General features: G+C 51.7%; 8 protein-coding genes and 1 long non-coding RNA gene across 23 annotated transcripts in view; 3 read left to right on the top strand and 6 right to left on the bottom strand.

The window, feature by feature from the left end:
* The window catches only part of ADGRE5 (adhesion G protein-coupled receptor E5), a 17,439-nt gene extending 12,643 nt beyond the window's left edge, over positions 1-4,796 (top strand). For 4 of the 8 annotated variants that reach the window (XM_021080732.1, XM_021080710.1, XM_021080718.1 and 1 more), the window contains 10 exons: positions 227-404; positions 485-592; positions 760-983; positions 1,524-1,718; positions 2,457-2,648; positions 2,825-3,060; positions 3,192-3,494; positions 3,583-3,751; positions 3,838-3,942; positions 4,027-4,669. In XM_021080732.1, coding sequence (XP_020936391.1) covers positions 227-404; positions 485-592; positions 760-983; positions 1,524-1,718; positions 2,457-2,648; positions 2,825-3,060; positions 3,192-3,494; positions 3,583-3,751; positions 3,838-3,942; positions 4,027-4,056 — 1,740 coding nt within the window. In that variant the 3' untranslated portion in view covers positions 4,057-4,669. Of the gene's footprint in view, positions 1-226; positions 405-484; positions 593-759; positions 984-1,523; positions 1,719-2,456; positions 2,649-2,824; positions 3,061-3,191; positions 3,495-3,582; positions 3,752-3,837; positions 3,943-4,026 lie in introns of all 8 variants that reach the window. The other 4 variants (XM_021080742.1, XM_021080722.1, XM_021080714.1 and 1 more) reach the window with 2 other exon arrangements.
* DDX39A (DExD-box helicase 39A) lies at positions 4,593-13,549 on the bottom strand. Its single transcript, XM_003123370.5, is given in 12 exon segments — positions 4,593-4,918; positions 5,014-5,161; positions 5,301-5,445; positions 5,549-5,658; positions 5,746-5,877; positions 6,201-6,319; positions 7,042-7,225; positions 7,599-7,691; positions 8,778-8,905; positions 9,036-9,155; positions 9,158-9,246; positions 13,419-13,549. Coding segments are annotated over 11 exon segments (1,281 nt in total). The 5' UTR covers positions 9,243-9,246; positions 13,419-13,549; the 3' UTR covers positions 4,593-4,901.
* PKN1 (protein kinase N1) lies at positions 24,637-48,871 on the top strand. 2 transcript variants are annotated; one of them, XM_005661233.3, is made up of 22 exons: positions 24,637-24,864; positions 29,512-29,815; positions 31,327-31,478; positions 32,677-32,812; positions 35,491-35,636; positions 35,843-36,056; positions 37,033-37,227; positions 39,282-39,391; positions 39,486-39,629; positions 41,571-41,646; positions 41,729-41,870; positions 41,960-42,053; positions 44,596-44,675; positions 44,751-44,826; positions 44,907-44,998; positions 46,730-46,906; positions 47,071-47,133; positions 47,234-47,310; positions 47,487-47,629; positions 47,911-48,018; positions 48,108-48,188; positions 48,597-48,871. In XM_005661233.3, exons 1-22 carry the CDS (start codon positions 24,844-24,846, stop codon positions 48,798-48,800), a joined length of 2,835 nt encoding a protein of 944 aa, XP_005661290.2. In that variant the 5' UTR covers positions 24,637-24,843; the 3' UTR covers positions 48,801-48,871. The 2 variants fall into 2 exon arrangements, with proteins under 2 accessions (XP_005661290.2, XP_005661289.2); XM_005661232.3 differs by lacking the exon at positions 24,637-24,864 and adding an exon at positions 28,406-28,518.
* On the bottom strand, positions 49,390-52,645 carry PTGER1 (prostaglandin E receptor 1). 3 transcript variants are annotated; one of them, XM_021083693.1, is made up of 3 exons: positions 52,283-52,642; positions 50,289-51,259; positions 49,390-49,745 (listed from the first exon to the last, which is right to left on the bottom strand). In XM_021083693.1, the coding sequence occupies exons 2-3, from the start codon at positions 51,237-51,239 to the stop codon at positions 49,479-49,481; spliced, it is 1,218 nt and encodes a 405-aa protein (XP_020939352.1). In that variant the 5' UTR covers positions 51,240-51,259; positions 52,283-52,642; the 3' UTR covers positions 49,390-49,478. The 3 variants fall into 3 exon arrangements, with proteins under 3 accessions (XP_020939352.1, XP_020939351.1, XP_003123421.3); XM_021083692.1 differs by having other exon boundaries at positions 49,390-51,259; positions 52,283-52,645; XM_003123373.4 differs by having other exon boundaries at positions 50,289-52,642.
* Positions 54,667-69,142, bottom strand: GIPC1 (GIPC PDZ domain containing family member 1). Of its 3 annotated transcripts, none has more exons than XM_021083696.1 (9): positions 69,032-69,142; positions 65,612-65,666; positions 62,853-62,940; positions 58,442-58,762; positions 57,445-57,630; positions 57,168-57,348; positions 56,008-56,120; positions 55,618-55,699; positions 54,667-55,482 (listed from the first exon to the last, which is right to left on the bottom strand). In XM_021083696.1, the coding sequence occupies exons 4-9, from the start codon at positions 58,727-58,729 to the stop codon at positions 55,331-55,333; spliced, it is 1,002 nt and encodes a 333-aa protein (XP_020939355.1). In that variant the 5' UTR covers positions 58,730-58,762; positions 62,853-62,940; positions 65,612-65,666; positions 69,032-69,142; the 3' UTR covers positions 54,667-55,330. The 3 variants fall into 3 exon arrangements, with proteins under 3 accessions (XP_020939355.1, XP_020939353.1, XP_020939354.1); XM_021083694.1 differs by lacking the exon at positions 69,032-69,142 and adding an exon at positions 67,895-67,990; XM_021083695.1 differs by lacking the exon at positions 69,032-69,142 and adding an exon at positions 67,895-67,984 and having other exon boundaries at positions 65,612-65,701.
* On the bottom strand, positions 85,107-87,917 carry DNAJB1 (DnaJ heat shock protein family (Hsp40) member B1). The gene is made up of 3 exons (NM_001244430.1): positions 87,583-87,917; positions 85,796-86,373; positions 85,107-85,498 (listed from the first exon to the last, which is right to left on the bottom strand). The coding sequence occupies exons 1-3, from the start codon at positions 87,791-87,793 to the stop codon at positions 85,268-85,270; spliced, it is 1,020 nt and encodes a 339-aa protein (NP_001231359.1). The 5' UTR covers positions 87,794-87,917; the 3' UTR covers positions 85,107-85,267.
* On the bottom strand, positions 95,778-121,229 carry LOC110259333. 2 transcript variants are annotated; one of them, XR_002341616.1, is made up of 5 exons: positions 120,787-120,872; positions 120,354-120,580; positions 115,264-115,438; positions 113,450-113,950; positions 95,778-96,014 (listed from the first exon to the last, which is right to left on the bottom strand). It is a non-coding gene; the product is annotated as an uncharacterized LOC110259333 (long non-coding RNA). The 2 variants fall into 2 exon arrangements; XR_002341615.1 differs by having other exon boundaries at positions 120,354-121,229.
* Positions 97,380-125,891, top strand: TECR (trans-2,3-enoyl-CoA reductase). Of its 2 annotated transcripts, XM_021083691.1 has the most exons (13): positions 97,380-97,532; positions 122,795-122,845; positions 123,521-123,572; positions 123,891-123,935; positions 124,031-124,134; positions 124,213-124,328; positions 124,413-124,518; positions 124,625-124,697; positions 124,791-124,834; positions 124,913-124,970; positions 125,059-125,147; positions 125,504-125,549; positions 125,635-125,891. In XM_021083691.1, the coding sequence occupies exons 1-13, from the start codon at positions 97,518-97,520 to the stop codon at positions 125,760-125,762; spliced, it is 927 nt and encodes a 308-aa protein (XP_020939350.1). In that variant the 5' UTR covers positions 97,380-97,517; the 3' UTR covers positions 125,763-125,891. The 2 variants fall into 2 exon arrangements, with proteins under 2 accessions (XP_020939350.1, XP_020939349.1); XM_021083690.1 differs by having other exon boundaries at positions 123,521-123,935.
* On the bottom strand, positions 125,958-130,697 carry NDUFB7 (NADH:ubiquinone oxidoreductase subunit B7). Its single transcript, XM_003480775.4, has 3 exons — positions 130,494-130,697; positions 126,475-126,643; positions 125,958-126,154 (listed from the first exon to the last, which is right to left on the bottom strand). Exons 1-3 carry the CDS (start codon positions 130,603-130,605, stop codon positions 126,022-126,024), a joined length of 414 nt encoding a protein of 137 aa, XP_003480823.2. The 5' UTR covers positions 130,606-130,697; the 3' UTR covers positions 125,958-126,021.

The raw sequence follows: 137,561 nt of genomic DNA, 5'->3' as shown, positions 1-137,561 counted from the left end.
GCCTGATAAATGTAAAGTGCTGTTACATTATGCACACAGGCATAGATGCAATCCACTCAATCCCCTTACTTGTCTTCTGGCTACTGCAACATCAGAGTGATTGCCCTGTGTCTGTGCCCGAGGGAACCAAGGTGGTTTTCCGGTGTGTATCCCAGTAGTGGGGGCAAGATAGGGGGAGGTGAATTTGTTGTGCCATGACCCAGCAGCTGTCACCCATCGCTCTCAGGACCTCATCGTGTCACTGGATGACCTGCTGAAAACCCCCGGAGATCTGGAGGCCCTGAACCTGTCTTCCAGGCACCAGACAGCCACCAGCCTTCTCACAGGCCTCGAAGAAATCCTGAGGACACTGGGCAAAGCCTTCTCTAATGACTCCTTCACCTTCTATTCCCCTGGGGGCACAGGTGAGACCTCGTCCTGCCCCACCCCCACTCCTGGCCCTGCCATACCCTGAACCCCCTGATCACCACCCCTCTCCCCTCAGTGCTGTCTCTAGTGGTCCAGGAGCCGGGGAGTGGAAACATCACCGTGGGCCAGAGTCATGCACGGATGCTGCTGGACTGGGCTGTGGCAGCTGGAGCTGGGAAGTCTGGTAATGGCGGGGATACAGAGCAAGCACCTGAGGGAGAGAGGAGGAGAAGCTGGGGTGAGATACCATGGGGAGGGATTCCTGCATCACAGTGGACTAGTGAGCCTGAAAGAGATGATGGGGCCCTGGAAGAAGCAGAGCAAAAGGTAACCAGTGTGACTGTCCCCCAGACCCCACCGTGGTAGGGATCCTCTCGATCCCGAACATGCAGAAACTGCTGTCCAACTCCTCCTTGGACCTGGACTTGGAGAAGAAAGCTAAGTTGGAAGAGTGCTATGAAAGTTCTGTCCACGGCGCCCAGCTCAGGCTTCTCTCCGCTGTGAACTCGGTCTTTCTGAGCAACACAAACACAGATAAACTCGACTCCCCCGTCACCTTTGCCTTCTCCCATCTTGTGAGTCCTAGGGTGGGGAGAGGACATTAGCCCTACTGCTCACCTATCTCAAGGTCACTGTGGTCCCTCTGTGGCTGTCTTCATTCCCCCACCCACTCTGCTCCTTCCTTAAATGTATCTCAGGGCCTTCGCACTTGTTGTGCCCTCTGCCTGGGACACCTTTCCCCTGCAAGATTCAGTCCTTTACTTCTTTCCAGTGTTTGTTCAAATGTCACCTTCTCTTCTAAGCCTTTCCTGATCTGCTTATATTATGTTGCCATCTGTAGTCACACTACACATTTCCCCTTTGTTTGTTCTTTTTCTCTCTTCCTTTCTTTTGTTTGTTCTTTGCTTCTTTCACATCTTCTAACATATTATCTAGTTTGCTTATTTATTAGGTTCATTGTTTTCCATCTGTCTCCCCCACTACTATTATCAGCCCTGAAGGGCAGGACTTGTGTCTGCCCTGTTCACTCCCATGTCCCCTGGCCTGGCACACACAGAAACTGCTCAGTAGACAACCATCAAACGAAAAGCATCCTTCTTTGTGTTCAATTCAAGCCTGGGACTCAAGAGCAGAAAGAGCACGGGCCACGGGAGGAGCGGATCTGTGCCTTCTGGAAGCATGACGGCAGCAATGGTGGACACTGGGCCACCTCGGGCTGCAGGATTCTGGGCAACGGGAATGATAGCACCACCTGCCAATGCAATCACCTGAGCAGCTTTGCCATCCTCGTGGCTCACTACAACGTGGAGGTGAGCAGCCGAGGGGCCACATGCAAAAACCTACTGGTGGAATGGTTGGGTTAGGCAAGACAGGCAGGTTGTTCTTGGCAGTACTGTCCAACTTATGATTGGGCAGCCCAGGTAGCCCTACACCACACCTCCCAGTCCCTTCCCTTGGACCCCCAGACCTCCACATGACCAAGTAACTAAATAGAGTAGCCTAGCACTGCAGGCCCTCCTCTGGCCAATGGCCCTCTGACTGCCCACCCCTAACCAGTTGTTAAATATCGCTGAAAGCTTGTGAGGGAGCACAGCTTTCTGTATGTGGCCTCAGAGGGATCCATAGATACACTGGGCCATGTGAATAGCTGGAAAGGGCAGAGTAGAGGAAGCTGATGGTCCAGGGCAAAGGCCCAGGACGGACAAAAACGTGGGGTTTTGATGCACTCATAGGTGTGGCTGGGTGTAGGAGGGGCAGGAGATGAGATGAGGAAAAATAGGGTCAGAGAGGTGGGCCTTGGGAAAGAAGGTTGCAGCCATTGAGGCTTCCCTGGGGACTTTCTCAGGTGAGCAGTCTGGGTATGTAGTGGGGAGGCCCATCTGGAGGACCCCTGATGCACCCGTGGGTGTAGGGACGGTGGTATCTAGGATGAGAGTCATACAGCAGGTTTACTTAGGTCCTGGGTGGGTCTACATAGAGTGGCCCAAGAGGGAGGTAAGAGGCCTCAGGGTGCTGATCAAGTCCCGCCCACCCCGTTCTGCATCTAGGACCCGAAGCTGGCCCTGATCACTAAGGTGGGCCTGTCGCTGTCGCTGGTCTGCCTGCTGCTATGCATTCTCACCTTCCTGCTGGTGCGGCCCATTCAGGGCTCGCGCACAACCGTGCACCTGCACCTCTGCATCTGCCTCTTCGTGGGCTCTGCCATCTTCCTGGCGGGCATCGAGAATGAAGGAGGCCAGGTGAGACTCGCCTGGTGGAGGGCCCCACTCTCACCTGAGTGCTAGGACCCCCTGCTGGGTCCATCAGCTGGCATTACAGCCTACACGGCCACACCCTGACTCTGCCTGCCCTTTGGCCACGGACCAGCCCACTGACGATGTCACACAACCCTCTGTCCCTCACCCCCGCCTCGCAGGTGGGGCTGCGCTGCAGCCTGGTGGCCGGGCTGCTGCACTACTGGTTCCTGGCTGCCTTCTGCTGGATGAGCCTCGAGGGCATGGAGCTTTACTTCCTGGTGGTGCGTGTGTTCCAAGGCCAAGGCCTGAGAAAGCGCTGGCTCTGCCTCATTGGCTACGGCGTGCCCCTGGTCATCGTGGTTATCTCGGCCATTTTTGCAGCCACCTACAAGGAAGGCTATGGCAATGCCCTCTAGTGAGTTCGGAGGTGGTGGGGTAACAACAGGAGGGCCAGGGCCTTGGGGGGGACACCCTGAGCCCCTGCTCCTCTCTGGCTCCACTTTGGTTTTGCTGGGTGCTAACTAGACTCCCCCCCTTCTCACTCAGCTGCTGGTTGTCCCACAAGCATGGCTTCCACTGGAGCTTCCAGGGACCTGTGACCTTCATCGTTTTGGTAACTGACCCATCTTCGGCCCCACCCTCCATTACACCCCCTCAAAACCTGAGGCCCTTGGCTCCACAGAGCCCCCCTACACTGGCTTTCTCCCTACAAGTTCCAAGGATGCCCCCTAACCTGAATTCTCTGCTCCCTGCCCAGTGCAATGCTGTCATCTTTGTGACTACTGTCTGGAAACTCACTCAGAAATTTTCTGAAATCAACCCAGACATAAAGAAATTAAAGAAAGCCAGGTGAGAGCAGGGGCAGGGAAGGGGGCTGACAGAAGAAATGGGTGTGTGAGGAAGGGCCCCCACGCTGCAATTGCCTGCTTCCCCGCAGGGTGCTGACCATCACAGCCATTGCCCAGCTCTTCGTGTTGGGCTGCACCTGGGTCTTCGGCCTGTTACTCTTTGACCCACGGAGCTGGGTCCTGTCCTACATCTTCACTATCCTCAACTGCCTGCAGGGCTTCTTCCTCTTCCTGCTATACTGCCTGCTCAACAAGAAGGTAAGCTATGGGACAGGGCTACAGGCAGTGCCAGACCCCTAGTCCTGGGGCCCTTCTCCTCCCGACAGGTAACCTGTACCCCACAGGTGAGAGAGGAGTACCGGAAGTGGGCCTGCATGGTCACCAGGAACAAGTATTCAGAGTTTGCCACAACCACATCTGCTTCCAGCTCCAGCCACAGTCAGACTCGGGTAAGAGCTGAGCCTGGGGTGGAGGTGCAGACCAAAAGGCACCTGGGCCCGGGCTCAGCTCTCACAGGGCTCCTTTCTCTCCAGGCACTCAGGCCGTCGCAGTCCGGCATGTGAAGGCATAGTTCTGGCCAGGACAGCAGCTCCTGTGGCCTCAGCAGCTTTTGCACATGCTGAAGACCATCCTCTCCTCTCCCACTGTTCTGCTCCCTCTGCTCTCCTGCCTTGGTCCCCATATGCACCGTGGAAAGGAGGGTGGCAACTGCCATGTGGCGCCAAACCCCAGAATAGCTGGCAAGGATGGAAAAGCTGGATCTACTAGGCCTGCTTCTGGCTGCCTCTCTGCTCCAGCCCCGCCAGGACCCAGGGTAGGAGCAGAAGCTGACCCATGGCCGCAGCCCCTTGCCCTGGGTACACCAGGCCCAGACTGAGGGCTCCTGTGCCCAGCCTGGTCCTTTCCCTCCTGTGTCTTTGCTACAGAACAAGAGGTCAGGGTGCTGGGACTCAGCTTCCCAGTTAAGCTAAGACTGAGGTCAGGGGTGGGAGAAGGGCAAGGCCCTTCCTGGCCCCTCACTGAGGCTCACGGTACAGAAGCCCACCTGTCCCCAAGACAGAGGGTTATCACTGTTGTGAAGGTTGTGGACATTGCATAATGTTTTTTTTTTTTTTTTTTATCTGTATAAACCTGTCAGTGTTGACACTTAAAATTAAATATCATGCTGATATTGAAGGTGGCACTGCTTGCTGGCTAGGGGCTCGCTAACCAGGCCCTTGGTGTCCATGAAATACTGTGAGGTGACAGAACACAGACACGGTGGGAGCCTGGCTTCCATAATAAAAATTTATTCTTACACAAATCTACAGTTTTTAAACAGTAAAAAGAAAGGCCCACTGTTGCCTAGAAAGAGAACTTGAAGCAGCACGTGGGATGCAAGGTGGCTCCAGGCCATCAGGGCATGTGGTTACCGGCTCTGTTCAACTGTAAGACACACACAAGGAGGCCAGTGAGGAGGGGGTGGGGGGGGGAGAGAGGGCCCACCGCCATGGCCCCCCAGCCCTGTCTGAGCCACTTACTGTACGTGGAGATGTCAATTTCTTCTGGAAGCTCTGCCACATTCACTTCAAACCGATCCTGGACGTCATTGAGGATTTTGGCATCATTCTCATCAGACACGAAAGTAATGGCCAGGCCTTTGGTACCAAAGCGACCCGCACGGGCTACCTGCAGGAAGACAGGAGCAGGAGGTCAGGCCACAGAGACACAAACTGGGGAATGTGAGAACCAGCAGGGAGAGGTCTCATCCAACTCCAACTGTGGGAAGGGGGCATTAGGGAGGGGACACCTCTGTCAGGCCACTCACCCGGTGGAGGTAGGTGTCTGAGTCCTCGGGCATGTCATAATTGAAGACAATGTTGACGCGCTCAATGTCCATCCCTCGGCCAAACAGATTGGTGGCTACCAGGATCCGCCGCTGGAAGTCCTTGAACTGCTGATAGCGTGACAGGCTGGGTGCAGGAGGAACAAGGGTTGGCCATCAGATACAAGGATCCCAGATGCTGCTCCCTTCCTAGGGGCCTGCCTGTGGCTTTGTAGGCGACAGGAACTCACCGCTCCTCCTGGGCCATGCCCCTGTGGATAGCAATGGCTGGGAAGTTCTGTTCCACAAGGAGCTGGGCCAGAGCCATGCAGCGCTGCACAGACTTCACAAATATCACCACCTGCGAGGGAGGGAGTGACAGTCAGAGCCAGAATCCCTCCCAAAGGCCCAGAGCCCCGGGACAGGCCAAGGAAGCAGGAAGTGTCACCTGGTTAAACTCCAACACATCCAGGAGGTCGAAAAGCTTGCGGTTCTTCTCACTGTCCTTCAGTTTGACATAGTATTGCTGCAGTCCATGTAGCGTGAGCTTGGTTTCGTCGTCCACAAACACTTCCATGGGCTGTGCGGGAAGAGGAGCAGGAAGGGGCAGGCAGGGCTTATTTCTTGGCATCCTGCCTGCCCAGAAGCTTCCAGGAGCAGACTCCTCTCTGCTCTACTTCCAGAGGACCTGCTGTACCCCAGTAAATACTTCTCTAACAGCTGGACCTAAGGACTGGTCTGGCTCAGGTATAGACCAAGCTCTCAGCTCCCATTCTGACAAGAGAAGAGGAGGGCTCTGTTGGCCTCCCAGCATTCTTGTGTCATGAAGACAGCGTAGCTGTCAGAGCAGCCAAGAGCTTGGACCCAAAGAATGCCAAAGCTGAGGTCCTGACCACTACTCACATCTTGCATGAACTTCCTGCAGACGGGCCGGATCTCCTTGCTCAGGGTAGCACTGAACATCATGCACTGCTTCTCGTGCGGTGTCAGGCGGAAGATCTCCTGCACATCCCGCCTCATGTCTGGGGGAGGGGGAGGCAAGAAACAGGTGGGTGTGAGCGCCCACCAGACCACAAACCCCACCCGAGACCAGATCAGGCCCCTCCCAACCTGTGCCAGGGAGTGTTGGCACTGTGACGTTGGCACCATGACGAGGGCGGTGTGAGCGAGGACTGGCGGGAGGGGAGAGTCCCCGGGGCCTGAGGGCCCGGACTCGGGGTGAGCACAGGCGCAGGAGGAGCGGCAATCCACTTACACGCTGCCAGAGCGGAGCAGCCGTGCCAGCGCGCCTCGAGCCACACTTCAGGGAAGGGAGCCTGAGGCAGAGACAGCCGCTGGGGTGAGAGCTGCAGCTGCCTCCCAGGACACAAGCCCCATCTCCCACAGCCCTGTCAGGCCTCACTGAGGGCAGGCAGGGGCCTAGAACTAACCCAACAGGTGGTGAAACCATAGCACTCTGGGGACAATGTTGACATGTGCCTATACATGTTCCTTTGGGCCCCAGGGTCCCACTCAGCTTGAGGGGCAGAAGCAGCAGCAGGTCACTCTGCCAACACCAGAACTTTCCCAAAATTGTTTACAGGAGACCTGAGTGCCAGCCACCCACATGACCCCACTGTGGGGAAACCTCCAGGCTGTCCTGTCAGGGCCCACCTAGCTCTGGAGTGTGGGGATGCTTGCAAGGGTGGGGAAGGAGCGGCTGGGCAGGCCTTTTCAGCCCCCAAGGCGCAGCCAGGACACTCACCCAACTGCTCCAGCATCTTGTCACACTCATCCAACACGAAGTGTTTGACATTCTTCAGGTTTAGGCTCCTGTTCCGCACAAGTGCCAGGATCCGACCCGGCGTCCCCACCACGACATGGGGACAATTCTTCTTCAAAACTTCTTCATCCTTCTTGATAGAAAGGCCCCCAAAGAACACAGACACCTATGCAGGTGGAAAGTTGCTTTCAACCATCTGGTGGCCAAAAGTTCACCCCTACTTGGTGCCAACAGCCACTCAGCTAACAGCCCAGCCACCTCGGGCCTCAGCAGCCCCTCAACACCCCAGGCCTGATGCCCGAGGACAGAAGGCCTGACAGCCTGGCCCCAGCTCCACTGAAAAGCAGCCCCAGGGCTGGGACTGGCACAGGCCTCTGGGGGCCATACATAATTCATCAGGCTTTTAAGGAACATAAAACACCACAAACCTCAAAGGCAGCCGCTGAAGCCAAGCTTGGTTAACAATGGCTGGGCCAAAGCCGAGGCCAGTAAGGCTCCAGAGGACCACACCACACCCAACCCAGCCTGAAGGGACTCACCTTGACACTAGGCATGTACTTGGAGAAGCGCTCGTACTCCTTGCTAATCTGGAAGGCCAGCTCCCGAGTGTGGCACATTACTAGGACTGTCACCTGTGGGGTAGGTGGGGGAGAGGCACTCAAGTCCTTACCTGGCCAGAGTCCACATTAGTGCTTGTCCCTTCATAGCCCCTACCCTTCGGGCCACTGTAAGGCCCAGTCCAAATGCCTCCATCTTCTCACAGTCTTCACCTGCCACTCACTCCCTACACCTTCTCACAGCTACTCAGGTCTGTCCCCCATGCCAGGTCCTGCACTGATACCTTGATAAAAGAAGTTAGCCCAACCCAGCTAATGACATGTCCTGGGCTAACAGCTTCCTGAGTCTGCCCTCTGGTTGACCTGTGACCACCAAGGGGAAGGCTGCCCCTGCCTCCTGGCCCACAATGCCAACCCTGGCCTCCTTCAAAACCCTGCTCTCCTTGACCATCTAAGATCAGTAACAAGGACTCACACACCCACACACAACCAAGCATGTCAAGAATAGAACACCAGCATCCACCTAAATTATCCCCCAAAATAGTGGACTACAGTGATCATGACGAGAGAGGATAGCTATGGCCCATCAGCAATAACAGCAGGAACACAACCATGTTCAGTGCAATCCCACCTTCATAGGTGTGTACAATCTAGAAAAGCACATACGGAAATGACAACCATTTTGCTGGATGGTAAAATTGTGGGCACCTTTCAGTTTTTTTCTCTTGGCTTATCATTTTGGGGGGGATTTTGTTACAGCTAAGTACTGTACTTAATTGAAAAGTCCACAAAGAGGTGCTCCCATCATGGCTCAATAGAAACAAATCTAATATCCATGAAGATGCAGGTTCGGTCCATGGTCTCACTCTCAGTGGGTTAAGGATTCGGCATTGCCATGAGCTGTGGTGTAGGTGGAAGACACAGCTCGGATGTGGTTTTGCTGTGGCTGTGGTGTAGGCTGGTACTACAGATCTGATTTGATCCCTAGCCTGGTCTTTAATCTTGGGGTAGAACACGGAACTTCCATATGCCTTAGGTCCAGCCCTAAAAAGACAAAGAAAGGTACAGAAAAAGAACTCAGGGACAGGAATTTTTAATAAGAGGAGTCATGATTCCTGCTGCCTCAGTAGCTTGGGCCTAGGAGGGAGGGTATCCACCCACCTGTCCATTGACGGGCTCAATCTGCTGCAGGGTGGCCAGTACAAAAACTGCAGTCTTGCCCATGCCTGACTTGGCCTGGCATAGGACGTCCATGCCCAGGATGGCTTGTGGAATACATTCGTGCTGGACTGAAGAGAGAGCACATGAGCAATGAGAAATTGGATGTTCCCTCTGCACAGGCCCCTCACCAGATTGGGGAAGGGACCACAGTGAGGATGGTCAAAGGACGGCTTGGCGGGGAGGACCAGGGAGGCGTACCCTCAGATGGATGCTCGAAGCCACAGTCCACTATGGCCCTCAGGAGCTCTGGCTTCAGTAGAAAGTCCCGGAAGCCAGAGCTGTGGATAGAAACATAGGAACCCTTGACATCTTTCTTGGGGGAGCTGGAGCATTCTCTGGAGGAGCCTGGGGCTCTTCATCTTCTTCATAATCCAGAAGCTCATTTTCCACATCCTGTTCCGCCATGACACTGCGAACAGAGGAAGAAGAGCTGGAGGAAGCAACTAACACTGAAATGCATGCAGGAAAACTCACAGAGGCTGCAGGCCCTCAACACAGGTCTGAGAGGGGTAAGGTGCTAGGGTCAGGTCTTACAGCTAGCATGGAAAGCCACCCTGCCAAGTGAGGCTAAGACTGGACGTAATCCTCCAATCCTGCCTTAGCTCACCCCCGACACTGACTCTGACTCCCACTCCCGCCGCCGATTCCAACAGCAGGTCCCACCACTCCATCTGTGTAGCACCTCCCAGCTTCAGCCTGTTGTGGCTAATCTCCACCACCCTCTGCCAAGCTACTTCACATTTCCCAGTGCCCTGCCAGCTACACCCACATGGGCTCTCACATCTGTCACCTCCAAGGGCCTCCCAATGCTCTAACTGAAATCCCAATTCCTCTTCACTTTCAACCCTCCTCACTGGCCCCACCCACCTCCCTCATTCCACTCCACCCTTTTTCAGCTTCACCTGTAGCATGTGGAAGTTCCCAGACATGTGGATTGAACCCACACCACAGCAGCAATCCTAGCTGCTACAGTGACAATGCCAGATCCTTAACCCACTGCACCACAAGGGAACTTCCACACCACCCCTTTCAACCCACCTCCAGCCTTTGTTTTGCTGCTGATATTTATTCATCAAGACCCTACCCCAGCTCAGGTTGCCCACCCACACCACCAGGAATGCACTGCTGCACTGCTTTCAGGTCTCTGCACAAATGCTTCCTTCTCAGAATCAAGGTCTCAATTCTGAAGAATAGCCTCAAACCACCAAGCCTCAAGGAGTCCCCCTCTCCTTCACTCACCTGAACTATATTGGGTGGGACACCCCAACCCCCCAGACCTGGAGATGTGGCTGCCAGGATGCTGGAGAGACAAGAGTTTGTGAGAGAGCAGTATCTGCTCAGGCCCAGCTGCTCCTGCTATTTGTTGTCTGCACAGGGGAATAATTAAGTGCTCTCATGAAAAGACCTCCCTTTGGGCCTGCAACCAATAAGAATACAGCTGAGATGGTAAACGGAATTAATACAAAGCTTGCTTACCTCCTGGCTTCATTTAATCCAGTATGTACAGAGCACCTACTGGGTACAGCCTAAAAGGGACCCAAACATGAGAATCCTGTCTTTTGAAGCTCCTCTTGTGGCTCGGCGGGTTAAGGACCCAACATAGTGTCGTGAGGATGAAGGTTCTATCCCTGGCCTCGCTCAGTGGGTGAAGGATCTGGTGCTAAGCTTTAGCTGCAGATGTGGCTATGATCTGGCATGGCTGTGGCACAGGCTGGCAGCTCCAGTTCTGATTCCACCCCTGGTCCCCCAGCCCAGGAAGTTCCATATGTCACAAGTGTGGCCATTTAAAAAAAAAAAAAGGGGGAAAAAAAATAGAAAAAAGGAATACTGTCTTTTGTCCTCCTTGCTGCCGCCTAGCCTCCAGTGCAGGGGGTAGAAGTGCTAAAGAAGTCCCTCTTCTTGAGCTGGATGTTGGGGGTCCCAGGCCCAATTTCTAGCCCTTCTGCCACTCATTCTGTGTGACCATCCAGCCCCAGGGCCTTAACCACCTGTCTCTCTATGGACAATCTCTCCTCTCAACTCCAGACTCTAATATCTAGTTGCTTCTTTCACCTCTCCCCTTGCAGTTGAACTCAAAATGCCCAGAGCAAAACCCTGCATTTCTCCCTGCAGGCCTGTGTCCTCCATCTCAGAAAAGACAATTCCATTCTCCAAAATGGAATTCATCTCTCTCTTCTCTCCTTCCCATCCAACTAGCCAACAGATTCCACCAGGTTGATCTGCCCACTTCTCACCCCTGCTACCTTGCAGGTCTCAGGCTGCCATCACTTTTCAGATTGGAAAGGCTTTACCGAGATATTGATATACAAGTCACCATTTAAAAGGTATAATTCACTGGCTTTCTATAGTCAGAGACAGGTGAAATCACTGCCACAATCAGCTTTAGCACCTTTCCTCATGTCAGAAAGATTATATCCTTTAGCTACCATCCTATGCTCCCAACTCCCTCTCGCAACCATTAATCTTTCTTTCCTATGAATTTGCCTGTCTCGGATATTTCATATAATGGAATCATACTATATGACCCCTTGACTTTTTTCCACTCACATAGTGTTTTCGACGTTCATCTACCTTATAGCCATGTATCATTACATGTATCATCACGCCATTCCTTTTCAGGACTATGCAATATTCCTTTGTACTGCAACACCACAGTTGTTTATCCATTGTCAGCTGAATGCATTTGGGCACCATGATCTCCTCTGGATAATGCCAATAGCCTCTCATTGGTCTCCCTGATTTCCCTCCCCCACTCCCCTGCACCATAACCCCCTCATGCCCCTTCCCAGTAGCTACAGGAAGCCTATAAAAGCTAAGTCAAATAATGTCACTTCTCTGCTCAAAACCCCCAAAGATTCCCACTATGTTCAAAATAAAATTCAGAGTCCTCACCATAGCCTGTCAGGCCCCATACAATCTGACTCCCTCTACACTCAGACCTTTTCTCTCCCACTGCCCTCATGCACTAGCCTTGCTGCTGTGCCTCAAACATGCTTCAGCACCTTTGCACTTGCTGTTCCTACTGCCTAAAACAGGCCAGAACCATACTTCAGACCTCTTTTGCTCCAAAAAGGCATTTCCTGTTGACCCAAGTAAAAAAGGGCCCCCTTCCAGTCATACCACCCCCCTACCCAGCCCAGCACTTAGGACAGGGCCTGGCACATATCAGATAAGCAATACCCAGGGTTGAATGAATGGAACTAGAACCAAGGCCTCAAGGCAGAACTTAGGGGCTAAAATTAAAGCATTTATCCTTATCTGATTCATGAAAGAGCAATCTGACACCAGCACTGAGGAGTGGGAGATAGGATGGAGTCAGTCCCCAAGTAGCAGAAAGAATAAGAGCCAGGAAAGGCCAGTCCAAAAACCACCAGACCCTTTCTGAGAATGGACAGTAAGACTGGCTGCTTGAAGTAGAGGCAGAAGACAAAGCTGAAAGAGCTGGTCAGGCCCAGAGCATTTACATCTAATTTGCTAAGCAATAGGGAATCGCTGATTAGGTTTTTGAGTTTTGACTTGAATCAAGATTTGCTCAAGAGCAAGGTTATTCCAGAGAAGATGACGAGATCAGCAGTAGGGAAAACCTGACACCAAAAGAAAGAGGATCAATTGGGGTGGGGGCACTGTTAAGCAGGGGAAAAGAGGGTGGAACACTAGTGGGCAGGCCCAGCCCCTAGAAGATCCTAGGACAGAAATGTGCAAGAGTCACCTACTCTGGGCTTCAAACCTGAGTGACCAAGAGAAGATGGTGTATTTAAAAAAGAAAGAAAGAAACAACAACAACAGCAACAAAAAAGACAGTTTTTTGGAGTTCAAAGCCGTTTTGTTTTGATGGGGAGACAGAGTCTGAGACAGGATTTTCTAATGGTGGAGAGACAAGATCTAAAAGCTCAAAGTAAATTAGATCAAGAGAAGATTTAGCGGTGTAGTTATGCCCAAAAAGAGCGGTTAGGACAGCTGAGACCCCAGAAGCTGAAGAAGTTGAAAGCTGACACCAGGAAAAGTAACAACTCAGACTCGCGTGTGTGCCCTTTCAACCTCAAGTGCCCCCGGAGAGAATTTGTTCCCAACTGTAACATCTTTTTTGCCCTAAATCTCTGGACCCACGAAGCCGCCCTCTAAAAGGAAAGCAAAAAAGTAGATTTGGGGAGAAGGGAATTTCTCCTCGACTTGGAAGACCGTCTACAACCTCCAGCTTCTCCCACCGCTATCCCAGACCCGGGCGTCGCCCCCTGACCCCCTCCCCGAAATGCTCCGGGTCGCCTCCAACAGGGAGACTCTAGACTCTCCTCCAAGTCGGCCTCCGACTGAGGGCAGCCATGACTGCACCTTCCGGAAGCTAGCCCCTCACTCCTGGGGGCTAACGGCCGGTCCGCCCCTCGCGCATGCGCCCCAACGCCTAACGGCCGCCCACGCGCTCGCCGGACACCCCCCCAACCGCCCCGCCCCGCCTTGTCTCGCGCCCCCTCCTCCTCCTCCTTCCCTCAATCCTTGGGTTATCCCCTCGCCCGCTCGCCCGCTCGCCCGCCCGCAGGCCCGACGTCTCCGCACAACGACCCCGCGCCTGGACCTGCCGCCCACCTGATTTCTCGTTCGCCTCCGCGTGCTGCGAGGAGTCTCCCGACTCTGGTTACGGGTCGCGCGGCCCGACTCCAGCGGTTCGCGCTTCCTGTCTCCGACGTCCGACTGCGGCTCTGGTCACTGGACTGCTGGCTTTTCATTCAAAAGAGGCGGAAGCGATGATTGGATTCTACGGGAGGCATCTGGAGGCTATTGGTGGAGAGAGAAAAGAGGGCGTGCCCCGAATTCATTGGTCAATCTAAAAGTAGGCGCCCGAGTGGGTGAGGCCGGCGTCTGCAAGCGCGCTGTCACCTGACAGGGGTTGTGGTCGCTGTGTGTAGTCGCCATATTTAGTACTGGCAACCCCAAGCCAAGATGACGGCTCTGGGGTGTGTGTGTCTCACCTGTAAGAAATGTGGGTCATGCGCCCAGCACAGAACTCAGTTTTTGAAGTGGAAATCGATCCACGGGCCTCCTGGTCCACTGGAGTGGAGGTTCTGAAAAGGTTCTGAGTAGACTTGAGAGCTTGGAGTGAGTCCCATGTGGAGAAGATATTTTGCACAAGCAGTGGAGAAGGGGCCCCCTCAGAGGCGTGGGTGTCAGAAATGGTCATAAGCCATAGCTCCTTGCTGAGAGTCATGTCCTTGGTCAGAGACTGCTTGTGGCCATGCAAGTTCAGGCCAAAAAACCGAAACCAGGATGTTTTTGTCATAAAACTTTTTTGTGTTAATTTTGCTTGTCCTCGTATTAAAATTCGTCAACCTTTTTCTCCCACCAGTACCTTACTGAAATAATGTTTATAGGAAAAAGAACAGGTCCAATAGTTTTGACAGTTGACATCCTAATGATAGTTTCCTCCTGAAGATGTGGAATATTTGCCATCAGCCCAGAAATTTTTGTTATGCCTCTCTCAAATCAGCCACACCTCTTCTACACACTCCCATCAGGCAACCACTATGTGGATTTCTACCACTAGTTTTGTCTGTTCCTGATTTTCTTCTAAATGGAATCATGCAATAGACTTGATACTGAATCCAAATTTGCTCTGCTTGCCACACAACAGGCTAATAAATTCAGAGACAAGTTGCTGGGGCAAGGAATAGCGACTTTATTCAAAAAACTAGCAGCCTGAGATGATGGCAGACCAGTGTCTCAAAAAACCATCTTGCCTCAGTCCAAATTCAGGCTCTTTTTATACAGAGGAAAGAGAGGGGAGGGGCCAATGGTCACTCACTAACTGTCACCTATTTGGGGGAAGGGCTCATTGCAAAGCTGACCAGTGGCTGAGCACGGCTACTAAAGGTTTCTCACTTACAGACTGTATATTTTGTATCTGGCTTCTTTTACTCAACAAAATGTTTTGAGATTTTCCACGTTGCTGCACATAGGGATACTTCCTTCTTTTTCATTCCTGAATAGTAGTCCACTGTATGGCTATACCACAAGATAGCTAAAATAGTTTCTCCAGTCACCTATAGATGGACATTTTTTCCCCCGTGTTTAGCCACTATTAATAAAACTTGCATAAGTTGGTTGGTTTGTTTGTTTGTAGGGCAGCACCTGTGGCATGTGTCTGTTCCCAGGCTAGGGGTCAAATCTGAATTGCAGCTGCCAGCATACACTACAGCCACAGCAATGCGGGATCCAAGTTGCATCTGTGACCTACACTGCAGCTCACAGCAGTGCCAGATCCTTAACCCACTGAGTGGGGCCAGGGATCACACCCACATCCTCGTGGATACTAGTCAGGTTAGCCCACTGAGCCACAACAGGAACTCCTGAACAAGTATTTTTGTGAACACAAGTTTACTTCTCTTGGGGAAATACCTAGGAGTGGAATGGTGGACAGTAGTCCATGTGGGTGTTTGGCTTTTTTTTTTGGCTTTTTAGGGCCACACTTGCGGCATATGGAAGTTCCCAGGCTAGGCATCAAATCAGAGCTGCAGCTGTCTGCCTACACCACAGCCACAGCAATGAGAGATCTGAGCCATATCTGTGACCTACACCACAGCTCATGGCAACACTGGATCCTTAACCCACTGAGAAAGGCCAGGGATTGAACCCACATCCTCATGGATACTAGTTGGGTTCTTAACCTGCTGAACCACAATGGGAACTCCTGGGTGTTTAGTAGATCCTGACAGTTTTCCTAAATGGTTGTTCCACTTCACACTCCCAAGAACACCCTGTGAAAGTTCCGTTTATTCCCAATCCTTGCCCATAGCAGTACAAACATGATAAGCCTGCTCCAGCAATCCGTTCTCCCTAAGCCTGTGACACAATTAAAACATCCTCCACTTTTTTCCAAGAAGGTTGGAACATTTCATTTTCATTTAGTGTATGCTATTTCTGGGTCCATGTTCTAGACAACAAATTCACAGGTGAAGTCAAAATAACTTCAGCCAAAAAGCCCAATGCCCAATGAAGAGAAACTAGTCAATCCAGAGAGAGACTTTACATAATATAAGGTAGATAGTGTATATAATAATTACATCATAACAGTTATAGAGCACTTCCTGTGTACCCAGGATGAGGGAGGCATGCAAAAAAATTTTTTCTGGCCACACCTGCTGCATATGGAAGATCCCAGGCCAGCAATCAAACCCGAACCACAGCAGCAAACTGAACCACTGCAGTGACAATGCTGGATTCTTAACCCTAACCAGCTGCAGCACAAGGGAACTCTGTGAGGCATACAAAATTTAAGGGGGCATCAAAAAAATAAAACTCAGTCATCAAGATAAATAACATTTGGGGAGTTCCCGTCATGGCTCAGTGGAAAAGAATCTGACTATCATCCATGAGGACACAAGTTCAGTCTCTGGCCTCAATCAGTGGGTTAAGGATTGGCATTGCCAGTGAGCTGTGGTGTAGGTCTAAGACACGGCTCAGATCTGGCATTGCTGTGGCTGTGGCGTAGGCTGGCAGCTACAGCTCTGATTTGACCCCTAGCCTGGGAACCTCCATATGCTGCAAGTGCAGCCCTAAAATAATAATAATAATAGTAATAGTAACATTTGAATACCCTGTTTTATTTATTTTTTGTGGCCCCACCCATGGCATATGGAAGTTTCCCAGCTGGGGATCAAACCTGAGCCTATGTAGCATCCCAAGCCTCTAAAATAGGGTTCTTGGAGTTCCCGTCGTGGCGCAGTGGTTAACGAATCCGACTAGGAACCATGAGGTTGCAGGTTCGGTCCCTGCCCTTGCTCAGTGGGTTAACGATCCGGCGTTGCCATGAGCTGTGGTGTAGATTGCAGACGCGGCTCGGATCCCGCGTTGCTGTGCCTCTGGCGTAGGCCGGTGGCTAGAGCTCCGATTCAACCCCTAGCCTGGGAACCTCCATATGCCGTGGGAGCGGCCCAAGAAATAGCAACAACAACAACAATAACAACAACGACAAAAAAAATAAAAATAAAATAGGGTTCTTTTTTTTTTTTTCTTTTTACGGCCACACCTACAGCGTACACTATGGGCTCTGAGCTGTGATGTATGTTGCGGACACTGCTTGGATCTGGCATTGCTGTGGCTGTGGCATAGGCCTGCAGCTGCAGCTCCTGTTGGACCCCTAGTCTGGGAACTGCCATATGACTTGGGTGTGCCCCCCTAAAAAAAAGGACAAAAAATTTAAATCTATGATGGACAAAATATCAAAATCTTAAGTAAAGGCAGGTTCAGAAAACAGTGCTACAAAGAGCCAAACCATATTGGCATCAAAGAAAAAAGGAAAAAATCAGGACTATTGACCCTGTCTTTATTTGGATTTTTTGGCATTAATTTTTAAAATTGCATTAGTTTTAATGCAAACTAATGTTTATGTGTATCTTGAATTTTGCCCCCCCCCTTAAATTTCATATTTGAGGCAGTGTCTCACTCTCCTCACCCTAGTCCCTGCCCTGGTGCTCAGCCTTCTTCTGAGAAATCTAACTATATCAACAGATTGAATCCCCACCTGGATCAGATGAAGTGTATTCATTAACATATCCATTGTCAGGTGGGTGACCTGATCTCTAGAGCAGGTTAATCCTGGTCCCAAAGTCACAGAGCTGGCAGGGATTCAAGTCTAGACCATCTCCAGTAGACTTGGCTGAAACCTCTACAGGTAGAGGGGACAAAGCCAGGTAAGTTGGAAGCCTGGAGAAGACTAGTCTCGAGGGAGGGTAAGGTGCTCCAGGAAAGCAGGTGGGAGGCAAGCTTGGAGTAATTAGATATCTGAGATGATGCAGGAGGAGGAAGAGTCTGAAGCCAGTTGAGTCCAGTAAAGAAGTGTAGGAAGGAATTCCTGTCGTGGCTCAGCAGAAACAAATCCGACTAGGAACCATGAGGTTGCGGGTTCTATCCCTGGCCTCGCTCAGTGGTTCAAGGATCCAGTGTTGCCATCAGCTGTGGTGTAGGTTGCAGACATGGCTCAAATCCAGCATTGCTTTGGCTGTGGTAAACGCCGACAGCTACAGCTCTGGTTGGACTCCTAGCCTGGGAACCTCCGTATGCCGCGGCTGTGGCCCTAAAAAGACAAAAGATGAAAAAAAAAAAAAAAAAGAACCGTAGGAAAACAGAATACCCACCCAGCGCACCCACCATCTGCGCTGCCTGGGGGAGCCTCTACTATGGAAGAAAGGAAGGAAGGACGAGAAGGGAGGAAGGAAAGAAGGGGGAGAGAGGGAGAAAAGGAGGAAGAAAGAGGGAAGGATGGAAAGGAGAAAGGAGGGAGGGAGGGATGGAGGAAGAAAAGAAAGAAGGGAGAAAGGAGTTCCTGTCATGGCTCACCGGCTCAAGAACCCCACTAGTATTCACAAAGATGTGAGTTTTATCCTTGGCTTCACTCAGTGGGTTAAGGATCCAGTATTGCCTCAAGCTACAGCTCAGAGCCTGCACTGCTGTGCTCTGTCTGTGGCTGGCAGCTGCAGCTCTGATTTGACCTCTGGCCTGGGAACTTCCTTATGCCGCAATAGCGGCCCTAAAAGGCAAACTAAAAAGCAAAAAAAGAAAGAAAGAAGGAAAGAAAGGATTACCCCCACAAAACACCACAAACTTTAAATCCAAAAAGGATGAGAGTCTACTAAAGTACATCCATCGCCCAAGATTAACAAATGTTAACACTTGTCATATTGGCTTGATTCACTTCAGAATTATTTTAAGACAGAAAAGATTTTAAAACACCCACCCAAATGGCTAAAAAGGAAAAGACTCACAGTACCAAGGCTAGAGGAGAGGCTGTGGAGGAACCAGAATTCTCATCCACTGCTGGCAGGCTTCTAATGAGAAAAACCACTTTGGAAAATGATTTTGCAGTTTGTAATAAGGTTAACCAGGGTACTTCAACCCAAGCACTCTTTTTTAAAAAAAATTTTTTTTAAATTATGGTTGATTTACAATGTTCTGTCCATTTCTGTTGTACAGCAGAGTGACTCAATCATACATATATAAACTTTTTTCTCATCTTCTATCATGTTCTATCACAAGTGATTGGATATAGCTCCCTGTTCTGTACACCAGAACTCTAGTCATTTAGGCTGGATCATTCTTTTTTTTTTTTTTTTTGAACCCCCCACAGCATATGGAGTTCCCTAGGCCACAGATCAGATCCAAGCTGCAGAGATGGACCTACGTTGCGGCTTGCAGCAACACAGGATCGTTAACCCACTGTGCCAGGCCGGGAGTTGAACCCACATCCCAGCACTCCCAAGATGCCACAGATCCTGATGCACTACAGCAGGAACTCCACTAGATCTTTTTTTTTTTTTTTTTTTTTTTTTTGACAAAGCAAGAGAGATTTATTAAGGCATTAGAGGGAAACAGGCTGAACCCAAGGTGGTGCCAGCCTGCTGGATCATTCTTGGTGGTGGGAGCCATCCTGTGCACTGTAATAATGTTTAGCAGCATCCTTGGCCTCTCAATGCCAGTAGCACCTATCCCCCAATGTCTTCAAACCAAAAATGTCTCCAGACATTGATAATGTCCTCCTTGGGGAAGGGGAAAAATCACCCCAGATAAAATCCACTGGGTTAGAGTGGCACCTATGTCATGACTAAGCAGCCCTTCTATGTATAGATTTAACAATCAATGAATCATTTTTTGCCCACAAAAAAATATGAAGTGTGATTTCTTTATATACAATGGCCCCAAACTGGAAACAACACACATGTCCACCAACAAATGAATAGATAAAGAAACAGTGGGCCAGAGTTCCTGTCTGGTACAGTGGAAACAATCTGACTAGGAACCATGAGGTTGTGGATTTGATCCCTGGCCTCGTTCAGTGGGTTAAGGATCCGGTGTTGCTGCAAGCTGTGGTGTAGGTCGCAGACCCAGCTCAGATCCTACCTTGCTGTGGCTCTGGTGTAGGCCAGTGGCTACAGCTCCGATTGGACCCCTAACCTGGGAACCTCCACATGCTGTGGGTGTGGCCCCAAAAAGCAAAAAAAAAAAGAATTTTATGGTAAATGAACTTTAATAGAAAACAAAACAAAGCATGTTGAGTGGAAAGAATCCAGATTTTTTTTTAATCAAAAAATGATTTCATGAGGTATGATGTTCAAGGCAAAATTAACCTATGGTGATAAAATCTACATGAGGAGGTTGTGTGAAAAATAACACAAGTAGAACTTATGTAGCAGGGGAATGGACTGGATGGTGGTCGCAGGGGTGTGTATGTATATAAAAATTCATGGAGTTATTATCCCCCAAAGGATTTGTGTACTTTACCAAATAGGTTGTATCTCAATCAAAATAACGAATAATTTAAAACAAAAGGAGTTCCCATGTGACACGGCAGGTTAAAGATCTGGAGTTGTTGTTGCAGTGGCTCAGGTCACTGCTGTGGTTTGGATTTGATCCCTGGCCCAGGAACTTCCACACGGCATGAGTGAGCCCCCCTCCCCGCCAATGAACAAAAATAAATAAATAAAATAAATAAAAATAGAAGACATATAACATTACTGTCAAAGTAGAAGTCATCTGTGTTCATTTCCCCAACTCCATTCTCCTGCCCCACTACAGAAATATCCTAAATAAAAACAATGATACAGGAGTTCCCATTTAGATTCAGTAGGTTAAGAACCCAACTAGTATCCATGAGGATGAGGGTTTGACCCCTGGCCTTGCTCAGTGAGTTAAGGATCCGGTGTTGCTGTGGCTGTGGTGCAGGCTGGCAGCTGCAGCCCTGATGTGACTTCTAGCCTGGGAACTTCCATATGCCCTAGGTGCAGCCCTAAAAAGACAAAAAAAAAAAAAAAAAGGTGCAGAACAATTACTGTACCCTATTCTATGATTTACAAGAATAAATTAAGCTCCCCAGCAACTTTATGAGGTAGGTGCCACTATTATCATCATTACCTTTTACAAAGAAACTAAGGTACAGGGCAGTGAAGTAATTTGCCCAAAGTCTTGCTATGTGTGTGTGATGGTGCCAAGATTTGAACCTGGATAGCCTGGTGGGCATTAGCCAGGATGCCAGAGGTACTACAAGCCCACCACTCTGAACAGCTGAACAGTCTACAAACTTGATACATAGTTTCTTCCTTTTTTTTTTTAGTAATTGATATAAATAATATCAGACTGTAGCTTTTTTTTTGTTGTTTTGTTTTTTTGGTTTTTTTGTTTTTGGCCTTTTAGGGCTGCACTTGCTGCATACTGAGGTTCCCAGCTAGGGCTTGAATCAGAGCTGTAGCTGGGGGCCTACAACACAGCCACAGCAACGTGGGATCTGAGCCACATCTGCAACCTACACCACAGCTCACGGCACACCAGATCCTTAACCTACTGAGCAAGGCCAGGGATTGAATTCGTGTCCTCAAGGATACCAGTTGGGTTCGTTAACCCCTGAGGCATGATGGGAACTCCTCAAACTGTAGCATTTTTTTTTACTTTCTTTTTTATCCTCCCTCCACATGAAGCTTTTGAGTTTAGCCTTGTTGATACATTCAGTTCTTCTGATGTCAGAGGAATCTATTCTCATTTCTTTTTCAGGCCCCATCTTGGAGACTTGATTTGCAAAGAGACTTATCTTTCGAGAAATAATCCTCACTCAGTCCCTCCCCTGCTAAGAATCCACCAGTAGTTCCCACAGTCCTCATGGTCAAGTCTGAATTTCACTCCCACCATCTGCAACATCTGGAGCCTTCCTTCTACACCAGGTTAATCAGCACTAAAAAACTCTAGCCATGCTTTATGATGCCTGGTTTGTTCATCCATGTATTTGCTTTTTTTTTTTTTTTTTTTTGAGTACTTTCTGTGTGCTAGATGCTGTTCCAGGAGCCAGGAACCCTAGAATGAACAGGAGAATGATCCCTGCCTTCTGGGAGCTGACGTCTTCCAGGTGAGGTCAGACAAGAAAAAAAATAGTAAAGACAAATCTATTAAAATGTGCAAGGAAGAAAAATCAAACTTTGTGAGGGGTAGAGTTTAGTAGGGATGGGGTGGGCCTTGTTTCAGGTGTAGATGCAGGCAGGGAAAACTTCTCTAAGAAGGTGACATTTAAGCAAAGGTGGAAATAAAGTGAAAAAGAGAGAATGCAGAGAAGGAAAAGCATTGCAGGCATTGAGAACAGCCAGTGCAAAGGCCCTGAGGTAGGAAAAGGAATGTATGAGGAGCAGTGAGGAGGCCATGCAGCCAGTGTGGAATGAATGAGGGAATTGGCTGGGAGATGAAGACAGAGGAACCAGGACATGCCAGATTCTACTTCACCCACCTCTAGCCCTTTGCCCCTGCTGTTCCTTCCATCATACATCCTTTGTCTCTTTGTCTTAATTTTGCGATTTCCTAATTTGTCCTTTGGTTCCAGCCTTTCTGCCTCCTCTGCAGTGGGGCAGCTGTCTCCCCAAGGCATTCACTAGCCTGGGATACTTTCTCCTGACCGCTCACATGATGTGCATTGAGTCATTCCACAAAGGTTGAGCAAGCTTAGGCCAGAAAGTGGGAAATTTCAAAGAGGGGTGATGTTTAAAATAAAACAGAGCCATGGGCCAGAGAAGACAGAGCATGGAGATACTCTGGGAAGGTTTCTCAGAGGATGTGACATTTAAATAGAGACCTAAATGATCAAAGGGGTCGGCCTTGGGGAGATGTGAGGGGAAGGCATTACAGACCAGGTAAGAGCAAGTGGCAAGGTTCTGTGACTGGAAGTTAGGTGAGAATATTTGAGGGACAGAGAGAAGGACAGTTTTGCTAGACGGGGGTGAGAGGAGTGGAGACAGGTGGGCAGAGGCCTGACAGGACCACCTTGTAGACCAGGTGAAGGGTGGGTGTTTTTCCTAAAAGCTCCAGAGATCCAGGAACAGGTTTTCCAACAGGGAGAAGTGGCTGCGATTTAGGGTTTCCAAGACCCTAGAGAGAACTGGAGAGAGGCCAGAGGAGCTGTAGGGAGGTGTTGTTGCAGTTATCATATTTGACTGAAATTATACAATAAGTCCTTGGTCTCCCTGTTCCAAGCCCAGAGTGTGACTCTGTTCCCAGTGCCACCAAAGTCCCCAGCGGGCATCGATAAATATTCACTGAGTAAATGAATGCTGGAAGGTTGGCGTGAAAATTTGGCAGGGTTCCCCACTCCATCCAGGGAGGCAGCCTGGAACCTGGCAGACGGCAGAGGGCCCATCCCTGGATAAGGTGGCCCAGTTCCTGGGCTGACTTTCAGCCTTGCTTGCCCCATCATCTCCATCTGTAAAACGGGTGGGCTGGAGAATCAGAAGAAAACAAGCAAGCACCATAAACATCCTGACTTCATAAATGGAGTGAGAGGCTTCTCTCTGAGCCTCAGTTTCCTCATATTTAAATCAAGAGCAAAAGAACTAGCTCGAAAGTTTCTTTAATTTAGTGGATTAAAAATTCGAGGAATTGCTAGGAAGCAGGTGTGGCTGGAGGGAGTGAGCAAGAGGTAGAGGTGGGAGAAGAGAGGGGGGAGCTGAAGGGGGCAGATTGCGCAGGGCCTTGTGGGCTGCAGGTAGGACTTCGCTTTTACTCTGAGGAAGGTGGGAGCCAAAGAGGGATCTAGGCAGAAGAGGGACATGGCCTGACTCAGGCATTCATAGGCGTCCTAGGGCTTTATGGGGACGGAGGGAGGCTCTGTGTGAGAGGAGGCGACTGCACTGGTCCAGGTGAACAACAATGAGGACCGAACCTTTAGAGACGGTGTAAGTGTGAGAAGTGGTTGGATTCTAGTTGGTATAATTTCTCCTCCTCCTCTGTTAACCATTACCACCACCCAGTCTCAAAGAGTCGCCCAAGGTAAGAAGGGAAAGAGAAAACATCGCGCCCGGATCTCTGGGACAATGCGAACCAAGCACAGCTTCGAGTAACCAAGGTACCAGCAGCCCTCCGTGCTCCTGCGTGTCCCAGGAGGACACCCATGCTGAGGCGCCGCCAGGGAGCGCTCCCCGCCCCGCGCCCCAGGGATCGTGACTTGGCTCCGTCAACCGGGTCTGAAAGGGAGTGCAGGGTCGGCCAGAAGCCAAGCTGCACGCTCCAGGTACTCCAGGAGACCCTAGCGAAGCTCCTCAACGGTCTCCACCCTCTGCCTCCGCTGGGGCTCGAATGTGCTTTGTGGAGAGCCACCTGCATGCAGAAGCCCCAGAGAGGCTGGTCCCCATTTTACAACAGGGAGAAGTGAGGCTCAGCGGCCGGAGGGCCCACAAGTCAGTGACGGAGTTAGGGTTCAATTCTCTTTTCATAACAAAGGCAAAATATTAAAATCACAGCAGCTAACCTTTCTTAACCACCTACTGTGCTCCCAGCACTTGGCATGTACTGTCTTAATGCTATCGACATCTAAGGAATGGGTAGCTAAATCCTTCCCGTTTCACAAACGTTGCTCTCAGGGTTTTCGGACTCCCCCAAGGCACTGGGCACTGGGATTCGGAGCTAGGTCTGCCCAAATCTTGTCTTCAGCCCTATGGGGAAGCTCCAATGCCCTTGAATGTCCAGTCCAAGAGGCCTGAACTTGCAACACAGAGGGGGATAAATTGTTTTTGTTTTTTGAGAGGCCCAGAGAGGCCCAAAGGCCTCCACCGCTCCCCGCTTTAACGTGGCTCACTCTTTTCTTAGGTTTCCCCCGCGCTCAAATGGGGGATCGGTGGGCAGCGAGAGGATCCAGAAAGGGGAAAAAGCGGGGGAAGCAGACAAAGTACTTTCGGCAGATGAGGGGAGGTGTCCGGCAGGCAGGACCCCGCAGCCCCAGGGGCCGCCGGGAGCCGCACCCCCTCGGCCCCGCCCCCTCCCCGGGCGCCGACCTCCGCGGTCACGTGACCCGGCCCGGCGGCCGCTGGGGCCGGAGGGCGCGGCGCGCGGACGCGGCGGCCTGGCCAGGCGGGGCCCGAGCAAAGCAGGCCTGAGCCGGCTGTGCGCCGGGGGGTCGCGCCGCGCCCGCCCCCTCCCCGCCCCGCGCGGGGCGCACGCGCGCTCCTCTCACCGCCCCTCCCTCCGCGCGGGGACCCCTGGCGGGTGGCGCGTGGACATGGCCAGCGACGCTGTGCAGGTAGGCGCACCTGCGACCGCAGCCGCCTGGCGGCCAGCGGGCACTAGGGACCCCCGACCGCACGCTCCCGGGGCCCCCGGGATGGGGCAGTAAGGGCGGCCTCCCTCCCCCTCACCTCGCCCCCGAGCGCTGGGCGCTTTCTCCCTGGGCCGGCACGGTGGGGCTCCCACAGTCTCCTCCGCAGGTGGAGGTCCTCACAGAGGGGGCAGCGGGGAGGTCCCACAGCATCCTCAAGCTCCTCCCTTCCCCGAGAATTAGAGGGGGCGCGGCAGAGGCTCCATTTCGGGTGTCTGTGGCCGGCTGTGCATCCTGGTGCCTGGTGCCCCCTGCCACTTGTTCTCCCTCCTCAGCGTTCGGTTCCAGACAGGTGCCGCTCCACCTGGGCAGGTGTCTGGCATTGTGCCCCTGGAGAGGAGGAGGCTGCCCGGCCCATTCCCCTCCCCTACACAACAAAGCTCCAGTGGCCCCAGCTTCCAGACAGAGCTTTATGATGGTCCCGACGCCACCCAGATTGGCACCTGTTGGCGGAAGTGCCTGGGTCGCCTCATTAGATCGCAGAATGGGGAACTCACCCAGCCAGCCTTCTGGCTGCCAGGTGGAACCTTATCCCAGGTGGGGAATGTCCAGGTCCAGACTGGGGATTTTCTTATACCTGGAATCTGACCTGAGCATGGGTGGCAGGGTTGGATCACCCCTGCAAACACACAAATATACAGACACAGAGGCACAGGTGACCAGCACCAACCTGCTGCCCCAGCCAGCTTCTCCTTGTGCCACCTTGTGGACATCACAGCCCTGGACTCACCTTCTCCATCTTTAACAATCAGGGCCAGGGTGACTTCTGACCTTCTTTGGTTCAGTGACCCAAATCTGAGACGTCTTCTACCTCTGGTGCTCCTATTAGTGCCTCAACATCCCTCCATCGTCCTGTGGTTGCTGTGTAACTGGGTTCTCGTCTCCTTCTGCACCTGCCCCCATATCCCTCCGTGTCTCTCCCCCCATGACCCCCTGTGCCCCCACCCCAGTCCTGCTGATGGCCTGCCAGCCTTGCCGAGGAGCTGGGCGTATCTGGTGTTGCAGATCACACAAGGTCAGATCTTGGGGCTGGGGAGGGCCGGGGTCCCTGCCTCTACCCCTCAGCTCTGGGAGAGCTGTTTAGGAATCCCCTGGCGCATGCATGCGCTTGGCGTGTAGCAGACATGACCCAGACAGAAGCTATAATTCCTGGAACGAGGCCGGACCTGTGCCCTGGTCCCCTTTCCCATGTCCTGCCTGCTCTCCCCCACCCCCACCCCCGTCCTGATCATCCCTTTCTTGTGGCTGCTTGGGTCTGCCAATCTGTCCCTCTGTCTGTCCCAGTGTGTGCCTGTCTGTTCTGTGTCCGGCGAACGGATGTCCTGTCCAGATTCCGGAAACGCCCAAAGCATTGAAATCTCCGGACATGGGGTCTAGGTCCCTGGCCACTCTGGGAAGAGAGGAATTCTGGGAGGTGGGCCCTCTGGACCTGAGATCTCCTGCTTTATGTTGGAAGTTGGGGGAGCAGGGATTCTTCAAGGCCAGGCCAGACTTCTGGTTCATAGGTTCATTTTGCTGGCCCTCAGGTGACCCCTGCCCTGGGTAGGAGTGAGTCACCTAAGGGAGGAGAACCCAGGAGGCTGGGCTTCCCTCCCTCCCTGCTCTGCATATTCTCAGGCCTCAGCTGCCAAAGGAGGTGGGGTTGAGGGAGCCTGCTCCTCCTCTAGGCCTGGACTTCCCCCAGCTGAGCTGGCCCTGCTCCTGGCTGTACCTCTGCTCTGCCTGCTGGGGACAGGGTGGGGCTGGGTGGCAGGCGGGGTCTGGTTGGTAGAGGACCGTATGAGGTGAGCTGGGTTTAAACTGCAGAACTGTCACTTTTTCACGATATGTCCTCGGCCCAGAGCCTCTTCCTCTCTGAGCCGTGGTTCTGCCAGCAGAAAAATGGGGCCAAGAGTGTTTTTACCGTGGGGAAAGACATAGACCAGGCCAGCACGTCTACCAGTGGGACTACTGTGACATCCTTCCTGGTCATGTTCAGCAGCTCAGGGTGTGAGTTTTTGTCCTTTAATCCAGGGTTGTCTAAGCCTCCATACTATTGACATTTGGGGCTGAATCATTCTTTGAGGTGGGGCTGTCTTGCGTACAGTAGAATGCCGAGCAGCATCATTCTGCTGCTCAACCCAGTAGATGCCAGTCGCACCCCTAGTTGTGATAACCAACCAAAAATGTCTCTGAATGTTGCCAGATGTCCCCAAAAGTTGGGTGGTGGTGGTAAAATCCCTTCCTCCATTGAGAACTGAAGCTGTCACCTCTTGAGCCCCAGTTTCCTCACCTATAAAGTGGGGGAGAATTATGACAGCTGCTCAGGATAATGTGAGGGGTCGGTAGAATCCTGGGAGGGATATTTTTTGGCTAGAAGTAAATTCTCCCCGGGGTCAGCTGCCTTGGAAGTTGGTCAGGATCCAACCATGACTTTCCTCATCTCTGAAATGGGTTCTCACAGTGGCAGCAGATAATGTACATGGAGCTCTTTGCACTATGCTTGACACCTAGCCAGTGCTCAGATTCTAGGCATTCCTGTTGGAAATCCCAGTTCTGCCTCCTGCTGGCTGAGGGGCCTTGGGCAAGTTATGTCACCATTCCAGGCCTCAGTTTCCTCATCTTGAAAATGGGGCGATAGGAATTCCCACTGTGGTGCAACAGGATTGGCAGTATCTCTGCAGCTCCAGGATATAGGTTTGATCCCCAGCCTGGCACAGGATCCAGCGTTGCCACAGTTACAGCATAAGGCTCAGATCTGATCCCTGGCCTAGGAACTCCACATGCTGTGAGGTGCCCCCTCCAAAAAAAGGAAAAAAGAAGATGGGATGATAATAGCACCTGCTTCCTGGAGTTGCATTAGTCGACCTGGGTGCAATTGTAGTAACTGTCACCATTCTTAATAGTCATACTTGAGTTTTAGTGAGCCCCTGGTTTGGGGACACCCTCACCTCAATCCTCCAGTGCTGTCCCCTCACAATGTGGGCCTTGAGGAGGTGCCGCTGGGCTGGCTGGGCCTCCTAAGCCTCCAAGGTGTGGTCAGCAGCAGCGGGCGACCGAGCTGAGAAGCCGGAAGTTGGGACAGGCTGTGTCTGCAGGAAGGGGGCTGGGCTGCTCACATAAGCACTCTTGAGTGTTTGCGTATAATGTACACAGGGGCAGGCGTGGGGGTGTGCACACACTCGTCAGCCTGTGATCTGTGCACACCCCTATGGGTACACGAGGGTGCGAGCCCACCCAGGTCAGCCCCTGGAGCCTGTACACATGGGGGAGGCTGCTCTTTGTGTCCACACTAGTGGGCTTGTGAGTGTGTGTATTCTGTGTACACCTTGGGTCTCCTCTCGGTTCAGGGAGTTGGGGCCATTCCTGGGATGCCTCCAGAGAAGCAGGCTCAGCCCTGGAGTGGGGGCTGGGAGGAAGGCCCTCTAGATGCCCCAGAGCCCCAGAGCCGGCCTGTCGCGGGGGTTGCTGGGAGCTAGCAGGAAAGAGGAAGTGGCAGGCGAGAGGCCCTGGCAAGGCTGAGGTTCAGGAAGAGGGCGGGGCCCTCAGCCGGGACCCAGGATGGCGGAGGCTGGTCCCCCTTTGGACCGGGAGCTGGAGGTGGGGGCTGGGGTCCTTATGGGGTGGTTGGCAGAAGAGGACCCCAAGCAGCACGGGCCAGAGGCCCTGCCCTTGGCTCTGGGTTTTGGACTGAGGGGAGGAGATGGGGCGCTGGCCTTGGAGTTTTCTGTTTGAAAGATAAAAGTATCGGGGGGCCCTTTGGGTCTTCCAGGTTGGAGAGACAGAGGAGAAAGAGGACAGGGCTCTGCTCTTTAGGGTCCTGGTTGTAGAGAATGAAAGGAGGGGAGACAGGGCCTGTCTCTTAGTTTGGGGGTACAAGAGAAGGGAAGACGAGGCCTGTCCCTCAGCATCTAGTTTGACGGCACAGCAGTGAGGAGTGGAGGCCTGCTCTTGAGACCCCAACTTTATGGTTTTGGGGGGCACCAGAGGCCTGCCCTTGATACTTCCTTGTTTGGGGAGCAACAGAGGGAAGATGAAACCCGCTTTCAGGACCTCTTACTTTGGGGGATAGGGGAGTAGAGATGGGGCCTATCTCCAGTTTGGGGGGCAGCAAAAGGGGAAAAGGATCTGCCCTCAGGACTGTGTCACTTGGGGGGACAGCATAAGGGAGATGAGGTCTGTCCCTGGAACCCTCTAATTTGAGAGGACAAGGGAAGGGCAATAGTACCTGTCCTCAGGGAACCCCCAACATGGGGGACACAGTGGTGGAGTGATGGGGCTTGTCTTCCAGAGTTTCACTGCATAGGAACAGATGAAGGGAGACAGAACTATACCCATAGGCGAGGGGACAGGGAAGGAAGAAGGCCCTGCCCTGGGGACACCACAGTTTGGTGATGTCAGTAAGCAGGGACAGCGTCTTGTCTCACTTCCCAGTTTTGGTGGCGGTGAGGGGTGGTCAGAGAACATGGAGCTGGCCCTGTGTCAGGAGTCCCACCCTGAGAGGAGGCCAAGCCAGGTTGGCTGAGTATGGTCTGCACCCCAGAGTCCTCCTGGTCCCCACTGACCCCACTCTGTCTTCCGTCCCCCCTGCAGAGTGAGCCCCGCAGCTGGTCCCTGCTGGAGCAGCTGGGCCTGGCGGGTGCCGACCTGGCGGCCCCCGGGGTGCAGCAGCAGCTGGAGCTGGAGCGGGAACGGCTGCGGCGGGAGATCCGCAAGGAGCTGAAGCTGAAGGAGGGAGCTGAGAATCTGCGTCGGGCTACTACCGACCTGGGCCGCAGCCTGGGTCCTGTGGAGCTTGTGCTGCGTGGCTCCTCACGCAGGCTTGACCTGCTGCACCAGCAGCTGCAGGAGCTGCATGCCCATGTGGTGCTGCCTGACCCCGCAGCCACTGCCCATGGTGAGCCAGGCTTTCCCAGGGATGCGGGACTGTGGGGGTTCCAGGGCTCACCCATCACTACTGACCCCCAGGGAAACACACTCATGACAGCTCTATCTCAGAATACAACCAGAAAAGAAGCCAAAACCAACACCCAGAGAAAGGTACACACAGGTACACCCACACCTTGGCAACACCCAAAGGATTTACACCCACATGAGTATCTAGACTCACATGGTCACACACCACTTGGACAACCCCCAAAGACTTGTTCACATAACAGGAATTCCTCTGGGGCTCAGTGGGTTAAGGATCCGATGTAGTCACTGCAGTGGCTCTGGTTACTGTAGTAGCATGGGTTCGATCCCTGACCTGGAACTTCCACATACTGCGAGTGCAGCCCCCAAAACCCCCAAATAACAGAAAATGCATCATTTTGAAGGTTATAGTTCAATGATGTTGAGAAGACGCACATTATTGTGCAAAGGATCTGCACAACGTTTGCATCTCGTGACCAAAGACCCTTAAACTCATCACATCAGGAGCCAGTGACCCTCTCACACAGTCATGCCAGCACCTGTCTTAATGTATGAATATCCAGAGACTCTCATAGACTCACCACAACACCCAGAAACTTCCATACCACCACCCAGCACCTAGAGAAATACATAGTCACACGAACAACACCCAGAGACTTAGACATGTTCACACCAACCCCCAGAGAGTCACACTTACACAGATCTGCCCAGTCCTTAAGATGTTCTCCAATCCATCAACAGCCCAAAACTTACATACGCAATCAGACAAGACTCAACACCACTTACCTCAACACACCTACACTGCCTAGATGACAGCTGAAAACCAACACTGTCACATCAACACTCTGAGATAGAGTTCAGCCAGCACCCAAAACTTCATCCAGTCACAGCTGTACCCAGAGTCCCCCGCATAGTCACAATACTGTCTAGAGCCTGACACAGATCTCTGTCAGCATCCAGAGACACGCATGTCTGACTGTACCAACACCCGGACACTTGGACACAGTGGTCCCAGTGCCAGGAAATCTGAACATGCCGTTGTGCCGACAGTCGGAATCATATGCATAAAGTCACCCCAGCACCCAGAGCCTCACACAGTCACTCCAACACCTCACATCTCACAGTTACACTAGCACCTGGGGTGACACATATGCTCAGTTATGCCAACACCCTTCGGGTCACAGACATAAGCATAGCCACACCCATGGACAGCCACACAGCCATGTACATAGTTGGGGGCTTCTGTACAAAGGTATGTATAGTCACACCAACACCAGGCACTCATGCACCCCTGGACACTTGCCCATGCTCATTCATGCTGGTCCTATCCCAGCGCTGAGAGGGTTTCCTGTGACCGATGGTGTGGTTGGGTCCCCTGGCCCCCAGTTCTTTCTCCTCCCGGCCCTCCCGGGTGGGTTCTCTCAGCTGGGGCAAAGCTTCCTGGGCAGATGGAGGTGAGGGCCATGGTGACTCTGTCCCACCCACCCCCTCCAGATGCCCCCCAGTCCCCCGGTGCAGGTGGCCCAACCTGCTCAGCCACCAACCTGAGCCTCGTGGCTGGCTTGGAGAAGCAGCTGGCCATCGAGCTGAAGGTGAAGCAGGGGGCGGAAAACATGATCCAGACGTACAGCAACGGCAGCACCAAGGTGGGGGCAGCACGAGTGAACACACCCCTGTGTGCACATACGCCTGGAGCACATCACACAGTGAGGGGGTTTGGGGGGGTACCTACATGTCCCCCATGGGAGGTTTGGGCCCTCTGGGTTGGGAACAGAGGGACTGATGAATGACTGAGTGGCAGAACTGGGGTGCAGGCAGCTCATGGTGGTATGTGGGAAACAGAGTGACTGGGTGATGTCAGACAGACACACAGCAGTTAGCCCTGGAGACCCAGCAGCCTCTGTGGACAGGGCAACATGCAGCCTCTCACTGCTACTGGCATCTCTCTGACATGTGCACGTGCAGGTCAACACCTGGAGTCACACACACCATTATAACATCTAGAGACACAGCAGTAACAACACTTGGACACATGGAGGATGACTACCACAGGGCTCTCTGGACACGTAGAGACATACCATCATAATAACCCCAGGACACACAGTACAGGCCAACAGACGTCTAGACACACAGACACGCACACCATTAAATTCACACCCAGAGAGCAGAGTTGTCACACAGTCATTCCCCCCAGCTATACCAACACCAAGAACACAGTCACAGGTCTGCACCCACACCCAGAGATACACCCACAAGCACAGCCAGACCTATAGCTAGAGACCCGGGAGAGCACCCATACCTGTGTGCACACACAAAGGTGAATATTACGTGGGAGGGCACAGACCATGCCAGATTTTTTTTTTTTTAAACCTTTTATTGAGGTGTAACAAAGGGATGTGTAGTATATTTTTTTTCTTTTTTGGCCACCCCAAGGCATATGGAGTTCCCTGGTCAGGGAACTTGGACCCACCTACGTGACTCCTGTCAGGGCTACACCCACCACGGGGAACACTGAGCCACACGTATGCCTTTCTGACAGCTGACACAAATACAGTGCCTGCTGGTGCCAGGCACAGCACTGAGCCCTACATACAGATTAGCTCCTTTAATCCTCAGCCGAGTGGTGGTTGCAATCCAATTAGCAATCCCAGTCCTGTAGATGACGAAACAGGCCCAGAGAGGTTGAGTGGCTTGCCCAAAGTCACACAGATAGCAGTCTTAGGTAGCAGAGCCAGGATTCAAATGCCATGGGTTACTCAGGGCCTGCACTGGTGTGGACAGAAGAGCTGCTGGTCAGTCTCCCATCTGGCCAGCCTTCCTCTCACGGCCCATCTCTGCCTCTAGGACCGGAAGCTGCTGCTGACGGCCCAACAGATGCTGCAGGACAGTAAGACCAAGATTGACATCATCCGCATGCAGCTCCGCCGGGCACTGCAGGCCTGCCAGCTGGAGAGCCAGGCGGCCCCGGATGAGGCCCAAGGTGAGTCCGTTGCCCTGATACAGCTTAGCCTGCATCCTATCTTGTAGAGTTCTGCTCCCAGTCACATAGGGGGTTCCTTTCTGGGGCAGGGAGGTGAGTGCTCTGACTCATCATGTGACTGGAACCCATTCTTGACCCTCTCTGGGCCTCAGTTTCTCATTTTGTCCCACTCAAAGTTTCCACTTGATCAAGTGTTAGCAAACCAAAGCTCTTGGGCCAGATCTGCTACTGCCTTTTTGTAAATAAAGTTTTATTGGCACCCAGCCACACCCATTCATTTACTGTCACCTAAGGCTGCTTTGGCATTGACAGCAGAGCCAAGTAGTGGCAACAAAGACTATGTGGTCTGCAAAGCCAAAAATATTTACCCTGTGACTCTTACGGAAAAGATGGGCAGACCGCTGGACTAGGTGGTTGCCTTGTCATGTTGGCCCCTGTGGTGTCCTCAGTGTGTGTGTTTCTGTGAGTGTTTCAGTGTATGAATCTCTCGGGGTGGGAGGGGTCTCAACCTGATTGTCAGCCTGAATTTGTGACGGAGTCTTGATGTATGCATGGGCTACTGATGTGTGTCAGTATTAATGTGATATTAGCCATGGGGACCAGGGGTTGTATGGATGCTCTGTAACTATGATAATTTGCCTGTCACCATGAGAAATAGAGAAGTGTCAACTGTTGGTGAGTGATAGTGCATTTGGGCTGCTATAATATACCACAGTACCACAGATAGGGGAGGGGGCTTTTAAACAACAGACATTTATTTCTCACAGTTCTGAGGGCTGGGAAGTCCAAGATCAAGGCGCTGGCAGATCCAGTGTCTGGTGAGAGCCCTCTCCCACATTCACAGACAGATGCCTTCTTACTGTGTCTTCACTTTGGAAAGGGCCGGGGAGCTCTCTGGGGCCCTTTTTATAAGGACACTGATCCCATTTATGCAGGCAAAGTCCCCATGACCTAGTCATCTCCCAAGGGCACCAAGGTCACCACCTCCAAAGACATCACACTGGAGGTTGGGTTTCAACATATGAAGTTTGCAGGGAAACATGCAGTCCATAGCAGTTGGACCTGTAACACGGATGACAATGTATGTGTCTTTGTAGTGCGGAGGTGTGTGTGGTTGTTTGTATGAACTCTGAATGCCTACGTGAATTTCTCAGTGTCAGTGTGCGATGGTATGATCATGTCCCTGTGCCTCTGGGTGACACTGTAACCTTTGGTGGCAGCTTGCTTTTGTCCCTGCAAGTATAAAAGTCTTGGTAACTGGGCACATGTGACAGCAGTCCTGGTGAGTGCCACACACCTGTGGGTGACTGTGACTCTCTGAGTGCCAGAGTCTGAGTCTGGGTCATTATGCAGGACAATGAGACTGTCCTTGGAATCTACAGCCGTGGATAAGGGTGACTTTGACCTCATGTCCCTAGGTGACAGGTTTCCCATACCTGTGTGACAGTGTCTATCCCTGTGCCATTGGATAACTGTGGCTGTGTCCCCAGGACTTTGCCCTGAATATGGTAGCCAGCCTGTTTCCCTGTGACTGGGTCTCTGTTTCTATGAGTATTGCTGATGCTACCTTGCCTGTGTGACAATGTGGCAGCATTTCTTTACCTGTCCCTATGCCTGATCCACATGGCAGTGTGGTTGTGTTCCTGTGATTCTCCTTGGGTTGAAATTAGAACCCTGGGAGTTTTGCCACCATGTGACTGTGTCCTATGAGGGTGTTTATGTTTTGTGACTGTTTTTCTCTGCCCTTGTGACCGTGTCCCTTTGCTTGAGGTTGACAAGGCACATATCTATGTAATATCAGCCTCAATCCTGTGACAGTGTCCCTGTGTAGCAGCGTGATAGCATCTTTGTGAGAGTGTGTGTTCATCTGCCTGTGGGTATGTGTAACAGTGCCTACACTGGTGAGAAAGTGATAATGCCAGTGTCACCCTGTGAGTGACAGCATAACAATGTCTGTGTGATGTTGTCCCTGTTCCCCTAATTGCATTATATTTCATGATGTGGGTAGTTACCATTCACTTATCCAGACCCCTACTGGAGGAAATGGGGTTGTTTCTAGTCTTTTGGTCTTGAAGGCTTTGAATAACCATGAACATATGTCAAGTGCAGAGGTGTTTCTATGGGATACAATCCCTGAACTGGGATTGCTGAATCAAGGGGTAAGTACATTAGTGTTTCTGATAGAAATGGCCAAACTGCCGCCATCAGAAAGCAACTTGTATTCCCATCAGCAATGAATAAAAGTTACTTTTTTTTTTCTTACATGTCCCTGTATCTGTGTCATTATATCCTTGTGGCTATCCAGTTGCTGTGGTGTCCCTGTGATAATCCATGGGGATAAAGAGGACCTGAAAATGTATGTGTCCCTAAGTCAATGTTAAGTGTACCTTGTATATATGACTGTCCCTGTGTGACAGCTCAACTACATCCTGGGACTGTCCCTGAGGGTGATGGTGTCTGGATAAAAGAGTGACAGCATCTGAGTGTAAGTGTGGCCATTTGCCTGTGGGTGACAATGCGACTGTGCCACCCTGATATCCCTCCTTGGGAGAAAGTGATGCATGTTGGTGGCAATGGCTGTAGCCAGTTCTTGTTCCGGCACATAGCTGCATGTCTGGGCCAGGTTGGTTGGACATGAGGCCCAGGTTGGCCTCACTGCCTTATGTTCCATGCCACAGGGAGTCCGGACCTAGGGGCAGTGGAACTGCGCATCGAGGAGCTACGGCACCATTTCCGAGTTGAGCACGCGGTGGCAGAGGGCGCCAAGAACGTGCTACGCCTGCTCAGTGCCCCCAAGACCCCAGACCGCAAGGCGCTCAGCGAGGTTAGGGGCGGAGCGTCGCCAGGGGTGTGGGGCTGCTGCAAGGGGTGTGGCCTCGTTCTCCGGGAGCCCAGGGTTTTTAGGGCTTGGCCTTCCAGGGAGGAGCCCCATTTGGGACTTAGCTGGTCTGGGGGAGGGGCCTGGGTCTGCACGTGGGGAGGGGTGTGTCTGATCCCGCCCCCAGCCCAGCCAGGCTCCTCCCACCTCAGGCCCAGGAGAAGCTGACAGAGTCCAACCAGAAGCTGGGGCTGCTTCGGGAGGCGCTGGAGCGGCGGCTCGGGGAGCTGCCCGCTGACCACCCTAAGGGGCGGCTGCTGCGCGAAGAGCTCGCTGCAGCCACATCTGCAGCCTTCAGTGCCCGATTGGCCGGGCCTTTCCCTGCCACGCACTACAGCACCCTGTGCAAGCCAGCACCACTCACAGGTGGGTCCCGACCCTCCTCATCTGGACCCCACCCCTGCAGCCCTGGACTTCTGTTTCCTCCAGGTCCCCCAGGCCTGAGTCCCTCAACCTGGATCTCCACTCTCCCCATCGTGGACTCCCATTCCCACTGTTCCCTCCCTCCTCCATTCATCCCAACCCTCTAAGCCCTGGGCCCACCCTACCTTGCCCTCTGATTTTTGGACTTTTTTTTTTTTTTTTTTTTTGTCTTTTTAGGGCCGCACCCATGGGATATGGAGATTCCCAAGCTAGGGGTCTAATTGGAGCTGTAGCCACCGGCCTACACCACAGCCACAGCAATGCCAGATTCTTAACCCACTGAGTGAGGCCAGGGATCAAACCTGCAACCTCATGGTTCCCAGTTGGATTCATTTCAGCTTAGCCACGATGGGAACTCCTGATTCTTGGACTCTTGCTCCCATCCCATCCTCACTTTCCCCACCCCTCCCCAAAATGACCTTGTATTTTTTTCTCCAGCCGAAATCCCCCAGCCCAGTCTCAGTCTTACTTTCAGAGCCCTCAGCCAGCCCTAAATCTCTGACATTCCCACCCCCAGACAAGCCAGCTCCTCCCTCCGTAGAGCCCTCAGCCACTGCCTTCCCAGACCAGCCCTACCATAGACCCCAGCCCTAGTGTCAGACCTCAGATCATCCTGCCAGATTCTTTCCCGGACCCACTAGTCCTACCTGGCTCACCACTGCCTGGCCCTCTGACCTACACCCTGAACCTCTCTTCTGACACTAACACCAGCATCCAGAGCCCCTCCCCAAACTATCCCACCTCCTCCGCCTTGTCCAGGCACAGGCATCCATGCCTCAGAGCCCCTTTCTCAACCTGATTGTCCCTAACTAACTCGCACTTGCATGCTGGCCACTTCTGCGCATGCCCACTTTATTTGCAAACCCATCCCTTCATCCTGGCCCAGATGTGGCCCCCCATGAGCCTGTCTGTCTCTCAGGGACCCTGGAGGTGCGTGTGGTGGGGTGCAGAGACCTTCCAGAGACCATCCCTTGGAATCCCTCACCTTCGGTGGGGGGGCCTGGGACCCCCGAAAGCCGTACCCCCTTCCTGAGCCGTCCAGCCCGGGGCCTTTACAGCCGAAGTGGAAGCCTCAGTGGCCGGAGCAGCCTCAAAGCAGAAGCCGAGAACACCAGTGAGTGGGCATTGAAGGGCTGGGGGTGGGGTGGGGGTGGGATCCTGGGATGGCCCACCTTTGTAATATTGTAAGAAATGAATACATCACACCCACAAGGATGGATATGGTCAAGCAGAACAAACCAACAGGTGTTAGGGAGGATGTGGAGAAATTGGAACCCTTCTACACTGTTGGTAGGAATGTAAAATGGTGCAGCCACTGTGGGAGACAGTATGGCAGATTCTCAACTAATTAAACATGGAATGACCATTTGACCCAGCAATCCCACTTCTGAGTAAATACCCAAAAGAGTTGGAAGCAGGGTCTCAAAGAGACATTGGCACACCCACATTCACAGCAGCATTATTCACAAATGACCAAAAGGTAGAAGCAAAAGCAACCCGACGTTGATTGATGGATGAAGGGATAAACAAACTGGTTCATCCACACCATAGGATTAATATTTTTCAGCCTTAAAAAGGAAGGACATTGGAGTTCCCGTCATATCGCAGCAGAAACGAATCCAACTAGGAACCATGAGGTTGCGGGTTTGATCCCTGGCCTTGCTCAGTGGGTTAAGGATCTGGCGTTGCCGAGAGCTGTGGTGTAGGTTGCAAACACAGCTCGGATCCCATGTGGCTGTGGCTGTGGCATAGGCCAACAGCTGTAGCTCCAATCTGACCCCTAGCCTTGGAACTTACATGTGCCAAGGCGGGGCTCTAAAAAGAAAAAAAAGGGAAAAAAAAGGGAAGGACATTCTGACACATGTGACAATGTGGATGAACTAGAGGATATTACACTAAGTGAAATAAGCCAGTTACACAAAGACAAGTAGTATATGATTCTGCTTATATAAGTATCTAGAGTGCTCAGTGTCATGGAGATGGAAGAAGTGGTGATTGCTAGTGGTTGAGGGTGAGGGGGAGAAGAGAGTTATTGTTTACTGGCAACAGTTTCAGTTTGGGATTATGAAAAGAGTTCTGGAAATGGATGTGGTGATGATTGCACAACAGTGTGAATGTACTTGATACCACTGAGCTGTACACTTAAGAATTATGACCATGGTAAATTTCATGTTACATGAATTTTACCTCAATGTGGAAAAAACTAATACATACATTTTTAAAAGTGTGAAGAAAAAAAAGAATAACAATAGAGTAACCACCTATGTTACCACCACCTAGGTCAAGAAATAGAATTGTCTGGAAGCCCCCTCATGTCCCCTCCTCAATTCCAGCCCCTTCCTCTGCCCTAGAGGTAGCTACTCTCCTGACTTATGTTTATCATTTCCTTGCTTTTCTTTGTAGTTTTAGCTCCCATGTACACATCTCAAAACAGTATAGTTTAATTTGCCTGTGTTTGAACTTCATATACATGGAATCATACAGAATGTATTTCATGGGAATGGCTTCTTTTATTCAGCATTGTTTGGGAGAGTTATCCATATTGTTGCATGAAACTATATATAGTTCATTTGTTTTTACTCCTGTTTGATAATCCATTGTCTCAAAACAAACCATATCAAATTACTCTTTTTTTTTAAGTAAAAAATAGTTGAATATCAGCAGTTTCATGGTTTAGCTAATGACTGTATTATCACTGGTATATTAATTCTCTTGTTCATAGACAGTGAGATGTTCCTAGTTTAGAGTTATTGTATGAGCATTATATTTATGTATCTCCTGATGTTTACTAGCATGCATTTTTTTTAGGGTTAATGCTTAGGAATATATTACTGGAACTTGCATAGAGAATAAAAGTGAGGAGTTCCCTTGTGGCTCAGTGGATTAAGGATCCAGCATTGTCACTGCTGTGATTTGGGTCACTGCTGTGGCATAGATTCAGTTCCTGTCCTGGGAACTCTTACATGCCAGCAGGTTCAGCCAAAACCTGAACACACCACACAGAGAGATCCACTAGAGAGAGATTAAAGGACCCAATGTGAAAGGAAGAACTGTAAAGCTTTGGCAGATAGTAGAAAATCATGAGGGGAGGAGAGGATTTCTTTAATAAGATACACGAAGGATTACCCTCCTGAATTTCCTGACACCCGACCCCCACCTCTGTTCCAGGTGAGGTGAGCACTGTGCTCAAGCTGGATAACACGGTTGTGGGACAGACGTCCTGGAAGCCATGTGGCCCCAACACCTGGGACCAGAGCTTCACCCTGGAGCTGGAGAGGGTGAGCTAGGTTGGGGGGGGGTCACAGGGCTTGAAGGTGGAGGGGTTTGGGGCCTTGAGCACCCCAAGTGAAGGCCCTCTTCTTCTCCCTTGAGGCACGGGAACTGGAGTTGGCAGTGTTCTGGCGGGACCAACGGGGCCTGTGTGCCCTCAAATTCCTGAAGTTGGAGGATTTCTTGGACAATGAGAGGCATGAGGTGCAGCTGGACATGGAACCACAGGGCTGCCTGGTGGCCGAGGTACAGCCTGACCCTGATCCTAAGAAAATGTTTTTTGCATCTCCTGCTCTCAGTTTTCTAGAAGGGGAAGTTATGTTTTGCATTGGTCTCTGAACCTTGATAGAAAAGTACATGTAATTAGTCACATCAGTGTATGACTTAAGCTGGGACTGATTTTTGCTTTGAAGCAAGATATTAAAAAGAAGGAGGAGGAGTTCCCGTCGTGGCTTAGTGCTTAATGAACATGACTCCATAAGGCTTCAGGTTCGATCCCTGGCCTCGCTCAGTGGGCGTTGCTCTGAGCTGTGATGTAGGCCACAGACATGGCTCAGATCCAGTGTTGCTGTGCCTGTGGTGAAGGATGGCAGCTACAGCTCCAATTTGACCCCTAGACTGGGAACCTCCATATGCCATGGGTGCAACCCAAAAAAACCAAACAAAAAAAAAAAAAAAAAGGAGGAGTACCCATTGTGGCTCAGCGGTAACAAACCCAACTAGGAAAAGAAAAAGAAAAAAAGAGATAAAAAGAAAAAGAAGGAGTTCCCATTGTGGCTCAGCAGGTTAAGAACCCAACATAGTGTCCATAATGATGTGGATTTGATCCCTGGCCTCGCTCAGTGAGTTAAGGATCCAGCATTGTAGCAAGCTGTGGCACAGGTTGCAGATGTGACTCAGTTCTGGCATTGCCATGGCTGAGGCATAAGCCAGCAGCTGCAGCTTCAATTCAGCCAGCAACCTGGGAACTGCTATATGGTGCAGGTGTGGCCATAAAAAGAAAAAAAAAATAAAAACATTAGTAAATCTTCACTAATTCCTAACATGTAGGGTTTTTGTTTTTTTGGGGTTTTTGTTTTTGTTTTTGTTTTTTTCTTGAAAAAACATCCAGAAAAAGTCAAACTATTCAAGGGCTATTTTACTACCCAGGGAGGAATTTTTATGTGATCTCACGATCAAGGACCTCTGAAGGAAAGGAGCCGAGAAAGGCTGGCTTCAGGTGGCCCTGAAATTATTCTTCTGTTGGGAAGACTGTCCAAAACCCAACTGGCGAATGGTGGTGGGTAGCCCGGGGGACAAATTCTGAGACAGTCCTGCTTACCTTCAAGGTTTATAACATTCTGTTTTTCTTATGCCTCCCCCAAAGCACCATCCTGTAGAATTTTCTGCAGTTCTGTTGTCCATGAGCCTACAATAGTTGAGTTCTATTGTAGGTAGAAATGTTCTATATCCATGTCATCCAATATAGTAGCCACTGGCCACTTGAAGTATGACCATTGCAGCCAGGGAGCTGATGTTTTCATTTTTCTTACATTTTCCTTAAATAGCCACATGCGGCTTGCAGCTTGCGGCAACTGTACAGGACACCCATAAAGTCACACAGTTCTGTGACTTTAGCACCTTCTAGAAGATGTGTTAGTTGGGAGAATTCAACTAGAGCAGTGGTTTCCCCCACCTTGGTGGACACCAGCATTACCTAGAGGGCTTGTTGAAACACAAATTGCTGGGCCCTACCCCCACCACCACCACCAGTATTTTTGACTTAGTGGGTCGAGGTGGGCGGGGGCCCTGAGAATCTGCATTTCTAGCAGGTCCCCAGGTGATGCTGATGCTGTTGGTCTGGGACCGCACTTGGGGAATCAGGATACTAGATCGATCAAGCATAGGGCCTGTTTGCTGGACTTGTATGTATGTCTCATTGGAGCAGACCCGCTGCCCACCCCAAGGGGAGGGCCTGCTCACCTGCTGCTTGCCTTTCCAAGATGGCACTTCAGGAGGTGGCCCTGTTGAGGGATGGCTTGGTTTTACCACCTCTTAATAGAGTGCGTAGGATTCTGTAGCTGGACACGATGCCACAGTGATTGGAAACCCTGAAACATCCGAGGATGCGCACCTATGCTTCTAAGGGCTCCTCCACCACACTGCCCGGAGGTGGGCGAGGGTTCTGACACTGGCTCCTCCCCTCAGGTCACTTTCCGCAACCCTGTCATTGAGCGAATACCCCGGCTCCGACGGCAGAAGAAGATCTTCTCCAAGCAGCAAGGTAAGGAGTTGGGCCAGGGCAGGGGAGAGACCAGGGGTCCTGAGGGCGTCACGGAGGCTGACACCTGCCCCCATCCGCCCAGGGAAGGCCTTTCAGCGTGCTAGGCAGATGAACATCGACGTCGCCACCTGGGTGCGGCTGCTTCGCAGGCTCATCCCCAACCCCTCGGCCATAGGCACCTTCAGCCCGGGGGCTTCCCCAGGACCTGAGGCTCGGTCCACAGGGTAAGGAGGGAGGGCCCCGGGGTTCCAGCTGCCCCTGGTTGCCTCCCTGGGTGCTGGGTCTTCATGCACCTTCCTCCCTTGTGCTGCAGTGACATATCTGTGGAGAAGCTGAACCTCGGGACTGACTTGGACGGCTCGCCCCAGAAGAGCCCTCTGGGTCCTCCTTCCAGCCCATCAAGTCTGGTGAGCTTCCCTCTTGGCCTGGGCACTGTCAGGAGGTCTTCTTCCCAGCTTGAGTCCCAGAGACTGCTAGGACCTCCCCTAGGTCACACAGCACATCCCTGTCAGAAACAGGGTCCTATTCTCTATCCTGGATAAAAACATGAGCTCAGTGGTTCAAGGATCCAGCATTGTCACTGCTGTGACTTGGATTACTGCTGTGGCACAGGTTCAGTCCCTGGCCCAGGAAATTCCACATGCTGTGGGCATGTCCAAAACGGAAAAAACAAAACCTGTAAGTCCTGTCCCTGCCATGCTGCCTCTAAGCTGTGTGACCCACACCAAGCCACTTCAGCTCTCTGTGCTTAGTGTATTGCCCTATAGAATGAGTATGTTTAAAACGTCAATGACAGAAGTCAAGATAGTGGTTCTCTTGTGGTGGGGGGGGGGCGGTTACTGATAGGAAGAGGACACGAGAGCCTTCTAGGATGATAGGAATGTCCTGCATCTTGATCTACGTCAGAGGTCAGCACATTTTTTTCTGTAAAGGGCCACATAGTCAATGTTTTCAACTTTGTGGGCCAGAAGGTCCTAGTCACACTATTCAATACTGCTGTCCTAGAAAGTCGCCACTCAGACAGACGTGAAGGGGTGTGGCTGTGAGCCAGGAAAGCCTTACTGAATGTATATTACTTTCATGTATCGTGAAATATTCTTCGTCTTTTGATCTGTTTTCCCCAAACCCTTTAAAAACATAAAAATCATTCTTAGCTAGCAGACTATACAAAACATGGAATTTGTCAACCCCTGGCCTGGACGATGGTTCCATTTCCCACCTCATTGAGTGCATTTTCTACCTCATTTTTTTTTTAAAATGGAGAAGTTCCCATTGTGGCTCAGTGAAAAGGATCTGAGTAGTATCCATGAGGATGCAGGTTTGATCCCTGGCCTCGTGCAATGGATTAAAGATCTGGCATTGCCATGAGCTGGGGTGTAGGTTGCAGACGCAGCTTGGATCTGGTATTGCTGTGGCTGTGGTGTAGGCAAGCGGTTACAGCTTTGATTTGACTTCTAGCCTGGGAATCTCCATATGCCGCTAGTGTGGCCCTAAAAAAACCAAAAAAAAAAAAAAAAAAAGAAAGGAAACAATGAGAATAGGTGCCTCATTCAGTTAGATGAGTTTGACCCAAAAAATCCAAAAGCTTAATAACATTGAAAAGCTGGAAAGGTTGCAGACAAACAGGCAGTCAGTGGGAGACATGTGAATCACTACATCTCCTTTGGAGGACACAGATGGCTAAGAGGTCCCACTCTTGGACTTCCATGATGGACAATTACCCATGTGCACAAAAACACATGTGCAGGATGTTTGCCATTGCAGTTTTGTGTGGGCAAAAGAGTGGAAACAACCTCAGGGTCCACCTATAGGAAGCAGTGCTAAATAAATGACAAGATGGAATAGTATGCAACTGTGAAAATGAGTCTGTTCTCTGTGTGCTGGCACAGAATTGATTACCAAGACAGACTGTCTACTGGGAGAGGTGAAATTGGCATATGGTCAATTGTGAATGCAAGAAAAATGGAGCCTGTGCCTGTACTTTTGCTTGAATGGTTGTAGGATACATTTAGAAAGATACTCATGAAATCAGTAATAATGGCTGGCTCTGGAGAGGGCAGCTGGGCAGGAGTGGACTGTGTTTTCCACTGTACACCTGTTGGCACTGACTGAACCTTTGGAACTATCTCTGTAGTGGAGAATGGTGGACCAGTAGGTAATTTTTTTCCCCACTTAAATTATTAATTTTGATTCTTTTTGAAGTTGTGTATGCATGTGATATAAAGGATTTGGTGGCTCTGTAGAACTAATACCAATCAAGGGAATATGCAGATAAATGGTAAAATACATTTACAGCATAAAATGTGCTGAGAAGAAAAATAAAGCAGAGAAAGGGGACAGAGAGTGTTGGAGGATCTGTTGGTTATTTAATGTGGCAGTCAGCTGGCCACCTGTGAAAGTGATAATTTGAATAAAGACCTGGAGGAGTTGAGGGAGGGGCCATGTGGGTATTGCGGAAAGAGAATTCCTGGTGGAGAGAAGAACCCGTGCAAAGCTCCTGGGGTGGAAATATGCCTGATGTGTTCAGGACAGTGAATAGAACCTCAGCCTCTTCATCTATAGACAGGGAATAATAATGCCTTTTCATGCAGGGTTGGGTGGATTTAATGAGAGGATATCTCTAGAGCATTCTGCATAGTACCTTGCCCTCTGTAGATGCCCAGTAGTGGCTCTGAGATTGTTCCCAATCTTCTTGACATCTTTTTATTAACCTAACTTAGACAAGATTAAGCAACAGAGGAATTGATTGCTTTGGATCAGAAAAGTCCAGGGGTGGACTGCCTTCAGGCATGGCTGTATCCAGGTGCTCAGCTGATGTCTCAATGTGGCTGAAGGGAGACTGAGTGAGATGGGGAGTAGGGGGAGAGGTGAGGTCCAAGAGGTGATGGGAGCCTTGGTTGCTTTTGTAATTATGGGTTATTATTCTCTGACCTCCTCTCTCTGCCACAGAGTTCCCCAATCCAGGAAACTTCCACCACTCCCCAGCTGCCTTCGGAGACCCAGGAGACCCCAGGCCCCACTCTGTGCAGGTGACACCCCTCCCCTGCCCACCACCCACCACCCCTGCCTGCTATTGCATGTCCACCAGTCTCCTCTTTCCACAGCCCTCTGAGGAAGTCACCCCTGACCCTCGAGGATTTCAAGTTCCTGGCAGTGCTGGGCCGGGGTCACTTTGGGAAGGTGAGTTGGGGGACTGGGGGTCCAGACCCCCAGGTCCTTGGACCAGCTGCTAAGGCCACCCCTGCCCACTGTGATTCCAGGTGCTGCTCTCCGAATTCCGGCCCAGCGGGGAGCTGTTTGCCATCAAGGCTTTGAAGAAAGGGGACATTGTGGCCCGAGACGAGGTGGAGAGGTGGGGACCCTGCTCAGGCCCTCTAAGAACTTCAGTCTCCTCTTCTGGGAAATGGGAGACAGAGCAGTCCCCTCCTTGGAGCTGCTATGAGGGTGACTCATAACAGTCACTCATACATATTAATAAGCTCGTAATTACGATAATAATAATGACTCTTGGAAAGCACCCACCATGTGCTTTACATTCGGTAACTCGTTCCTCACAACAGCTTTAAGAGGGAAATACTGTTATAGTTCCCATTCTGCACATGGCACAGAGAGGTTGAGCAAATTGCCAGAGGTCACATAGCCAGTAAGCAGCTGGTCCAGGATTTGAGTTTAGGGACTCGAGTTCTGAAGCCTGTGCTATTAATGGTGCCATTGTACTGCCTCTGCTTTAGGGTCAGGACCCTGAGTTCAAATCCTGCCTCTGCCACAGACATGCTTGGAAACCTTAGGGAGCTCACTTCATCCTGCTGAACCTCAGCCTCCCCATCTATAGACAAGGAGTAATAATGCCTTTCTTGCAGGGTTGCTGGGTGGATTAAATGAGAGGATGTCTCTAGAGCATTCTGCACAATGACTTGCCCACTGTAGATGCCCAGCAGTGGCTCGTAGATTGTCCCCAGTCTTCTTGACATCCTTTTACTAACCAGGAACCCAACTTAGACAGGCTCAGGCAAACAGAGGAATTGATTGCTTTGGATTAGAAAAATCTAGGGGTGGACTACCTTCAGGCCTGGCTGGATCCAGGTGCTCAGTTGATGTCTCTCAATTTTGCTTTTATATGTGTGGGCTTTGCTCACAGTCCCCTTACAGGGCAGAGGTGCTCCTCCCCACCCTGGCAGTTTATTGCTCATCTGCCAGCTTTAGCCCTTCTTCCTTAATAATTCCAGCAGAAATCCTGAAATTGAGCCCCATTGGCTTGGCTTGCCCATTTGTGAACCAATTCCTGGTCAGGGAGATGGATTGCTCCAAAGGGAAGTAACAGTCTCATTGGTGGTTCACCAAAGGGAATTTAAGGAACTGTCGCTAAGACTACTGGATGGATTCTGGGTGCCTGAGAGCAGACAAGGCTGCCTAGGTTCAGAGGTATTAAGCATCTTGCTCGGGGTGCACAGCCATGCAAGACCCTTAAAATCTTATGATTTGGAGTTCCCATTGTGGCTCAGCAGGCTAAGAACCCAACTGGTATCCATAAGGATGCAGATTTGATCCGTGGCCTCGCTCAGTGAGTTAAGGATCTGGCATTGCAACATGGTGCAGTGTGGGTCGCAGATGCTGCTCAGATCTGGTGTTGCTGTGGTGTAGGCTGGCAGCTGCAGCTCCAATTCGACCCCTACGCCGGGAACTTCCATATGCTGTGGGTGCAGCCCTAAAAAGACAAAAATTAAAAAAAAAAAATCAGGGAGTTCCTATCGTGGCTCAGCAGAAACAAATCTGACTAGTATCCATGAGGACACAGGTTTGATCCCTGGCCTTGCTCAGTGGATTAAGGATCTGGCATGGCCGTGAGCTGTGGTGTAGGTCACAGATGCAGCTCAGATCTGGTGTGGCTGTGGCTGTGGCGTGGGCTGGCGGCTACAGCTCTGACTCGACCCCTAGCCTGGGAACTTCCATATGCCGTGGATGCGGCCCTAAAAAGAAAAAAAAAGAAAAAGAAAAATCTGATGACTGAAGACTCTAGAGAGTGGGGGTGTTGGGGGTTGGGTGCTGCTATGGTTTCTGACCCCTGCCCCTCTACCCTGCCCAGCCTGATGTGTGAGAAGCGGATCTTGGCAGCTGTGACCAGTGCAGGACACCCCTTTCTGGTGAACCTGTTTGGCTGTTTCCAGACACCAGAGCACGTGTGCTTCGTGATGGAGTACTCGGCTGGTGGGGACCTGATGCTGCACATCCACAGCGATGTGTTCTCTGAGCCCCGAGCTGTGTGAGCCTGGTTCCCCTCCCTACACCTCCACATATCAGCCCTGCCTTCCCCCAGCTCCTGGAGTTTCGGGGACTGGAGGGGTACTTTTGAGGATGTGGGAGCTTTATGTGACCCTCCTCCCTTGCCTGGAGGTCTAGCCTCCTCACACCAGCCTCTTTCTGCAGCTTTTATTCAGCCTGTGTGGTGCTGGGACTGCAGTTTCTGCATGAACACAAGATTGTCTACAGGTGTGTTTGTGTGTCTGTGTGCTCTGCCCACTGTGAGGCCCTCAGGCTTCAGGCAGGGCCCAGATCCCCTTTCATCTCTCTTTACATCCCCCCCCAACAGGGACCTGAAGTTGGACAATTTGCTCTTGGACACCGAGGGCTATGTCAAGATCGCAGACTTTGGCCTCTGCAAGGAGGGTGAGGGGAAGGGCTAGAATCTGAGGGGCTGGCCTCTGGGGTTTAGACAGAGAAGGGAGGGAATGGAGTGCCCAGCCCTACCTGGGTTACCCCCTACCCTGGTCCTAGGACAGGGCTGGCTGTCTGGACTACCCCCCACCCCTACCAATAACCTCACATGGCCCTGCTGCCCTCAGGGATGGGCTATGGGGACCGGACCAGCACGTTCTGTGGGACCCCGGAGTTCCTGGCACCTGAGGTGCTGACAGACACATCGTACACTCGAGCAGTGGACTGGTGGGGGCTGGGCGTGCTGCTCTATGAGATGCTGGTTGGCGAGGTGAGGCCCCAGGCTGCTCCACCCTGCCTGTCTCTGGGAACCTGTGTGTGCACGATCGGTAGTTATGTGGGGTGGGGGGGGATCAAAACTGGCCTCCACACCATGTGCTGTCTGACTGGGGACAGATGGGCTTTGCCCCCTGGCCTCAGTTTCTGCATCTGTAAAGCGGGGGTACTTACCCTCCCAAGTGAGCCATGTAAAAGTGCAGCTGGAGCCTTGGGTGGGGCTGGTTGTGGTGTGGCCAGAGGGGCCTAATTCACCCTGGCTCTCCCTGTCCCCAGTCCCCATTCCCAGGGGATGATGAGGAGGAGGTATTTGACAGCATTGTCAACGATGAGGTTCGCTATCCCCGCTTCCTGTCAGCTGAAGCCATCAGCATCATGCGCAGGGTGAGGACCCCCCTACACACTTGAGGTGGGCCAGGGGAGTGGCTCTGGGGCCAGGAAGGGGAACACTAATGCAGTATTCCCTCTTCCAGCTGCTGCGGAGGAATCCAGAGCGGAGGTTGGGGTCCAGCGAGAGGGATGCAGAAGATGTGAAAAAACAGCCTTTCTTCAGGGTGAGGTCCCCCCACAGGACCCAATCATCCCCCTATCACCCCAAGGTCTAGTGGCTTCACCTCCAGCATTGTCACATCCCCTTGGTTCCTGCCTGCCTTTCCTTCCCCTTCCCTCACCCCCACTGGCCCTGCCACACCCACATCTACTCCAGGCTGGCTTGGGGGGAAACACTGACCTGTGAATGAGCCCAGGCTTCTGCCACCACTCCCGCCCTGACCACCAGCACCCCCCATACATTGTGACACTTCCTGAGCCCCCAGGCCGTTCCCCTACTTTCCTCCTTTTATCTTTGTGACTCCCTGTGTTGATCCCCACAGACCCAAGGCTGGTTAGGGCACATGGAGCAGACCCCTTCCTGCAGTCCCCCTGAGCTTCCCCTGCTGACCTCTCCCCTCTCTGCCCTGCAGACGCTGGGCTGGGACGCCCTGCTGGCTCGGCGCCTCCCGCCGCCTTTTGTACCCACGCTGTCTGGCCGCACTGATGTCAGCAACTTCGACGAGGAATTCACGGGGGAGTCCCCCACACTGAGCCCACCCCGAGACGCACGGCCCCTCACAGCCACAGAGCAGGCAGCCTTCCGGGACTTCGACTTCGTGGCCGGGAGCTGCTAGTCCCCTGCCCCGTCCCTGCACTCACCCAGCTGTTCGTAGTTTTTAAAAAGGCCTTTGGGTTTTGCCCCATCGGTGCATTGTCTGTCTCTTCTTGTGCGCAGTAATGGGGGAGGTTCTTGGAAGTGGAGAGAGTTGGAGGAGGCAGATGCAATGGGTGACCAGGGTGTTAGGGAGTGATGGGGAAATGCCCCGGATTATGCTGTGGGGGATCATTTGAAGGAGGCCAAGGGATGGTGGGGACTCAGGCCTGTTACTGTGGTGGGGAACGTGGGCAGGACGCAATGGGAAGGGGCTTGGAACTTTGCTGAGGGGGTTAGAGGCCGGTGACGAACGGTTGCAGGATTTATTCCTGGCGTCCGCAGGGGCAAGAAGCGCCCACCAACCCCCTAGCTCTGCTCGCAGCAGAGCTCCCGCCCCAGGATTGAGATCAGGGCGTCGTGTGCATGCTCCTGCGGCTCTGGCTCTGGGTCTCTTCGCCCCCGCGTGGCAGGTCCAGGTATTGCACACCTTGGAGGCGCACGCAGCGCCACTGCCGCCGCTGCGCGGCCACCAGAGCGCAGCATCCCCGACGGGACACACCGCCCTGGGCTTGTCAGCAAAAAGGCTTTATTCCTCGAAGTCTCTGCACTGTGGACCTGGGGCAGGCCCGGGGTGGTCTGGCTTAGGCCCCGGGGGCGCCTAGAAGTGACTGAGGCCACTGTGCCGAGAGCTGCGCAGCGAGTTGGCCTCCCAGGCGCTCCTGGTGAGGCCCAGCACCGCAGGGCTGCCCTTAGCGCCGGCCCGTGAGGGCAGAAGGCGAAGCAGTTGGCGAAGCACGGCCTGGCGCAGCAGGATGTACACCCAGGGGTCCAGAATCTGGTTCCACGAGGCGAGACGCACGGCCAAAAACAGCAGCCGCTGCAGGGAGCTGGAGCCCCAGCCTGCAATGGCCAGCACCACCAACACCTGGAGGAGAAGACCGTGTGAGCGATAGGCTGGTGTAAGAAAAGGGGACCGGCGAAGGGCTCAGGCAAGAATGCTTGGGAGAGTGTCTGAGAGGAAATGAAGCTGTGAGGAGGGACACAGCATCACGGGGAGGGTAAATACGAGTCTAATTGGAAAGATGAAAGAAGCAGGGGAGGGGTGGGTGGTTGGGGTTGGAGGGCGTGGCAGAAGCAAAGGCCTTCCGCAAGTGTGGGCTCAGGCCAGAAAGAAGTCCCAGGTATCCCAAATGACAGAAGATTGAATGGGAGAAAAGGGAATGATGGTGGAAGTGGCTAGGGAATGAAGGCACCTAGAGGGGTGAGATTGGAGGGGAGGCTTGCCTGGATCAGGGTGAACTATAAAGAAACCCCACGAAAGAGCAAGATCAGGGGTAGGGCCTCTAGGGGGCGGAGCCCTGGCTGGGTCTGGGAGAAAGGACTCCGGTGTCCGGGGATTGAAAGGGGTAGGAGGGGCCACGGAGGTAGCAGGAAGGAGCAGGGTTAGAGGGGCGTGTGCGCCCCTCACCAGCAGGGGGCTCCAGCAGATGCAAGACACCACCATGATGCCCACGAGCTGGCCCACCATCTCCACGTCGTGGGCGCGGGCTCTGCGCCCTGAGCCACGGCCCAGGGAGCCGCCAGGGGCGGTGGAGGCCGAAGCGACGGACGAGGCGGACGAGGCGGAGGCCGAGCGAGGTCCGCGCCCTCCCCAGTGTCTTCGGCTGTCGGGGCCGGAAGCCAGGGAGCACCGTTGAGAGCGGCGGCGCCAGCGGGCACGCAGCAGGGCCAGGCCGCTGAGCGTGTTGCACACGAGCGCGGCGAGCAGCGAGGCCAAGCCGAGGCCGGCGAAGAGGCCGGCGAGCAAGGCCTGGCGCCAGCCTCCTGCCGGGCCCAGACTGATGAAGCACCACGTGCCTGGGTACTGCAGCTCGTAGCGGCCCACGCGCGCCAGCGGCAGCAGCGCCACGGCCAAGGCCACGGCGGCCAGCGCGGCCAGAGCCAGGCGCGCGCGGGCCACCGAGACACGGGCTGCGTGCAGCAGTGGCTTCGTGACGCCCACGCAGCGCTCCACGGCCATGCCGCAGCCCAGCAGCAGCGGGCACAGGCCAAAGAAGACCATGCAGCCGCCCAGGAAGTGGCAGGCGCCGCCGGCCGGCGAACGCCCCGCGGTATACAGGCGTAGCACCAGCGCACCCGGAATCACGTGGCCCGCCAAGTCGGTGGCCAACAGGCTGGCGACGAATAGCAGGAAGGTGGCTGCCGAGCGACGGCGCCGCAGACGACCCGCGGCCTGCGCCAGCAGCGCCAGCGCCAGCACGTTGGACAGGGCGCCCAGCGTCATGGAGAAGATGGGCAGCGCGGGCGATGCGCCTGCCAGGCCCGACACCGGTCCGACGGACGCGTTGGGAGCCCTGGGTGCCGTGCACGTGGTCGCCTCGCCCGCCAGGCTCAGGTTGAGGGGCCCGCAAGGGCTCATGTCAGGTGCCGGGGGTGGGGCTGGGGAGAGGAGAGGACGGGAAGGTGAGGTCCCTCCGTTGGCCTGGGACCAGCCAGAGGACCCATCTCCGAATATCAGGACCCATTTGACCCAGTGGCGTTCTTCTATGGACCCTCTACCCAGGGCAACTCCGGATGACTCTAGCTGCCCCATTCCTGACCCACTCCTCCTCCTCTGCCTCTCACCAGCCCATCTCTTGCTCCCGGCCTCAGTCTGCCCTCACTGCCCCTTCCTCTGTCCACCACAGCTCACCTGCCTTCAGCCCAACCTGTCTCTATCCCTACTTCTGGGCCTTACCCACCCAGCTCTGACACCCCCCTCCTGTTCGGACACCACAGCAAATTCCTGGGCCCTGACCCCATCTGATACCCACTGACCCATTTCTGACCCAGGATGTCATCTGACCCCACTGCCCCATCTCTGACCATCACCGTATCACCTTTACTCCAGTCCCATCCTAGATGCTTACAGCCCCACCTCTGCCATTGTGGGCACATTTCACACTGTCATTTCAGAGCCCCATCTTTGTCCCCATAGTGAAACCTCTGTCCCCATAGATTCATCCCTGTCCCCATAGCTCTTTCTTGTTTCCATAAACCTATCTCTATCCCCTTGGCCACATCTCCATCCCCACAGCCCTGTCCCTACACCCCCATCCCTGTCCCTCACACTCCCGTCTCAGCTCCATTGCTGTCTCTCATCCAGGCCCTACCTCTGACCACAGCTGTCTCACCCTGAATGCCCACAGTTCCAGTCCTGCCAGTTCCATATTCCTGCCCCAGAGGCCTCCAGTCTAGCCCATCACCACCCATTCCTTGATACCCCACTGATGAGGGCTGAGAGGACAAACTGCCTTCTGGGTCATATGGGATGGGAGGCTGGGCAGGAGGTAAGATCAACAGGGACAGACAGATGGGGCTGAGAGTCAAGGAACACAGGAAGGACAGACGGGGGGGAGCCATGGCCCCGTCCCTCAATGCCTTCCTCCCCCACTGGAGATCCTCATGCCCCAGCCTTCTTACCCGGCGCTGCCTGGGACGCAGGGTCCCCATTGCCTGCTGCTCAGCCCCTGTGCCGGTGCCCTGCTGCGCCCGCGGCCCGCTGCGCCCGAGCTCTCCGACAGGCCGCTCCCTCGCTCCCTCCCTCCCTCCTGGGGCGGCTCCTCCACTCCCTGCCTCCTCCCGCTGCCCTCTCTAGCCTCCAGGGGCTGTTCCACCCAGCGCACGCCTGCAGGGGGCCTGGGGTGGCAGAGACCCCCTCTCTGCACTCCTGGCAATGATCAGGGGTCATTCTGGGCCCCAGCTCCCCCCAGGAGGAAGGGGGGCTCTGGGAAGTTGGCCTGGCCCCCATGACCCACTCCCCCTGGTGAGGCGGGAGCAGCCCCCTTCCCCCCCCCCCCCGAGGCGTGGGCCTCTCGCCTGGCTCATTAATAAAGCGGATAAAATCTAAACATTGGAAAATGTGAGTGTCGCCCAGGGCAGGCTGGGGCGGCGTAGGGAGTGCTGCTACCCCCATCAAGGCTGCGAGGTTGGAGGGCTAGCCCTGCTTGGGGACAGCAGCACCCCTTTGCCCTGCCCTTCATAGATGTCGGGTGGGTGGTGGTGCGCAGTGCTCCGGTGGACCAGCTTAGGTCAGGCCTAGTATGACCAGGAGATCTGATCCGCCCATTATTTACACAGGGGCTTAAAGCCCAGGCCAGGGCTGCACAGTCATATCCTGGGGTTGGGGGAGGGAGGCGGGGGGGGGGAGAGGGAGAAGGCTGACCCGGGGCTGGGGAACTAAGAGACCCGGTGATTCTACTCCTGCTTTAGGATGTGGTGCGCACACCCACATCCCAAGCCACCCATAACCACACCTGCAGACACACATACAGCTGCAGCATCGCCTCCTGCCCTGAGAAGTAAGATCACATCCCTGGCGGGCACACACACACTCTCACACATGAGGATACACAACTGTATCCCTTAACACCCTGAGACCCACCACCATCACTGCCTGTTCCCAGCACATCAGCAGCCACATTCCTCAGTGCCTTGGGGTCAGCCCTCATCACACTGAGACAATCTCACCCCCAGCGCCAGAGACACGCCCATAGCTACCACTTCTAACACCCTGAAATACAGCCCCGTGAAAAAGAGACCATCACACCCCTTAGCGCTGAGTCCCACTGAGCACCCTGAGTCACAGCCCCCAACCACACCCCACATCACCTGGAGGTGCCCCCTAACAGTCAGACAGACCCCACAGGTACACAATGCATACACCCAAGACACAAGGAGTCACACCCCCTGGACACCTTGAGATCCAGCCTGTCACCCCTCCCCAATCCTAGCAACAGTGACATTCAGAGACATACATGTTTGCAGCCCTGGACCCTCTGAGATGCAGCCACACTGCTACACTCCACAGAGGCCCTGCCGGCTATAGCCACAGTCTGGGACATAGTCATCTCACCCTGTTCCCTCAACGTAGTCACAAACCACCAACACTCTCAGAGACACAGTCCTACCCGCACAACACCCAGATGCACACAGCCCCTCCCCTTCACCACCTGAGCTATGGGCACAGACACACAAAGCACCCACAGGTACCAAGGGAGGCTAAGTAACCCATCTCACCCAGTGGGTCCTCTCTGCTCCCCCCTTCCCAGGTCCCCTGGAAATGGGGAGGGGGCAGGCTCAGACCTCCCCTCTCAGCTCACCCCAAACATTCCTGCAGGGACTTCTGGCCTGGTTCCCCTAGCTTCAGTCCTCGCTTGCTCTTCCCTCCAGGTCTGGCCAGGGGCCCGCCCCCGCCTGTCCCTGATCCCCCCTCAATCCTTAAGGATGAAGTAGGTTGTCAAAAAAAGCACGCCGGGTTTATGTCCAGCGCAGAGGGTGGTGCGCTGTGAATGCTGGTAGACCCCACACACCCAGAATCAGTTGAGGCTGGGGCTGCATCATGACCCCCCCCCACCCTGTGATAGCCCCTGCCCGCAGCCTCGGGGTGAGGTTCCTCCCCATCAGCACTCACTGGGGCAGGCCTGAGACTCTCTCTGAAGCCTCTCCCCTCTTTCTTCATGCCTCCCTGCCTGGGTGGTCCCCACAGCCTTGGGTTGTACCCAGGACTAGCCAGCCCTTAGCCCTGTGCCCGCTGTTCACATCAGGCTAAGGGGGGGCGGGAAGCCTTGTTCAAGAGAGAGCGAGACTTGCACCCTCAGGAGGCCGAGAAGCTCTGGCCTTGCCTGGAAGCCTGGTGGCTTGCGGCCAAGAGCCTTGTCAGGCGGAACGAGTGGGAGGGGGCGGGTGGCTGGGGCCAGCTCCTAATTCAATTTGGAGCCCAAAGAGGATGGATTTCAGCTGCTGCATTCTTTCCCAGCCCCGGCCCACCCTCCTCTCCCACCCCGAAGCCGAAGCTGCCACACAGGTCCAACAGCAGATAGATTCTTTATGTTCCAGACAGCAAACTCAGATACAAAAGCCCACCGCCATCATCCCTCCTTCCCCTTCTGTCCTGGGCTTCTGAGGGAGACACAAGGGGCAGGGGAGGGAGGGAGTTTGGGGGGTTCACAGCAGACATTTTTCAGATGTGGAGGCAACAGGCTCCACACTGAGGGGGCTCCTCCAGGGGCGGGGCAGGGCGGAAGGGGAGGGTATTATTGCATTTGCTGAGGTGGGGGAGACACCCCCCCTTCTGCCTTCCCTGCGTCAGGAAACTAGGGAGGTCATGACCCCCAAACAGAACCCGAGGCCCCAGGGAGATAGAGGGACCAATTTGGCAGCTGATGCGGAAAGTACTGGGGGCGGGGGTGGGCGCCTGATCTGGCTGGTCCCTCCTCGCGCCTGACCCTGCTGAGGTAGGTGGGGAACGGGGCGGGGGTGGGGGTGCTGGGGACCCCAGCCAGGCTGGGAACTGGTGAGGTGGTGGTACCGATTGGAGTGGGGCAGAGGCCTGGCCCCACCTCCGCTCCGCATCATCCTTGGGCTACTGAGCTGGGCCCAAGTCGGACCGTGGGGTCCGGGCCATGGTGTCCCCACCCCAGAGGCTCCCACAGGGTCTGGGCCAAGACATCTCAAGGTCCAGCGGGAGGCCTAGTAGCGGCCAACCTTGGCGTCCCCAATGGCCCCCCAGACGTCAAAGACGAACTCATCCGGGAAGGCGAAGTCACCAAGCCGTTCATCCAGGGCCTCGGCCAGCTCATCTGGGTTCCTTTTGTCCTTTCCAAGCTCCACCATGGTGGCCGCTGAAGGGGAGCAGGGGAGCAGGATGGAAGCACAGATGACAGAGCTGCTCAGAACAGACCCAGCCCCACAAGACCTAGAAGCCCCTTTCCCCAAACTCCCACCCATCCCCAGACCCAGGCACCACCCCCACTCACCCAACTCTGTGTCCCTGATGCCCATGTAACTCTCCAGCAGGTCATCTACCTTCTCAATGGCCTTCTCCTCAAAGGCTGAAGGCTGGGAAGTGGGATGAGGGACAAAAACATAAATAATGTGACTATAACTGTCATTGTAAGTGCCAGGTGAGACATTTACCACTTTCGGTATATAAACCCACAGTTCATCCTCGCTTTAACCCTGAGAGTGTCAATATTATTATCCCCACATCCCCATTTTAGGAAACTGCAGCCCACTTGCCCAAGAAAGGTCCTGGAGCTGAGAGGTGGATTTGCATCTAGTGCCCAGAGTTCCTCAGCTAAGAGGTGATGCTGCCACCTATGAATTTCACAGGGAAGGGGAACCTGGGGCCTGGCTGGAACACTCACCAGATCCTCTACTGTGGCAGGGCCCCGGGATCGGAGCCGGAGGGTCCCTCGGCCAGTGCCCATCTGGGGGCCAGAGCTAGGGCGGCCGCCCCCTGAACGGATGCTGATCATGTCTGTGGGAGGCAGGGAAGGGGTGAGGGTTGGAGAAGCCCCAATTCCAGCATGTTCTGGGCATAAACCCAGGCTTCCCAGCCTCAGACAACCCTCTACCATCTCTAAGCTTCTGTAGGCTCTGGGGGAGTTGGGGGCTGAAGTGACCCCAAGAGGGAGGACTCTTGACTCAGGCTTGGCATATGGGTGTAGGAGGCGCCACCAGGGGTTAGGCATGGAAAAGGCTGGAGGAGGAGTTCCCGTCGTGGCGCAGTGGTTAACGAATCCAACTAGGAACCATGAGGTTGTGGGTTTGGTCCCTGGCCTTGCTCAGTGGGTTAATGATCCGGCGTTGCCGTGAGCTGTGGTGTAGGTTGCAGACGCGGCTCGGATCCTGCGTTGCTGTGGCTCTGGCATAGGCCGGTGGCTACGGCTCCGATTGGACCCCTAGCCTGGGAACCTCCATATGCCGTGGGAGCGGCCCAAAGAAATAGCAAAAAGACAAAAAAAAAAAAAAAAAAAAAAAAAAAAAGAAAAGGCTGGAGGGGAGACTGGAGGGGCCCACTTCTGCTCCCAGGGCCTGAGGTACAGGAAGCGGGTGGTTCCTGGGTCTCTGGCTGCTTTCCCCAAGGCCAAGGGGGTGTAGCTGCTGGGCCATAGACCAGCCGTATCTGCCTGGGGAAGCAGCCATATCTGCTTTAGGGTCCCCCGCCCCCATCCCAGGGGCTTTGGGCCCATTCCTGAAAGTTAATGAAGCCAGACAGAGGAATGGGGCAGCTGGCATAGGGCAGCCAAGCTTGGCTTCTTGGGACTGGGGGGGCTAGCCAGGGTTGGGGGCGCTTGGCTGGGCTAATGGCTCCTGAAAGCTGGGTGTGGGGGCAACTTCCTCTTTGCCTCCATCCTCCTTCCATGCTGGGCAGAGAGCCAGCACCCCCTCCCTAAGGCGAGGTGGAGCTGCTCCACCCCTTCCACTGTGGCTAGATGGGCTTGGGCACCACCTGCTGGTGGCTCTTGACACTTCAGCCAGGACCCAAGCGAATGGGATGACCCAGGCTCCAGCCCCGACTCACCAAAGGCCTTTCGGGGCTCTGTGAGCTTTAACGTGAAAGTGCGGCCTCGGGGCAGCTCCTTAAGCAGCCGGGCCACCTCGTAGTGCCGGCAGCCCAGCAGGCTCTGTCCATTGATGGCCTCGATCATGTCACCCACGCTGATGAGCTGGATGTGGTCGATCACGCTGCCTTCCTTAATGCGCTGTGGGGAGAGGAGCTGTCAGCCCCCAGAGCTCTGTCCTTGGGTCCTAAGGCTAGGCCTGACCCTCAAGACTCTGGGCACCCCACCCTCAGGCACCTTGATGAAGGCATAGCCAGCCCCGTTGTCTGTGATGGTGAGCCCCAGTGCGTCCTCCGACTTGAACACCTCCACTTCCTTGCGCTGCCCCTTGACGTGGGCAAAGATGAAGTCCTCCAGCCCGATCTGACCCCCAAGGAGCTTGTCCATGTCCACTTTGTGGGTGTTGAGGGTGCAGAACATCACCTGCAATGGTGGGAGACATTCAACCCTCACCTCCCCCTGCACCCTTTGCTAATAGCCACCTGAGGGGGAAGGGAGGAGAGCTGGGAATGACCTGGGGTACCCCAGTGCCTGAGCACCTTTGGAGCCAGGCCAGGGCATTCACTAGGATGTCAGCTCTGTGAGGGCTGAACTTCTGTCCTAGCAAGAACTCCTCGCCGTTTCCAGGGCACACAGCATGGCACGTGGTGGGTGCCCAGAAAATTTGGGGGGAATGAATGAAGGGGCATAGATACCCATCCTGCCTCCTAAGACTCCTGCGTCTACTTTCTGTTCAATCCCACTGTTACCCTCCTTGCTTCCCTTCCTCCAAAGTCCTTGGGGTCAGACCTTCCGATGAATCATGGCGAAGTGAATCTTGCACCTGACCTCCAGCGCTCCCACAATCTGCTGGGTCATAAGCCTACCAATGCATGATGGGAATGTAGCATCTAGCCCTGGTCATCCTCATCCATTCCCACAATCTACAAGGGCAGAGGGCTCCTAGTGCCTGACGGGAACTCAGCACCCAGTCCTGGTCTCTAGTCCTCCACAATACATGGGGGTGCTGTTGTCCTAGTGCCTGATAGGAACTCGGCATCCAGCTGTGGCCTCCCCTTCCCCTACAGTCCATGGGGGCACAGGCCTCCCAGTGCCTGATGAAACTCAGCACCCAGCCCTGCCCTCCAAGTCCCCATAATTCACTGGGGTAAGGCCTCAGCATCTGCAGCTTCAGCACCTGAACCACAGCTCATGAACTGGATGTGCACCCCGGTATCTGGCTCCCCATGGGTACCTCAGCAGCTGGCAGCCGGAAGGCCTCGGCAATCTTGCCATACAGCTCCTTGACGTTGGTGAAGCCCTCGATGCGGCCAGTGGGACTGCCATGGGCCAGCTGGGTGTGGAACACGAGGCGGGGCCGCAGGGCGGGGGGAGGTGGGGGCAAGCCCATTTGGGGCCCCCCTACCCCACCTCCACCCAGGGGCCCCGGCTCCCCCACGCCCAGCCCACCACGGCCTGGCTCGGCCTCCTCATTTTCCACCAGAGGCGGCGCCTTTTTCCGCCGCCCCAGTCCCAGCGGCATGAGCAGCGAGAAGATAGGGTGTGCCCAGGAGATCTGCAGGACAGGAAAAGGGGCTCAGGGCCTGGGTAGTGGCCTCAGGCAGCCTCTCCAATTAAATATTTAGAGAATAGACTGGTCTCGGTTCAAAATCCAGTCCTAGCACTTATACAACTGCACAGAAGTAATAATAGCAGCCAATAATCTATCACAGCCCCATGTTAACTGCATTGTGGGGACAATATCATGCTGTGATTGTGCCCATTTAACGGATAAGAAAATGGAGCTCAGAGTCTACATTTCTCTTTATTTTTCTTTTCTTTTTTTTTTTAGGTTTTTTTTTTTTTTTTGTCTTGTTGCCATTTCTTGGGCCGCTCCCGGCATATGGAGGTTCCCAGGCTAGGGGTCTAATCGGAGCTGTAGCTGCTGGCCTACACCACAGCCACAGCAACGCAGGATCTGAGCTGTGTCTGCGACCTACACCACAGCTCATGGCAACGCCAGATCGTTAACCCACTGAGCAAGGCCAGGGATCGAACCCGCAACCTCGTGGTTCCTAGTCGGATTCGTTGACCACTGCACCACAACGGGAACTCCCATCTCTTTATTTTTCTATTGGTCACAGTCAATAGTGCTGTGCACAGAAAATTTCTGACTCTCCCTCTTCAAAGCATGTAAGCAGGTGGCACTTACTAGCCCCCTTGTGACTGGGCAGGCGTGTGACCAATTCTGGCCAATGAGTTGTGAAAAGCGACACATGACATTTCTGGGCTGAAGCATTTAATTACTAGAATAAGAGCCTTGAGAGGTTTATTCCTCCTGGTAGGGTGACCAGCCACATTCAATATGGTGGTGGCCCCATCAGGCCAGGCCCTGAGTGACTACACTGAATGGAAACAGAACCCCCTGATGAGCTATGATGGACATGTAGCAGGAACAAAAAAGAAACCTGGAGTTCTGGTCGCGGCTCAGCAGAAACGAATCTGACTAGCATCCATGAGGACGCAGGTTGGATCCCCGGCCTTGCTCAGTGGGTTAAGGATCTGGCATTGCCATGAGCTGTCGTGTAGGTCGAAGACTCGACTCGAGTCTCACATTGCTGTGGCTGTGGTGTAGGCCAGCAGCTATAGCTCTGATTTGACCCCCAGCCTGGGAACCTCCATATGCTGTGGATGCAGCCCTAAAAAAAGACAAAACAGACAAACAAAAAATAAACCTTTGTTGAGTTTGGCCACTAAGATTTTGGGGGATGCTTGTTACTGTAGCAAAACCTAACCTGACTAATATACTCCTTTCTTTCCTCCCCCTCCACTCTCTCTTTCTTTCTCCCTCCCTCCCTTCAAACAAATATGTTTTGGGCACTTACTATATTTCAGGTACCATTGTAGATACTTCCTTCAATATGATAAGCTAGATCCTCTATTTCCTTACCCAGAGTAAATAAGGAGACAGTGATGAGTGGTTAATGGCTGAAGAAAACAATCTTACGTAGATAAATTCTAAGTCTACAAATACACACACAATATACACATGTATGTATATACACGTGTGTATGTGTTTAAGTGGATACTTATACACACATGTGTGTGTACATGTGTGCATGTGTCTGTGTTTTCTTTTTTGGCTGTACCTGGAGCATATGGAAGTTCCTGGGCCAAGGACTGACTCCAAGCAACAGCTGTGACCCATGATACAGCCACCTCAGTGCTGGATCCTGAACCCACTGTGCTGGGCTGAGGATCAACCTGTGCTGCCACAGAGACAACACTGGATCCTTAACCCACCCTGCCACAGTGGGAACTCCTATCTAAAAGCTTTAATTAATTATAATTCCAGCTAAAATTAATAATTTCATTAAAATTTGCTACAGGGAGTTGCCATTGTAGCTCAGTGGTAACGAACCCAAATAGTATCCATGAGGACGTGGGTTCGATCCCTGACCTTGCTCAGTGGGTTAAGGATCCAGTGTTGCCGTGAGCTGTGGTGTAGGTCGCAGACGCGGCTCAGATCCAGCATTGCTATGGCATAGGCAGGCAACTATAGCTCTGATTCCACCCCTAGCCTGGGGAAAAAAAGAAAAGAAAAAGAAAATTGCTACAACTTATACCTATGAAGGTGAAGGAAAAATCTCCATGAATAACTCAAACTTGTTACTGAACCATTGTGCAAAATGTATGATGGCAATATTAAAATAGTTTCTATTACGAAAGAAAAAAAAAAAGAAAAAAAAAAAAGACAAGCAACAAAGTCCCCGAGTAGGGCCACCATGAGCAGTTACACAGGTTGTTACACTGTGCAAAAGTACCAGGAAGGGTGCTTTTATCTACTTCTCTTGCTTTCTCTCTCCCTCTCTCTCTTCCTTTTTGCTTTAATAGGGCCTCATTTGAAGTATATGAAAGTTCCCAGGCTACAGGTCCAACCGGAACTGCAGCTGCCGGCCTATACCACAGCCACAGCAACATGGGATCCAAGCCGCATTCGTGACCTAGGCCACAGCTCCCAACAATACCAGATCCTTAATCCACTGAGTGAAGCCAGGGATTGAACCCTCATCATCATGGATACTAGTCAGATTCATTACCACTGAGCTAAAACAGGAACTCCATACTTTTTTTTTTTTTTTGCAAGCATTGCATTTTTCTAATCTACTCCTAGGTGCTTCAGAGGCTGGCTAGTTGGGGCTCTCCCCATGTCCAGAGGCACACAGTTCACAGGAGAAGATGCACAGGGAGCAAGCAAACATGTAAATATCTAATATAATTTCTAAGAGTGCTATGAGGACAATAAAACAAGACAAGGTCTATGGACAAGGCCAGAGAAGGCCTCTCTGAGAGGTAAAGCTGAACCCGAGCCCTGAATTACAGGATGAAATATTCACAGAAAGGATAGGAAGCAAGAACAGTGGGGCAGAGGGAATAGTTAGTGCAAAGGCCCTTAGGTGGGGATGTGCTTGGCATGTTTGAGAAACAGCAAGGAAGTCTGTGTGGTCAGATCAGAGGGAGTGAGGGGGATGGCAGGAAGAGGTGAGGGCAGATGGTGCAGGGCCCTGTGCGCCAGAGGGAGGACCTGGGCTTTTGGTCTAAATGAGGTGGTAGTTGTGGGGGCTTCTGAGCAGATTCACAAATCAGCTAGAGACCAGTGTGCCTGCAGCAGAGAGCAATGGAAGAATGTGAAGAGGGCAAATAAAAGCAGTGATGGGGGTTGACTGTGTGGGGCCTTAGAGACTGGGAAAGAGTTCAGATTTTTTTTTTTTTTTTTTCTTCTTCTTTTTTAGGGCCACACCTGCAGCACATGGAAGTTTCCAGGCTAGGGGTTGAATCCAAGCTACAGCTGCTGGTCTACATACACCACAGCCACAGCAATGCCAGATCCGAGCCGAGTCTGCGACCTACACCATAGCTCACAGCAACACCAGATCTCCAACCCACTGAGCGAGGCCAGGGATCAAACCCGAATCCTCATGGATATTAGTTGGATTAGTTTCCGCTGTACCACAAGGGGAATTCCCAGATTTTTTGTTTGTTTCTTGTGTTTTTTTTTGGGGGGGGGTGTCCCACAGCTGTGGTATATGGAAGTTCTGGGGTCAGGGGTCAACTCAGAGCTACAGCTGCAGGCCTACAGCACAGCCACAGCAATGCCAGATCCAAGCCGCATCTGTGACCTACATCACAGCTCACAGCAACACCAGATCCTTAATCCACTAAGCAAGACCAGGGATCACACCTGCATCCTCATAGAGACTAGTTGGGTTTGTCACCACTGAGCCACAACAGGAACTTCCAGATTTCATTTTGAGGTCACCTGTCCAGAATCACAGAAGGTGGTTGCACCCTCAGGTCTGACTCCCAATCCCAGGTTCATCACCATCTTGTTGACCCCCCAAGTGACTCAATCTCCCTGGGCCTCAGATGCCTGGTCTGCCAGTGGGGGTGTTCCCTCCGCCTGGCCAGGTTGTGGTGAGGATCAAATTATGCCAAATTATAGTTTTCTGTTAAAGGGGACTTCCTGTTCCCTCTCTTCAGATCACCTCTTCCAGGGGGGCTGTCCTGGATTCAGTCCAGCCCATGGGCTTCACCCATCCTCATTCATTCATTGGTTCTCCAACACCTCCTCTAATACCACCTAGTCCAGCCCTATCATCACTCACCTAGACTAGTGCAGTTGCCTTCTCTGTGTCTCCCCGCTTCTGCCCTTGTCTCCCACGGTCTCTTGTCGATACAGCAGCCAGAGTGATCCTGCACAAGATAAGTCATGTCACATCTGTCCTCTGCTCCAACCCCTTCCAGGGCTCCTACCTCACTTGGAATGAGAGTCAACACCCCCCCCCTCTTGGCCCACAGGCCCCAAATAATCTGTCCCCACCACCTACGTGCCCTCATCTCCTCCCACTTTCCCCCTCACTCATTCTCTCAGCTACATGGGCCTCCTCCCTGTTCCTTCAACACATGAGGCAAAGTCCGGGCTCAGGGATATCCTCTGGTATCCATACAACTCACTCCCTCACCTCTTTCAGGTGGAAAACATATTTCATTCTGAAATATGTCTGTTTTCTGAAAGGGCAGGGAACTCTGTCTTACTCATTCCTCTATTCTTAGTGCAGAGAACAGTGCCTGGCATGTAGCAGCTGCTCAGTAAATACTTGTGGGATGAATGAATGGATGAATGAATGATCCTAATATTCACCAGCCCACCAGTCTCTGTGCCCAGCTCTAGGGAGGCAAAGCACAGGCTGAAGTGCCTGCCCTCAGCAGGGTCGTCACCCTGGCAAAACTACAAGTCCTACCTCTGCAGTCCCTCATCCCCTGCTTCTCAGCATGATTCTAGACAGAGAGTAGGTGCTTCATCTAGCCATGGAGACACTGGCTGTATTCGCTCCCTGCATAATCAATGATGCTAGACAGCTTTTTTTTTTAATTTTTTTTTTAATTTTTATTTTTTTTTGTCTTTTGTCTTTTTGTTGTCGTTGTTGCTATTTCTTGGGCCACTCCCGCAGCATATGGAGGTTCCCAGGCTAGGGGTTGAATCGGAGCTGTAGCCACCGGCCTACGCCAGAGCCACAGCAACGCGGGATCCGAGCCGCATCTGCAAACTACACCACAGCTCACGGCAACGCCGGATCGTTAACCCACTGAGCAAGGGCAGGGACCGAACCCGCAACCTCATGGTTCCTAGTCGGATTCGTTAACCACTGCGCCACGACGGGAACTCCGCTAGACAGCTTTTAATACATTTATTTACCATTTGGATTTGCCCTTTTGTGAATGGCCTGTTTAAGTTTGCCTATTTTTTTTTTTGCTTTTTAATTTTTGTGTTTGTTTTTGTTTTTTAGGGCCACACCTGTGACATATAGAAGTTCCCAGGCTAGGGGTCGAATCAGAGCTTCGGCTGCTGGCCTACACCACAGCCACAGCAATTTGGGATCCAAGTCGAGTCTGTGACCTACACCACAGCTCACGGCAACTCGAGATCCTTAACCCACTAAGTGGGATCAAACCTGCGTCCTTATGGATACTAGTCAGGTTCGTTACTGCTGAGCCACAACGGGAATTCCTTTAATTGTTTTACTATAGTTGATTACAATGTTCTGTCAATTTCTACTGTACAGTAACGTGACCCAGTCCCTATTTTTTTTAATTCTTTCTTTCTTTCTTTCTTTCTTTTTTGGCCACACCCACAGCATATCGAAGTTCCCAGGCCAGGGGTCAAACACATGCGACAGCTGTGGCAACACCAGATCCTTAACCCGATATGCTACAAGGGAATATTCTCTTTGCCCATTTTTTAAAATTGCATAGTCTATCTTTAATTGCAATACCCATTTTTTTTTTTTTCTTACTGACTTGTGGGAACTTTTTATATATTCTGGACACTAGAAATAAATTCTTTTTCTTTTCTTTTCTTTTTTTTGGTCTTTTTAGGGCCTCACCCCCAGTACATGGAAGTTCCCAGGCTAAGGGTAGAATCAGAGCTGCAGCTGCCAGCCTATGCCAGCCGCAGCAACACAGAATCCAAGCCAAGTCTTCAACCTACACCGCAGCTCACTGGCAACACTAGATCCTTAACCCAGTGAGCAAGGCCAGGGATCAAACCCACATCCTCATGGATACTAGTCAGACTCATTACCACTGAGCCACAATGGGAACTCCTAGAAACAAGTTCTTAATGAATAAACAAGTACTTCTCAGTCAAGTTATTTCACTACACTCAGTGATGCCACAAAAAAAACACCAAAAAACAAACAAAAAAAGGAAAAAAAAAAAACAAAAAGCCAACCCACATCCCTCCCCTGGTTCCCGTCCCACCCCTATCCCCCATACATCTTAGCAGAATGCTAAAAACATAAACTCAAAAACCCAAAACCTGGATTCTCAAAGTTCCCCATGTGGCTCCACAGGTCAAGAACCCAACTAGTATCCATGATGATGTGGATTCAATCCCTGTCCTCGATCAGTGGGTTAATGATCCAGCATTGCTGCAAGCTGCAGTACAGCTTGCAGATGAGGCTCAAATCTGGTACTGCTGTGGCTATAGTGTGACTCTGATTTGACCCCTAGCCTGGGAACTTCCATATGCTGCATGTTTAGCCCAAAAAAGAAGAGGAAAAAAAAAGCCTGGATTCTCTACTTACTAGCTATGTGACTTTGGACAAATGTCTTAACCTCTCTGAGTTCTAAGGAAATCATGCACATGTTTGGAACAGCTCCTAGCAGACAATAAGGGTTCCATAAATGCTGGTGATTATTACTATTCTTTCCATTTGTATCATCTTTCAGTCAGTTGCCAAGATTCAAACTTCCTCCTTTTCCCAGGAGGGGGTAATAATGGTGGTGAGGAGAGTGGGTGATGAATGAATCTGTCTTCCAGGCCAGAGTGAGTCTGGGCTCAAATCCCACCCCTGTCACTTACCAGCTGAGTGGCTGTGGGGAAGTCACTTCACTTGATGGGGCCTCAGTTTCCTCATCTGAAAAATGGGCAGAATTTCTCTCTCTCACAGTACTTATGAGAAGCCAAAGAGATAATGCAAGTAACTCAATTAGCACTTTGCCTGACATTCAATTTAAAAAAGTTGTTATTGTTGTTGTCATTATTACTGCCTCTTCTCTTGTGCTGCCCAGGAACATCCCAGTCCTTTTTGCTTGCTAAGGCCCACTCCAGGCCACCTCGTTCAGGCAGCCTCCCCAGCTTGCCCCAGCCCACTGGATCCACCCCTGAGGTCCAGACAACTCAGGCCCATGAACTTAATTACATGTTGCCCTGGCAGAACTCTTGTCTTTCAATCTTAGGCTGTTATTTAACTTCATGTCTCTATTTTAAAACATAAACCAGATTGCGTCACTCCCCAGCCTCAAATCTTACGTTTCCTACCTGATGGATGGAAAGCTCTATTCTCCTTCATGTGACCCACAGACCCTGCAGAATCACCACTTTGGGTCTCCTCCTGCCCCAGTCACACTACCACACTATTCCAAGCTTGGTCCAGCCTTGGAGCCTTTGCCCCAGCTGTGCAGCCCCTGCCCCCCACGCACACCTGATCTTTACAAGGCTGGCTTCTTTTTGTCATCCAGACGTCAGCTCAAAAGTTGCCTCCTCCAAGAGCCCCCCCTTTGCCTACAGATTCTACCATGCCACTCCCTTGTATTTTATTCAAAGCACTTATTACCCTCTGCAAGTATCTTCTTGTTAAACTGTTTGTTGCCTGTTTTCCCCCCTTTCGAATGGCAACTCCCCATAAGCATGGATTTTTGTCTTGTTCACTATTATATCCTCTGTGCCAGGAACAGTACTTGGCACATAGTAGGTGCTCAATAAATATGTGTAGAATGAATGAATGTGTCTTAAACCCTTCATTCTGATTTCTCTGGAGCCCCTCTATCCCCAGAACATGCCCACTGTAGAGTTGCTAGCTGCCACCTCCTCACCATGTTCCTAGTCTCCCCTCAAACCTTAACACAGGGACAGAGGAAAAGGAGTTTAAGCCCAGGGCATTGAGCACATTCGCTGGAATCCCAGCATCCCCACCCTCTTTTCTCTGGGAAGGGCATGAAACTCAACAAGCCATAGTTATACAGAGTTGCAGTGAGGGGAGCAGGAAGTGGGGAAGGGGGTTCCTGGGAGCTCATACAAGCTGTAGGGGGTGGTGGGGAAACACCACACCCAGGCTCCCCTTTTCAGCAGGGTATTGCTTGGGAGAGGAAGCCGGGAGGCCTCTGATTCAGTCTTGAAAAACCGGCTCCTGGGTGTTTCCGGGGAGAACGCCTACTGTCCTGGGCCCAGGCTTCCCAGGAGGGCCTAGCAGGCACAGGACCCCACCGTGCTGCCTCCCCCACCCCCATCTACCTCTCCTTCAGATGTCACTTTCTTCTCAAGACCCTGATATTTTGTCCTTGCCTTTTCCAGTTTAGGGGAGAAGGGACATGAGGGCAGCTTCCTGTTTGAGCAGCTGGTGAAAGCAAAGACCAGCGGGTGTGGCCCAGATGGCATGTCTGGTTGGAGGGGGTAGAGTGGGAGGAGCTGGTCAGAAACACCTGAGCCTTGGAACCACTGGGCATCTAGTCTAGTGGTTGAGACTCCTGTTCTGGACTCTAAGGCATGGGTTTGAGTCCCAGATTTGCCACTCACTAGCTGTGTGATCTTGGGCAAGTCACTCTAGCTCTCTGGGTCTACCGCTTCAGCTCCGAAAGAAGCAACAGCACCTTCCATGAGGTGTTTAGATTCAATGGTAAATATGGCATGGTAAATAGCTGACACGGAAGTGCTCAATAAATGCTAGCCGGGTTATTTATTTTCATTATTTTTATCGGGACCTCGGTCCTCCCCAAGCCTCCTTAGGCCCAGGAAGATTGAGAAAGGCCAGCTGTGGAGAGTTGCCCAGGCAGGGCTCAGAAATACCGATCCCGCTCCTGTCCCCTCTGGGACGGGAACTGTCCAGAGTGCAGGGAGGTGGGATGCGGCTGGAGAGCCCATCCCGGCGGCGGGAGGCATTTACTCCTTCCTCCGGCAGGAAGGCAGGCGGCCCGCTGGGGAGGGGCCTCCGGCACCCCCTGGCTTAGTCTAGACCTCCAGCCTCGTTCCATAGGGCCGGCCCTACCTCGTAGGACCTGCCAGATCCCCGTGGATCTGCGATCCCACGGATCCGCGCTAGGGTCCCTCGAGCCGCCGCGATGCGCACCGCCCGCAGGGGACACTCACCTGCATTGCCGCCTCCCAGCGCGCGCCCTGCTTGGCCCTCGGCAAACTCTGGCCCGGGCCTCTCCAGCAGCACAGCCAGGGGGCGGGGCCTGTGCCCGCGTCCGGCCAATCAGGAGCGGCCGCTCGGCGTTCGCGGCCAATCGGCTCCACGCCCCCCGCTCCGGGTGGAACCGAAGGAAACATTCCAGAGGGATCCCTGAGCCTCGCCCGGCTCTTCACGACACCTCCCCCGCGCCACGGAGCATTGGATCTTCCCGCCCCTCCTAAGCCGCGGCGGGCTGTACCACCGCAAGGCTGCGGAGGGGGGAGCTGCGGCTGGGCCCCGGCCAATCTCAGAGAAGGAAGGAGGCCAGTGGCCAATGGAAAGCTGGGACTCCTGGACCACGTGCTGTTCGCTGAGTGTCCGGGTGGGGTGCTGTGGCTGGTAAGAAGCTGGGGGCTAGTCTTGGGAGTCAGGAGACCGAGACTGAGTTTCGCAGAGAGGATGAAAACTGCCGAAGTCCAGAAAACGGACCCGCTAGGAAATCCGGGAGGGAGCCAAGGGCAGCTTCAGATCCAGTCCTCCGCCCGGCCTGCCCCTGCCCCTGCGTGGCCATCCTCGGGGTGGATAAAAACACGCATTCATTCCGAGCGGGCAGGCGGGAGACTGAGATGAATAGGGAGGGTCCCGAGTGTCCCTGCATCTTGGATGGACAATGGACAAGGGCATTCATTCATTCATCCACTTATCAAATATTTAATGTGCCCCTGGTCCGTGCCAGTCTCTGTCCTATCTCTACAGACACACTGATGAGTAAGCTGAAAGAATGTGCTCCTGGTAGAAGGAACAGCGCGTGCAAAGACTTAGAGGGCGGACAGAAAGATACAGCACGCTTTAGGAGAGTACAGTACTGTAGGAGCTAGCAAAGCAGGGTGAAAGGGCAAGATGCCCTGTTCGCTCGTTGGTTGACCAGCGAATATTTATTGAGCACATACTATGTGCTGGATTACAAAGGGATACCCAGCCAACCCAAGCCTCTGTCCTCAGTTTCTTACATCTGACTGTTCTCCGCCTCCCTACCCCCACCTCCAGCCCCAGACTGGCACAGAGCAGGGTCTCCGTACATATGTGTAGGTAAAAGAACTGGGTAATCTCACCATCTCCAGGTTTGGCTTGTAACCAGGATTTCTCAGGCAGGAGCAGGTCCAAGAAACAAAGATACCAACACAACTTGCCCAGGCCAGGAAGCTCAGTTCCCAGGACAGGTGAGATTCCCTTGTTCCAGGAACAAGCCAGCCACTCAGGCAGCTGGGGCTGGACCGTAGTTCACTGTGTGTTCTGGGAATTGTAGTTCTTGGAGACCTAACTTCTCAACCCTCATTGAACGATTGGCTCTTTGCAGTTCCCTGGATGAGATGCTGAGCGTTCCAGCCCTGCTAGGGCCTGCAGAAGGACAAAGTAAAAAGGGAGCTTGAGCCCTGGACTTAGCTGCTGAGGTCTGCCCAGGCAGCCCCACCCAGCTGGCAAATACCGAGACTGCAGAGGCAACAGGGACAGCTAATGTCCTTCTCTTCCTGTTCTGCTGACCTCTGCCACGCCCACTGAGCGATCAGTTGCCTCTGGCTAGGCCTGTGCCCTCTCTGGGACTGTGTCCACTGCCCTGCTTATGCCTGGCATCTAAGCTGCTTCCTAAACACCTGGAGAGGACAGTATGTGGGCTGTGGGCACAGCAGAGTCCTGAGCGGAATCCACATGATTCTACCTGTTGATGAAGAAGTGCCCAGGGAGGGGTGAGGGCAGGGGCACAGAGCAACACGGGGCATCTCCTTCCTACTTTGTGGGACTTCAAAGTTTCTCCAAGGAAATAAAATTCAAAAAGCCTCCAGCCAAGATAAGAATTACCAAACCCTTATCATCCCACCTGTCTCACTGTAACTGTTACAATGTTCGTAAGGACCTCCCCACCCCAGCAACTTGGCCTACTTCTTGCTCCCTACTAGGAAAGGTATGTGGCCCACTCCTCACCTCTTCCCCTTGATCAACCTGGCCTACTCCTTCCTGCCCCCCACTAGAAAAGGTATGTAGCCCACTCCTTACCCCACCCCTTTAGGGGCAACATATGGCCCCAAACTACCAGCAGGTGTATCCAAAGACCCTGTCTTTCCCCAACCAACCAGCAAGTGTATCAGAAGACCTCATTCTTCTCCAACCAATCACTAGGTCCTCAGGTGTATGGCAAGACCGCTTCTTTGTCTTTGGGCTATAAAAACAGACACAACCATGCCCCCAGGGTCTGCTCTCCCTGAATATCAGGAAGTCGACCTGATGTGTTAACAGTGTCTCTTGCTTCAATATACTTGTCTTTTCTACACCTTGCTTTAAATTTAGAAAATTACTTTTCCACCCACGTGCAGAGACCACAACATACTTGATTTTATAGCTCAAGAAGCTAGGAGGCTCAGTGGGTGAGGAGGTCAGATTTGAGTGCTACCTCTGCCCCTTTTAGGGGGTGGGGGTGGGGAAATAATTCTGGAATGCCAACTAAGACATGAAAAAGCAAATGCTGTGTTTGAAAAAAATCACCATTTTGCAACAAACAGAGGAATGATTGATTCAGGCAATGCTTGTCGATGGAGAAGTGGGTATTCAGTCTCAAAGGACCAGCCCACAGATTACTTGTTAATTTCAGTGGCAAAAAGGTACCTTGGAAAAACACAGTGGAGAAACCTGAGAGTCACCACCTTAAGGAGTGATCAAAGTTAACATCATTGCTGATGAAACTCACTATGTCCAGTGCTGCGGTGTATTACTGAGGACACAAGATCACCTTCGAAGAACTTGGTCCTGCCCAAGGTGTTTAACCTGAATCTAATCACCAGAAAAAAACCAGACATATCCTGATTGAGGGACATTCTTTAAAAACAAAACCAAGGAGTTCCCGTCGTGGCGCAGTGGTTAACAAATCCGACTGGGAACCATGAGGTTGTGGGTTCGGTCCCTGCCCTTGCTCAGTGGGTTAATGATCCGGCGTTGCCCTGAGCTGTGGTGTAGGTTGCAGACGCGGCTCGGATCCCGCGTTGCTGTGCCTCTGGCGTAGGCCGGTGGCTACAGCTCTGATTCAACCCCTAGCCTGGGAACCTCCATATATCTCGGGAGCGGCCCAAGAAATAGCAACAACAACAACAACAAAACAACAACAACAAAAGGACAAAAAGTCAAAAAACAAACAAACAAAAAAAAAACAAAACCAAGATCAAACAGATCTATGTCATGGAAAGGCAAAATCAATCCATTAATCCAACAGGATTGGCAACATCTCTGCAGCACCAGGATGAAGTTTCGATACCCAGTCTGGCACAGTGAGTTAAATGATCCATCGTTGCCATAGCTGTATCATCGATGGTGGCTGCGGCTCAGATCTGATCCTTGGTCCAGGAACTCCATACACCTTGGGGCAGCCCAATGTGTGATTCTTGATTGGATTCTTGATAAAAATTTCAAAAAAAAAAAGGTTAAAAGAAAAAAGGTAAAACAGCTATGAAGGATATTCTTGGGAAAATGGAGGATAGTTAAATGTCGACTGAATGTTAGATAATTATATCTATGTTAAATTTCCTGAGTGTGACTGTTGTTACTAGGTTTAAATAAAAGAATGTTCTTTATGGAGTTCCCACTGTAGTGCAGCGAAACAGAATGTGACTAGGAACCATGAAGTTTCAGGTTCGATTCCTCGCCTTGCTCAGTGGGTAAAGGATTTGGCGTTGCTGTGAGCTGTGGTGTGGGTCGCAGACGCAGCTCAGACCCTGTGTTTCTGTGACTGTGGCAGGCTGGCAGCTGTAGCTCTGATTGGACCCCCTAGCTTGGGAACCTCCATATGCCGCAGGTGTGGCCCTAAAAAGCAAAAAAAAAAAAAAAAAAAAAGAAGAGAGAGAGAGTGTTTTTAAAACTTGGTATTCATTTTTTTGGCCACGGCCATGGGACTGGGAAGTTCCTGGGCCAGGGATGAAACATGAGCCACAGTTGATACCCAAGCTGATGCAGTGGCAATACCAAATCCTTAATCTGCTGGGCTGCAGGGAAACTCCAAGGATGTTCTTATTCTTAGTTCTTATTCTTAGGAGATATACTGAATCAGTTAGTGGTAAATTTGTGATACCTGCATGTGTCACATGGTTCAGAAAAAAAAATAGAAATGTATATAGCATTTTTTTTTCTTTTCTTTTTACGGCTGCACCTGCACCATATGGAAGTTCCTGGGCCAGGCATCAAATCAGAGCTGCAGCTGCAGTCTACACCACAGCCATGGCATCACTGGATCCAAGCTGAACCTGCGACCTATGCCACAGCTTACGGCAATGCTGGATCCTTAACCCACTTAGCCACCATGGGAACTCCTGTAAACAGCATTTTATATGTAATATTATACTATGGTATGCATTTGCATTGAGATAAAGGGAGATAGAGAAAGCAAATGTGGCAAAATAGTAACAATTGCTGCTGAATCCAGGAGAGTAATATGTGAGTATTCATTTTACTACTCTTGTAAGTTTTCTATAGCTTTGAAAATTTCAAAATAAACATCTGAAAAAAAATATCCCCATTCCCCTGCCATCCCCAGAGGCAACCTTCCAGTGAGTTTAACATGGATATTTGCCTGTCTTTCCTTGAAAATGTGCAGTTTTATGTGAGTGTTCTATTACATTTGGTTTCTTTCTTTCTTTTTTTTTTTTTTTTTTTTTTTTTGGCCATGCCCGAGGCATGTAGAAGTTTCAGGGCTAGGGATCAAAGCCCCGCCACAGCAGCAACCCAAGCTTCTGCAGTGACAATGCTGGATCTTTAACCCACTGCACCACAGGAGAACTCTTAGTTTATTACTTTTTTTTTTCTCCCATTTGGCATCATCTTGTTTATTTGTATTGATTGTTTTGTATTCTGCCTCTAAGATCCATCTGTATTGCTAATCTCTTGAATATCTTTTCTTCTAACTTCTGCTTGGTGTCCCATGGGTTTCTTCCCTCACATCTTACTCATCTGTCCTGCAAGGATGGAAACCAGAAAGCCTCCTTCTCCCCACAGGTACACGTGGTGAGACTCTCCCTAGGAAAGAGCCCTGGAGATGGAGAATCTGGGTCTTTGGCACAGACTCAGTTTTGGCACGTGGCTCTCCCTCTGGACTAGGTCTACCCCTGTCACATCCACTGGCTTTGCGGGAGGGTCCCATGTCCCTGCATCTCCACCAGCCATTGACATTACCCACCTTCTAATTCTTGCTGCTCTGACTTACTGTCAAGTGACATCACCTTTGCTTTATTTTACATTTTTCTGATTTTTTTCCTTTTTTTCCTGCCCATGGCTTTTGAAGTTCCCGGGCCAGGGATAAGATCTGAGCCACAGTTTTGACCTGGGCCGCAGCTGCAGCAATGATGGATCCTTTAATCCACTGTGCCATGCTGAGGATTGAACTTGTGTTCTGACACTACAGAGACTCCACTGATCCTGTTGAGCCACAGCAGGAACTCCCATTTCTCTGATTTCTAATCACTTTGAGCATCTCCCTATTTACTTCATGGATGGCAGGTTCTCCTCCTCTGTAAATTATCTGTTCATACTCTTTGTCCATTTTGCACTTTTTAAAAATTTTATTTTTTTATAGTGTTTTGTCAGTTTCTGCTGTACAGCATAGTGACCCAGTCATATATGTGTATATATATATTTTTTTTCCTCATGTTTTCGCCTATCATGGTCTATCCCAACAGATTGGATATAGTTCTCTGTGCTCCAAGTCGAGTCGGCAACCTACACTACAGTTCACGGCAATGCCAGATCCTTAACCCACTGGGCGAGGCAAGGGATCGAGCCCAAATCCTCATGGATACTAATTAGGTTCATTACCACTGAGCCATGATGGGAACTCCTCATTGTTCTCTTGGATAATGCTGAGTTACTGAGCCCTTATTAGTTTCAATAATTTAATAAATAATGTTTAGACAGAGCTTCCTATATGGCAGGCACTGTTTTAAGAACTTTATATTTATTAAATCATTTAACTCCCCTAAACAACGATGCGAGGTGGATACAGACATGGCAAACATAGTCTACCTCTGTGTCATGGGATGACTTGCTTTGTTCATATTATCCCCTTCATTGGAAGGAAACTTTAAATTTCAGTGTAGGAGTTCTCTGTGGCACAGCGGGTTAATGATCTGGCATTGTCACTCCAGTGGCTTGAGTCACTGCTGTGGTGCAGCTTCGATCCCTGGCCTGGGAACTTCCTCAAGTTATGGGTGTGGCCAAAAAAAAAAAATTAAATGTCAGTGTAATAGGACATATATACATTTTGTGGTTTGTTCCCATGAAATTTCATTAAGGAGGCCCTTTCCACCCTTAAATCACAAAGTGTTGGAGGTTTTTAGTGTGGGGGGGTTGTTTGTTTGTTTGTTTGTTTTGCTTTTTAGGGCGGCACCCATAGCATATGGAGTTTCCCAGGCTAGGGGTCAAATTGGAGCTACGGCTGCTGGCCTATGCCACAGCCACAGCAACACCAGAACCGAGCTACACCACAGCTCATGGCAACACTGGATCCCCAAATCACTGAGCGAAGCCAGGGATTGAACCTGCACCTTCGTGGATACTAGTTGGATTCGTTTCCACTGCGCCACAACGGGAACTCCTGTTTTGTTTTGTTTTAAATCCATTGTATGGTTTTTCTTTTCTTATGTCTTTATTCCCTCTCTAGTCAGGTTGTGGGGTAGGATCCAGCCATATTTCTCCTGAAGCTGCACTGCTCACCAGCTTTGTGATTGGGGGCAAGACCCTTCCCCCATATGCCCAGTCTCATCTGTAAAATGGTGATCATAATAGGACTCACTTCCTAAAGTCGTTACAATTATGTTAGGATGAATGAGCAATTATTCTGTGTTAAGCTCATACAATGGTTCCAGGCCAATAGTATGTGCTCAGTGAACACCAGCTACTATTGTTAAACTGTTGAGAGCATAGAGATAAACATGGTACTTGTAACAGAAACTGTTATATAAATAGATACATTTATTAAGATATTACTATGTGCCAGGCCATGTGCTGGTTGCTTTTCAAGACTGATTTCACTAGATATCACCCTCATTCTACAGAGGACACAACTGAGGCTCAGAGAGGGGGAGCCACTGGCTCAGAGTTGCACAGCTGCTCATGAGTGTGACAATTTAGCTCCACGCCCAGCATATGTGACATCCTTCTGAAGGTGTGGGTTGTACTTTCCTCATCATTCTGAGATGTGAGGAACAGGCTGGACCCAGGAGGAACAGTGCTGAGGGACGTTATATTGGCCAGAATGATATCTTGACATTTGATTGCCTGGCTCTTTGTGGCCTGTGATTGGGCTCCCCTTATTAGCCTGGAAGGACTGGACTCAGCAGGATGGGTCTGGAGGGGAAGGAGAGAAAGTGGCCTTAACTGGGCTGGGTTCTGTTGGTCCCAGATCTTAGCCCCAGGGCCTTGGCCCCTGCTTTTGGCTGCTGGACTTCAGGAAGTCACACTAAAACCCAATAGTAGTGCTGCTTTTTGGAGGCCAATGGGCAGTTTTCCATTCAAAATACATCTACAGGAGTTCTCTTGAGGCGCAGCAGGTTAAGGATCTGGTGTTTTCACCGTAGCAGCTTGAGCTGCTGCTGTTGCCTGGGTTTGATCCCTGGTCCTGGAACTTCCACATGCCTTGGGAGTGGCCAAAAAAACCCAAACAAACAAACAAAACACCTCAGTCATTTCCCACCACTTCCTTGCTCCCCACCTGGTCCAGCTGCATCACCTCCTGCAGACTATTTCTCCTTGATCTCCTGGATCCTCCCCCCTAGTTCTATTCCTCCAACAGCAGCCAGAGGGCACCTGTGAGGACCCAAGTCAGGTCCCATCCTTTCTTGCTGATGACCCCCACCACGAGGCCATGTGCCCTTAAAATACTTCAATGAAATATTTCATTTGGGGTCAGGCCTGGCCACATCAATGTCCAGCATAATCTTCCTAAGAAAAGGTGGGGCCCCACTAAGACAAACCAACCACGCAAAAGCAAATCACGACTCCAACTTCCAGGCAAAACCAAACCACACTGTGTCTCTCCTGCCTCAGCCTCTTTCAACCAGCCTCTCCTCTGCCTCAGGCAGGCGGGCGTGTCCCAGCAGGGCTGACTCTGGGTCGGCCTCATTCCTGGGCACGCCCCTCCTTACTTTCTCCTGCTCTCTGTTCCACCCACGCCAGGCCTCAAAGAGACCCTCAGCTCAGCCTTGCTTGGTCTGTGGGCTGCTGAGGAGCCTTGTCCACTGGGCCATATCTCCAAGGGCCCATCTCTGAGCTCTGACAAACTCCTACCCCTTGGCCTGTGTGCCTAGGGCCTGCCATGCTTCCTTTCTCCAAGCTCACTGGTCATGGGAAGTACATTGCCATTGTAATAGGCTGAATGGTGGACCCCCAGAAGATATGCCCATGATCTTGAACTTGTGAATATGACCTTATTTGGGCTGAGGGTCTTGCAGAAATAATTAAATGAAGGAGCTCAAGATGAGATCATCCTGGATTAAGATGGGCCCTGAATATATCCAGACAAAACTGTAATTCAAAAAGATATATGCACCCCTTTGTTCATAGCAGCACTGTTCATAATAGCCAAGACATGGAAAAAACCTAAATGTCCATTGATGGATGAATGGATTAAGAAGATGTAGTATAGGGAGTTCCCTTGTGGTGCAGCAGGTTAAGGATCCAGTGTTGTCACTGCAGTGGCTTGGGTCACTGCTGTGGCTTGGATTCCATCCCTGTCCTGGAAACTTCCACTACTCAGCCAGAAAAAAAGAACAAAATAATGCCATTTACAGCAAGACGGATGAAACTAGAGATTATCATACTAAGTGAAGTAAGTCAGAAAGACAAATACTACTTGATATCAAATATGACATCACTTACATGTAGAATCTAAATTATAGCACAAAAATGAACCTATCTACAGATCAGAAAGAGATCTACTGACATAGAAAACAGACTTGTGGTTGCCAAGAGCGTGGGGTGGGGAAAGAGAAGGACTGGGAGTTTGGGGTTAGTAGGTGCAAACTATTACCTTTAGAATGGACAGAAAGTTCTTCTGTGACACAGTGGGTTAAGGATTCAGCATTGCTAAAGCTGAAGCACAGGTTGCAACCGTGGCATGGGTTCAATCCCTGGCCCAGAAAATTCCGCATACCTTGAGTATGACACCTCTCCCCCTCAAAAAAATAAAATGGATGGATAATGAAGTCCTACTGTACAGCACAGGGTACCCTATCCAATCTCCTGGGATAGACCATGATGGAAAAGAATACAAAAAAGAAAATATATATAAGATTGTATAGGGAGTTTCCAGTGTGGCTCAGCAGTAACAAACCTAACTAGTATCCATGAGGACTCGGATTCAATTCCTGGCCTCGCTCAGTGGGTTAAAGACTCTGAGTTGCTGCGAGCTGCGGTGTAGGTCGCAGATGTGGCTTGTATCCAGTGTTGCTGTTGCTGTGGTGTGGGCTGGTGGCTATGGCTCCGACTTAATCCCCTAGCTTGAGAACTTCCATATGCCATGGATGCAGCCCTAAAAAGACAAAAAAAAAAAAAAAAAAAAAAAAAAAGAAAAAAAAGAAAGAAAGAAAGAAGAAAACCAATGTGTGTATATATATATAACTGAGTCACTTTGTTCTATAGCAGAAATTGGCACAACGCTGTAAATCAAGCAAACTTTCATTTAAAAAAATTTTTTAAAAATGGGCCCTGAATTCAACAAGTATCCTTACAAGAAACCAAAAAAGACAGAGATAGAAAGCGGGGATGGCCACAGGAAAATGGAAACACAGAGATTGGAATGATGTAGCCACAAGCCACGGAATGCCAAGGATTGTTGGCAGTGGCCAGAAGCCAGGAGAGGTGCATGGAACAGATTCTCCTTCAGAGCCTACAGAAGGAACCAAACTTGCCCATACCTCTTTTTTTTTTTTTTCCTTTGGTCACTTTGGGCTGCCCCTTGGCATATGGGGCTCCGGGGCAAGGGATCAGAACATAGTCGCAACCTAAGCCACAGCTGCAGCAACACTGGATCCCTAACTCATCATGCCAGGTTGGGGAACGATCCTGTGTCCCAACAGCTCCCAAGATGCTGCTGATCCCTTTGTGCCACAGCAGGAGCTCCCCACCCACGTCTCTAGAACTGCAAGAGAATACATTCCTGTTGTTTTAGTTAAGCTGCTCAGCTTGTCGTACTTCATAGCCACAGGAAACTGAAACAGAGGTCTCTGTTTCCTGGAAGACTGAGCTCCAAGATCACTCCCCCCACCCCACCCCCCTGATTGCTTTGATTGTCTCTCGCTGGGTCCCCTGAGGCTGAGTGTTAAGCGGGCCCTCAGGAACTGTGCCCAGTAACTAATACATGAATTCTGAAGTAGGAACAGGATCCTAGGAAAGAGAGGCTTTTCTGGAGCCAGAGAGAAAATCCACTTCTTGCAGGTGAGAGCTGGAGGAAGTGGGGTGTGGAGGATCCCTCCCCAGGGAGAACCACAAGGAGACCTCAAGGCTGGGTTGTTCTTCCTCCACACACTCCCTCCCTGACATGAGCGGTGACAGGGCCAGTGTTGCAGATCTTGTCTGAACCATTTTCTCACTCAATTGCTCATTCAACAAACACTCAGTTCTGGGCCAAGGGCCCAAAGATTATTAGGACATGGTTGGCAAACTCAAGGAAACTTGGGTTACTGATTGGGGCAGGGTGGCGGGTGGTCTTCTGGAGTGTTCCTGAGACTGTCTCTCTTTCATTACAAAGAGTGAAGTTGTCTGACTGAATAATCACAGAGTTTGAGAAAATCAGACACTCCGTGCCACCACCTCACTCCCCCCAACCCCCAAGCATGGAATCAGCAGACCATGAAAGCATTCTCAGGTTTGTGGGAGGGAATATGAGTTTATGTACTTTAAGGATGAGATTTTGATAGAAAATATATATGCTTATTGTATGTGTTGTGCTATTTTAAAATGGAACGTTGGTGTGTTGCAATCTCAAAAGACTGATGATATACTCAGGTACCTGAAGTTATTATATAATCAAATAACACTCCCCCCTACCCCCTCCAACAAAGTAAAATTAAGATAATGCAAAATCCAAAACCACTGCAAGCTTCTGTCTCACTCAGAAAAAACCAAAGTTGTCCAATGGTCCACCAGGTCCTGTACCATCTGCCTCATCTCATCCTGCCTTTGCCTCCCACTCACCCCTCTCTTACTCTGGTCCAGCCTCACTAACCCTTGGCTGTTCCTTAAACAACTCAAGCACATTCCTGCTTCAGTCTTTGCACAGGCTGTTCCCTCTGCCTTAGAAGTTCCTTCCTTCGGTATTCACATGGCTTTCCCCTTACCTCCTTGAAGTCTTTGTTGAAATATCACCTTCTTGGAATACCTATCGTGGCTCAGTGGGTTAAGAACCTGACTAGTATCCATGAGGATGCAGGTTTCATTCCTGGCCTTGCTCAGTGGGTTAAAGATCTGGTGTTGCTGCATGCTGCGGCATAGGTTGCAGATGAGGCTTAGATCTGGCATTGCTGTGGCTGTGGCACAGGCCAGGAACTGCAGCTCCGATTTGACCCCTAGTCTAAGAACTTCCATATGCTTCAGGTGCAGCCCTAAAAAGAAGAAAAAAAAAAAATGTCACCCTTTTGGTGAAATCTTCCCTGACCATATTACTTAAAAACTGCACCCCAGGAAGAGTTCCCATCATGGCTCAGCAGTTAATGAACTTGAGGATCAGTGAGGATACAGTTTCGATCCCTGGCCTAGCTCAGGGGGTTAAAGATCTGGCGTTGCCGTGAGCTGTGGTGTAGGTCAAAGATGTGGCTTGGATCCTGAGTTGCTGTTCCACTAGCGTAGGCTGGTAGCTACAGCTCTGATTGGACTGCTAGCCTGGGAACTGCCATATGCTGCAGCTGCAGCCCTAAAAAGACAGAAAGCCAAAAAGAAAAAAGAAAACTGCACCTCACATTTTGTATCCACTTGTTTAATATTTCTCCTTCACTCGCATCACAATCTAGCATATGCTATGATTTATTTATCCTTAATTTTTTCCTTTCTCACTCCATTTGACTGTCAGCTCTGCAAACGTTGGGATTTTTGCCAGTTTTGTCCACTGCTGTGTCCTCAGCATCAAGAACAGGACTGGGCACATGGTAGGTATTCAGTGTTTACAGAATGGGCACTGCTTATTATGTGTGAGGCACTATGCTGTGTGCTTAGTAATTAACAACTGGGACTTCCTGTCGTGGCTCAACAGAAATGAATCTGACTAGGAACCATGAGGTTGCGGGTTCGATCCCTGGCCTCGCTCAGTGGGTTAAGGATGCAGAGTTGCCACGAGCTGTGGTGTAGGTTGCAGACGAAGCTCAGATCTGGCGTTGCTGTGGCTGTGGTGTAGGCTGGAAGTTGTAGTTCTGATTAGACCACTAGCCTGGAAACCTGCATATGCCAAAGATGAGGCCCTAAAAAAAAAGGACAAATAAAATAATTAACACCTAATGAGAATAACCAACATTTAAGGTGATCTGGGGCAGGTTTTCCCCCTTAGTACTTTAGAAATATTTGGTCCTGTTAATCGCACACTTTCTCTTCACCAGGCCTGTGTGAAGCTCTTTTCAGGGGTTAGCTGCCTGGCTGAGTTCTGGCTCTGGGGGATTGAGAAGGGGGGAGTGGATATGATTAGTCCTGTTTCACATGGCAGGAAACAGGCTGAGAGTGCTGACATTTGCCTAGGGGAAGGCAGTGAACAGAACTTGAACTCAGCACAGCCATGCTCCAGAAGACAAGTTTTTTTGTTTGTTTGTTTTAGGGCTTGCAGCACATGGAAGTTCCCAGGCTAGGGGTTGAATTGGAGCAGCAGCTGTTGGCCTATACCACAACCACAGCAAGACCAGATCCAAGCTGTGTCTGTGATATACACCATAGCTTGGGACAACATCGGATCCTTAACCCACTGAGTGAGGCCAGGGATGGAACCCTCATCCTTATGGATACTAGTCGGGTTTGTAACATGCTGAGCCACAATGGGAACTCCCAGAAGACAAGTTCTTAACGTCATATTCTTTTACCTCCCACTGCCCTAGCTCTTCACAACACTTCTATGAATTTTCTACTTTCATTAGCCCTGTTTTCAAAGGAGGCCACTAAGCAGGTGAACTTACTTACTTAAGAACACAAAGCAGCAGAGTGGTAGAGGTGGGAGTCAAACCCAAGGTTGCTCAGTCCTACAGCCCAATGCTCCACTGCTGCCGTTTGAGTGAGCAGGTTCCGACAAGACAGATGGGAATGATCCTGTTTCAGGCACAGCTTCCTCAAGCTGGGTGAGGGCCAGGGGTGGAGCTGAGGGACTCAGGGGCTTTCCTTGAGAAGATCTGGTTCTTGGGGCTCCAAGAGCATTGACCTGAAAGACCTTGGATTCACCCCAGTCTTTGGAGTTACCAGCTGTGGGCTGGGAAACTTTCATGTTGGGATGTAATGATAATAAGTGACCCACAACACTTGTTCTGTGCCAGGCCCTGTTGCGCATTTATATGTCTATATCTGAAAATACTTACAACCCTAGAAGAAGTATTATCATTATGCCTATTTTACAGTTGAGACTGAAGCAGAGAGATTAAGTCGCTTGTTCAAGGCCACACAGAGAAAAAGTGGTCGAACTGAGATTCAAACCTAGAAGCAGGACCAATGGTAGAGGAGAGGCGAGGGCCACCAAACACTGAACTAGATCTTCAGACCCAGACCCATCTTGGCAGGCCTGGCAGAATCAATGTGTAGAAAAACAAATGAGGGGAGTTCCCGCCATGGTGCAGTGGTTAACGAATCCGACTAGGAACCATGAGGTTGCAGGTTCGGTCCCTGGCCTTGCTCAGTGGGTTAACGATCCGGCATTGCCGTGAGCTGTGGTGTAGGTTGCAGACACAGCTCGGATCCCGTGTTGCTGTGGCTCTGGCGTAGGCCGGTGGCTACAGCTCCGATTCAATCCCTAGCCTGGGAACCTCCATATGCCACAGGAGGGGCCCAAGAAATAGCAAAAAGACAAAAAAAAAAAAAAAAAAAAAAAAAAAGAAAAGAAAAACAAATGAGGAAGCTATTCCCATGACATGTGAGAAAAAAAAAAAAAAGGCAAAATGTACAGTATGTACCACTTGTGTAAAAAAAGAAAAATGTACTTTTGCAGCATCTCAGGAAAGGCACAAGAGAAAATGGGAACATTCACTGGGGGTGGACTCGAAAGCAGGGTGGGAGGGAGAATTTTTACTTGATGTGCCCTAAAAAATTTGGTACTGTGATTACAAGCTAAAAACTGAAACTGAAAATTTAGAAATTATGCTTATATAAGGAGACTTTCAGAGGATGCATACAAAAACGTTTAAATGAAAAGGAAAAAAAATCTCTAACAACATGGCTTGTCTACAGGGGGACCAAGGAGGAAGGGGACTTTTCACCACAGGCCAAAAGTGAATTTTGAGTTGTATACTGTTTTGTTTTTGTTTTTGTCTTTTTAGGGCCATACCAGTGGCATATGGAGGTTCCCAGGCTAAGGGTCAAATAGGAGTTGTAGCTGCTGGCCTACACCACAGCCACAGCAATGCGGGATCTGAGCCACATCTGCGACCTATACCACAGCTTATGGCAATGCTGGATCCTTAACCTACTGAATGAGGCCGGGGATTGAAACTGCGTCCTCATGAATGCTAGTCAGATTTGTTTCTGCTGAGCCACAGGTGAACTCCGGAGTTTTATAGTTTGAATCATATAAAAATGACACTCCCAGTGCAGTGGATAGATGAGGTGGGTCCAAAACACAGGCAGCTAGCTCTGTGCACACTGTAGCAGGAGTCCCAAAATGTGCTCAGACAGGCAGTGTGGGAAAGTCAAGTAAATCTCCTAAGAGGAAGCTAAGGAAGTGAGAAGGGAGAAATCTGCTTGTAAACCTGACACGTAGCCAGGACCAGGGGTGGGCAAAAGCTATGCATCTAGGAGCAGGTTTTCCATCCACTTCAGTCCTTTTGTCTTTTTCACTGTAAATATTTTCCTAAAGACACACTGCCCCAACCATTACCCTGCATAGGTTATTTCTTGAAGTTCCCAGACCTGTGACACACTGAAGCTCTGTGCATATTTGTGCCAAGGGCTTTCTGATATGAGGTTGATAGGGACCTGCGATGTAACACGTAATCAAGGAGACTGGGGTGAGGGGGAATGGTGGCCTTGAGGGTCTGTGACCCCAGCTGAGGGCCTGGGTCAATTCTGCAGTAAATGTCATCTCAGTCCCTGAGGTAGCTGTGTAATTACATCTTGTGATAAGGTCTCTTTTGGTTCTGATAGTCCAGGGGTGACCTCCCAAATAGGACAGCCTTTCTGGGCTCAACGTGGCTGCTGTCCTAAGAGACCTGTCTTGGATTTGGGGTTAAAGCCCTCTGTGTTATGCCATAGCCTCTGCAAGCCACGTGTGGCTGGAGCTCTCAAGCAACTTAACTTGAAATCTTTAAGAATGTCTGTTTTAAAGACAGAGAACATTCCTATCACTGAAGAAAGTTCTCTTGGACAGCACTGCCCTTAGACTGCTTTCAGTAGTTAAACTGCTTCAGTGGGAAGGCAAAGCCACTCCTAGATTGGTTAAATATGGTGTTTTTACTTTTAAGATGTTTTGTAGCAAAATAGCAATAGGTTGTTTTCTGCCTGTATAATCACTTACCTTATAATAAAACCAGGTCCTTACTAAAAGTTACAAAGTAAAAGCAGTTTCAGTGGCCTGCAAATAAAATAGGTCTTCTCCAGGGCAGCTGGAATCCTAACCTGGTTTGGCCAGGGCCTGCCCAACACCAGCTTGTTCTAGCAAGAAAGGAATGGGGGAGATCATGAAGGTAGAGTATACACCTCCCCTAGGTCCCAGCAACCAGATCTTGGAAGACCTGAAAGAGGACCTGCTTAACTCTGGCCCCAACCTTCACCAAAAACACAAGCTCTGAATCCACAGGGCTCTTTGGATACCTAGATCCAGGGTCCAGTGGGTTGATGTTGTGCAGCCCACATCCAGCTGAGGAAGGCAGAAGCTCCTGACAACCTCTCCCTCCCACCTACCCTGGCTGCCTTTGGAGGGATGCCCAGACTCCACCCCAGCCCATCAGCAGAGCCCTCAAACAGAGTCGCAGGACTGCTCCCCTGAGGTTTAGCATCAGTCTTTAATGCTGTCACGCTGCACATTGACAAGTCACACACTTTGGTCTTGTGTTGGCAGTGGCAACTTACAATGAGTCTAAAGGTCTGAGCACCAGACTGGCCTGTAGGGAACAGACATTTGTTCCGACACCCTCCCCACCCCCACCCCACCACCAAGTTTCCTTCTGAATTCCATCATGGCCCTATACAGAGAACAGCAGCTGCTGTGGACTGGTTTCATTTGAGTGCACACCAACTTTACATGGAATTATAAAAACATATTTACAGACGTTCCACAGTGCTCCTGTAATCAGAAGCAAAGACCCTTTTATCAAAAGGGATTATATCTAGGGCTGTGCAAAATTCAAAAGGATTAGATCCTTTTGAGAGAGTCCAGAGTCCATTAAACAAAAATTACCTGGGCCGCTGGTAAATCCCAGGTGTGCCAAAAGATTGCCTTAAAGAACAGGAAGGTGAGTGTACTCAGCCTCAGAACCAGGGGTTGAGAGGGCCCCCCGCTCCAGCCAGGGCCTCCGACCCTTGAGGGAGAGGCAGCTGCACATTATTCACTTACTGGAGGCTGGCTCCCTTGGTCCTGCTGGAACAAGAGGTATTGCTTATGGGAGCCGGCCAGGCAGTTCTGCAAAATAGTCTAGGTTCTCAATTTGAGATGGCAAAAGAGAAAACAGGATTCTTCAGGGGAAGAGCAAGATGTGGGAGACAAATACAGAATAAAACATGAACTGATCACACAACAGAAACAGGAGTGTACAGGGTCTGGTAACCAAGATGGGAGGTCGACACATCTAACATCCGCAAGCAAAGGGACTACAGAGAGTTCAAGTCCAGCTGTGGGTCTGCCTCTCGCCCTGGGCAGGGCCTGGAGGAGGAAGGTGTGGGCCCATCCTCAAGGGCTGCAGGACCCAGTGGGGCAGACCGAACTGCCTTCTCCTGCTGTCCCCACCACCTGCCGCCCTATCGCTCGAAAAACCACTTTAGTCTAGTGCACGACTTTGAAAGATTGTAATATATTCTCTGGAAAACATTCAGCAGTACGAAAGCCCTCCCTGGGCCCTCCCACACTCTCGCGGATCCACAACTGGTGGAACGGTCCAGAAATCCTTGAGCTCTGGAAAGGTCCCTGGTCAGTCCTTGGGGAACATGGGTGATTATACCGGAAGAACCTGCTCAAGGACGGTTCTTGAGGTCTGGGGAATCCTCTCAGGGAAGATTACTTCAAACTCAATAATGAGGTCCCCGCGTTTCTCAGGTGTTTTGGGAAGAGGGAGGCCTTCTCCAGGAACTTTTCGCCGCATGCCAGGCCTGATGACATCTTTGAACACAACGGGTATGGTCCTGCCGTCCAGAGTGGGGACGTTCACTGTACAGCCACACAAAGCCTTGGAAAGCAAAGGGACAGCATTAGATTGCAAGAAGCTTAGAAAGCTCACATCCTGCCCAGAGGCTATTTAGTGGAGGATAAATGCCATCAGGCCTTTGCAGCTGACCCTGCCCCAATCTACCCAGGTACAGCACAGAAGCTCTGGAAAAACAGAGCCTTGGAGAGTCTTACTGTTACTGCACGCCCCAAGCCTGGCATACACCAAGTGCTCAGAAATATCTGTTAAGCAAAATACAGAACTGCTTCCAAAGGCAGCCTTCTCCCTCCACAGACACTGCCCTGCCTAGTGCCTTACCTCCCGAAGGGTAATCCTGGCTGGGTAAATGACATCAGAGCCATCTCTCTTAAAAATATTGTGTGGCTTGTCCTTTAAAACAAAGACAATGTCGGCTGGAATGTTGTTGGAGGTCTGGTCTCCTTCCTTGGGGAAGGTGATTTTGGTCCCTTCTTTCCACCCCCGCTTCACTTCGATGGTCAAGATTTTGTCTTCGTTGCGAATGCTCTTTCCATCGGGGTTCAGCCGCTTATGAGAGATTTTCATTTTCTTGGTACAGCCGCTATAGATCTCTTCAAGTGAAACCCTAAGGTCATGGGTGACGGGGGGATCTTGCTTCTTTCGGGTGGGTTCTTGTGCAGGGCGGGAGCGGCCAAAGTTTGCAGTGGTGAAGCCACCCATGCCCATGGGGAAGCCAGAAAACGGGTCATCAATGTCCATGCCTTCCTCCCCGTTGCGCTGCCCAAAGAAGGTGTCAAAGGGATTTCGGCCACCGAAGAACTCAGCAAACATGGCATGAGGGTCTCCATGGAATGTGTAGCTGAAAGAGGTCCCGTTAGCACCGCTGCTCCCACCACTTGGGCCACCACCCTTCAGGCCTGAAATGCAAAAGCAAAAGAAATCAGATGGCTGGCCAGGACCTTTTCTCTCTAGGAGCTTTCCTTGAGGGGAAAAAAAGAGTTGAGAGCCATCAAGGAAGAATTTTTTTTTCTTTTTTTGGCTGTCAGGAAAGAGCAAGGAGGAACTCCAAGCTTTTTCTTCCCACTTGCAGTCTCAAAAACAGAACCACCATCACCCACAGGTAGTTAGTTCACTGTGGCCTGACAGTGGAGACGGGCTCGAGCTCTAAGATGGCCATCTCTTGGGGCCACCACCTAGGTCTTCACATTTGAGTGACCCATCTTTCCTACAATGTTACAAGGAGTACAAAGAACTCAAGACAGCCAATGAAAAAGGTGTGATCCAGGGTCAGTTTTCACCAAATGTTTACTCTGAAATACTTTAGAGCTAGAGACTGTAGGGAGAGTAGAAATGAAGGTGAAACAGCAATCGGAGATTTCAAATTCTCACGCTCTGACACTAAGTGCCACCATTCTTATATATAAAAAGTCATTTCTTTCTTAAGACCAAACCGAGAAACCAATCTGAGTCATCAACAGGCAGCTGGACAACAAGAAAGCTTCTCCTCCCGCTCCCCCGCCTCCCCAAGAGAGCTATCCTGGTGAGGCCGGGCAGAGGCGGGCCCTACTGCTCCTTGCACCTTGACCACCGACTACGTGTCTGGCACGGGGCTAGGTAAGCATTTTACAGGGATTACCTCACTCCACCCTCAAAGACGCCCGGGAGGTCGCTGGGCGCTAATTGGCACTCTCATTTGCAAGCTCACTGCAAGCAGCCTGCGCCCGGCGCTCAGCCAGAGGCCTCGCCCTGCACCCTGGGCTGGCAGAGGCTCTCACCTCGCCCAGGTGAGCCCAGCGCCCGAGGGGCCGCAGCGCCATCATCAAGGCTGCGCACTCTACCCCCTCTCCTTCTGCACCCTCTCCCCCACCGACGGATCGCGGACGTGGGCGGAGACGGGCGGCCCCAGACATACTAGAAGCTTCTGGGCGAGCAGCGCGGCCAGGACTCCTCCTCCCATCGGGAGGCCGCCAATCGAGGGCGGAGGCCTGTTTGGCCAAAAGGCGGGGGCTGCTCGTCCCCCGGTCCCTTAGCGCTACCCCGGGGACGCCGCCGGGGTACCGCAGTGCCTCGATCTCTCCGCCTGTCAAACAGCGGTGGCGCACCCCCAGTTGCGCGCGCGCACACACCTTCCTCCCCGTAGCGGTCGAAGATCTCGCGCTTGCGCGGGTCGCTGAGCACGTCGTAGGCCTCGGCGATCTCCTTGAACTTCTCCTCGGCGCCGGGCTCCTTGTTCTTGTCCGGGTGGTAACGCAGCGCTTGACGGCGGTAGGCTCTCTTGATCTCCTCGTCCGAGGCACCGCGGGCCAGGCCCAGCGTCTGATAATAGTCTTTGCCCATTGCCCCCGCCTGCGGCCTGCCGCCCAGCTGTCGCCGTACCCCGGCTCCGCCACCGCCCCGTCCCGGACTCTATATACCCGTCCGGCGGAAGCTTCCAGAGCCCGCCAGCCCCCTCCAGAACCTTCCGCCCCGCCCCCCACGCGGCTCCGACCAATCGTCGCTGCCCAGGTTGCGACGCGCGACATCCGGGGCGGGGACGCGCCGCCAACGGCTGCCCGCGCGTGGCCACACCCCTTCCCGCTCCGCCCTAGGCAACGCTTCGCCGCAGCGCGGGCACTGGGCGTCTGAGGCCCCGCCCACTCTCTGAGGGAACCAATAGCGACCTTGCTTCAGTGCTTCCGGGGACCGGGCCTGCCGCGTACTCCGCCCCTGCCTGGGTCAACAGGTTAAAGTGCGGGTGCTTCGATGTTCCAGTCTTGGCTCAGTGGTTAACGAATCTGACTAGGATCCCTGTCCTCGCTCAGTGGGTTAAGGATCCAGGGATTCCGTGAGCTGTGGTGTAGGTCGCAGACGTGGTTCGGATCCCGCGTTGCTGTGGCTCTGGCGCAGGCTGGCGGCTACAGCTCCGATTGGACCCCCTAGCCTGGAAATCTCCATATGTCTCAGTGCGGCCCTAGAGGAGACAAAAAAAAAAAAAAAAAAAAAAAAAAATGCGGTGCTTCGAGTAGGGCGGGGCTGCGAAAGGCCCCGGGCTGCGAAAGGCCCCGCCCTTCCCCTAGGAGGTGCTTCCTTCCCCCATCTCGCTGGGCGGGAGAATCAGTTTACGCCAGGTGATTCAAGGCTAGTTGCCTAATCGCTCCTTGTCCCAGATACCTGCTTCCATCCGGGAATAAAAATACCCCCCTACCGGTCGTGGCGCAGCGGAATCGCATCCGACTGGGAGACATGAGGTTGTGGATTTGATCGGGTGGAGCCATGTGCCGCGGGTGGGGCCCCAAAAAGCAAAAAAAAAAACCAAAAACAAAAAAAAAAACCCCACTCACCCTCAGTGTTGGGAGCCCCAGAACTGTCCCTCTCCTCACCCATACCGACCCTGTAAAGCGAGCCAAGGACCCTGGACCAAAGCTTACCTCCCTGGAGAGGTCTCCTCAGTCTAACCCCTCAAGCCTTTTGCTTTATTACCATTTTCTCAAGAATACCTCCCACTGAAATTTGGAATTATCTTGTTCCTTGGTTTTCATGCTAAATGTCACCCCCCCCCCAGCCTTTGATCACTATCAGAGCAGGGCCTGACCTCTGTCAGTGCTGAGTCTCAGTGTCAGAACAGTCTGACTCTTCCTAAATATTCCCGGCTATGTTTTTTTATTTGTTTGGCCACAGGCGGCATATAGAAGTTCCCTGGCCAAGGACTGAACCTGCACTCCACGAGTTCCCATCGTGTAACTAGGAACCATGAGGTTGCGGATTCCATCCCTGGCCTTGCTTAATGAGTTAAGGATTTGGCATTGCAGTGAGCTTTGGTGTAGGTTGCAGAGGTGGCTTGGATCTGATGTTGCTGTAGCTGTGGTGCATGCCAGCAGCTGTAGCTCCAACTGGACCCCTAGCCTGGGAACCTCCATATGCCGAGGGTGTGGCCCTAAAAAGATAAAAAAAAAAAAAAAGCATAAAAACACTGCACTCCCGTTGCCACCAGTGCTGCGCTACAGCAACTTGGGATCCTTAACTTCTGTGCCACATGGGAACTTTCTAGTTCTGGCTTTTTTTTTTTTTAAGGGCCACAGCTGCGGCATATAGAAGTTCCCAGGCTAGGGCTTGAATTGGAGCTGCAGCCGCAGGCCTTGACACAGCCGCAGCAACACCAGATCCGTGCCATATCTGTCACCTACGTGCCACACCTCATGGCAATGCCTGGTCCTTAACCCACTAAGTGAGGCCAGGGGTTGAACCAGAATTCTCATGGATGCTAGTCGGATTTGTTACTGCTGAGCCACAATGGGAACTCCTATTCCTGGCTATTTTTAATGCACCTGCTTCTTTTTCTCTCCCCACTACCTTTATGATTTCGGGGAGACATGGGTGTGGCATACACCTCTCAGAGCCTCTGCTTCCTCATCGGCAGGCAACATGATCCCTTTTGGCTTTCAGAGTCTGGGGAAAGTCTGTGGTCAAGGACAAGGCTGATAGGGAAAGGAGGCTCTGAAAGGAGTACAGCCTGAGAAGGGAATAGGGAAGAAGGGATAGGTGGTGGTGGCCTGTGAAGGGGAGAGGTTCCTGGAAGAACTGCTTGGGAGATCCAGGCAGTGTGACACTGGCTCTGCAGCCAGACAGCCAGATTTTCATTCTTGGTTACAGCACTTCCTGGCTGTGAAACCCCTTGGGCTGGTGACTGAGCCTTCCAGGGCCTTAGCCTCTTCATGTGTACAATGGGAGTTGTAGTTGTACCTGCCTCATAGGGCTTTGAAATTGACATTGAGTCAACATTTGTAAAGTGCCCAAGACAGGCCTGGCCTAGAGGAAGTGCTGTCAAAGTGGTGACTAATCATCTGGTTGAATGGTGGGCTGCTGGGCCATCCCTTTCCTGGCAGCACCTCAGCAAAAAGCTTCTAGTAACTACTGCCCAGGCTGGAACTCCTGAGAAAGACAACCATGTCCTTTCCCTGCTATCTAGCAGGGGTATTCTGGCCGTTCACTGACTCTAGGGTAGCCATATCAGTAAGGTCTCTGGACTAGGACACATAGCAGCTGACCTGGGAGGATGCATCTTAGCCTGGGTGCCCAGGGGCACAGCATGGTAGGGGTCCTGAACCAATCATGGAGGGGAGAGAGTTTGATTTTTTTTTCACACCCAAGGCATATGGAAGTTCCCTGGCTAGGGGTCGAATTGGAGCTGTAGCTGCCTGCCTACACCACAGCCACAGCTGCGGGATCCTAGCCACATCTGCAACCTACACCACAGCTCACAGCAATGCTGGATCCTTAACTTACTGAAAGAGGCCAGGGATCAAACCCGAGTCCTCATGGATACTGGTCAGGTTCTTTAACCACTGAACCATGACAGGAACACCTGATTTTTTTTTTTTTAAGTTACATAAATAGGTAACAGGGGAGTCATCATGGGGAAAAACCCAGAGCTTGTGGACTTCCTCACACTTATAAACTTAACTTAGAGTTACAAATGTGGGGGCCTCCGAAGGTCTTCACATAGCTCTGGGTAGGCCAAAACATCATGCAAGCTGTGTCCTTATGTTTAAAAAATGAAGGCAATCTTAGGTCTGGGAACTCTCCTTCCTTGAATAAGCCTGGGTCATATTCAGGAAGTTTTGTTTAAGAACTGCCCCCCCCCCCGCAGAAACAAAAAACAAAAAACCTCAACATTTCTTCTTGTGGCTATGATTCTTTGACCTGAACACTTACTGGGCACTTTAGATTGTTATTGGAAAAGTGGCCTCCACAGAAACCTCAGCAAAGGTTTGAGCTCTCAGTTCAGAGAAGATATGATAAACAGGTTTTTTTTTTTTTTTATTTTGTTTTGTTTTGCTTTTTAGGGCTGCACCCATGGCATATGGAAGTTCCCAGTCTAGGGGTTGAATTGGAGCTGCAGCTGCCGGGCTACGCCACAGCCACAGCAACACAGATCAAAGCCTCATCTGCGACCTACACCATAGCTCATGGCAACACCAGATTCTTAACCCACTGAGTGAGGCCAGACATCAAACCTGAGTCCTCATGGATACTAGTCCGGTTCATTACTGCTGAGCTATGATGGGAACTCCCTGATGAGTAGTTTTATGCATGCACTTGGCTAGGCAATAGTACCCAGTTATTCAATCAAATGCTAAGTACTGCTGTGATGTGGTTAGGTTAACATACTTTAAGTACAGGAAATGACCCTCAATATTGGGGGTGGGCCTCATCCAATCAGTTAAGAGATTGATATTTTTTTGGGGGGGGTTCTTTTCTGGGGCCGCACCTGTGGCCTATGGAGATTCTCAGGCTAGGGGTCCAGCTGGAGCTGTAGCCACCAGCCTACTCCAGAGCCACAGCAATGTCGGATCTGAGCCGTGTCTGTGACCTACACCACAGCTCACGGCAATGCCAGATCCTTAACCCACTGAGCAATGCCAGGGATCGAACCTGCAACCTCATCGTTCCTAGTCTGATTCGTTAACCACTGAGCCACGACAGGAACTCCCGAAAACTGATTTTTTTTATTTTAATTTTTTTTTTTTTTCATTTTTGGCTGCCCTGTGGCATATGGAGCTTCAAGGCCATGGATCAGATCTGAGGCACAGTCACGACCTAAGCATAGCTGCAGCAACGCTGGATCCTTAACCCACTGTGTTGGGCTGGGGATTGAACCTGTGTCCCAGTGCTCTCAAAACACTGCTGGTCCCTTTACACCACCATGGAAGCTCCAGTTGAAAGACTTTAAAAGCAAATACTGAAAGGGCTTAGAAGCAAATACTGAGGTTTCCCTAAGGACAAAAGCATCAGTTCCTGGCCAAGAGTTTCCAGCCTGCTGATCTGCCCTGCAGATTTCAGACTTGCTTTCCCACAGTCATGGAAGCCAGTGCTTTAAATCACATAACACAGGCGCACTCACAAACGCATATATCCTATCGGTTCTGTTTAGAATTACTAAACAAGTGAGTCTGGCGTCAGTCAGCCTCAGCCGAAATGCTGTTTACTTACTTACTGCCCGTGTGATCTTGTACAACTTGCTTAAACTCTCTGATTCCTTAATATGTCCTCCATAAAATGGTAAGACCTGATCTTACCTCCCTGGTGGCTATGCAGATGAACTTGAGAGGGGACAGGAAATGAAGATTATAATAATAGCAAACACTGACATATCCTACTTTGTGCCAAGCCAGTTCCAAGCACTTGATGTGTATTAACTTATTTAATCCTGACAATAACCCTTTAATGGATGGTTTATCAATACCTCTGTTTTACAGGCAGGGGAAATGGAGGCTCTGAGAATGTCATGTGACTTGCCTGAGGTTGCTCGGTGAATAAAATGCTGAGCTGTAAGGTGTTCAGCAAGCTGTTTATGGTAAACACTCATCGTGTGAAGATGTGATTCAGATGATGATAAAGTGTAATTTAAAAAAAGCATCACCAATTTTTTCAATGCTTCTTCTCTTCATCAAAAAAGACTTTCAAAAGCATTACAGGCATACAAACTAACAGTCTTCCCCGGTGAAATACTCATGTGAAATAAAAATCTATGTTGACATTAAAAACCCATGAGCAAATGTTTATCAAGGCTTTGTCATTATCAATAGTCATTAAAACCTAAATGTTGGAGTTCCTGCTGGCGTACAGATGGTTAAGGATCCAGCGTTTGGGCATAGGTTGCAGTGTATCTTGGATTTGATCTCCGGCTCAGGAACTTCTATATGCTGCAGGTGCAGCCAAAAAAACAAACAGAGGAGTTCCTGTTGTGGCTCTGCAGAAACAAACCCTACTAGTATTCATGAGGATGTGAGTTTGAACACTGGGCTTGATCAGTAGGTTAAGGATCACACATTGCCATGAGCTATGGTACAGATTGTGGAGGCTGGTCAGATCCTGCATTGCTGTTGCTATGGCATAGGCTGGCAGCTGCAGCTCTGATTTGACTCCTAGCCCGGGAACTTCCGTATGCTGCAGGTATGGCCCTAAAAAGCAAAAACAAATCAACAAACTAAAAACTCCCCAAACCTCTAAATGTTCTTCAGTGGGTGAACTAATAAACAAACTGTAATCTGGCCACATGAAGGAATACTATTTGGCTATTAAAAAGGATCTAGGAGTTCTTGCTGTGGCAAGATGGGATCGATGGCACCTCTGCAAGGGTTGGGACACAGGTTCAACCATCAGCCTGACACAATGGGTTAAGGATCCAATGTTGCCAAGCTGTGGCCTGGTTTGCAACTGTGGCTCAGGTCTGATTTCTGACCTGGGAACTCCATATGCTGCAGGGTGGCCAAAAGAGGGGGAAAGCATCAGTTCCTGGCCAAGAGTTCCTGTTGTGGCTCATCAGGTTAAGAACCCCACATAGTGTCCGTGAGGATGTGGGTTTGATCCCTGGACTCACTAGGTTAAGGATCTAGAGTTGCCACAAGCTGTGGTGTAGGTTGTAGATGCGGCTGGGATCTGGAGTTGCTGTGGCTGTGGAGAGGCCGGCAGCTGCAACTCAGATTGGACCGCTAGCCTGGAACTTTCATATGCTGCAGGTGTGGCTATTAAAAAAATAAATAAATAAAATAAAAGGATCTGGCTACCAACACAGGAAACAATGCAGACAAACCATAAATGCATTGTTAGCGAAAGAAGCCAGACTCAAAAACCTATTTACTGTGTGACTCCATTTTAAAGGACCTCTGGAAAAGGCAAAAGTATTGATTCAGAAAGTATGTAGATCAGTGTCGCCAGGGGCTTGGGATCTGCTACAAAGGGATATAGAGGAATTTTTGAGATGATGGAAATGTCATCTTGACTGTGGTGATGGTTACATGACTGTATTTATACAGAAGTGTACACTAAAAAAAGTGTGTTTTACTGTATGTAAATTATACCTCAATAAAAAGAAAGAAAGAAAAAATCCCATGGACCTAAAAATTAAAATTAAAAAGACAGACAGGATAGGGTTGGGAAACTTCTCTCTCGGCCTCCAGAAAGTTGCTGACCAGCCCTGGCTTGTCTGTTATAGGCTTTCCCTTCCCTCAGACTGCTCTGAACCAGCTTGATCACACACCCCAAAACAAGCCAAGCAAGGTTCCTGGAAGAATTAAGATCCTATCTTCCTTGCACGTGAGAAATAGAAAAAGAGCTCGTGAGAAGGACACAAGCAAACACACCAGATCTTCCACATCCCAACGACCGTAGTTTCCTCCAAGTCTGAGACCCAAGGAGGTCCCACTCATCTCTCAACGCCACTACAGCCCAAGACCTTTCTGGAATTTTCCCTTTGGAAACTGCTTTAAGGGGCGTGTTACATTTGGCTCAGCAAACACCAAATGTATTAACTTGTCACCATTAGGAATCAGTTACTGTGCTGGGGAACCTGGCTGAACTCTGTACAGTCAGAGCCATGGTACAGGGTCATGAATGGCTTCAACAAAGTGGTCAGTCTTCATTCCCAGGGTGGATTTGGTTTCTGCCGACAGCCTGCTTACTAAGAACCAGACAAGGCCAACGAGGGGTCCTCATCCCTGTTAATGCCCTTCAAAAACAAAGAGGAATTATCCTCTGCAGGCTGGATCATGCCTTTCTATGAGTTTTTTCCAAGTGAGGAGGCGGGGTGGAAATTATCTGTAAGCCCCAGCTGGCCTGGAGCATAATATGTCCACCAAATGATTTGGTGCTATTGAGTAAGTTCAGGGCTCAGGAAATCAGTCACGAAGGGGAAATTCCAGAATGTTCCAAGCCTATAGGAATGTGTTTAAAATCTCCAAAAATGACATCTCCTTGGACACCACACACCTTACCTAGCTGAAACCCAGCAATAGGGAAGACATACCTACTTAGATCACACTGGAGAAGCTTAGATCACATTGGCAGAACTGGCAAACTGTGGCTAGATTTGAGGGGTTCAGCTCTGCCCCCTTAGCATCTCAGAAATAGACACCTCACGTAACTCAACTTGGGAGTTCCCACTGTAGCACAACAGGATCAGCGGCATCTTGGGAGTGCCTGGACGTAGGTTTGATCCCCGGCTGGGAACAGTGGGTTATGGATCTGAGTTGCTGCAGCTGTGGTTTAGGTTGTGACTGCGGCTTGGGTCTGATCCCTAGCCCAGGAACTCCATATGGCGAGGGGCGGCCAAAAAAGAGAAAAAACAAACAAACAAACTTGTGGCCTCTGAGTGAGTAGTCTCCCATGCTCCTTCATAAGGCCAGGGAATGAGGTCTGTCACAACACAAGGAATCTCATGATACTGTGAACATCACAACTGCTAATAGGAAAAGATCTGTGCTTTGGAAAGTACAAGTATAAAATACCTTGTGTTTTCATCTGTTTTGCCCAGATAGGCCCAGTGAAAAAGGCAATGAATTACTGAAGACCACAATCTTAGCTTCCTTTACTTGGAGACGAAGTCCCCAAAGGCTGCAGCCTCCGAAGTTTCTCAAGCCTAACCTGGATGACTAAGTGCCAGGCATTGATTCACCTTCTCCCCGCCCTCCTCCCCTGTGAATCAGTGCTCTACCTTTGGGAACTTCTCACCATATCCCTGATGCCAGGTCTCTGGGTCTTGGGAAGTTTTGACAGTTGATGAAGGTTCAAGGGACAGAATCTGGAACCAGGAGAAAGAGGAAAAGGTTAGAGAATGTGCCAAGTCCTATCCTGAGTGTGTGCATGAGTGTGTGTGTGTGTGTGTGCGCGTGCGTGCACGCGAGTGTTATTGGCAATCGACCTCCCCAGCCAGCTCATGACAATCAGTGAAGCAAAAGCATGACACGACCCCAAGACAGCACTATTCAGTAGAGCTAGTGTGGGAGGTACAACTGTCAGCCATATCCAAGCTGTGTCTGTGACTTTTAAGTGTTCCAATAGGCACATTAAAAAAGTAAACATAAACAGGGAGTTCCTGTCATGGCACAGTGGAAATGAATCCTACTAGGAACCATGAGGTTGCAGGTTTGATCCCTGGCCTCACTCAGTGGGTAAGGACCTTGTGTTGCTGTGGCTGTGGTGTAGGCTGGCACCTGTACCTCTGATTAGATCTCTAGCCTGGGAACTTCCACATATGTTGTGGGTGAGGCTCTTAAAGAAAATGTAAATATAAACAAGGGAATTTAGATTTAATAAGGCATTTTAATCCAGTGTATCCAAAGTATTATCATCTTAACGTAAAATGCTATACATATTTTTAACATTGTCCTTTTTGTACTACATTTTTGAAATCGGTGTGTGTTTTATGTTTACAGCACATTTCAGTTTTGACCAGCCACATTTCAAGGACTCATTCGCTGCATGTAGCCAGTAGTGATCATATTGGACAGTGCCGGTGGAGACAAATGTGGGCTCCCTGCCCACAAGGGTTGAGCAAGGTTGGGCAGTGCTTGCATTGAAAGGGCCGTGAAGACATACCCAGAATGGGGCGAGAGCTTAGATTGCAGGTTGTGGGGGTTCCAGAGGGCTTTTCACCACCCAGTTCCCCTTTCCTTTCTTCCTATCATGACAAATGGTGGGGGGGGGTCCCCTCGTTGGATAGGGCCTCTCCATCCAGGTGGCCCAGCCCACGCCTCCAACCCTAGCCGTCTCCCGCTGCTTCCGGATACCCGGGTGGGGCCGCCCACCTCAGAATTCACCCGGTCGAGGTGCCTGCCACGTGGATGCTGCCCTCCCTGTTACTCGACTGCTTGCTCCCTCCTCGGATCTTGCAGACACCTTCGCTTCCCTTGGTCTCCACAGCGACGCCACCAAAGGGCGGGGCAAGGGGGCTCGTGGTGCAGAGGGCCCCTTTGATTGGTGGGTAGACAAGCCCCATCTTTTCCCCACCCGTCCCCCGCCCCTTTGCCCACGCCTCGCCCCCTCGGTGGGTCCCGTAAGCTGATTGGCTAGACCCCTGGCGTGGCTAGTTCCTGCTCCTGCTGTCCCTGCCCCGCGGGGGGAAAGGTGGGCGCCTCCCTCGTTGATTGGCTAGAGGTGGGGCGCGCGGCAGGGAGGGGCGGGGCCGTCGCGGAGCCACGGTTAGTCTCGCGCGGCGGTCGTGAGCGCGTGAGTTATCCAGTGCGGTCCCGCGCGCAGGTAGGCGGCAGCAGCAGCAGAAATAGTAGCGCCGCCTGAGAGAACCATGAAGCATTACGAGGTAAGAAACGAGGAAACGGGGACCGAGCGGCCCCGGCAGACCCATTCTTTTTTCTACTTGAGATAACAGGACCTCCCCTTTCTTGCCCCGTGCCCTAAAGGAAGAGCCGGACGACGCAGGCGCAGTAGGCGCGTGTTGTGCTATGCGGCCGCTCTTAAATTGAAGTGCGCATGTGCGGGGGAGGTATTTATAATTCTGCAACCCAGGCTGTTTTGGGGGTGCCTTTTCTTGGGGTCTCTGAAGGACCTGAGATGCTTGCAGGTTCCTTGCAGCTACCCCTGTGGGATGAGTTGCAGACTTAGGCAGGGGGAGGAGCGAGGGTGTGGGGCCTTTGCTCCCAAACCGAGGGTGTCTTGCACAAACCTTACAGCATGCCTCCGCCTTGGGTTTAGGAAGGGGCTTTGCAGTCTGTCCTCTCTGTCATGACCTTCGGACCCCTTCCCTTGCCCAGGACATCTGCCTGAGAAGCTTGGGTGGTGAAGGAGGTGAAGCTCCAGTGCTGGCTCCCACACTACAATAAAGATGATCTTGCTTTCTGGTAATCTAATAGATCATCTCAGTCAACCCCTTGCGTGTCACCGAGGGAGAAGTGTGACACCCATAGCCACTCTCGAAGTCCAGGTCTTCTGACTCCTAACTTGGGCCTCTTTTTCCCTTAAAACGAAGTGTTCTGATGCCCTTACAGACCTAGCCGTCATTTAATTATTGCTGGCTTGCAGGTAACCTTAAATAATAAACAAATTTATTAATAAAGTTCATAGTAAGAATAATTTAGAGAGTGCTTACTTTTGTACTAGTGAGATTCTGTTACCTTATTTTCTCATCCTCACACCCCTGTGAAGTAGGAGACTACTAATTATTATTCTAATTTTCATAGATGAAGAAACAGCCTCAGAGATTTCAAATGACTGGCTCAAAGGTCCCCAGCTAGTAAATGCAGAACAGAGACAGAAACTCAGGACTCCAGAGTCTCAGTTGCTAGCCACTATACTATGCTGGTCCCTAAATGAAAATTAGTTTTTCCCCCAATTAAAAAAAAAATGTGGTGGCGTTCCCGCTGTAGCGTAGTGGAAATAAATCTGACTAGTATCCATAAGGACTCAGGTTTGATTCCTCGCCTTGCTCAGTGGGTTGAGGATCTGGCGTCTGGTTTAGGTTCCAGACGAGGCTCGGATTTGGTGTTGTTGTGGCTGTGGTGTAGGCTGGCGCTACAGCTCCAATTCGACCCCTAGCCTGGGAACCCCCACATGTCGTGGGTGCGGCCCTAAAAAGATAAAAAAAAAAGTGGTAAAATACACATAAAGTTTACCATCTTAACCATTTTTAAGTGTACAGTTCAGTGGCATGAAGTACATTCACATTGTTGTGCAACACAACCATAACCACCATCCATTTCCAGAACTCTATTCTTGCATAACTGAAACCCCGTACCTATTAAACACTAACCGCTCCTTCTCTCCTCTGCTCAGCCTCTGGTAACTGCCATTCTACTTTCTGTCTCTATGAATTTGATCATGTGAGGTGCTTCCTGTAAGTACAAGGAGAGATTTCTTGTTTTTATTCATAAGTGGAACACCACTATTTTTGCCCACCACTTTACTACTACTATTATTTTTGGTGGTAATTTACCCAGCATCTTTTGAAGCTTTTAACCTAGAAGTCCTTGCTTGTTTTGACATGGTACAAAAATAAGGAGGTAGGATTCAATAATCTCTCATTCAACTTTATGATTACAGAATGAAATTCTTCTAATAAAGTTCTTCTAATATACTTTTCCCACTCAAACCCTTTATGTAGCCCTGGAGGAAAAGCCACATTCAATTTGAAAGATGCAGGATGGAAGATACTTGTGGCCTTTTATAAAACGGAGTTAGTTTTGCTAGTTGGCATGCAGATAAGGTAGGCCTCTGAGGACCCTTGGGGGTGGGCACTTTTGTTCTAGGAACCTGGGCGACCCTTGGCTTGGACTGGAGGTCACACTCTACCTTACTCAAACCTTTTCCCTGAAGGAAGGTGGGAACTTCAGACCCACTGTTTAAACTGACTTTGGAGGGGAAAAAAAAGTTGTTATTTTGACATGTTCCCTGATGGCATTCTCTTCTAACATTTGCCAAGTAAGTATTGAGGTGATAGCTGCAGAGTTTCTGTACGGGAGGAGCAGTTGTCTCCCAGCCCAGTTTGCACAGCAGGCAGATGAGCTTTACTTCAGGTGTTTGTTGCAGTAAAAATAGCAGAGATTCTTTCCCTCCCATTTAACAGTTAGAGAAAAGGTTTTAGTTATCCACGTCAAAGAATGTGTTTCTGTTTGGAAGTAAGTCCATCCTTCCACACCCAAGTGACCCCCAGTCCACTGAGAGATTAATAACCCCCCCCACCCCAAAACCTTTTTGACTCTGAGACCTTGGAGATTGTGAAGTGTAATTTACAAGTGGTACAAATGATGCTCAGGGAAGTGTAGGACTGGCTCAGTGACACACAGTTAATGAGGCAGGAAGGATTCCAACTGGAGGGGAAATTTGTTGCTATTTCTGATAACAGTTTGCCGACACTGCCAATCTCCCTTCTGTGATGTGAGCGGAAAATGTGGCCTTTCACAATGAGATGAGACAAGCAGGTAGAACAGGTCACTCACTCTTGGGCCATATCTGAAGCAGCTCTTGGAAGGCAGAGCAGGCCTAGGGCTTGTCTTGGGGTCAGAGCAAGGTCAATAAGGGAACTACTTATCCTAGGCTCTAGGATTTAAAAAAAAAAAATTTTTTTTTTTTTTTTTGTCTTTTTTAGGGCCGTACCCACGGCACATGGAAGTTCCCAGGCTAGGGGTTGAATTGGAGTTGTAGCTGCCAGCCTACACTATAGCCACGGCAATGCCAGATCTGAGCCGTGTCTGCAACCTACACTGCAGCTCACGGCTACATCATGTCCTTAACCCACTGATTGAAGCCAGAGATCAAACCCGAGTCCTCATGGATACTATTCTGGTTCCTTACTGCTGAGCCAGACGGGAACTCCTAAAAAATTCTTAAATTTTGTTTTGCCATTGCAGGTGAGAGGTCACAGATCCCAGTAGTAACTGGAAAAACAGCTACAGTAGCTTGTAAATGAGTCTGTTAATTCCTGGGAAGGTCAGTTCTTCTTAGCCTCCTTGAGCTCAGGTCACTGCCCATTTCCTACAGATAGGTACCCAGAGGCAAAAAAGCTCATCCTCTTGGGCTCCCCGCTGCCCCATTTAGGATCTTCCATTCCCTCCCCAACCCTCCATCCCAAAAGGGTAGCTCTATTGGTGCTCATCTTGTGAATAATTCTAGACCAACGTAGTTCTTGCTTCAGCCTCCTCCACAGGAATAAGTATGTGAACCTTTCTGGAAGTGGTGTTCTGGTAAAGAGGCAGTTGTTTAGGGTCAGGAAACTGGGTAGGAAGGTGAAAATTAAGGAGAACGCAGACTCATGTGTACTGGTGTCCTAGGTGTGTGGGCTTTGGATGGGCCTGGCTCTGCTATTCACTAAATAACTACGACCCAGGGCAGGTTACTTAGTCTCTCTCAGCTCCTTGGAGCAAAATCTATTTAATTGTTTTTTTTTTTTTCTTTTTCTTTTTTTGTCTTTTTAGGGCCGCACCTGTGGCATATGGAAGTTCCCAGGCTAGGGGTTGAATTGGAGCCATAGCTGCCAGCCTCCAACACAGCAATGTCAGATCCAAGCCTCGTCTTTGACCTACACTACAGCTCATGAAAATGCTGGATCCTTAGCCCACTGAATGAGGCCAGGGGTTGAATCCACGTCCTCATGGATACCAGTCAGGTTCTTAACCCATTGAGCCACAAAGGGAATTCCCTAAAATCTATTTAATTGTGACAGCAAAGGCTGGTACTTTTTTTTTTTTTGGTCTTTTTAGGGCTGCACCCGCGGCATATGGAAGTTTCCAGGCTAGGGGTCGAGTTGGAGCAGTAGCTGCCAGACTACACCGCAGCCACAGCAATGCCAGGTCCAAGCTTCATCTGTGACCTATACCACAGCTCACGGCAACGCCAGATCCTTTAACCCACTGAGCAAGGCCAGGGATCAAATCTATGTCCTCATGGATGCTAGTCAGATTTGTTTCTGCTGAGCCATGATGGGAACTCTTTTTTTTGGGGGGGAGGGTCATGCCTGAGGTATGTGGAAGTTCCCCAGGCCAGGGATTGAACCTGTGCCACAGTTGCAACTTGCGCCACAGCTGTGGCAATACCGAATCCTTAATCTGCTCTGCCACGGGGGAGCTTCCAGCAAAGGCCAGTATAAAAGAAAATTGTGGAATTGCTGGAAATAGGTCATCAAGGGTTATGCACAAAAGGGGAGGTGCTAGGAAGCAGTGGAGCTGGGCCATAGACTCAGGTTTGCCTGACTCCAGTTTCTTTTCCTTTTTTTAAAATTTTTAAATTTTATTTTTATTTATTTAAAAATTTTTTTGATTATAGTTGATTTACAATGTTCTGACAGTTTCTGCTGTACAGCACAGTGACCCAATCATACGTATATATACATTTTTTTTTCCTCTTTTTTTTTTTTTTTTTTAAGGCCACACTCACAGCGTATGGAAGTTCCCAGGCTAGAGGTCGAGTCGGAGCTGCAGCTGCCAGCCTGAGACATAGCCACAGCAGCACCAGATCTTAGCCACGTCTGTGACCTGCATCAAAGCTTATGGCAATGCCAGATCTTTAATCCACTGAGCTGGGCTAGGGATCGAACCTGTATCCTCATGGCTCCTAGTCGAGTTCGTTACCGCTGAGCCACAATGGGAACTCCATATACGTTCTTTTTCTCATGTTATCTTATCTTCTATCATGTTCTGTCACAAGTGATTGGGTATGGTTCCCCATTCTGTGTAGTAGGACCTCATTGCTTATCCATTCTAAATGCAGTAGCTTGTACCTACTAACCCCAAAGTCCCAGTCCATCCCCCTTAGCAACAAGAAGTCTGTTCTCTGTGTCCATGAGTCTGTTTCTGTTTTGTAGATTGGTTCATTTGTGTCACATTTTATTTATTTATTTATTTAGTCTTTTGTCTTTTTAGGGCCACACCCATGGCACATGGAGGTTCCCAGGCTGGGGGTCTAATCATAGCTGTAGCTGCTGGCCTACGCCACAGCCACAGCAATGCCAGATCCGAGCTGTGTTTGTGACCTACTCCACAGCTCATGGCAACGCCGGATCCTTAACCCACTGAGCGAGGCCAGGGGTCAAACCCACAACCTCATGGTTCCTAGTCAGATTCGTTTCCGCTGCACTAAGACGGGAACTCCCATTTGTGCCACGTTTTAGAGTCCACATGTAAGTGATATCATATGTTATTTGTCTTTCTCTTTCTGACTTCATTTAGTTTGAGAATCTCTAGTTGCATCCATGTTCCTGCTATTTTTATTTATTTATCTGTGTTTTTGGCTGTGGCGTGTAGCAGCTTGGTGTGGGGATCTCAGTTCCCAGACCAGGGATTGAACCTGGGCCACAGTGGTGAAAGTGCTAACTGCTGGATCACCAGGGAGTTCCCCAGACTCCAGTTTCTGTCCCTGCTGATGCTGTCCTGAGGTGGCTGGTGGCTGTGCTGTTCTGAGTCCATAGCATCCCTGGAGGAGAGCGGGAGGGGCTCTGTGGGCCAGTGTGGTTTGCCGATCGAGGGAGTCCCTTGGCCCTCAGATTGGATAGGCTGCCCCTCAGCCTTCTGGATGTGAGAGCTAGGTGGGGACTGGGGAGCCTGGAAAGCAGGGTGAGCTTTAAGGACCTTTCTTGTGTTTTGTGTTGGTGTGCCTCAGGCCAAGAGCCTATGGGAGATCCTAGCTTTTCCACACCCTGAAGGCTTCTTGCTCTGAGCAGGTGGGTGGTAATTCATATTGGCAGAGTCTCCTGGTGATTCCCTTTTTCTAACCCTTGGTATTGTTCCTCTGTACTACAGCCACCCACTCCCTGATTGTGGGCACTTAAAATCTCAGAGCCTTTGAGCCTGAATGAGCTTTAGAACTCTCTAGACCTCTCAGATGAGGGATCTGAAGCTCAAGAGAGGAGGGGCTTTTGCAGGGCCACACCGTTTCCCTTTGGTTGGGTGGTTTCCTCCCTTGGCAGATAGCAAAGGCTGCCAGGCTTTGGATCAGAGCTGGATTCAGCTCTGTACAAGGTGTAGAGCCTGCCCTGTACAAGGTGTGGAGCCTGTGGACCAGTTTTGTAACCTCTCAAGCCAATTTTCTCATAAAGATAATTGGGGTTGGGGTGAGCTTGTGCTCTAGCTGGCTTGCATTGGCTTTGATTGTACTTATCTTCCCAGCTCTGCGTTCAGGGCCATCAGGTTGATAAGTCAGCCATGACGGGATAGTGGAGGCGATGGGCTGTTTACACTGTAGGAAGAGGCGAGTGCTACTACAATCAGGCCCCTCCCCCTGTTCAGCCCCAATTTGCACATTGACCAGCACAGTGCTTGACACAATGGGCCTTGCTTCACTAGGTTATCTCTCCGAGGGGTTGTCGCTCTGGTGAGCATTAGAGGAGCAGTTGCAGGGAAAGCACTCAGCTCAGTGCAGGGCACAGCACAGCAGCTAACATTTAACAAGTTCTGCCAAGCCAAACCTTGGTGCTGAGGTGGAGGAGGTGGGGTGGAGGTGGAGGCCAAGGTGGAGGAGGTGGGGTGGGGGAGGTGGGTGGGAGAAGACCAGTGGTGGGTGTGGTTGGGTGGGTGCAGGGTGGGGCAGCAGTTGGAGCCCGCTGGTGGGGGCTGAACCCAGTGGAGCCTCTTGAATAAGTGGTTCCTGAGGAGTGAGAGAGGTGGAGAGTTGACAGCCCTGAATGAGGGTTGTGCTTCTGGAAGACTTGCACCTCTGTCAATGCTGTTGACTTTGGTTGGGAAACCCTGCACTTTCACCGACAGGCTTGGCTGGGTGAGAAAGCAACGTGAGATCTGAGCCGTGTCTGCAACCTACACCACAGCTCATGGCACTCAGGATCCTTAACCCACTGAGCACGGCCAGGGATCGAACCCGCAACCTCATGGCTCCTAGTCGGATTTGTTAATCACTGCGCCACCACGGGAACTCCGGTGCTCACTCTTAAGTGCTTTTTATCTATTAACTCGTTTACCCCTACAATAAACCTGTGAAGTTGGTACTATTCTTTTTTTTTTTTTTTTTTTTTTTGTCTTTTTGCCATTCCTTGGGCCGCTCCCGCGGCATATGGAGGTTCCCAGGCTAGGGGTCGAATTGGACCTGTAGCTGCCAGCCTACGCTAGAGCCACAGCAACGCAGGATCCGAGCCACGTCTGCGACCTACACCACAGCTCACAGCAACGCTGGATCGTTAACCCACTGAGCAAGGGCAGGGATCGAACCCGCAACCTCATGGTTCCTAGTCGGATTTGTTAACCACTGCGCCACGCCGGGAACTCCTAGTTGGTACTATTCTTATCCCTATTTGAGAGATGGGGAGACGAAGCAGCATGCCCAGGGTCACACAGCTAGTGTGTGGCAGAGCCTGATTCTGCTAGACCCAAAGTTGGTTTTACTGTGGGTGGGTCCAGGCAGTCATGCACTGTGGAAGGAAAAAAGTGTGGTCCAGTGGTTGTGGCCTTTGGAGGCCCCTGGGTCTGCTTGCGGGACAGTTATTTAACCTGCTTGAGCTTTGGTTTTGTCATCCATGAAGCCAGGATAAAGATACCTGTATCAGAAGGCCACTGGGAAGAATGACGTGCCCAGCATGCTTCCTGGCCTGTAGTCAAGGTGCATACAACATACACATTGTTTTGTGGATAAGGACAGGTCTGCATCAGTGAAATGCTGTCTGCATGTGGCCTCTTTTGAACACCTCAAGACTTGTCAGCGAACAAGACCCAGCAGGCTCCCGGAGGTGGATTCATGCTCAGTAACATGCCCAGAAGATGGAGGAAGAAGCCTAGTCATCAGGATCAGTTCTGATAGAATGTCACACATCCAAGTCACATCTTGGGTTGCTCTGCTCTTTCCTTCTCTATGGCAAGATCCTCAGTGAAGTCCAAGCACAGAACCCACTTTTTAACTTATTGTGACAAAGGTCCATTCCAGGAAGTGGGTGCTTGAAGTGGGCCTGGTCATCTGATACTTGTTATGGCCTTTTTACTCACAAATGCATCGCTTCTGTTCTCGCCCCCTGGACTCTGTCCCCACCCAGCAGCCCCCAGAAAGTCTCTCCACATAGAGGGGAGGAGCTTAGCACTCTGGTGCTGAGAACATCCTCTGAGATTTCTGGTCCTTCTCTAATCCCTTGCTTTTCATTTTTTCATTGCTGCATTGCTTTCATCTCAAACATCCTCAGCCATGGTTGTGCCCTGCGCATAGGCTGTTCCCTTAGCAGGAATGCTCTTCCCTCTTGTTTTCCCTATGGTTGCTCCCTTCTTGTTATTGAGAGCATGGCTTCAGCGTCATCCAGAGTCCTTCCCTGATCGTCCCGTCTGGAGTGTGACCCCTGCACTCTGTTTATTTTCTCTGGTCCTCCTTGAGCTGTGGTTGCATTTTCATTTGGGTATCTGATGGTCTTTCACTTGGACAGACCGTGAGGCCTGTGAGGGCAGGGACTCTGGGTGTCTTGTTCCTGCAGCTTCCCTGATATCTGACCAGTGCCGACTTGTTGAACAAATGATTCTTGAATGGATAGGTGAATGCAGCTTCTCCCTGTGGTCAGGTTCATGGGAAGTGAAGGGTGAATGGGGGCCTGCTGCAGGGACCTCATGAGCCCAGTGTCTCATGTGTTGGGCTGAGGTGGCCCCGTGTGACCAGTCCTGAGTAGTCCTGACCTAGGGAAGCTGACTTTATGAGGTGGCTGTAAGCCCCTGATCCACTCCAGCCTTAAGTGACCTATTTCCTATTGTCTTACTTCTTGTGGAACCTGTGCAATGTATGTGGGCCTGTCTTTCATTGCAGAGGTGGCTGACAGGTTCCACTGGTTTGGGTGCTCTCTTGTGGTAGGCTCTGCTCACCTGTTTTTCAATCCATTGCGTATTTATTTGTTCATTTGTTCCAACTTTTTTTTTTTTTTTTTTTTCTGCTTTTGAGTGCCGCACCCTCGGCATGTGGAAGTTCCCAGGCTAGGGGTCTAATTGGAGCTACAGCTGCCAGCCACAGCCACAGCAACATGGGTTCTGAGTTGTGCCTGTGATTCACCACAGCTCATGGCAACTCGGATCCTTAACCCACTGAGCAAGGCTGGGGATCGAACCTGCGTCCTCATGATTACTAGTCCGGTTTGTAACCTACTGAGACACAACGGGAACTCTGGTGCCTGTCAAACTAGGAATACTGAGCTAAGTGAACCACAGCCTCTGTCCTCAGGGTCTAAGCCCATGTCTGAAAGAGGAGGTCTTTCAGGAAGGGAGGAGAATAGCAAGTTTAACTTTCAGAGGGCAGTTTATTGTTAAGTCCTTGGCGGGGGACACGCATTTGGTGTGTGTTATGTAAATGTAAATGTGTGAGAGTACTTGTTCCTTATTATTGATGAGTGTGCTGTGGATGGTGTTTGGGCCTCCCTGCTCCCCTGCTGCAGTCCCATGGTTAGTTAGAGGTGGACCACGAGCCTTTCCCAGGCCTCTGAGGAATAAAGGGCCTCTCAGTTGCTCGCTATGACTGGCAGGCTGGCACAGCCCTGTCCCTGTCCCTGTTCGAACTGGGCTCTTACATAAGCAGAGCTCGTGGGCCATTTAGGCAGCCCAGGAGATTGCAGCATTTGTGCCATCTCCCGGGCCTTCTGAATTCTTTTTTTTTTTCTTTCCTTCCTCTTTAAAAGGACCAGGGAGCACTGGCAGGGGGCTGTGCCAGCTGTATGGGGCCCGAGGGAATGGCGCCTGTTCTTAGCGTGGGAGTGGGTCTGTCGAGTTGGGGGGAGAGAGCTTAACATTTGCACTGGAGCTTCATGGACCAACAGGAAGCAGGTTGAACTTCAGGGGGTCCAAGCGCTGCAGCTGCCAGTCTTCTTGTGAGGAGAAGCTGTCAAGAATTGGAATTCTGGAGCAGAAAGAAGTGTGTGTTGGGAGAGTTGCCAAATTGATGCTTCTCGGGAGGTGGGGTCAGGGGAGCATCTCTCTTTGCTGGGGGTGGTGAGGGTAACAGTAGAATTCTTGGGGAGATGTGTTTAGTCTGAAATAGTATGTTGTTGAAACTCTTCAGATAATCGAGTCTCACAAAATCTCCTGGCTGGAGGTGGGGAGAGCCCCATGGTGGGATAGTTCCAGGAGCTGTGGCTCTGCTTGTCCCATCTGGGAATCCCATCATTCAGGTCTCAGCTCGAATGTCACATCCTCCGAAAGTCTCCCTTTGACCTACCCAGGCCACACTTGTCACCCTGTCACCTCTCCTGTTCTGGTTCTCAGCGTAGTGTTTGGCGCTTTCTGTAGCTGTTCGTGTCAGGCTGTCCTCGGCAACCCCTGCTGAGGATCGAGTGATTGTGTGCATGACTGGAGACTCACACACAGGGCAGCTCAGGCCCAGGCAGTTAGCCATGTCATCATGCCCACACCCCTATCCCCGCCCCAGCACTGCTGCCCAACAAGGAGGAGGGTCCCAGGAGGGTTTTAGGCTCGAGGGGTGCCAGACCATGAGCACATGTAGCTTCGAAGTGTTGGTTGGGCTCCTGCTTGTCTTTTGTCATTTGGGAATTTGGTCATTGCTCCCTCGGCCCGTTTTTGACCCAGTTACCTGAACTCTGAGTGTTCCTCTAAGGATGAGATAGGGATCCTGTAGGAAGAACTAACCATGACCGACAGGCCCCAGTAAATTTCCTAGCAGGCTCCTCTAGACACCGCCGTCTGAGACATCGGCCCAGGAACAGTCCTTTTCACCACATCCTGACTCACCCAGGGCTTCAGTGGATGGCACCATTTCCAGTCTCTCCAGCTGGGCCTGGGGACCGGTGTACCACCCCAGGAGAAAGCATGGGGAGAGCTGTCTGTGTGAAGACTCTGGAGCCCATTTCCTCTTGCTTCATGCAGAGCCGATCCTCCAGACCTGTGGGGCCGGGAGAGGTGCGAGGGCCTTGGCCTGAGGAGCTGCTCGCAGGTAACACTGCAGGGGGAAGGCCAAAGAAGGGCAGCTTCCTGCACCCTTCTCTTGACAGTTGCAGCTGAGTGTTGTCTTTTAAATTTCCTTTCCCTTTATGGACATAGTGAGGCCTGTTAAATATTCCAGAAAACCTGCACTCTGCCAACATCTCTCTCACTTGTTACTACTCTCCCAAGGTTCACATACCTGCAGCACCCCCTACCCCATATTTTCATGTTCCTTAAGTTGGGGTGGATATCAAGACTGATGTCCATCTACCTATTTATCTTAAGTTGATATATGTGTCATTCCCCCTTCCCCCAAATTTCCAGCTTGTTTTGAATCAGTGGCACCTCAGGATCCAGGAACTAGGGTGTCTTTTCTACCACTTGCTGCCTCTGTGCCCTAGTCAAAGCCGTCACGGTCTCTGGCCTGTCTTGTTTCCGAGATTCTCACTCCTGTCTCTGCTTCCCTGCTTGTCCCCAGCAGCTGGGGGGGGGTCCTCAAAACCTGATCAGCTTGTGGCACCCCACCAACTTGCCATCACTCATCACTTTTTCAGACCCAGAGTTCTTGTCTTGGCCTCTGCTCCAGCCTCCTCTTCAGTTGCGTGCCCTCAAGTATGCTGTGCTCCAGTTTTTTGTTGAGCTGTGCCAGGCTCTGTGTTGCCTCAGGGCTTTTGTACTTCCTTCAGGGAGCCTCATGCTGGTCCTTAATTTGGCTCAAATCACGCTTCCTTCGAGAGGCTTTCCGTGGACCACACAGCCTGTGACCTTCTGGGCTCCCTGCCCTGCTCTTTTCTTCCCAGTGACTGGTACATCCTTGAGTTATGTGATCGATTCTTTGTGTATATTCCCCTTGAGTGTAAGCAGGCCTGGTGGGGGGGCTTGGCTGTTGTATCCAAGCACCTGGGTCACCACTCAGCATGCCACTGTCACATATCTGAGGTCTTTCTGTCCATTGTCGAGCCCAGCGCCTAGCACAGGCCTGGCACATCCATTGAAGGGCTCCGTAAGCATTTGCTGAGCAAGTGCAGGACGGGAACTTCTCAGTCAGCAGAAAAGGCTTTTAGGGGTTCCAGATGCCCTCTATTTGTGGTTGAACCCTTGCAGGTCTCTGTACAGCAAGCATATCCTAATTCAGCTTGGGCACAGATATGTTTCCAGGGCTCTGGGGTTCTCTGGCCTGAGCCTGGCATCCCTGAGAAGTATGCAGAAAACAGGAGTGCTCTGCAGTAGGCAGCTGCAGCCACCCTTAGGCAGAGCCTTCTGGCTTGTGTATCAGAAGGTTTGATGGGCTTGCTTGGAGCTCCTCTGGGCCATGTAGAGTCTGGGAAATGAGTGGTGCCTGGGGCTGAGTCTGAACTTGGAGATGGGATCAGGATTTCTGACCCTGACTGGTTAATGCCTACTATGCTACTGGGCTCTTAGGGACCTGCATGGGTGTGAGAAAGTGAGCAATACCAGGCCCTGGGGACTGGGTCCTGTTGTCAGTCCCTGGGACCAGGTCACAAGTCACTGCTTTCAGAAAAACAGTGGAGTGGTGCGTAATGGGCTAGTCAGCTGGGAGATCCTTACAAATGTTTTTGACATTGAATCACTCTGTGACTTTGGGCCTGTAACTCAGAAGGAGTTTACAGGAGTGAGATTTTTTTTTTTTTTTTTTTTTTTTTTGCTTTAACAAAACTCTGTTCATTCTCATCTGATTATTTACGTGAACACAGCTTCTTAGTATTAAAAAAAAAAAGAATAAAGAACTGTCAGAGTAAAGGATTTGGCATTGTTACTGCTGTATCAGGGTTTGATCCTTGGCTGGGAACTTGCATTCTGTGGGCATGTCCCACCACCCCACCAAATGCTCTATCTTATTCTAGCAATAAGCAAAATTCACCTTGGCTACATGAACTAATTGGAAAAAAAGGTGCATCCGTCCCACTGAGATAGTGCCAATATCCTACTTTTTATGGTGATTTTCTTTTTTCTTTGCTTTTTAGGGCTGCACCCGCGGCATTTCGGAGGTTCCCAGGCTGGAGGCCCAATTGGGGCTGTCGCCACCGGCCTACACCACAGCTCACGGCCATGTGGCATCCCTAACCCACTGAGCAAGGCCAGGGATCGAACCCACAACCTCATGGTTCCCAGATGGGTTCATTTCCTCTGTGCCACGATGGGAACTCCAATAATCTACTATTTATGGTTAATGTTTAGTGAATAGATTTATACTACACTGATGATTTATACTTACGATGTATGTTAAACTGCTGTTGTAATAACTCATCCTGAAGGATTTTCTTTTTACACTTAGAGCCTTAGGTCATGAAAATGTTTTTTAAGAAATTAAATTTCAATTTGAGCAATAGGTAGGATGCTTAGTAATAACGTTTAGTCACAATCACGTATTTGGATAAAATTCCATGGGGCAAGGAAATAGGAATGGAACAAAAAAGGAGTGAATATTAAAGAGCTTGTTTATAACTTTTTAAAGGGATGATGGTAGGTATCAAATTAGTCATGTATTTAAACTCTATTGTGAGATATGACAGAACCCAAAAAATGTTTATATAGAATTTGTGTTATCTCCAGTAGGCCAGAGGTGACATCTTTTGCAACTATTCAGGCTCAGGTAAAAAAAAATACTGGATATCAATTTTAAAATGTGGGCGGGGAGAGTTCCTTTTATGGCTTAGTGAGTTAAGGACCTGACATTGTCTCTGTGAGGATGCAGTGTGTTAAGAATCTGGCATTGCCTGTGAGCTGTGGCATAGGTCACAGATGCTGCTTGCATCTGGTGTTGCTGTGGCTGTGGCATAGGCCTGCAACTGCAGCTACAGCTCCTGATTAGACCCCTAGCATAGGAACTGGCGTAGGCTTTGGGTGTGGCAATTAAAAAATGTCAGGTAGGGGTATGCACAATTTGCAGACTTACTTATGCATTTTTTAAATGGCTGCACCTGTGGTATATGGAAGTTCCGGGCCAGGGATCAAATCCGAACTGGAGCTGCCACCTATGCCACACCATATCCTTAACCCGGGCTGGAGACCAAACCAGCGCCTGCACAAAGACTAGCTAGATCATTAACCTACCGAGCCACATTAACCTCCTATAGACTCATTTTAGGGATACATGGCCAAAAAGTGTTCAAAGAATGCTGAGTTTGTTCACTTGCAGATGTTTCTTTCTAATTCCGGGGGGGGGGGCGGGGAAGGAGTGGTATTTCTCAGCTAGATCTCTTTGGAGCTATTTCATGGGCATTTCAGACTTAGTATGTCTAAAACTGAACCTGGTCTCCATCACCAACCTGCGTTTCCCCACCTCCTCCTCCCCAGTCAATGGCGTTCCCAATCTTATTACCAGGCTCCAGTCTGTTTGACTCAGCTCTTTCCCTCACACCTCATGTCCAAAAGTCAGCAAATCCTGTCTGCTTTCAAAATACAGGTGGAATAGAACCACTTCTCATCAGCTCTGCTGCCATCCGGAGGCCCAGGCCAGGGTGTAGCAGCCTTTACCTGTGGAGGCCCAGCTGGTAAATAAATAGCTTAGTCTTTGCTGATCGTACAGCCTCTGTGACAGCTTCTCAACTCTGCCTCTATCACAAAAGTAGCCCTAGGTGATTGTCAACTAGTGAACATGGCTGTGTTCCAAAACCAGTGAACATGACTTTGTGGGTACTGAAATTTGAATTTCATATAATTTTCCTATGTCATAAAATAGGTTCTTTCTGATTTTTTTCTGACTTTAAAATATAGAAACTGTGGTAGCTTGTACAAAAACAGGTGGTGGACCAGAATTGGCCTGTGGGCTATATATAGTTAGTTGACCCTTTATCTAAGCCATCCTTTCATTTTGAGAACCTTAGTGGGCTTCCTGCTTCTATCCTTATTCCCCTACAGTCCAGAGGGATTTTTTTTTTTTTTTTTTTTCTGTCTTTTCTAGGGCCACACCAGCATATGGAGGTTCCCAGGCTAGGGGTCTAATCAGAGACGTAGCCACGGGCCTACACCGCAGCCACAGCAACGTGGGATCCAAGCCGCATCTGTGACCTACACCACAGCTCATGGCAACGCCGGATCCTTAACCCACTGAACGAAGCCAGGGATCGAACTCGCAACCTCATGGTTCCTAGTTGGATTCGTTAACCACTGAGCCACGATGGGAACTCCCAGAGGGATCTTTTAGGAACCCAAGTTAGATCACATCCCTCCTCTGCCTAGAACCTGTATGGCTCCCACTTCATTCAGAGTAGAATTATGGCCCTCACTTTGCCTAAGAGATCCTGTGCCACCCATCACCTCCCTGTCCCCCCTCCCCTCCCCAGCCACGGAAGCCTCGGCTGCATCTCAGGGCCTTTGCACAGGCCATTCCCCTGCCTGGATGCTCTCCTTAGATCTCAACTGCCCTCTCCTTCACTGCCTTCAGGGCTTGGCTCAGCAGTCCCTCAAGGAGGCCTTTCTTGACCCCTATGAGCAGTGAAACTGCCAGCTCCATTCGCCTGCCAACTCTCTGCCCCTTTCACCTGTCCCCTTTTCCAGCTTTATTTTTCCCATGGCACATGTCATCTAATATGACATGAACATATCTATCTTATTGTCTCTGTACCCCAATAAAATGTTGGCTCCACATGGGCAAGGATTTCTGTCTCCACAGTTGAATCCCCACAGCCCTTAAAAGTACTTGGTGTGTAGTAGGCATTCAGTTACTGTGCAGTGAGTGAATGAGCCTCAGTGTCCTCATCTGCAGAAGGGGATTAACAATAAAGGAGATAAATTGTATGGAGGACGTGTCATCCTGCCTGCACCTTGTGTGCATGCGGGAGGTGTTAGCTGCTTGTGGATATCTGGCCTGCCACGTGGGCCCCAGACTGGACTGTGCACAAGCTGTTTTCTCAGGGTGTACACTGACCTGCTTGCTGCACCTGGGCTGGACGTGCTGGGCCCAGGTGCGGGGTTGGCCTTCTGCTGCCCTGGTCAGTCTGCAGTCAGCCTGTGTCCGCAGGGCTCAGCTTCTCCGCCTCTTCCAGCTTCCTGACCTGACAGCGCCTCCAGCCCAGAGATACAGAGAGACCAGATGTGGTCACCATCCTTGACCCTGCCAGGGGATGCAGAGGTGTAGATCTGGACCGTCCTCTGGGGATCTGGGGCTATAGAGACAGCCCCAGAGAAAGAGCGTTCAGTTCCTTTTCTTTTCTTTTTCTTTTTTTTTGTCTTCTTAGGGCTGCTCCTGCGGCATATGGAGGTTCCCAGACTAGGGTCGAAGTGGAGATATAGCTGCCGGCTACACCACAGCCATCGCAATGCTGGATCCTTAACCCATTAAGTGAGGCCAGGGATCGAACCTGCATCCTCATGGGTACAAGTCGGGTTCCTTAACCACTGAGCCAGCATAGGAACTCCATGTTCAGTTCTAAGGAGCAAAAACAGACAGTCAGATCCCTGCCCCTGGAACTTTTAACTCATGTGTCCTTGGGGCCAGTGACTTCTGCTCCTGAGCCTTGGCTGCCTCGTCTGTAAAACTGGGTAACAACGCCACTTTAACAAGTGATCATGAGCTGGTGGAGGTTGGGTGCTGGCCTCCTGCTTGGTGGTGCTGGAGGAGGGAGTAGGGGAAGGGGTGGGGAGCAACTGAGGGCCCTCAGGGAGGGTCTTGGAGGGCAGCATCAGTTAGGAGGGTTTTTGGCATCATCCAGAGGGCAGGAGCCTATTTGAGCAAGGCAGCCCAGGTTGGGTTGGCCTGGCTGCGTCCACCTGTCCCTGGGAGGTTTCAAAGCTGTGGATGCTTGGCCCTCCATCAGAGATCCCAATTTCCTTGCCTGATTTGAAGGCCAGGGCTCTTCAGGCGAGTTTCATAAGCAGGCAGGGTTCAGGACCACTGGGCAGGGCCTCTGCCATCTGCTACAGGCATCGTCTCTGTCAGGTCCTCTTATAAACATTCTCATTTACCAGGTGGAGAAGCCAGGGCTGAGGCAGGGAGGTTGGTCTGACTTTGGCCTCTGCAGTTCTGCCATGTGCTCAGTGTTGGGGACTCCCTCACACCCGCCATGGCATTGGTTTTGCAGGCTCATTAGTGGCTTTAGCCTGTGGCAGAAAACCATGCAGGAAGTATGGAGACAGCTGCTGACCCTGTCTGAGCCCCGCTGGGTGGTATCGGGGTGACAGGCCTTTTGCCCTTGGCCTGGCCTGACTCTGCTGGGGCCAAGAGAGGCTGGGGCCAGGGGAGAGGTAGGCTCAGCCTCCCAAGGGCATTCCTTGTGGAGGTGGCATGTTTTGCACGGTCCGGACCTCCAGGGACTAGGTGTCCTGGAGTGAGAAGGTCAGCAGGGAGGGGTTGCCTTCCAGATAATTGGGTCCAGGGTTTGTTCCCCTTTTTTTCTTGTGAGCATCTAGCCCCAGGGCTGTGGGCACTAGGGCGAATGGTTAAAGAGTATGGTCCTCTGAGGCCCAAGACCCAGAGTCCCATTGTGTTGGTCCAGCATCTCTTTCTTCTTGGGCCTTCTCTGGTCCAACCACCAACCAGGACACCTGAGTCCCCTAATGTCCCCCAAGGCTGTGTGGGGCTCTGCCAGCTTCTCCTGGCCCCAGATCCTAGAGCCTTGGGACACTGGCATTCTTAGCTGGTCATTAGGGACAGGAAGCAGGAGCTGGTTAAGGGCCTGGGAGTGGGTGGTCAGTCTCTCTCTGCCCATTCCACCCTGGGTGCCATCCTCTCCACCTCAGTACCTCACGGAGGCTGATGCAGTTGCCCCAGGCACCTCGGAGAAGCGGGGTCATGAGCTGAGGCCACTGGGGAAGGAGGTATTTCTGGCGGAGCAGGTGTGGCCTGTGCTGGCTTCTTGGCAGCTGAACCCAGGGTCTTCTCAGATGCCCTGGCATGAGCAGTGTGACTTCGATATTTCTGGAAAGTGGAAAGGAGAGGGAGCCGAAAGTGCTGAGCTGCTGAGTCCAGGTGAACATGCTCAAGCCTCTGCATTTGTGCAGTAGGTGAGCTGGTCCGGCCCTGCTCTGCTCAGGGCCAGGCCTCCATCCTTTGGGTGCAGCAGCCCTTGTGCCCCTGTTGGTGGGGGGTGCTGTGGGGCCAAGGGTACCCGTGTTGGCTGGCTGAAGGACCTGTCAGGCCCTCTGCATCTTTGCTTGGAGTCCTTTGCTTGGCTGCATGGACCAGGGCTTGTACCCACAGCAGGCCTCTTGTGCCTCAGCTTTGGAAGAAGATGTCACCCACCAGAGCCCACACTCCCCCACAGGCCCAGTGCAGGCACTGGTTGGTTTGTGCCAGGCTGCCCAGCACAAGATAGCCTGATTGAAGTACTCTTTTCTGGCAGGCAGAGAAACCTCTGGGGCCCCAGAGAGCTGAATCTGGACAGGATGTGGTGTCAAGCGTACTCACTGTGTGGGGGCCTCTGCAGAGCATGCGCTGGCCTGGGGGTTGCAGCCCCAGAGGCCTGTATGTGGTGGGGGTTACTCATCTAAATGGAATTAATGGCTGCTCCTCCCTGGGCAGCAGGCCGCCAGCGAGGTTTGAAGGGAGAGGGTGAAGAGGGTGAAGAGGTTTGAAGAGAGAGGGTGAAGAGGGGCGTCTGCAGTTCTCACCCATACCTATTGGGCGGGCTCCATCTTAGGAGTGGGAGATGATGAGGGTGACCAGGAACCCAAGCTGACTCTCAGGTCTGTGTCTGCCCCTTGTCCCAGACCCTGGGAAGGAGACTGCGGGGAGGCGGCTGTGCCTTGTTTAGATGGGAAGGGCCTGAGGAACACTGGGCCAGGCTATGTATATGAAAATGGAGAAACTGAAGCTTGAGAGGGGCCCTGGCTCCTGAATCTGGAGGAGGCCTTCCGGACACTGGTGTCTGGGCCCTCTGCCATGCCTGCCCGGTGGCTCCTGCAGGGCAGAGCAACAGCTGCATTCTTCTGACCTCAGCTCAGGTGGTGTCCACCCTTCCTGCCACCCTCCTTCTTGGTGCTTCTCCCTCTGCAGCTCAGGTCACCCCCATATCCAGACTATCAGTCCATCTGGTCAGTTCCATCTTCCTAGACTGCCACTTTTTACCTTTTCCATGGCCACCTCCTTGCCCCTGCCCCTGTCATTGCCTGCACCCTGGTCTCCCACTTCCCAGGGGGTGCCTATGAGCAGCCAAATCAGGTCACATCCTTCCTCTGCTCAAGAACCCTCCATGGCTCCACCCCACTCAGCGCCCCCAGGGGCCCAGAGGCCCAGAAGTCAGTCTGCCCCTCACTTCATCATATCTTCCCTTGCTCCTCCTCTACACGCTGCTCCTACCGCTCTGCCTGCTTCTTAAATGGTCTCAGGGCCTCTGGACTTGCTGTTCCCTATGCCTGGAAATCTCTTCCCCGAGACGTGTGCAGGGTTTGTACCCTTACTCCTTGGGCCTTTGCCTTGGATGCCCCTTCCTCTCTGCTAAAGTGGCCATCCTCTCCACTCCTTACTCTCCCACCCCACCCTGTCACCTTTCTCTGTTTTTCTCCACAACTCTTGGTGCAAAACTCGCCACTATTTATTGTCTGTCCCCGCCCTTGCTCCCTCCCCCTGCCGGCACACAGTTTCGGAATGCAGCCTCTGTGCAGGCAGCCGTTTGGTTTTGCTCAGCAGTTCCCAGGGGAAGAGAGGAGGCAGGAAAGGATGAAGGATTAAGTATGAAGCAGTGGCTCCCTGAGGGCTTTTTTTCTGGTTAAGTGGTAGAGCCAGAGGTAGTGCCGACTTTCTTGACCCCGTCCTGCCCTGGATGTACCTGGGTCACTCACCTGGGCTCGGGTGCTGCTTTGGATGCCTTTCCCGCCGGTGGAGCAGAGGCCACGGCCACAAGGGGGCAGCAGAGAGCGCGGCAGTCTCTGCCGCCTGCCGCCTTTGGGGCGGTGGTGATGAACTAAAGTAGGGACGGTTGCCGGTCCCGCCTCCACCACCTGCACGTGTCTTGCTATTGTTAGGGTTCAGGCTCACTGTCACCAGCTCATGGCACCACCTCTCTGACCTTGGTGTGGTTGGGCTCCTTCATGGCTGTGGTCAGGAATTGGGGAGAAGGAGCCCTGACTCCCTGTGTGCCTGCCCCTTCTATTTCGCTAGTATTGGTGGAATAACATTGATCCCTTGTAAGAATTATTCTAGACAGGACATGTTTATGTGCTTTCACAGGGAGGCCTTCCCTGAGTTCTGTGTCTAAAATGGCCATCCTCCACACTCCTGACCCTACTGCTCCTCCACACCCCCCGCCCACTTCTCTTTTTTTCTGCACAATTCCTGCAAAACATGGAAGAATTATCTGTCCCTGCCCTATTTCCCCCACCTGGTACACAAAGACCAGAACGGTGGTTGTTATTATCTGTAATCTTGCAGTAACCCTGTGAAATAGCAGGTGGGGGCAGCCCAGTTTGTAGGTGAGGAGAGGGAGCCTCAGAGAGGTTGGGTAACTTGCCAGGGCCACACAGCCAGGAAATAGGTGGGTGTTTTTGAGTTTGCAGCCTCCTTATGAGGGGCCGCTAGGCCTCTGGTGCTGCCTCCAAGGGCCCAGGCTGTGTAGAGCCTGTCAGTGTAGGGCCCCTTCTGTGGTGGGGTGGCTGATGAAAAAGGACAGAGGGGTTCTCCAGGAGCTGGAGCTGGCTCATCACTGACCCTTTCCTTCAGTGAGCCATGCCCTAGGGTCTGGGAGGAGGGTCTGGCAGCCACAGGGTCACCAGAGCTGAATGGTTGTGTCTGCAGGGCTCACAGAGGCTTCCCTGGAGCAAGGCCCCTGGCTCAGGTCAGGGAAAGACTCCTGCAGCAGCTCCTGCACTGGGGTGCCCACCTCTGCTCTGGGCTCTGGCAGGCTACTTCAATCAGGCTGCCTTGTGCTGGGCAGCCTGGCACAACCCAGCCAGTGCCTGCACTGGGCCTGTGGGGGAGTGTGGGCTCTGGGGGGGTGACATCTTCCGAAGCTGGGGCACCAGAGTGCAGTGAAGGAGGAGTAGGAAAGGCCTTGGTTCAGACGGTGGTGGGGAGGGGGCTTTGAGGCCTTGCCTCTGTGACCTTCGTGCCTTACACAGGTGTTCATGGAACGCCGCTCCTTGCCAGGTTCTGGTCTGGGTGCTGGGAAATAACAGAACAAGGTAGTCCCTGCCCTCTGGAGCTGACCGTCCAGTGGGAGGCAGGTCCAATGGGAGGCAGACGATAAATGTCTGGGTTGCTATTTTAAGTTGACGGTCAGGAACAGCCTCACTGAGAAGGTCTGAGGAGGTGAGGGAGGAGCCCTGGGGGGTCTGGGGGAGAGCAGTTCAGGCAGTGAGAACAGCATGTGCAAAGGCCCTGAGCCTCTCCGCTCGAGCTCTGGTTTTCTCATCTGCCACATGGGGGCCATCCGTGGAGCCTTATCTCCCTGAGGCTCTGGGCACCCCCGTTAGCTTGAAACAGGTGCTCAGAAAACAAGCCCCTCTTTTTCTGCTGCGGCTTCCTTGATCAGTGGCTCTGGGTGCCCCAGTCTGGGTGGGGCAAGCCTGCAGCCTGCTCCTCCCCCACTCCTCTTGCAGGGTGGGCTGTGCCCTACCCCTCATCTGGCCCTCCCCCATCCCCTTAGCCCTGACCTCGTGCTGCCCCCAGTTGCTGTTGGCCCGTCCTGGAATCTGGGGCCTCTGGGTGAGAATTCCTCCCAGGCTTAGGGAACTGTCATTGCAGAGCCATCATCCTGCCCTGTCCTTGTCCTCTGGCCATTGTGCCTGAGGCTTTGGGGCCACACCCCCTGCCTGTGGCTGGTGCTGGACCTCAGGTTAGTGACACCGGGATTTTCTTCATTCATCCTTTGAATGTATCACCCTCTTGTCTCCCATCTCCCCCCCAGCCTCCTCCCTCTGTGGGTGCCCCTGGTTCCCTCAGGATGCCCACCACTCACTCCTCCCTGTCCCTCACCTGCCTTGTCTCCAGGGTGGGGCCTGGGCCTGCTGCCTCTCCTGTGCTCAGGACTCCTGCCTGGGCCTCTGCCCAGAGCCGCCTGTGCCCTCTAACCCCAGTCCTGGGCTCCTACCCGAGGCTGGTGTCAGGCCTGGGCAGGCATATGTGTGTGTGTGAGACAAGCGTAGGGGTGGGAGGGGTGCATTCGGGGATAAGCTCAGGGACTGAAAACTGGGAAGCACTGGCTCCAGGCCCCCCACAGTTAGGCCCAGTCAGGTGGGGGGAGGGGGAGTGGGGAGCCTCTGCTGCTTCCTTCCCCTGGACCTTTTCTTTCTATGGGTAATTGGGACTGGTTTGTTAGTATACTACCCCCCCCCCAAAATGATTTATTGAAGTAAAGTTCACATAACATAAAATTAACTATTTAAAAGTTAAATAGTTACTGAATGGAATGGTTCAGTGGCCTTTCGTACATTCATAGTGTTGTGCAGCCGCCACCTCTCTCTAACTCCATAACTTTTTCATCTTCCCGAAGGGAGACCAGGTCCCCATTAACCAACCCTCTCATTTCCCCTCCCCTATCCTTGGCAGCCACCAATCTGCTTTTTGTCTCCTTCCATTTACCTCTCTGGACATATCACATAAATATGTCGCCATTTGTAGCTGGCTTCTTTCACCTAGTGTGTGTGTGTGTTCCCCCCCACCTGGCATTTAAAATTTACCTTTCAAAGTAATGATAGAGACACATGCAGTTGCAAAATAGTAGAGAGGTTCTGCACCCCCCTTGCCCCGGCCCTGCAAGGCTTTTCAGAACTCTGGGTGGAGATTTGGGGGCAGGACATGGGAAGAGAGGACTGGTCCTGTCACAGTGGCTCTGAGCTGCAGCAACCCCCTCCCCAGAGGGCTGGGCCCTTGAGCACTGCCCCATGGCTGGGCTTACCTCTTGTGAGGGTGCTGCTGCTCCTCTCCGCCGTGGGCTGGCCTGGCTGTGTGGCTGGCCTAGGTGCTGGCCTGGGTGCGGCAGCGGCAGCAGCTGCGGTGGCGGCTGCTGGGAGTGTGGCCCCTGTCTCGGCCGCCCCCTCCTGCCTCCCAGCTTCCTTTCCCAGCAGTCAGTCTGGGCCCCCGACGGCCCATCCTCTGTTCCTGAGTCCTGGTCCAGTGCCCGGGCTGGGGGGAGAGGGTAGGATTTCAGCCCTCCCCCGGCAGCTGGCCGGCAGGGAGAGGGGCTGGTTGTATTTTAAGCTGTTGAGTGGTTCAGCAGGAACTCGGAGGCCTGCTCTCCCAGTAGGCACACTGCTGCCTTCCTGCAGACTACATGGGCTCCAAAGGCATGTGGGCACTGCCCGCCTGGGACCCAGGCACTATTAATATACCTGCAGCCACAGGGCAGGTCCAGGGACCTGCTCTCTTCGCCCTTTCTGGCACATTCCACCTGTGCCCCTGGAGTGGGGCCAGACACTCCAGGCGGTGTGACCAGCTCCCTCTTCCTGGCCCTTCTGCCTCGGCTTGTTATTCTTGTGATTCAGAGGGGTCCAGTAACCTGCTCCCCAAGGCCACATGGCTGCACAGAGCCCCCAGTTGACAGCAGGCACACTCCAGTGTAACAGTAGCATTGGCCAGGACTTCTTGGGCTCCAGGCCCTCTCCTACCCTTAGTCCGTGATGCGAGGTGGGAGGAGCATAGATGGGCAAACAGGCCTGTGAGCTGCAGCTGCCCACTGGCCGGCAGGGGAGTTAGGACCAGAACCCAGGCCCATCCCCTTCCCTTCACAGACTCCCAGAGTCTCCTCCCGCCTGTCCTTGTGGTTTGGGGCACTCTCGTCTGTCTGGCACCACCCAGCCCTTGGAAGTACATACATTCCCACTTGTCTTGGCTCAGGCTCCAAGAGAGGTGAGGCCAGAGTCACCCTGTGACTTCGTGGCAGGGCCAGGTTCAGTCTCTTGTGTTGCCCACCTCACCCTCTGCCTCTCCCACTGGCGGTGGGGTCTTTGTGAGGGGAGCCCTTTCCTTTGAGTGGGTGTGTCTGGAGTCCTACCCCGAGGTTCCCAGCTCTGCCCCATGCTGCCTCTGACTGACGACCTAACCAGGCGGGGAAGGGACCTCAGCACCTGCTGCCCAGTGGCCAGCTTGGGGTCAGACCCAGTGCTGCCTGCCACAACCCCATGTCTAATAGGAGCAATGCCTCCTAGCCCTGCGCTGGGGCTCTGAGGCCTTTTGTGATGGGTTGAGGCCTGCGGGGTCTCACCCCAGCTCCCCTGGCAGTTCACACCATTCACTTCTGGCCTGGGTGCCTTCTCAGATCCCCTGGAGGCTCCCTCCCTCCCAGCCTGTTCCTTTGTACCACCACTGCCTTGAGCTCAGGGAGAGCAGAGTGTGCATGTGGGGGGCCCAGGCTTTCTGCTCTGGGCTTTAGGGGGCACAGAGTCTGGACAAGGGCTGTGTTGGGCTGACATGGTGGGATGACTGCCCAGAAGGTGGCCTTGAAGGCCTGGGTGGACCTAGTGAGAAGTAGATGGGAGAGGGAGGCTGGGGAGATGGGAGCCAAGATCTCAGCCTAGACTGGGGGCGCTTGTTGGCAACTTCCTGGTTTCCTGATCTTTTCCACACTTAGAGGTTCTCTGCACCAATAACTCTGGAATCTGTCACCTCCCTGGGAACACAAATGCACAAGGAAAATAATCCAGAGTGTCTCTTAGAGCTCAGAAGGGGAAATGGATGATCTATCTCATGGATTCTCAAAATAGCTGGGATTTCTCCAAGCCTAGTTGACTCTGCGAGCCTGAGCTGGGTTCTGGGGCTTGGGCTCTGGCTGGTCTTTCACCCTCCTCCTGCTGACTGGCCCTCTTTTGGCGCTGGGCGGGGAGGCCGGGAGGCACCTCCCTGTCTGCCTCTGGGACTCTTCCTTCCCCTGTGCTGTTTGGGGTCCATGTCCATTCAAAAGCCCCACCTTTAGGGCACCCCAGCCCTGGAGGGGGGCTGTCCCCCCTCCCCAGAGGTCTGTGGCAGGCTCCTGGGGGGCTCAGTGTGGGGCAGTTTTATATTTAGCTGGGCCATGGCTGTTGGGCCACTCGGGTTACATCTGCACAGAAGCCGGCAGTGCCAGGGCAGGCACGGGCTCCTTTCCAGCACCGCGGCAGAATTTGATCGCGCCAGCCCGGCCCAGAGCACTTCGTGTGGGGAGGTCTGTGGAGGGGGCTGACGGCCGGCAGCTGGGGCTGCTGGCCACAGTCGGCAGAGCCGGGCAGCATGGACCTGAGCATGAGCATGGTGGCCCGGGAGACCAGCCAGGGCCTCGGCCCTGCCTTTGGCCTCAATGGCCTTCCCCGGCCTGCACCCCCCAAGACAACCAAGAAACCTAAAAAGGCCGTTCTCTTCTTTGAGGTGGAGATTCTGGATGCAAAGACCCGGGAGAAGCTGTGCTTCCTGGACAAGGTAGGATCATGGTGCAGACTGTGCTGGGCCAAGGGTGCTGGGCCTTGGACCCACCCCTTCTGGGTGCTCCTGGCCCCAAGGGAGATGGGAGTGCCCCTCTAACCTGTCCCCTGATACCCACACCCCTGCCCTTCAGGGTTTGTGTGAGGGGTCCTGTCCCTTGGTGGCCCCAGACAGCTGGCCCCTCAGGATAGTGCACCGTGGCCCCTGAGTGTGGTCTGGAGCTGGCCTCCTAGTGTGAGAGGAAGTGAAGCGGCCTCTGTGGACCCCCCCACAGCTCTGGGGCCTGGGAGGGAGATGGAGTTGAGACCTTCTCCTTCTGAGGCCAGACCAGGGGAAGGGGCCTGTTCCATCCCAGAGGAGGTCTGCAGCAGACCGAGGACCTTCACTCTGGGGCAGTTGTGGGTGGGGGTGGAGAGAGGAGGCAGAGAAGTAGGCCTGACTTCCCATGTTCAAACCATCTCCCAGCTAGTTATGGGGTGTCCTGGCTGCCTGGCTAAAACGGCCCTCAGGCCCATCGCTGTCCTGTCAGCCATGTGGACTGGGGGGCTTGGTCCCACCCACCTGTCCAGTAGCAGCTGCCTGGTACCCCAGTTCATCCCACCTCATCAGGAGGGATCCTGGGTCCTGGGCTCTGCCCAGGGCTGATGCCTCTGCGGACTGTGCTTCTCCCAGGTGGAGCCCCAAGCCACCATTGCCGAGATCAAGAACCTTTTCACCAAGAGTCGTAAGTCTGGGGCCTGGATGCACTGCCCCTTGCGACCCCTCTGGGCAAGGACCTTTAGGTGGGACCTCATTTTGCAGAGATTCCCCCTGTGTGGCCCAGGCTTCTGTGGGCTTGCCTGGAGCAGGCGCCCCCACGTGGCCATTGGTAGGAACGCCCTTGCTGGGCTGTCGGAAGGACAACATCCGGCTTTGCTTGCTCTTCCGGTCTGTGTCCTGGAGCTGCACGGGCTTTTGCGGGGCGGGGCGTGGGGGGAGAGGAGTTGCTGTAGGGAACTTGGGTCCCACCAAGCTGTGCACTGTGACATCTCATTCCCCACAGATCCGCAGTGGTACCCTGCCCGCCAGTCCCTCCGCCTGGACCCCAGTGAGTACAGCTGTCTGCCTGGCTCCCCCTGGGCTTTTGGGTGGCAGTGGGTGGAGGCCCAGGCAGCCCCTGAGCCCTGGCCCACCTCTTGACAGAGGGCAAGTCCCTGAAGGATGAGGACGTTCTGCAGAAGCTGCCTGTGGGCACCACGGCCACACTCTACTTCCGGGACCTGGGGGCCCAGATCAGCTGGGTAACGGTGAGTGCAGATGCCCCTCTCCCAGTAGCCTTGACTCTCATCTGCCACATTGTGGTGACTCACTTTGCCCCTCCCCAGGTCTTCCTGACAGAGTACGCGGGTCCCCTTTTCATCTATTTGCTCTTCTACTTCCGGGTGCCCTTCATTTATGGCCACAAATATGACTTCACGTCCAGTCGGCATACGGTGGTGCAGTGAGTAGGGCCAGGTGGGAGCTGGTGGCAGAGGGAGGGGAAGGCCTGCCGGACCTGCCCCTGCTAAACTGACTTCCCCGACAGCCTCGCCTGCATCTGCCACTCATTCCACTACATCAAGCGCCTGTTGGAGACGCTCTTCGTGCATCGCTTCTCCCATGGCACTATGCCCTTGCGCAACATCTTCAAGGTCAGCCCCCAGCTGCCCATCCCAGGCCCCTCACCCTTGGCCCGCCCTCCCTGGTCTTCCTCACCTCCACTGGGGCAGGCTCCATCCCGGCCCCGCTCCCTTTCAGAACTGCACCTACTACTGGGGCTTTGCTGCATGGATGGCCTATTACATCAACCACCCTCTCTACACACCCCCAAGTAAGTGGCCTTGGACCCTGTTCCCCCTGTGAACAGCCCCCTCCCTGACCCAGGCTCTCCCCTGACAGGCCTTCCTTTCTGCTTCCTCTTCAGCCTATGGAGCTCAGCAGGTTAAATTGGCACTCGCCATCTTTGTGGTAAGCAGTCTGGGGTGGATGATGGGGTTGGGGGAGTCTGTGGGGGTGCCCTCCGAGCTGACCCTGCTTCTTTGACAGATCTGCCAGCTTGGCAACTTCTCCATCCACATGGCCCTGCGGGACCTGCGGCCAGCAGGTGAGTGGCCTCCTCCAGGCAGGGGGGCTGGCTTCCTGGGCAGGCTGGGCTGGACTAGGGTGTTCTCACTTCTGTCCTGTCCTTCCAGGGTCCAAGACCAGGAAGATCCCATACCCCACCAAGAACCCCTTCACATGGCTTTTCCTGCTGGTGTCCTGCCCCAACTACACATACGAGGTGAGGGTCTGCCTGGCTCCCCTCCCCTGTCCCTCCTGGGGTTCGGGATCCTGTGTGGAGGGCTAGTCTTTAGGAGGGGGGTTGCCTAGCTTCGTAGCTGCTTTCATAGTTTGAACTTAAAGTACCTGGAGAAGGAGATGGCCTCTTGGGGGCCGGGGGGGCAGCTTCACCATGTAGTCCCCCCTTCACCTCCTTTACTCCAGGCCCTTCGAGCCCTGGAGTTTGGTTCCCACCCCCTTACTAGAATAGAAAGTAAGGGTTGGTGGGGAGGTGGCTGGGAGGGTGGGCGGGGTCTTGACAGAACAGCTGGGGCTGTGCAGCCCTGCCCACCCTCGCCCTGCCTGCCCCGTCCACAGGTGGGGTCCTGGATTGGCTTTGCCATCATGACACAGTGTCTCCCAGGTGAGCCTGCTGCCCCTTCCCCAGGTGGGGCCTGTCTGCCCTGGTTGTGTGCAGCCCTCCCTGACTCCACTGCTCTGCCCTACAGTGGCCCTCTTCTCCCTGGTGGGCTTCACCCAGATGACCATCTGGGCCAAGGGCAAGCACCGCAGCTACCTGAAGGAGTTCCGAGACTACCCGCCCCTACGCATGCCCATCATCCCCTTCCTGCTCTGAGCGGCTCCCCCCACTCAGGCTCAGGCAAGCTGGGCTCTGTCCCCCTGCCCCGCCCCAGTGTCATCCTGGGGGAGGGGTGGGAACTGTTGCTCTCTAGTGCCTGGAATAAAACCTGCCTGCCCAGCTGGACTCAGACTCAGGGTGTTTCTTTTGGGGGTTGGTTTAGGGACCAGCACACGACAGAAAGAGGCAGAGTTTGGGCCAAGGGGCCTGGAGGCTTTTATTTCTTGACTGGTCCACAGGGTGGTAGGTGGGCCCACTACAGGGCCATTTCGGGAGCCACCTCACCGGGCCCCTGGCCTCTGGCCATTTCTGCTTCCCTCTGCTCCCGCCGCTTCTTCCGCTGGAGCAGCCGCCGCTCCCGCTCAAACTCCTTCATGCGCTTCACGTAGCTGTGGGCAGAGCAGAGAAGTGGTGTCAGGTCCCCCTCCCCCAGCCAGGACACAGCCGTCCCATAGTCTGAGAAACTGATGGGACAGGAGCACGTGGCCTGTGGCACTTGGGGGGCCTGAATAGGAAAGACCTGTGTCTGTGGATTGTCTGGGGACCACCCCCACCCCCTCAGGTGGACACCAGTGAACCCAGAGCAGGGGCTGGGCCTCCCACCTCAAAGGTCCAAGGCAGCCTCAAAGCCACTATCCCACCCAACAGCCCCTTTGGGGTCCTCTTTCTATTGAGGTGGAAATTTGGAGGGATGGGGTGTGGGGCTCACTCTAGGTGCTCGCAGTAGTCCCAGTCATGCTGCTCATGCTTGCAGGCCAGAAAGTTGGGGAAGCTGTCACGCTTGCACTTGAGCAGCTGGATGAGGTAGTGGGCGCAGTAGTCCCGCTGCTGGAGCATCAGCTGTGCGTCGTTCATCTCCTGCTGCGTGGCCACCATCTCTGCAGAGGACCGGTGGGGCTCAGCCGGGGCTTGCTAGCTGGGGCCTGACTGTTGGGGACTCCCTCCCAGTCACACCCCAATCCAGGGAGACTTAGCCAACCCATGTGTGAGGTGGTGGTGGGGCCCACAGCTCAGGAGCGCCCCCATCAACGACCTGGTGGCAGAAAGGAGTGTGCCTAATTTGCACAAAGGCAACCCTGGACATTGAAGCCCAGACAAAGGAAGGACCCCTCTCCCATCACCCTGGGTGCCTCAATGCCCATACTGGACTCTTGTCTCCCCTCCCCCTAGAGTCACTCTCCAGATAGCCCCACCCTGCAGAGCATGCACTCAGAAACCGCTTTCTTCCCTCTGCTGGGAACAATCCAGTGTGTGTGTGGGGGGGTGGGGGGCAGGAGACCTGGATCCCAGCTTTGCCCTCTCAGCAGAGGTGCCTCTCAGAGTCTCATGAGTGGACTAAAAGTCCTCAGCTTGAAAGTTAACTAAGCTACTATATGTAAAGTGCTCAGGTGCCTGCCCGTAGAGAGCCGAACTAACCCCTGGTCCTGCTGTCTGCCTGCCCACCCACCTGGCAAACTCGACGCAGATGAAATCAACCTTCAAGAGGCCGACTGGGGCTGTGAGAAATTTTGGGCACGCACCCCTGCACGTGCCCCGCTGTGCCGGTGATGCTGAGCTCTGTCCTGCCCACCAGGAGTGCTCAGGACCTGGCCTTCCTGCATCCTCACGAGAGCCCCCCTGAACTTACTCCTGCATCTTTCTTGATCCTAGTGCCTTCCCATCAGCAGCAAAAAGTGTCCACAGCTCACCTGCAGTCCTCCCTGCTGGCTCCTCACCCCTCTGCTTCCCAGCTGCTTTTCTGTCTCACCCCAGCCCAGGTCCTCATTCCCCCTCCACCAGCTTCCATGTCCCACCCCAGCACTGCCCACACACTGGCTCTCCAGAGCCACTCATGACTGCAGAACACTGCGCTTCCTCAGCCTCTTGCTTGCTTCTTTCTCAAACATTCGCTTCCCATGGCTCCCCTCTCCACCACACTCTCCCCAGGTTTCCTCCCCTTGCTATGGCTTCCCCCCCTTGCTATGGCTTCCCCCCCTTGCTATGGCTTCCCAAGCCCAAACATTAAGCATCGGCCTCTGGTGGTTCTTGCTAAGAGCCCTCTGCACATTCCAATCCAAGGCTTTGATCTCCACTCCATAGACTGATGAGCCCCAACTTGGTCCCTCCATCTTCAAATTCAACTCCTGCAACCCTAGGCCTTGGGTCACCTGTAGCCCCTGACAGTTTCTATGTCAGTGTGGTGCCACTCACACTAGATGCTCCAGCATCAGCAGGCAGGATCTAGGGAGAACCTTCTGTGTGCTTAGGTGTTGGGGATGCAGAATGGAGCATGCCAGGCAAGGATCCCTGCTCTTGGAGGGAGACATGGAACGAACAGGTAGAACTAGATGTTGCAGGATGCCTGACAATGTGTGGAAAATAAAAAAAAAAGGAAGAGAGAGAGAGGCTGTGTAGGGAGGTGGGTTACAACTTTAGATGGAGGTGGGGTCCCTCAAAAGATGGCATCTGAAGGTGAGGGAGTGAGTCACACAGACACTTGGGGTAAGAGGTTTCCAATGGGGCAACAGCAGGTGCAGAGGTGGGACAGGCAGGATGCCCCAGGGATTTCCGCCTGAGCACATGGTGGTTAGTGTTGGAGGGAGGTGCAGACTCGGGAGGGGAGGTTGGGACCTCTGTTTTGGACCTGCTGAGTGCAAGATGTCTGTTAATATGGAGTGGAGCTTACAGGCAGGCAGTGAGGTCCATGCATCTGGGGTTCAGGGTCAAGGCCCAGCTGGAGAGGAAAACTCTGGCATTGGCCTTCTGCATGTGAAATCAGAGGACTTGCTGAGACCCTCTAGGTAGTGAGTGGAGACAGATGACCCCAGCATTTCCAAGGCAGGGAGGTGGGTAGTGGTTATGAGTTCTTGGAACCAAGTGGGGACGGGCTTTCAGGAAGTGGCAGTGCCCAGCTGCAGTGGCCTTAAAGCTGAGAACTGACAATGGGGGTTAGCAGGGACATAGTGGGGAAGGGGTGGGGGAAGCCTGACCGGAGCCTGGTCAGCAAAGTGTTGGGGAGACAGCTGGAGGGGGAGATGGGTCAGGAGAGGAAATAACAATGTATTGGCATGTTGATGGGAAGACCAATGCTGCGAGAGGAGAATGGTTGGGGCTGTCCTTGGGTAGGGGAGAGGATGGGATGGAGGGCATCAGAAGGTTCACCTGGAGCAGAGGCTTAGCCAAAGCAGGGGCAGATCACCTGGAGTAACAAGAGAGAAGGAGGGATCCCAGGCTGTGTAGCAAGCAGGGGTGAAGAGAGCCTAAAGAGCTTTTGGTTTCTTCTCTATCTCTTTTTTTCTTAGTGCTGTGGTGCCTGCTGCGTGTGGAAGTTCCCAGGCTAGGGGTTGAATCAGAGCTGCAGCTGCCAGCCTATGCCACAGAGACGTTAGGTCTGAACCACATCTGTGAACTACACAGAAGCTCACGGCAATGCCAGATCCTTAACCCACTGAACGGGGCCAGGGATCAAACCCGCATCCTCATGGCTACTAGTTGGGTTTGTTACCACCGAGCCACAGTGGGAACTCCTGGATGCTTCTCTTATGAAGATGCAAAAACTAGCTGAAAGGAGGTGATGGAGGCTGAGAGAGAAGGTGTGAGACAGTGGCCTAAGGGGGAGCAACAGAGAGGGCCAGGGAATGCCACATAAAAACCAGCAGCATGAAGGGTCAACTGGGGGAGCAACTGAGAGACCAGTCAGGGAAGTTGGATGTTCTTCTCCCATGACATTCAGCTACACAAGGACAGGAGACAAGAAGAGCTGGCTTTAACCAGGGTTTTGGTTAAGCACGAGAGAGGAATGGGGGTCAGGGGGGTGGCTGTGGGTGTTTGCAAAACTCATCATGGGCAAAGCTGGGTGTGAGGCTCAGTAACATGATAAGGAGGTGGGTGTACTGATGGGCTGTAGGTTCAGGGAGAGCTGAAGGGACTACCAGGAGTTCAGACACTAGAGGACTGTACCTCCCAACGTTCTTCCAAATCCAAACCTCTCAGAACCACCCCCACCCTAGAGGTTTCCCTGTCTCCAAATTGTGGCCCACCTGGTAGCCAGCGCCACCTCTGGACAAAGCAAATCTGATCGTGTCCCTCCTCTGTTTAGAAGCACTAGCTCTCCCCTCTCCTTGGTTTCCTTGTGGTCAACTCCTCCGCATCCCCCTCAGGTCTTGCTTCTAGTCACAGCCTCCGGGAAGCCCGCCTTGATACTGCTTGGTCCCCCAAGATCGGCCAGGTTCCACTGTTTCCCTCAAAGAGCTGTGAGTTCCCTTTAATCGTGCCTGCTGCATCCTCGATGCCCAACTTGGAATTTGGCCCAGGACTGGCGCTCGATATGCTTGTGATATTAATACATAAAAAAAAGTATGTGCGGTGTGAGTGAGCCCCCCCTTGTTTTCTCGATCATATCTAAAAACAGGAGTGCCGTCTGGACAGATGTACCATGAGCACATCCCTTCCGTGATAAACCCTTCCATGGCTGCCCCATTAACTCCAGGGCTAAGCCCAGCCCCGAGCGCCTCATAAACCCCGTTCTCCTACTCTCTTTTACCCCCAGAGCTTTTTACTCAAACCGTGCTCTCTGCCTGGAATGCCTTCGCACTCAGGCAGGGTCACGCGCATCCTCCGTACTCCTCCGGGCCGAGATCAGGGCTGAGTATGGACACGCCGCTTTACGCTCGAGCCCACCACTGGGGACCCCGGCGTTCAGGTCTCTAGCCCAACTCCCGCCGGCCGCGCCTGCGCATTGGGCCTCACCGCGTTCCTTGCGCTCCGGGAAGCCGTAGTCAGGCGGGAAGGTGGGCATCCGCAGGGGGTCGGGCTCCTTTGATGCATCGCCCAGGTAGCGCCGGGCCAGGTGCGCCCCCATGGCTGCTGTCACACCGCAGGTTCTTGAAGCAGCCGGGGTCACCTAGCTCCTGCCCGGAAGCATTCCCCCTTGGACAGCCACAACTTCCGGGTTGCTCGGGCCGTAGCAGGGATCATAAAGATGAACGACTCCAGAGGTCTTCAGGTGTCTTTAGCGTCACCTCGCGGTTAGGAGGAGAAGCAACGCGCGCGCTCCCCACTAGGGATGGCCAGAGAAGACCTCCCTACATCTGGAAATCCATCTAGGCCGGGGAGGGTGGAGGATACGAGTTTGGGGCCTCCTCCCCCCCTCCCAGGTAACCCCTGGTCTCTCGGAGCTAGAGCACAAATGAAAACTATTATATATATATATATATATATATATTTTTTTTTTTTTTTTTTGTCTTTTTAGGGCTGGCATTTGGAGGTTCCCAGGCTAGGGATCCAATCCGGAGCTGTAGCCGCCAGTCTACGCTACAGCCACCCATAGCAAAGCGGGATGCGAGCAGCTTCTGCGACCTACACCACAGCTCACGGCAACGCTGAATTCTTAACCCACTGAGCAAGACCAGGGATCAAGCCCGCATCCTCATGGATACTAGTCTGGTTCGTTAACCGCTGAGCCACGACGGGAACACCAATATATCATATTTTTTTTGATTAAAAAAGTTTTTATTCTAAAACATTCCAATTGTCGGTAAAAAACCTGATATGTATGTCATTGGCACATATAAAAATTATATATACCGATGGTGTATGTAATTAGCTAATATAAAAAATTTAAATACAGTTAACATATATATTTTAATTAAATTTAAGTTTGCAAATAAAAGTTATTTATAAATAAAACAATTTAAAGCTGAAATTTTAAGTCCAATTGAATAGTAAAAATAAAACAAGTGGAGTTCCCTGGTGGCCTAGAAGTTATGCTGCGAGTGCAACCAAAACAAAAACAAAAAACAAAACCAAGTTGTGATTCTGGTATTCCTGTAGTTGCCACTGTAAAGAATTGCTATACAGTATATTTGAAAGTCTAATACATTATTTAATACTGCCAAATGCTTCTTGGCTTCACTGTGTACCTGTAACATAAATCTGGAATCCTGCACAATGGAACACAAGAGAGAAGCCTTTCAATGGGTGCCTGGCAGTGCTGGGAAGTGATAGTTGGCAGTGAAAGATTAGATTTCATTTGACAAGGTGCTATGGGTTGAATTGTCCCCCCCTCCCAAATATGTTGAAGTCCTAACCTCCCCACCCCCACCCCAAAAACTGTGAATGCGATCTTATTTGAAAACAGGGTCTTGCAGTTCCCATTGTGGGTCAGCAGGTTAAGGACCTGACACAGTCTCCGTGATGATGCAGGTTCTATCCCTGGCCTTGCTCAGTGGGTTAAGGATCCAGCATTGCCACAAGCTGAAGTGTAGGTCTCAGATGTGGCTTGGATCCAGCGCTGCTGTGGCTGTGGCTGTGGCCGGCAGCTGCAGCTCCTATTTGACCAATTGCTTGGGAACTTCTATATGCCATGGGGGAAGCTGTAAAAAGAAAAAAAACAAACAAACAAAAAAACCCCCCAAAACCCTGATATCTCCATTCTACAAAGCCCAGGATACACTACTAGTGTTCTAATCCAGGACACCTGTCCTCTCAAATAGAGGGGAACCCCTTTGACCCAAGTAGAGGTCTCTGGCTTGCTTTAGAAGACCTCACATATTACAAACACAAAATAAATTTACTGAAGAACAAAGGCTGCTAGTGTCACCTGAGATCCTGTGAGTAGAGCTTGTGTAGAACAACCATAACTCTAAACATCATCACTTCTTGGTATCAATACTACTCAGGCCCCAGGGCAGTGCTTCACTTCTCTGGCTGATGCCCTCCTGTGTCTGAATTCTGTGATTCTGGTTGTGCAGCTGCCAATGCTGGAAACATGTTGTTTTGGTTTTGGATTTTTCTGGCTGCACTGGCGTCATATACAACCACAGCCATGGCAACGGCAGATCTGAGCCACATCTGTGACCTATGCCACATCTCACGGCAACACTGTATCCTTAATCTGCTGAGCAAGGCCAGGGATCAAACCCACATCCTCACAGATACTATGTGGGGTTCTTAACCAGCTGAGCCACAATGGGAACCCCTCAACATAGAATTTTTTTGTGTGTGTCTGGAGACGCAGTCTATAACACACACAAACCACACTCCTGCTCTCTCCTAAATCCACCCTGCCCTCTGTCTTCCTGTCTTGGGTAATGGCTGTTCGATTTTTTCCAGGTGGTCAGGCCCCTAATCTTTTGTTTTTGTTTTTGTTTTTTGTCTTTTCTAGGGCTGCACCCGTGGCATATGGAGATTCCCAGGCCATGGGTCCAAATGAAGCTCTAGCAGCCGGCCTACGCCATAGCCACAGCAACTCGGGATCCGAGACGAATCTGTGACCTACACCACAGCTCATGGCAACACCAGATCCTTTACCCACTAAGTGAGGCCAGGGATCGAACCTGCAACCTTGTGGTTCCTAGTTGCATTTGTTTCCTCTGCGCCACCATGGGAACTCCCAAAGGACTGTTAAAATTCACACTGAATGACCTAAATCCTCCTTCCCTGTTTCCCAGGCCCCCTTCCCCTTTTTCCTTGAGACTCTGTGACCTATTACAGGAAACCCTAACTATAAAAAAGCCCTTGCCCCTAAAGCAGGGAGCCTGAGTTCTCTCTGCTCAGTACTCCCGGCCACTCTGTTGGTCAATAAACCTGCTTGCATTCTCACTGCTCCAGCCTCTGTTTCTCTCTCTCTCTCTCTCTCTTTTTTTTTTTTTTTTTTTTTTTTTTTTGGTCTTTTGTCTTTTTAGGGCCGTACCCAAGGCACATGGAAGTTCCCAGGCTAGGGGTCAAATTGGAGCTGCAGCTGCCAGCCTACACCACAGTCTTAGCAACGTGGGATCCGAGCCACGTCTGTGACCTACACCACAGCTCATGGCAACGCCAGATCTTTAACCCCCTGAGTGAGGCCAGGGATCAGACCTGTGTCCTCATGGATTCTAGTCGGGTTCGTTAACCACTGGGCCATGACTGGAACTCCAGCCTCTGTTTCTCTTGACTCCGCGGTCCTAACACTGGGGCCTTCATCTGTGCTGGAGTATGTTTCTTTCTAGGTTTGGTCAGCTGAAATCGCATCTGGAGCCTGGGTGGAATTTTTATGATATGGCTGGTTTCACATCTTCCGTTTTGGACTTTGTCTCCACATTACAGATAGCACCTAACAAGAGGCTTAGTCAATGTTTGTCAAAATCAACCAATGAATAAATGAACAGGGTGGTTTGGAGGAGTCAAGTTCCATAGCTGCAAGCCCTCCCGCCTGCAGCTAGGAGGCGCCCCAAACATGCTCACGATGATTACTTTCATCCGGGTCTCCGTCTCTGACTAGAAGGCCAACCTGAGGGGACTCCCACGCTTAGTCATTTCACTAGAGGACAGAGAGGTCCAAGCCAGGGATGACTCTGTGTGGGTGGTGATGTGGACCATTCTATCTTGAGGTCCCTGGACTCAGATGCTTCAGCCTGGGTTGTTTATACTCGGAGTTGGGACCTGAGAGAGAGGATATATGTTAGAGTGAGGGTGGTATTGGGCAGCCTGTGTGGTGGTGAGGTGGCAGCCTCGGCTCTATCACCCGTGGCCCGCAATCTTCCTGTTTTTTTTCTCTACCAACCATCTGACAAAGAGATCTTCCTGTGCGCCCCACCATCGCGCCTGCGCATCACTGCCCACCGCTCCCCCCGCCTCCACCCCTTCCTCATTCCAGTCCAGCCCTTCCTGGTCCACCCTGGGCAGCGGCTCTATTAGCATTTTGTGGGCGGAACAGCCTCAGAGGCCCCAAGTCCCGCCAAGGGTGGAAAAGAAAATTCCGATGGCAGAGTCTGGGCCTCACCACGGTCCACTGGATGGGAGATGGGAAGCTCTGGGTAATTCAGTTCTGGGGCAGGAGGAAAAATAAAGCAGCGTGGCTTAGACAGTCCCTGGGGAAGACCTCGTCTAGGCCTGTGGGACAGACCAGATGTCCCCAGTCGAGGCCCCAAGATTCTGCTGCCTATGTGGAGGGCGGCTGGCTGGTGGTGGAGGCATGAGCCAGCCTGGAGGGGCCTGGCCTTAGTCAGGGCTTGTTGGGCAGGACCATCAGTCATTCATTCAACAAGCATCAGCTGGACACCTAATGTATAATTAGGTGGTGATAACTTTAGGAGAAATGAATGGAGTGTATGGAGAGGCGTTGACTTGGAACTTGACATAGGGCCTTTTTTTGGGGGGGGGGTGCTGCATCCAGGGCATATGTAAGTTCCTGCACCAGGGATGGATCCCAGCCCCCCCGCCCTCCCCCCAACGGCGGTAACCACAGCAGTGACAACGCCAGATCCTTAACCTGAAGAGCCAGGCGGGAACTCCAAAATAGGGCCGTTTTATAAAATTTTACTGAGAGGGGGACATTGGTGCTCAGACGCAGTTTCTTGGAGACACCAAGGTCTTTGCATAGCCTGGAATGCCATTCTTCCAGATATTTACATGGCCTTCCCACCCCAACTCAGTTGATTTTGATTGTCAACCCTTTTTCTTCTCCTCTTCTTCCTTCTTTTAAAATTGAGATATAATTGATGTATACCATGACATTATTTTCAGGTGTACAACACAATGATGTGATATTTGTATATACTGTGAAATGGTCATCACGTTAAGTCTAAGTAACATCCATCCATCACCACACATAGCTAGAATTGTTTTTTTCTTGTGATGAGAACTATTACAAGCTACTTACTCCTCGAAAACAGTTATTTCAGGTGGATGGAGTGTATGTTCTGTAATGCATATGAGGAAGTGTTTATAGGCATATGTAAAAAAGGTGGTTCTTTTTTTTTTTTTTGGCCACACCCACAGCATATGGAAGTTCCCAGGCCAGGGATTGAATCCAAGCCACAGGTGTGGGCTATGCCACAGCTGAGGCAATTCCAGATCCTTTAACCAACTGTGCCAGACTAGGGATAGAACCTGTGTCCCAATGCTCCCAAGATGCTGCAGATCCCATTGCACCACAGCAGGAACTCCTGCAGTGAGGATTCTTAACCCGCTGTGACACAGTGGGAACTCCTGATATGATATGTTTTCACTTTCATTCAAATTAAAAATATTTTAATGTTTTGACTTCCTGTTTGACTCATGGGTGTGATTTAGTTTCCAAATATTTGTGGATTTCCCAGATATGGTTCTGGCCCAAGACCATGCTTTGTATGATTTGCATTCTGTGGTCTTTCTTACTAGGGCAAACCCCAGCCCCCCCCACCTCCACTCCCATGCATATCTGATTCCTCTTTCCTGCTTTATTTTACTTCTTTTTCTTGCTTAACAACATTTCTAAGATGTATAATATATAATTGTATATACATATATATAATTGAGGTATAAATGATTTACAATATTATATTAGTTTCAGGTGTACAACATAGTGATTCAATATTTTTGTAGATTATACTTCATTTAAAGTTATTACAAAATAAGGGCTATATTGGAATTTCCTTGTGGTTCAGTGGGTTAAGGATCCAAGGATCCAGCATTGTCACTGCTGTGGCTGGGGTTGCTCCTGTGGTGTGGTTCAATCCCTGGTTTGGGAATTTCCATATGCTGCCAGTGTGGAAAAACAAAAACAACAAAAAACTATATTTCCCTGCACTGTAAAAATGTCCTCTTTTTTTTTTGTCTCTGTCCTTTTAGGGCTGCACCCGTGGCATATGGAGTTTCCCAGGCTAGGGGTCTAATTGGAGCTGTAGCTGCCAGCCTATGCCAAAGCCACGGCAATGCCAGATCTGAGCCACGTCTGTGACCTACACCACAGCTCATGGCAACGTTGGATCCTTAACTCACCAAGCAAGGCCAGGGATGGATTCGTTTCTGCTGCACCATGAAGCAGCTCCAGTCCTCCTTATTTATTTTATTTTATTATTTATTTATTTTCGTCTTTTTGCTATTTCTTGGGCCACTCCCACGGCATATGGAGGTTCCCAGGCTAGGGGTCGAATCGGAGCTGCAGCTGCCAGCCTATGCCAGAGTCACAGCAACGCAGGATCCGAGCCGCATCTGCAACCTACACCACAGCTCACTGCAATGCCAGATCGTTAACCCACTGAGCAAGGGCAGGGACGGAACCCGAAACCTCATGGTTCCTAGTTGGATTTGTTAACCACTGCGCCACGACAGGAACTCCTATTTTATTTTTTTTAAATTTATGGCAGCATATGGAAATTCCAAGCCAGGGACTGAATCCAAGTCTCAGCTGCTGACCTATGTTGCAGCTGCTGCAATGCTGGATCCTTTAACCCACTTCACCAGGCCAGGGATTGAATCTGCACCTCCACAGCAACCTGAAGCACTGCAGTTGAATTTTTTTTTTTTTTTTTTTTAGCTGCCATGTGGCATGTGGAATTTCTGGGCCAGGGATCAGATCTGAGTCGCAGTTGCAACTTCAGCAATGCTGGATTCTTTAACCCACTGTGCCAGGCTGGGGATTGAACCTGTGTCCAGGCTCTGCAGAGACTCAGCTGGTCCCACTGTGCCACAGCAGGAACTCCACTAATTTGTTTTATACATAGTAATTTGTATCTCTCTTTTTTTTTTTTTTTTTTTTTTTTTTTTTTGTCTTTTTGCTATTTCTTTGGGCCGCTCCCTCTGCATATGGAGGTTCCCAGGCTAGGGGTCTAATTGGAGCCGTAGCCGCCAGCCTACGTCAGAGCCACAGCAACGCGGGATCCGAGCCGCGTCTGCAACCTACGCCACAGCTCACGGCAACGCTGGATCCTTAACCCACTGAGCGAGGCCAGGGACTGAACCCCCAACCTCACGGTTCCTAGTTGGATTCGTTAACCACTGCGCCATGATGGGAACTCCATAATTTGTATCTCTTAATCCTCCACCCCTATCTTGCCCCTCCCCCCGGCCCTCTCT

Source organism: Sus scrofa, chromosome 2 (assembly GCF_000003025.6).
Source record: "Sus scrofa isolate TJ Tabasco breed Duroc chromosome 2, Sscrofa11.1, whole genome shotgun sequence".
In the NCBI taxonomy this organism is placed as follows: Eukaryota; Metazoa; Chordata; class Mammalia; order Artiodactyla; family Suidae; genus Sus; species Sus scrofa.
This window is presented reverse-complemented; position numbering and strand designations above follow the sequence as displayed.

Coding starts and splice junctions, on each gene's coding strand:
- PKN1 (XM_005661232.3), top strand. CDS start 28,480: ATGGCGGAGGCTGGTCCCCCTTTGGACCGGGAGCTGGAG. Junction 44,999..46,729: donor GCCCGAGACGAGGTGGAGAG/GTGGGGACCCTG, acceptor TACCCTGCCCAG/CCTGATGTGTGAGAAGCGGA. Junction 47,134..47,233: donor GAACACAAGATTGTCTACAG/GTGTGTTTGTGT, acceptor CCCCCCCAACAG/GGACCTGAAGTTGGACAATT.
- PTGER1 (XM_003123373.4), bottom strand. CDS start 51,413: ATGGGGCAGCTAGAGTCATCCGGAGTTGCCCTGGGTAGAGGGTCCATA. Junction 49,746..50,288: donor TCTGCTGGAGCCCCCTGCTG/GTGAGGGGCGCA, acceptor CTTCTCCTCCAG/GTGTTGGTGGTGCTGGCCAT.
- GIPC1 (XM_021083696.1), bottom strand. CDS start 58,729: ATGCCGCTGGGACTGGGGCGGCGGAAAAAGGCGCCGCCTCTGGTGGAA. Junction 57,349..57,444: donor CTGGCTATGCCTTCATCAAG/GTGCCTGAGGGT, acceptor CTCTCCCCACAG/CGCATTAAGGAAGGCAGCGT. Junction 56,121..57,167: donor AGAGCCCCGAAAGGCCTTTG/GTGAGTCGGGGC, acceptor TGCCTCCCACAG/ACATGATCAGCATCCGTTCA.
- DNAJB1 (NM_001244430.1), bottom strand. CDS start 87,793: ATGGGCAAAGACTATTATCAGACGCTGGGCCTGGCCCGCGGTGCCTCG. Junction 86,374..87,582: donor CGACCGCTACGGGGAGGAAG/GTGTGTGCGCGC, acceptor TTTGCATTTCAG/GCCTGAAGGGTGGTGGCCCA. Junction 85,499..85,795: donor CCAGGATTACCCTTCGGGAG/GTAAGGCACTAG, acceptor TTGCTTTCCAAG/GCTTTGTGTGGCTGTACAGT.
- TECR (XM_021083690.1), top strand. Junction 122,846..123,520: donor AGCTGTGCTTCCTGGACAAG/GTAGGATCATGG, acceptor TGCTTCTCCCAG/GTGGAGCCCCAAGCCACCAT. Junction 125,550..125,634: donor CATGACACAGTGTCTCCCAG/GTGAGCCTGCTG, acceptor TCTGCCCTACAG/TGGCCCTCTTCTCCCTGGTG.
- NDUFB7 (XM_003480775.4), bottom strand. CDS start 130,605: ATGGGGGCGCACCTGGCCCGGCGCTACCTGGGCGATGCATCAAAGGAG. Junction 126,644..130,493: donor CCCGGAGCGCAAGGAACGCG/GTGAGGCCCAAT, acceptor GGTCCTCTGCAG/AGATGGTGGCCACGCAGCAG. Junction 126,155..126,474: donor GACTACTGCGAGCACCTAGA/GTGAGCCCCACA, acceptor CTCTGCCCACAG/CTACGTGAAGCGCATGAAGG.